Source organism: Vitis vinifera, chromosome 16 (genome assembly GCF_030704535.1).
Source record: "Vitis vinifera cultivar Pinot Noir 40024 chromosome 16, ASM3070453v1".
In the NCBI taxonomy this organism is placed as follows: domain Eukaryota; kingdom Viridiplantae; phylum Streptophyta; class Magnoliopsida; order Vitales; family Vitaceae; genus Vitis; species Vitis vinifera.
In genome coordinates, this window is record NC_081820.1 from 25,453,828 (window position 1) to 25,565,563 (window position 111,736).

Below are 111,736 nucleotides of genomic sequence, written 5' to 3' on the forward strand. Positions count from 1 at the left end.
CTTTAGAAAAATAAAACCGTAGTCACCAACTACGGTTTTATGACATGGCAACTTATGTGGCACAGACGCATTAGATCGGGCATTATTTTGAAAACAACTTTATTTTTTAGAATTTTTTTTTTAAACGCACTATTTTGGGTCAAAGCTCTATTTAAAGGGGGTCACCTCAGTCTAGCCAATTAATACTCAATTCTGAGCTCGGACCCCATCACTCGCAGCTATGGCAGAGGTCTCTGTGCCCCTAATCTCTTTACTCCCTTCACACCCATTTGATTTTTTCATCTGAATTTCACATTTTCTCGCTGGTTTATATATATATCAGCCATATACATTCTGGAGCTTCATCAATATAATCTGTAAAGTTTAGATTTCCACAAAGTCCTCTCTTTTTAAGCGTGCTTAAGCTGTTCTGGAGCTTGAGTGCAACACTTCAGGAGCCTTTTTAGTTGATCATAACACTTGAGTGCGTGATCTTACAATCCTGTCTCATAAGTAAATCAAACACCTAGTTTTCAATTCCCTAAAGTCCTTTTTTTTTTTTTTTGTCATTTTTAAAAGCCATTACCCTTTTTTTAAAACTTGTTATACATACCTATATTCCCAAGGCTGATTCCGCAACAATCTTAAGTCTTCCAAATGGTGTAAATCACGAGAAAATATATAGAGTTCTAAACCAAGATGAACAAAATAAAAATGCCAACTTAATCTATATGCATTAACACTTTCCATGGATTATTTTGAAGGTGTAAAATTTTATTTTTTATCCTTTCCTCTATAACGATGCCACTCTTTTGATTCCAAGACAAAAGTCAGTTGATGTAATTTAGGGTTTGGGGTTTGTTCTCCAATACTGAGATCTCTAGTCAATCAAGTATATTGAAATCTCTAATCAATCAAGTAAAAGCAGGATGATTAAGCCGTTGCAATGCCTCCCACTTTTCCACCATGGTAGTGTTCTTTTCCTAAGGCAAAGACATGATATTTTATTTTCTTAAATATGGATATAATTTTATTTTCTAGCATGCTTCTTTCTCATGAATTTATTTATTTATTTATTTTTAAGTTGATGCCACTAGGACTGACATTATAATTAAATATAAGAAATATGTCCAGCATGAGTATAGTGATTATTTTATGTAATCAACAACCTTGAATATAGCAAATGTTTTGTTTTTCTACATTGATACATAAATATTAGTCTAACAAAATAAATAATTTATTTTTTTATTCTAAAATATTGACAAATAAATAAACATGTCACATGGTGTCGTCATTGTTTTCTCTTGGGGTACATAGCTAACATGATATTTTGTTAATTGTGACTTGCGATCACCAGAGCAAGTAATATAATATTTTATCTCCTACAGTATGAATACAATTTTGTAAGATGACCTATTTTCCTATGCAATTATTTTCTTGCTAGAAACAAACTACTTTTCGTAGTTTTCCCTTTGGAATTCACTTCAGAAAATAAATAAAAAAATAAGAATTTACTTCACAAATCAGAAGATGTATGATGCCTTATTAGCATTAAGCAAACTTCTCCCTACATTTTGTTCCAATACATCTTGCTTTCTTACTTTTAGGTTCTCCCTTTCGACCCCATTTGCCCTACTCCTCCCTGTTGAACAGACTCAATTTCCAGTTTCTTAAGATGACGTCTCTAGAATTGGAATGCAGTATCATGTCGACCCATAGGTTGGCTCGGATTTAGCCTAACCCAACACGTTTGAGACCCAACATCAAAGCCCAATTGGGTTGAGGAAGCAATTCTAGGCCCAACGCAAAGCTATTTGGGCTATAGCATGAGGAATTATGCCATGGCTAGTGGTGAATATCGCTTTTAAAGAGAGGCAAAAATGTGTCTCACCTTAATATAAACTAACTGTACGTGGTTACCATAATAAGCCTAACTAATTCCTGAGTACACTAATCCATGTTTTTCCCCTCTTACTTTCTCTAGATTGCTTAAACATCATTGGATCATCAAACATCATTTTTCCAGATTTGGACCCGATTTGTGAAGAACTGGTTGAAGTTGTAGCTCGACCAGTCCACCTTTTGCTTCTCCTTGCACTTGGATGATGGTTAAACATGGGAAAATACAAGTTTGAATCACAAGTTCAAAATCAATTAAGCTAAATGTTCTATTAGCTAGGTTGTGTTTAGGGCATTGGGGCTCATTAGTGGAAGTTAAGATTCAAAACACCACTCTATAGTTCTTAATTGGTTGTTAAATGCTTTGATCAAATTTCTCCTAGTGTTTGATTTTTCTATAGCATTGAATATCATAGTCAGTATTAAATTATGAGGGTGAATGGGTACATCAACTCAACTTGCCCACAGTGTTTGATTTTTCTATAGCATTAACTACTATAGTTAGCATTGAAGTATGAGGGTGACTAGGTGCATCAACTTGTCCACAATGTTTGATTTTTCTATATATAATGTTCTGTAGCTAGTCAAGCACGAGGAGCTATCTAATTACTAGACATAACCACATGCTTATGAAAGGAGGAGGTCTTGCAAGTTGTTATCCTATTTAATAGGTGAAGGATTAGAATTACCGAAAATAATTGTCTTAAGTATGTGTGTATGTATTTTTTTTATTATATTAAATACATGTTTTAGATATTGTTACTAAATATTGGATTAAAACAGGAATTTCCTAAGTAATTAAAATGACTTCTCTTGAACTTGAATCCCCTTCTTTCCCATTTTAGCAAAAAAAAAAAAACTCCCTCTTATAGACGATAATTACTACAAATTATTAAATTGTTGGAAGATGCATGTTTTAGGGTTTTGCTTTGATATTTTGTTGCTACTAAATAGATTGAACCAATTTAATAGTCTTTTACGCTCTCCACCTAAGACAATTATTGTTATTTAATACAGATTTAGGGTGGAAATTTCATTTCAAAGCATGATGGAAGGTTTTTGTATTTTTTTTTTCAAAGAACTGACATAACTAAAGTTGATCTTAAAAGAAAATCCATAAATTTATTAAAATCAAATCTGAAATTTAAGGAGGAAAAAAAATAACAAAGCAAAAAAAACTCATATTTGGTAAAAGTATATAATATAACCGTTACTTATGAATTTATGAACCTCCAAGCTAGTTTAATAGGTTCTATCTTATCTATACACCTTTCTCCACGGATTATTAGGTATCAATCAATTCTGTTAGTAGCATGTTACCATCTCTACTTCAAGTCATATTTATGTCTGGACATCTATGGATAGACCTTCTACCAATGCAAAGCAACTGGAGTAGCAAAATTTCTTAGTCATTGTATGATGAATCTTATCATCTTTTTTCAACTCTAATTATGACAATGAATGACATCTGACACTCAATCTCTCAAAACTTGACTAGTTCCTATGGGGCCAATGAGGAAAGAAATCGATTCATGCATCATTTTACATAAGGGACTACAACTTGGAACCATGAGAGATCATTTTTTTTTTGTTTGTAATTATATATCTTTCTTGATGCATCCACCTTCAAACTTTCAAATAATTCTCTTTTTGTGAGTTTCAATTGGAATTTTGTCTTTGTGGAATTTGCTACTACATTCCTAGTGAAACCTAAGTTGGTATCTCCTACATTGTCCAATTTGAAAGAGGATGCCTTTATTGACTAATGTAAGGCTCTCCAAAATCTGATTTTGATTTTATTTATTTCTTCATGAATCATATGATTAGTTCTTCTTATGAAATTTCTCTTAAGAATAAGGAAACTAGTAACTCTCTAAAGCACCTCATTTCTTAATAAGAAAATTATTGGTAAAAAGGGAAATTGATGTTGTGAGCCTCAATTTCTCAAATGAGATTTGTTTAATTTATCTTAAAGCTAAATAAAATTTAATTTGACTTTGGTTTAAATAGAACTTTATTTTTTATTTTATTTTATTATATTTTAAGACTTTAAGTTTAAAGATAAGAATGACCTTAAAACAAAAAAACGAGCCTAAATAGAAGCATATTATATACAGATCGCATTAATCATGAACCATTGATTAAAACATTAGCTAACTACATATTAAAAAAGAATAATAGAAAAGAAAATGATTTTTTTCTTCACTATAATTATGAGATGATTGTGAAATTTACATGTAATTAGGTGAACAATAGCACAACTTGTTCTTGGTAGGTGAAACATTAATGATTGTTGTGCATAGGTTATCAGCTTTAAAATTTCATTGAAATTATTTACTTGGAAAGGGGGTGGTACCACAACTAAACATAACAAAACTATTTATTTAGAAGGGCGGAAGGAAAAACTTTATGGAGAGAAAACCAATCTATGAAAACAATCAATCGAGAGATTTGGATTTAGATTTTGCTTTAATTACTATCTTAACTAGTTAGAGGTTTGAGTGAAAGTTACCACTTATAATCACAAACAAATGATGTACTATATTTTCATCCATGTTGATTGTGAAATAGGATATATGATAACCATAAAATTATGAAAAATTTTATTTTACCAAAATATATTTTCTATTGTAAATTATTGAAAAAGTGGTGTATATATAATTAAAATAACAAGTAATTTTCTATTATAAATTAGATTATAGAAAAAAAAATTGAACAAAAATTGAAATTTGTAAGTTTTTGCTTATATATTTTTATTATAAATATTTTTCTACTAAAAAATAAAGTTTATAGTAGAAAGTCAAATATTATATGATAATTATTCTTACGATAGTTTAAAAAACGAAATGTAAATTCATGATTGAAAGTGATATTTTGCCACAAATAATTTTGAGGTAAAAAGTGGAGTTCATGGCACAATGTTATATACTATGCAAAAATTATTCTCACCATGTTTTTACAATAAAAAATAACTTCTTAGCGATATGTAATATTTTCAAAAGAATTTTGGGAAGTATCTTTTAGGAAGGTATCAACAAAGACACATTAAACATTGTGGCGCAATTAATGTATGTAACAAGAGTATAAACAAAGGTAGAAAAGTTTGATTAATTCTTTTGGTAATTTCTTATTTCACATAGCAAGTAGGCATTGAAAAATTTTCCACAAAATTTATGAGGGAGGAATAATGTCCAAAATGTGTCAATCATATAGACTAAACACTATATATATATATATACACAAACACACTCATATATATTGTTTTCCATAAGAAAATGGGTGCCATTATTTTTAAAAGAATTATTGAGAAGGACCTTTTGGGAAGGTGTTAATATAGAAACATTAAAAATTGTGGGATAGTTGATGTATCTTACAAGGATTGAAATGATGGTGGAAAAGTTTGACTGATGGTTAGATGGTTTCTTATTTTCCATGGAAAAATTGGCTTTGAAATTTCCCCACAAAATTTATGAGGGACGAATAATGTCCAAAATCTGCTAATCAAATGGACTAAACATGGTGGAGATAACCAATATATATATGTCATCATTTTCAAAAGGATTATTAAGAAGGACCCAACAAATTCTAGGATACCAACAAATTCTTAACTAAATTCGTATAGATCAAGCTTGACTAATTCTATAATGGTTCTTCTTTTCCATGAAAAGTGGGAGTTATTGTTTTAAAAACAATTAATGGGAAGGCCATAAAAAATATCAAACATATAGAGGACAATTTTGAAGTATAGTTAAGGAACAAAGAGATTTACTAATTTATTTTATTATGTTCTTCAATTGTACCATGCATAGAAAAATAAATACATGCAAAAATATATATAGAACACTAATTCTACTATTTTTCTACTTTTATTTTTTTCATGGTATCAAAGCCATTTGACTCATACCCTCTATAATTTCTTAACAAGATATTTAAGTTCCTTTTCTTCCACTCTCTCCTTTTCAATTAATGGTATTTCTCATCCCATTTTTATTGAGTTAGATATGAAGGATAAGGTTTCCTAGAAGCATTCATGTATCCAAATTCATTCCTTGACATGATATAATATGATGCTTTAGGTGAGCCACTTCATATGTCTTTCTTGATGCTTAAAAAGCTGTCATTGTTTCCTTTTTCCTTATAGTGGTTTCTACAATTTCTTTGTAGCTATTGTTTATGAATTGAATCATGCCCATCTAAGCTCATCCAATACTACAAGGGAGAAGAAATAACAAAACCACAATTTATAACTCAAATAAATAGGATTATAGTACATTCTTTGTTTTCTTAAGAACATTGTATATGAAATTTATTTCTTCCTAAAGATATCATGTAGTTGTGGTTTAATTGGGGTGAACTTTATTCTTCCTAAAGAGGCTTAGGGTGCATTTGATAGTGTTTTACTCAAAGTGTTTTTATGAAAATCACCCATCGACTACTTCTTTAGAAAACACTAAAAATGATTTTTCAGATTTTTAAAAGTTTTTCATAAATTTTTTCAAACATTTGTTTTTTCTAAAAACACTTTTTACGCTAAAAACATTTCCTATAGTTACTACCAAATGAATTCTTAGTATTGTTTTATAGTATATGATATGATTGAATTATATTGGATATATTGGAATGCTACAAAACGATCTATGTATATGTTCTTATCCTCTTCTATTTTTACCCCATCCCAAATGCAGCGCATTAATAATATTGATTACCATTTATTGGAGAAGAGGTTTTGTATGCTGACATTTCTGCCAAATGCATATCAGCTGTTGATCAAGTGGCCTATATTTTTATGAAATGCCTTACTTTCTATCTGTTTACTTGAGGAGGCTCTTCAGGAAGAAGTACCAGACTGAATACATGATCCTGAGTCAAGGGGGTTAAATGAAACAATCCCAAATTCCTTACTTTCTATCCATTTACTTGAGGAGACTCTCAAGGAAGAAGTACCAGACTGAATACATGACCCTAATTAAGTTAAGGGGCTGGGTTAAATTAAACAATCCCAATGACATAACATCTGACTTGTCAACTCTACGAATGGATCAACAAGTCTATAGAGAGTAATTTATGTCAAAATACGAATAGATAAAATGAAATTATGTCAAAATTTCCATTACCATATCAGGGTGCAAAGGAATATGGCATGGGCTAATATCGTTTGTCGTAATTTCTCCTTTCAAAATGATATGGAATATTGTGTAGTACGTACCTTTTGTTGGCTTCTTTATGCACTTGATTTCAAGTTCTGTGTCATTACTCATCTTCAGCCCGCATTTCTCACCTTCTGCTTTGCAATTTCCACACAAAGGTTTTGACCAATTCATAGAAAATCTAGATTCCCCATATGCTATATTTAATGGGAGTGAAGCGTCGGAAATCTAGCAAGCAAAATAAATTTATAAATAAATTAAAATAGACATCATTCCTCATGCTTATGTTTGGAATACAATGCATGGTATTATCGGCATAATTCATATAGTATTATGGCCTTATCACATCGAGGGCATTGCACATTTATGAAGATAAAAGAAATGAAGTCCTCTAAATGTAAGGACCAACTTTCTTTTAGTGCCAAGAAAAATTGTCTTGGTGGTTTTATTTGAAAAGTCATATGCAATAAATAAAGCATCAAAATCGACCAACATTTGTGTTGCTAAGAGGATTTGAACCTAGGACAAAAGGCTCAAATTAAATCTATAGCAGCCACTAGAGCATGGTACCCTAACTAGGAGATATGCACCAATATATATATATATATATATAGGAGTACTAAAGATTATTTTATTAAATAAATTAATTTTAATTATTTTATTAAATAAATTAATTTTAATTATTTTATTAAATAAATTAATTTTAATTATTTTATTTTTGCATTTGATATAATTTATTGCCAAAAATATAAAAACATGATTTTCTATCTATTTTATATAATCTATATATTTATTAAAAATAAAAACTATAAATATTAAAAAAAAATTATACATATTTTAGTATTAATTTGATATCATTGAATACATTTAAATTAAAATGAATCATATTTTTAATATTAAATATATTTTAAAATTAAACATGGTATCATAATATTGTTGTAAAATAATACATAGTGAAACTTAATAATAAATGTACACTTATAAAATTTATATATATATATTAAAATAACTTTAAAATGTTACTCCTTATATCATTTTTTTGAGTTTTTTTTTTCTAATATTTTTAAAATTTTCATTAATTTTTATGTCATCAATATTTTGTGTTAAAATATTTGTTGATATATCTCCGATATATTCACAAAATCAAAATACTTATATACCCATAATTACTGATATTTTTATCTTTGTGTACAATGAATTACAGAAATTATTGGAGTGTGAGAGTTGTAGGAGACCATTTTAAAATTTTGAATATTTATTTGCTCCTACAATTTTATGCTGATAATTAATTATAATAATAGACATACCATGGAAAGCTTTAAGCTCTCAAATTGTTACATCTTTGTTAATTCTCTCTCTCTCTCTCTGTTAAAATGCAACTTTTAATTTGAGAGACTGATTTAAAGTGTGAAGAGTGAGATTAGAGTCCTAATTAAATTTCAAGCAGTACAAATCTAAGAATGGAGAAACCAAAACATCCATTAATCTAAAGAACCATACATGGAATGGTGCAATCCAATGTCCAAGAGTGTTATTGAATTGTAACATTTGGAGGGGGCAAGGATATTTCTCTAACAAAAACTACATGTAATTACTTACAAAAGAAATGTTGTAATTGGCACTATTGATCCTTGAAAGCCCATATTACTACTGGCAACAATTCATAACAAAATAGCTTACCTGAACATCTACAACCCCAATAATCATTTTTGTAGAATACCTGAAAAAAAAAAAAAAAAACAGAACTTAAAAGGAAATGAAGGATTTTCTTTGATAATTTTAAGGGCAAGCAAGAAGACTTTTCAAATTACATCTAAAATGATATTTTATTATTTGTACATAGCCTCACTTACAAGGAACCAAACTATTGTTTGAAGAAGAAACTTTATCTTATTACATAGACCGATCTTATAGAAACCTTACACATAAGACACAATCACACATTATTATTGGATCACAAAATAAGCAACTACATGGTGTAGTACTACCTTCCATTTAAGGTAATTGTACCCATGGAATTGGATGATGAAGTTGATGCCTCTACCATGAATTGCTCATGATTATCAATAGACCATAGAGTTGGCTTAGGAGGCATGTTCAAGAGTTCAACCTCTCCTTCAAGCATCTCCAATGCTTGGCTCATTGAAGGACGATCTACAGGCTTCATTTGTATACACCATAGTGCAACTATCACCATTTTCCTTACATACCTTTTTTCCTCCTCAGTGGCATCTCCCATTTCCATGTCCTCTTCTTGATCATATTTATAAATCCATGATGTGAAATACATTTGACTTGAATGTTCTGCAAATGTGTTAACATTCTTCCTTTTCCCTACCATTTCCAATAACAACATTCCAAAACTATAAACATCAGCCTTAAATGATACACCTCCAATGTTTTTGTAGAATAATTCAGGAGCAATGTAGCCCAAGGTTCCTCTAGCAGTAGTGATGGATACATACTATCATTTGTTGAATATAATTTTGCAAGACCAAAATCTGAAACTTTTGGTGTGAAGTCTTCATCAAGAAGAATGTTGTGTGGCTTGATATCAAAATGGAGAATTTGCATGTCACATCCCTGATGTAAGTATTCAATCCCACGTCCCACTCCAAGTGCAATCTTGTATAATCTTTCCCAATTCAAGGGAATGTTGTTTCCTTGGTCTAGAAAAACAAACTTATCAAGAGACCCATTTGGCATGAAGTCATATACAAGAGCCCATTTTGATCTCTGTATACAAAATCCAACAAGTCTCACAACATTAACATGATGAATCCTTCCGATTGTAGCAACTTCATTGATGAAATCTTGCCCATTAGCTTTTGACATAACTAACATTTTTACAGCTACAATGCGACCACTTTGGAGTTTTCCTTTGTACACAGAGCCAAAACCTCCTTGACCTAATTTATTCTTAAAATTATGAGTCATCTTTTTTATCTCTGAATATGAGTATTTGATTGGCTGAAGATTTTTATGGCTATGTAGAAATTCTTCAATACCATCATCCAATGATAAGTGTCTTCGTCGAAACTTGTAGATTAAATAGACAAGCAAACACAAAATACCAGGTATGGCCCTCCCGACGATGATCATGCCTATAAATCACATGTTAAAAATATCAAGAAAAAAAATAAAATTAGAGGAAGGTGTATCATCATCTACATTCAATTATTGAATCCAAATAAGATTGTTTAAAAAGTCATTTCACCTGTATAATTGCTTATTGGTTGACTCAATAGAAAGATGTTTTTAGGTTTCCAATCAATATTGTACATAATGAAAGAGAAAATTTGTTTGATTGCTTAAAATTGGGAAATGGAATTGGATGCCCAATTGTCAATTTGGTTGTACTCTAAATAAATGTAAAATTCAATACATAACAAAATTGCAAAAATATGTGATTTCATTTGAAATTAAAATTCTGAATTTCATAAAAATGGAATTCCAATTTATATTTGTACAACCAAATGTAGAACAATAAAACTAGGCACCTTTATACAATCTTCTTTGAAAAAACTTCTAAAAGACTAAGGCAAAATGAGTTCTAAAAGAAAAACATAGTATCCTTTGCAGCAATCTATTTATTGAGATTTGAAAGACTTACCTATGTATCTTATTATCCAACCTGCAAAAATAAGATTAAAAAATGATTAAATTTAAAAACAAAAGATTTGCATATATTACATATTAAAGATGAGCAATAGACTGGTATAAGAGAGTTATTTTTACTATTATTTATTGATTGAAAAGCAAGAGATATGGATATACAAGAAAAATTATTACTATTATTATAGCTATTTAAAAATCATCTATACCTATTTAAAAATCATCTATACCATTATTAAGTGCGCATATAAATTATGTGTATTATTAATTATCAAGTTGACAGGGAGATTTTCTCCTTCATCTAAACATTTATTATACTAACAGTTAATAATAAAAATAAAGTAGTAGTTTACTTACTTGGATTATCATCAATAAATAAAATAAATAATTCAATCACTACATAAATGAGAATCTCAATTATATATATATATATATATATATATATATATATAACACATGGGATTAAATATGTAATTGAATATAACAAGTCTTTATTATTATTATTATTATCCAATTTATGAAAATCATATGATAATAGAAACTCTAGAAGCCTTACCAAGGTAAAGTGCAGTTTCATAGTAGTAGTAGTAGTTGTATCTTTCTCTCACACCTACATGATGAAATCAAGTAATTAAATTACATTAGTGGTAAAAGTTGAAGAATCTTATGCATTTTGTCTTCAAATCCTACATGTTGACCAACTAGATAATGATAATTTATCTCAAAAAAGGAAGAAAATAAAATAGAGAACCCACAATAGTAATCACCAACTAACTAAACCACATAATTTAACCCACTTGGCTCTTTTATATATATATATAACTAAAAAGTGATTAATCCTCTGTCTTTTTGGAAAAAAAATGTCATGATAACAATTCTACTTTTAATAATTTCACATATTGATTCTTTAACAACACTCCTTTATTTATTCCCAAATTGGAAAACCAGTTTAATGGCATGCTTTATTCAAATTCAATTTTATCCTATCAAAGAAATGCTTCATTCAAACAATTGTTAAGTAGGCCTTACCGTTACTTGAAAAGGTGCTCCGATCTGTTAATTAATAATAATAAAAAAAAAACCAAAAAAAACACAAATTAAATTTAACATGAAAAAGATATAGGACAATAAAAGATGAAATTTATCAGGAAATAAAACATAAAAGATAAAAACTTGACTCCCGGAGTCTCACCCCTTAAAGATTCCAAATATTCAGAGAACCAATACCCAAAAGAGTACCCTGCAATATTAGGCCAATTAAGCAAGTAACATTAGTTGCCAAGTTGAAGAGCCTTTTTGTAGGAAGCAAAACAATAAAATAAAATAAAAAATATTTTTCATACTCGTACATTCTACAGTATTTTTGGTCCAATCTAGATCGCATATGGCATTCTCTTTTGCAACGGAAGGGCAAGAATGAAATATCAAGCCCCTGAAGAAGTATTTCTTGCAAATCTGACCTTGAAAGATTGCCGGGCTTCAAGAATTGAGTAATAATAGTCCTGCTAATGGTGCATGAATACTTAATATCATTCACCAGCAGGGAGTCTCCTCCGCCGACTAGTGCATAAACATATGCTTGTGAGGAAGATGAAGTCACATTGCTTCTGTTGCAAGGAGTGATAGGAATATAGTTGCCATCACTTATTGGCTGCTCGCAGTTCATCAAAACCGTGGTATTGGTCGCTTCATGCGGATTCAAAAAATATGCTCTCTTATCCGAACGGAATATTTCTCTTGTCAAGGAATACAGAGGAGCGGAGAAACAGTTGCCCTTTTCCACCCCTGGATCCACTACCCGAATGGTGTAGTTATCGTAGTTGATATCGGCAACATAGTATTTCCCATGCTCCAGGTTTACCATAGTACGATTGTTTTCGCAGACCAATTCATAGTCAGGATCACCACACCCAGACGGATCACCTTTCAATCGGAAAGGGTTGCTAATTTTTTGAATATCTCCACAAGAAGAAGGCCTGCATGTCTGGTTTCCATTAGCAGAACAAATTGCAAGCAAGAAAGTGTGGAAGACTGTTAATGCCACAACTTTTGTTTCTCTGAGCATCATGACATTTGAGAGAGATACTGAGTTGGAATTCTTCTGCTTTTATGTTGAATTTAAGAGAAAGGAGACCTATTGACCGTCATAATCAAGTGCTTTGATTTTTCTGTATGTGAATAACTGCACATTGAAGTAACGGATGGCCACCCCTTGTTCATGATAAGGTTCACTCTACTGCTTTGCAAGTTGCATTTTGACACCTTCAAGCATTGCCTGTTCAACAGGGAAAGACCTCTAAATATGTCCACATAATGAAAACCAAGAATCACTATATTTAATATAGTAATATTTGAAGTTAATTTCAAAAAATAAAAAGGATCTTATAGCTGAATTAGCAACTTTCATCGAAGCTTAAATGGACCATAATGTATACCTAATTAACTTTATATAAATATATGAATAATGAATTATGCATTGTATCATGTTAAGTTACCACTTCTCTACAAATTTGAACCTTCTATAAGTTTTAGATACACAATATATACCAAGTTAGATAAAATTTTCTTTATAGAAATGACTTCGCATTTGATATTAATCATAATTATTAGAATAATCTTTTGTAGTTTTTTATTATTTGTATTTTAAGTTGTATTTCTCATCAAATTCCTACATCATATCAAAATTTGATTTTTTTGAAAACATACAAAAAGAAATTAAGCAAGACAGTACGTTTAGATTGAAATTATAATAAATGAAATATTATTAAATTTTAGAATAGGTACTATGCTTAGGTAAAAATGTTTTTATATTTTTTTGTTGGTCTTGACCATTATGACATTTGAGAAAGATACTAATTTGGAATTCTTCCATTTTAATTTATGTTGAATTTAAGAGAAATGAGTTGCAATTATTCAGCCAACTGGCTAAACCACCTTTTGGTCCCCATTTTGGTGCAATTTGAAATAAGGGTAAAGCATACCAACCTTTGGTTCATCATCAGATTCACTGAATTCCTTTGCAAGTCATGACTGACAACTTCAATCATTAAAGACTTTTGACTGAGAACAACAAGAGACCTCTAAATATGTCGACATAATGAAAATTAAAGATCGTGATGTATAACCAAAATTAATTAGAAGTTTTAATCAATGTCATCCAACAATCTTTAGTTATTACAGGTTTGTTATTTGAAAATTCAAAATCTTGACTCTAAATGTGTGGATACAAGTGAAGATGGCAAGTAGGAATGGAGTTTCCAAATCTTCTATCACTTGAAAAGTTCAAATCTTGATTCTAAATGCATGAATAAAAAAGTCTAGGTGATGGCAAAGTTATTATCTTCCTAGATCCTCTATCCATTGAGAAGTAAAAATCAATTACATATCATATAGAAAATTATATGTACAAATTAAATGGAATACTTAAATTTGAAAGAGAGAAGATAACCATATACATGTGTGTATATACATGGTGAAAGGACATTCTTACAGAGAGAAAATCTATTAGTAAAAGAGCATAAATAATTGACTGAAAATGTAACACCACAGTAATCCTCCTTCCTAGAATTCTTCTCTATAAATTTTCAGGCTAATCTCCTCTCAATATTTGTATCGCCCTTTCCACTTTCTTTCCTATCCCTGAGATTTCTGTTCTTGGCAAAAGTCACAACTTCCTTCCATAAAAATGGATCGATCTCTCTCTTTATTTTTGTTCTTGTTTCTGACCTTGTTTGTGGAGATGAGAGGGGGCCGAGGTGAGTGCCCGACATCAAATCGTTGTGGCGACCAGGGTCCACTCATCCAGTTCCCTTTCCGTCTAAAAGGCCAGCCACACCACTGTGGATACCCGGGATTTGTTTTATCTTGCACTGAGAATAATCAGATCATGCTGGAGCTGCCAGATTCGGTAAAGCTCTTGGTGAAGAATATAATCTACAAATCCAGGGAAATCATTGTCCAGAACCCGGATAATTGCCTTGAGAGACAGCTTCGAAACCTTAGTTTAGCTTCGTCCCCCTTCCAGTTCAAATTTGAGGGGGACGTCACCTTCTTCAATTGTTCCTTACTTAAAACGGCAGAATCATTTGCTGCTCACTTCATCCCTTGCCTTTCTATCCCTGGTAACCCAGTTTATGCCGTTGACTCCTTCTATCCTCTCCAAAATATGGACCTATCGTCTTGCCGCAGGCTTTACAACGCTTCAGTTGGATATCATGTCTTTACGGATTATACATTCAATGGAAGTGCGTTTTCTTTGAAGTGGCCGAAATCAATATGTGGAAGCTGCCTACGAGCAGGACACATATGCAGACTGAAGAAGAGTAATAGCAGGGAACCAGAAACTGAATGTATTAAAGGTACTTTATGTATCTCAATTCCCTATTCATCTTCTTTTCATCTTTCATTCCCGCCTCATATCCTCTACAATGATCCAATAAACAAATACTCCATTTTGGAATTAAAAAGCCATTGCAAAGGATATGAGCTGATAAATTCTACTGATCGAGTTTCTAAGCTATGGAAAGTAGAACTAAAATCTTGGATGGAATTTACTTTTTATTGGGATTCTGAAAGTCTGAAAGATAAAAAATAAAAATAAAAATAAAAAATAAAAAAAGAAAAAAAAAGATCAATTTGATTACAACCAATCAAAGTACTATATGTTTACTTACTATTTACATGAGGATTTTTTTAAAGTGCTAATCATTTTGCATCTTTCACCAAAATATTTTTGTCTTATTAGGTCATAATTTGAAATAATAATTAATTAGTGAAAATAATTTTATACATTTTAAAATTATTGTTTATTTTGGAGTTAATTTTTTGAAAAATTAAAGAAATATAACAACAATGTTAAAAGTTCTTTTGTAATGGATTCTTTTCTAACTACTTATGACAAGTACTTTTTTTTTTTTGTTTCTCCATACTGTTCCAACAATGTGAATGTAAAAATGCAAAGTAATATAATTGATATTCAACTATTCATTTTGGATTTTGGAGATGTTTAAGGAACTAAAAGAAAATTACTAAAGATTGTTTAAAATAGATTATTTTCTCATTTATTGTTTCATATCCAAGTAGAGAATACTAACCTCCTTGGTAATCCATCTTTGTTGCAACTCCCAATAATTACAATTGTGTAAAAATTTTCATAAATATCATTTTCCTAATTTTAATGGGTATCCACATGCATGGATACCTTTGCCCTCTTATCTAACATGAGAAGTTATATGTTAATGGTCAATCAAATTGCCAAGTGTCATAGAATTCACCAATTGGAATCTCACTATATATAATGTCATAGGATAAGAGTAGAGATTTGTTTGAGATAGAGTTTTATTTTTATTTTAGTTTTTTTTATAAAATAAGGTGAATTAGTGTTGAGGGCTTCATTACGACAGTAAGTTATCATGAAATAGAATAGTTTAACTAAGATACATAATAGATATTAGAAGGGTAAGTTTTAATCTCCACTACAAGTTAGAATGGAGTTACCAGTAGAATTGGTACTCAACATGTAGAGTATAAGAAAGAGACCCAAAAGATAGGGTTGAAGCCTAGAATAAAATTAAATTAAAATCATATCATATGCATGTAATTTAGCATGATTTTGTTAATTCCAAGAGCACAACAAGATAATTATTATTATTATTTAAATATTTTACAGGTGTATCAAAGCAAGCAATGGTAACAGGTAATATTTTATTTATGCATTTTTATTATAGAAATAAGGATTCTTAACTTGGTTATTCTATCTATTTATTTAAATAAAAAAAGTTTAAGTTTTCTTCTTTTTATGTTTGCAGGCACAATCTTTGGTTTCTTTCTACTTGTGTTAGTAATTGCTATGTTTTATCGTCTCTATAGCTCAGATAAATTAGAAAGAGAGAATGGAATAAAGGTTAAAAGGTTTCTGGAAGACTATGAAGCTCTCAAGCCCTCAAGATACTCCTATGCTGATATTAAAAGGATTACAAATCAATTCAAAGATAAATTAGGCCAAGAAGGTTATGGAACCGTGTACAAGGGAAAGCTTTCACATGAAGTTTTTGTTGCAGTAAAAATCCTTAATAATTCTCAAGGAAATGGAGAAGAGTTCATTAATGAAGTGGCAACGATGGGTACAATCCACCATGTTAATATAGTTCGCTTAGTCGGATTTTGTGCTGATGGATTTAAACGAGCTCTAATTTATGAGTACTTACCAAATGAGTCATTAGAGAAGTTCATATTTTCAAGAGATGTTAAGAACTATTCACTCAGTTGGAAGAAACTTCAAGAAATTGCTATAGGTATAGCGAAAGGAATTGAGTATCTTCATCAAGGTTGTGATCAAAGAATCCTCCATTTTGATATCAAACCTCATAATATTTTGCTTGATCACAACTTTAATCCAAAGATTTCTGACTTTGGTTTAGCCAAATTGTGCTCCAAGGAACAAAGTGCGGTCTCTATGACCGTTGCAAGGGGAACAATAGGCTACATTGCTCCAGAAGTGTTGTCTAGGAATTTTGGGAATGTGTCTTATAAGTCAGATGTTTATAGTTTTGGAATGTTGTTACTTGAAATGGTTGGAGGGAGGAAGAACATTGATGTTAGTGTGGAGAGTACTAGCCAAGTATACTTCCCAGAATGGATTTATAATCATTTGGATATAGGGGAAGAATTGTATATTCGGATTGAAGAAAAAGGAGATGTTGAGATTGCAAATAAATTAGCAATTGTGGGACTCTCATGTATTCAATGGTTTCCAATGGATCGTCCTTCCATGAAAATTGTGGTTCAAATGTTGGAAGGAAGAGGCAAGTTAACCATGCCTCCTAATCCTTTTGCTTCAACAACTCCAACAAAGACAAACTTGAGCAAACCAGGAAGTGTTTTTCAACAAGAGTTAGCAATCATTTCAGAAATAGAGTAAAATAATTGCTTCAAATTATTATGAATATGTAATTTTATAAAAATTCATATTGTAGTTGTTCATCATTGTAGCATTTCTATTTATATTTCTGTTAATTGAACAAATGATTGTACACAATGATTATACCAGTGGCTCAATTGATGTTAGATTCTAGAAGTTCTTGTTCCCATGTAATGTATTTATCATGTATGATATTTTAATGAATATGTCCAAGAATATTCTCACAATCCAAATTATAGTTTAGCTACACACAACTCTAGAGATCACCTTTCAATCAAGAATAACTAATGTCCATCACATTCAAGATAGATAGTATTGCACGAAATAGCAATAGAATAGATCTAGGAAACTTGAAAATAAGTCTCATCCACTATGTCTATATGGAGTTTCTTTTGCTTTTTTTTTTTTTTCCTTTTTGCCTTTATCACTTTTTTATTGGATTGAGAAGTAAGACGAATAAGTTATGTAATGACTAAATAAAGTTGCTCCTTGAGCTAGATTATATTACCCAATAACTTGATAAAGTATATAATCTTTTGCTTTGCACTAAGAAGCAAGAGTTTTCAAACAAAAATTTGGCCTTTAATTTATGACTACAATTTAAAAAAATTAAGCTTAATTCTCTACCATCATTTCCCTACAAAGCAAGTGGCTTTACCTTTAGAAAGGTCTCATATGGATGCATTATCAAAGACAAAGTTCATAATATTGAAATTTGGGGATGGTTGATCATCTCCTTACCTCTATCACAGTTCTAATGCTAATGGAATATCCTCAAAAGGCAAAGGATCAACCTCTTTTTAATGCTAAGAAAATTTATTTAGTGGCTATTTAAAATGAGATATTTAACCAATACAAATTACCAATGGATCATATGTATGGTAGACCATGAAATTAACCAATGAGAAAAAAGAAAAAAAAAAGGACTCAATAGATTATGTAATAATAATAATAATAATGGACTCAAACTCTCTCAATATATGGTATATATTGTTTAACCTAAACAATAAAAAGTCCAGTGGCTTAGGACGTTGATGCAAACAAGCTTGTCTTAGCCGAGGGGTTTGAGGGTTCCTCCATGTGTTTAAGATCAACTGCATTTAGGGCAGAACATCAAATCAATGGAACAATCTACTCTATCTAATTGGGCCAAGCCCAATGGAAGGTCCATAGGCGGAGCTTGGATCATGTGCTACTCAGGTTGGGTTGGGCTTGATACGGGGTTTGATTCCAACTTTCTATTAGTATACGGGACATAATTTGACCATGAAAGCCCAATAAGATATTTATTTTCCTTGTTTTGTGCTTTTATATTTTTTTTAAATGTTTATAGTAATTAATTATACTATAATCATATCAACCATTATAACTATTTTTGTTATTAAATTTTTTGTCCCACTATTTCAATATTTCTAATTTTATTTGATAAATTAATTCTTCTTTATCATCTATAAAATCTTTACTTAAACTTATTTCATTATAAGTTTATTTATCTATTTTTCTTCTTGTTTATTTTTAAAACTTTCGTGTCCTTATTTATATTTTTCATAAATATAATTGTAATTTAAACAAAAAAAAAAAACTTAGAGATATACCAAACAAAACAAACACTTCTTCAATGGAAAAGTGACACAAAATTAAAATATAAATTCTAAAGAATTAGACTAAATTAAAATAAATTTAGAAAAAATTAATTGATACCAATGACTAATAGTTAAACCACTTAGATAATTTTTTGATAAATTTTATTTTTATAATATAAAAATTATTTATATAATAATGAAAAAAACTTTGGAATGTTTTCTTAGTTCTTTTAGAAAATTTTTTATTGAAAATTATTAAGGTAATAATGAAAACTATAAATTATCATTCTTTCTTTTTCTTCTTTACCCTACTGCAAGTTGCTACCTCCATATCCGGTTAGTCAATTCTTTTGAAGGTTTTTCTTTGCATTTGATAGACTTTAAATTCTTTTGCAACGAGCAATGTGGAATGGGCAAGATGTAGGAAGAGGTCATGACCTTCTCAACTAAGCTTCATCTTTATGGAAGAGTAGGTAATATATTTCCAGAAAGGGAGAAGGAAATTTTTTTGGTTTTGTCTTTCTTACTGACCACAAATGCCACCAAATTGAAAAATGAAGTACTATCTTTGATGATGGGTCATATTGAGGCCTTTTTAAAATGTAAAGCTTTGTAGGAAAAGGTATTCTCATCCATAGCTGTATAGTTGCAAATTTGCTTGAGTTGTAGCATTGAAAGGTATTCTTATCCATAGCTGTATAGTTGCAAATTTGCCCCTTTCATTTTGCATTGGCTGCTGCAGAAGTGAGGCAAAAATGAAAGCTGAAGCCCCAGAAGCAGATAATCTTGCAAATCTGACATGGAAAGATTGATGGACTCTGGAAGTGCCTTCAACGGCTGAATAACCATGTATGTGCTGATGGTGCAGGAATACGGCATATCTACCACGGACACGTATTCTCCGACTATTGCATAAGAGTATGTTGGTGATGAGGAAGAGGAATAGCCTGTCGTGTTGCATGGAATAATGGGAATGTAGTTGTGGTCGCTGATTGACTGCTCACAGTTCATCGAAAGTATTGTATAGAATATCGGTCCAGAACCCGAACCCTGATAAAAAGTTTTCCATGCATAAGGCAAATGAGATCGAAATCCATTCATCCTGTAATATGCACCAATGGAATGAAGAGGACTGGAGATCCACTACCCGAATGCTATAATTCTGGTAATTGATATCTGCAACATAGTATTTCCCACCGTACGATTGTTTTCACAAATAAATTCATACTCAGGTTAACCGCAACTGGGGGCATCGCCTTGTAATCCAAAAGGGTAGGAAATGTTCCAAATATCCCCGCAGGAAGAGGGGATGCATATCTGGTACTTGTGATCCTTAGCAACACAAACTAAAAGGAAGCAGGCATAGAGAACTAGAGTAATAAGGCCTACTCCCACAAGTTTTGCCTCCTTCAACATCATCAACTTTCAGACACAGAGAGAGAGATGCTCCGTTCTTGGGTTAGTTCAGATCAAATTAGTCACTCACATGGCTTGGTAGGATATCGATCTCACAGACCATAATTCTACCAATTTAAATAATATATAAGTAATTTTTTCTAAAAAAATTCAAGTAAATTTTCATTTATAGTTTTTTTTAATTTAATTTTTTTATTTTAAAATTCCCTAGAAGCACCTACTTCGTAACTTCCTTCTTTAAAGTTCATATTTGAAAAGTCATATTCAATCAATAAAGTATCACAATTGACCATATGTATAATGGACCGTAGAAATTATTGAAAGAGTACAATACTTGGAGACCATTTTAAAATTTTAAATATTCATCTGCTCCTACAATTTTATACTTATAATGAATTATGATAGTAGACATATACCAAAGGAAGGTTTGAACTCTTAAATTGTTCTTTGTTGATTTTCTCTTTATCAAAATACAACTTTTAATTTGCAAGCATGATTTAAACTGAGAAGAGTAAGATCAGAGTCTTCGACAAGGAGTAGAAATCTAAGAATAGAGAAACCAGAGCATCCATTAATCTAAATAAATGTACATGGAATGACGCAATTCAATGTCGAAGAATGTTATTGTAACCTTTGTAGAGGCCCAAAGATACTTCTCTAATAGAAACTATTTGGAATTAGTTATAATAGAAATGTTGTAATTGACATTATTGATCTTTGAAAGCCTAGATTATTGTAGATAACAAATGCATAACAAAATAGGGAAATCTATTTGATAATTTTAAGAGCTTCAAAGAAGACAACTCAAACATTCGAAATGATATTTTATTACCTATACACATACTCACTCATAAGGAGCCAAGCTATGGTTCAAGGATGAAACTTTGTCTTATTACATAGACCAATCTTATAAAAACCTTATACCTAAGACTATCACACATTATTATTGGATTACATAATATGCAACTAGATGGTGTAGCAGTACCTTCCATTTAAGGTGATTGTACCCATGGAATTGGATGATGAAATTGGTACCACTACCATGGATTGCTCGTGATTCTCAATAGACCATAGAAATGGCTTAGGAGGCATTTTCAAGATTTCAACCTCTCCTTCAAGCATCTCCAATGCTTTGCTCATTGAAGGATGATCTACAGGCTTCATTTGTATACACCATAGTGCAACTATCACCATTTTCCTCACATACTTTTTTTCATCCTTAGTGGCCTGTCCTATTTCCATGTCCTCTCCTTGATCATATCGATCATAAATCCATGATGGAAAGTATATTTGACTTGAGTGCTTTGCAAATGCATTCACATTCTTCCTTCTCCCCACAATTTCTAACAATAGCATTCCAAAACTATAAATATCAGCTTTATATGAAACTCCTCCAATATTTTTATAAAACAACTCTGGAGCTATATATCCCAATGTTCCTCTAACAGCAGTGAAAGACACAATACTTTCATCTGTTGAATGTAATTTTGCAAGGCCAAAATCTGAAACTTTTGGTGTAAAATCTTCATTAAGAAGAATGTTGTGTGGCTTGATATCAAAATGGAGAATTTGCATATCACATCCTTGATGTAAGTATTCAATCCCACTTGTCACTCCAAGTGCAATTTTGTATAATCTTTCCCAATTCAAAGGAATGACACGTGGAAATTGGCAACCTAAATGGATCGCTCAAGTGATCCTCAACTGGCATTTCCATAGAGTATAGAGTAGGCTTAGGAGGCATTTGCAAGAGTTCAACATCCCCTTCCAACATTTCCAATGTTTTGCTTCGAAGGACGATTGATAGGCTTCATCTATATACACCATAGTACAACTATCACCATTTTTCTTACAAATTCCTTTTCATCCTCGGTGGCATCTCCCATTTCCATGTCCCCTCCTTGATCATATCGATCATAAATCCATGATGGAAAGTATATTTGACTTGAGTGCTCTGCAAATGCATTCACATTCTTCCTTCTCCCCACAATTTCTAACAATAGCATTCTAAACTATAAATATCAACTTTATATGAAACTCCTCCAATATTTTTATAGAACAACTCCGGAGCTATATATCCCAATGTTCCTCTAACAGCAGTGAGAGACACAATACTTTCATCTGTTGAATGTAATTTTGCAAGGCCAAAATCTGAAACTTTTGGTGTAAAATCTTCATTAAGAAGAATGTTGTGTGGCTTGATATCAAAATGGAGAATTTTCATATCACATCCTTGATGTAAGTATTCAATCCCACTTGCCATTCCAAGTGCAATTTTGTATAATCTTTCCCAATTCAAAGGAATGTTATTTCCTTGGTCAAGAAAAACAAACTTATCAAGAGACCCATTCGGCATGAAGTCATATACGAGAGCCCATTTTGATCCTTGTATACAAAATCCTTCAAGTCTCACCACATTAACATGATGAATTCTTCCAATTGTAGTAATTTCATTGATGAAATCTTGTCCATTAGCTTCTGACATAACTAACATTTTTACAGCTACAATGCGACCACTTCAGAGTTTTCCTTTGTACACGGAGCCGAAACCTTCTTCACCCAATTTATTCTTAAAATTATGAGTCATCTTTTTTATTTTTGAATATGAGTATTTGATTGGTTGAAGATTTTTATGGCTATGTAAGAATTCTTCAATACCATCATCCAATGATAAGTGTCTTCGTCGAAACTTGTAAATTAAATAGACAAGCAGACACAACACACCAGGTACGGCCCTCGCAATGATGATCATGCCTATAAATCATGTTAAAAATATGAAAAACATCATAGGAAGATTTATAATCATCTATCTACATTCAATCATCAAATCCAACAAATAGAATTAGTTTTAAAAAGGCCATTTCACTTATCTAATCACTTGTGTTTTGGATTTCCACTCAAACATGGTCATGTGACTCTTTTTCTTTTGGGTGACAGCATGGTATATATAAAGGATGGAATGATCAATGGAGAAAATTTGTTTGGTTGCACAAAATTAAGGAATGGAATGAGATGCCTAATTCCAACTCTATTTTTCAATTTCCTTGTAACAAATTTGGGAATAATTTGAAATTAAATGCATCACAAATTTAAAAAAAAAAACAATTTTACTTGAAAGAAAATTTTGAATTTCACAAATTTGGAATTTCAATTTATTATTCATTTTGTACAACCAAATGTTTACAAAACTTGATTGTAGTGTCTAATCTTGAATGAAAGGATTCCAAAAGTGCAAGGCGAAAAGAGCTATAAGATGTGTGCAATGATCTACTTATTGAGATTTGGAAGCCTTACCCATGAGTTGTAATATCAAGATTGACCCAACTGCAAATATGAGAGGAACAAAAATTATTAAGTTAAAGAAAAGAAAGATTCACACATATGATAGATTTAAAATGAGCAAAAAACAAATATAAGAGATATTATTACTACTATTCTTTTGATTAAAAATTAGGGAAAAAATGGATAGAAGCGAAAAGGTAATAATAATAATCATCATCATCATTATTATTGTTATCATCATCATTATAGTTATTATTAATTAAGTGGATGAAAAATCCAATCATTTATTATACTATTGATTAATTTAAATATATTTTCTTTATTTAATTATGACCTCAATCTCAAATGCCTTATAATATTTTTTAAAGTTTTAGATATTTATTATATATGTTTAAATTAAAAATAAAATTAAGCAAATATAACATATTGACTATTACGGGATTGAATGTGTAATTTAAAATATTAGTTCTTTATTTTATTTATTTATAGTGAACTTCAAAAATAAATTATCATTTCATTTTATCATCAAATTAATAATTTTAAGGGACATGGAGTCTAAGGGTCTCCAAAAAGCCCGCGGCCCGACCCGAGCCCATTTCTGGATGGGCCGAGCCATGGGCCCCAATTTAGGCCCTGCCTGGCTCGGCGGGCTGGCCCGCCCATGGGCCCGCCACTTCAAAAAATATATATATAAAAAAATATATATATTCAAGAAATAGAAAATGCTACATTAATAAAAATATTCATTGCTAACTATTTTATTCATTGAATATATACATTACATTTGAAAATGTGGGAAAAGTTTACATCACTACAAAATAAATACATCCCAACTAGGTTGGCACTTACTTATTTATCAATCATTTGTACTTTTCAACCACAAAAAAAAAAAAAAAAATATGACATACATTTAGTAAAATATTTTAATCATTATCTCTTGGCGGTGATGGCGAACTATCACAAATCCATGAAGATCTTGATGATTTTAGTTTTTCCATATCGACAAGCATATTTTCTTCTTGAATAGAATCAAATATCCTTTTATCTGCTATTGCCCAGTCTTTCACACATATATTTGCTTCAATAGAAGTCGGCCCTAAGCTGCATCGTTTATCACTAACTACTCTTCCACCTGCACTAAAAGCATCTTCTGAGGATTAACAGCTCGTTGCATTGTTCCCGTAAAATCATGAGTTTCCATGAAATTGAAAGGTTGTTCTGCTCTTATTATATAACCAATCATTTCTTCACGACAATAAGATTCATCATAAGAAAATGTTTTTAAATTTCCACTTTCATCTTTACCTAATTGCATATAATTTCTAATATCTATATTATTTTTAATTTTACAATTTTCATGATGTCTTTTTAAATGACTTGTACCTGCATTTGAGCCACCACTACTGTTTGTTACAAATTTTATATTTTGCTTTTATTTCTTTTTTATTATTTTCTAAATTTATTTCTATTATATCAAAAAAATTCCATATATTTGAAGTAAATTTTTTCTATCACATGTATTAGATGAAGAACAAGAACCATTTGCCATAATTATAATTATTGATAAAATATTATGCTAAAAATAATAAATGTAAAATTAAAATATAACAAATAAATAAAAGTAAAGGTGAAGTATGTTACTAAATTGGAGAACCGAAGCAGAAATTCCTTCAAATTTGAACTCTTTGAACCACCAATGCTTGTTTTTCACCACCAATAATATTGAATAATTTGAGACAAAATGCAATAGTCGGAAATATTGTGGAATGGGAGAGAGCTTAAGAGTTGAGAGAATAGAAAAAAATTGAGGGTATTTAATATTTATAGGGATTTAAACATTAGGATTTTATTTTATTTTATTTTTTAAATTTCAAGACCGTTCAACGGTCATATATTTGAAATTGAATTATGAGTGGCATGTTCAACGGTCATGTGACCGTTGAACAGCCAACTCACTTTTATTTTTTTTCAAAAATTATTGCAACATTTCTAATATATATATAACTAATGTAAAATAGTTACACAAAAGATGGTCAGTTCAGTTGGTGGCTAGCTCCCTTATGGTTCCATAAGGGAAGGGGTTCGAATCCCCTTCCCTTCAAAACTAAAAATTATTTTAATTTTTACCCCGGCCCGGCCCGGCCCGGCCCGTTGGAGACCCTTAAATTGGAGTCTCCATCTATTATTATTATTATTATTATTATAAAGAACTTCTCAAAGCCTTAGCGAGTAAAGTTGTTTTGCCTCCTCCATATAGAAGAAATCCGAAGTCTGCATGTTTAAATTTAGTAAATATGGTCAATGGTCAATGGTAAAAGTAGAAGAAGCTTTTGCATTTTGCTCTATGTCATTGCTAACTAGACAACGATATTAAGCAGCCCACAGGTATCATCTCGAAATTAATGGAATGAAAATAAAAAATAAATGATTGTGACATTTTGCTCTATGTGACTGCCAACTAAACAATTATTTTCCTTTACATTTTCTTTTCCTTTCATTTTCCCACAACCAAATATACCCTTAAGTTATGTTTGGTTCCGAAAAGTTTAAAGAAAAATACAATAGAATGAAAAAAAAAAAGAGAAAAAGTAGAAAAAAAGAAAAAGTAAAGGAAAATAAAAATAATAATATAAAAATAATAAATTATTTTTATATACTATTTTAAATTTATTTCACCTATTTTTCTTTTTCTATATAAAGATTAAATAACTTAAAAAATATATATATATTTTTAATTAATTTTAATTATATTTAATTTTCTTTCTTATTTTTTATAATGAAAGTAAATATAAGAAAATTATTTTCTTTACCATTTTTTTTTTCTTTTTTTAGTAATTTCTGGAACCAAACATGGCCTTAATGTTTGGAACATTAATTGCGCATTCCATCAATGGCCTTCCATTATTTCTTTGGGTCATTTTTCTCCTTACCAAGTCTCACTGTGGGTGGACCTTGTAATGAGATTTAATAAACCCAAAACCCAGGCCCAAGGTCGGCCCAAACAACTCCGGCCTTTAATAAAAAAAATATAAAGCCCAGTGGCTGCCATTTGGACCACCCTCATCCTATATAGCCCATCACAATCGTCTTCATTGTTTTTCCGTCTATATTAGAGTTCTGATACAAATTATGGAAATTGATAGCATGAATTTTGACAAGAAAAAGCTCCATGTTCACTGCTCAGGATTACAATGCCGATCGGGTTCCCTACTAGACAACTAGACAAAATGGCAATAATTTCAGAATTAGAGTAAAAATAATTGTCTACATGTTCAAATTATTATGAATGTATAATTTTATAAAAATTCATCATCATAGCATTTCTATTTATATTTATGTTAATTGAACAAATGATTGTGCAAAATGATTATACCATAATCGATGTTAGATTCCAAAAGTTCTTGTTCTCATGTATGATATTTTAATATGTCCAAGAATATTCTCACAACCCAAGTTATAGTTCAACTACACACGACTCTATAGATCCACCTTTCAATCAAGTAAGAGTAACTAATGTCCATCACAATTATGATAGAGGGAATTGCATGAAATAGTAATAGAATCAAATCCATGAAGCTTGAAAATAAGAGTCTCATCCATTATAAACATATAGAGTTTCTTTTGTTTCTTTTCTTTTCTTTTTTCTTTACCACTTTTTATTGGAATGAGAAGTAAGATTAATTAGTTATGTAATAACTAAATTAAGTTGATCCTTGAGTTAGACCATAGTGGTGAGGGATTGCAACTTGGACTTATGAGAGATCATTTTTTGTTTGTAATTGTATATCTTTCTCTATATACCCACCTTTGGAGTAACTAAAATAATTCATATCAAGTGACTTTTAAACAAGTTTCTTTTTCTACGAGTTTCAATTGGGATTCTATCCTTGTGGAATTAGCTTTTACATTTATGGTGAAACCTAAAATGGTATCTCTTGCATTTTCCAATTTAGAAAAAAAAAATGTCTTTAATTAACTAATGTAAAGTTGTCTAAAATCTTATTTTGATTTTTATTAATTTTTTCATGAATCATATGATAAGTTTTTCTTATGAATTTACTCTTAATAATAAGGAAACAATGAGCTCTCTAGAGCATTTCATTACTTAATAGGAAAATTAATGGTAAAAAAGGAAAACTGTTGTAAGCCTCAATTTCTCAAATGAGATTTGTTTAATTTATCTTAAAACTAAATAAACTGTAGTTTAAATAGAACTTAATTTTATTAAATATTTTATAAGACTAAAGTTAAAAGATAATTAACACAACTTTAATTCAAAATTGAGCCTAAAAGTAGTCTATTGTAAAAATATCTCATTGATCATGAACCATTAATTACAACATTTGCTAACCATACATTCATAAATAATAATAAATAATAATATTTTGGTTTTTTTTATTTAGCAAAAAGTTTATAATAAGTCATAAAAAATAAAAAAAAAACAAATAATCTAAAGTCTGAAAGCAAATTGCTTTTAGCAAAATACAAAAAAAACACAAACGTTCACTAAGAATGAATAATAATATGAATTTTGACTTGATAGCATGATTTATTCTAATATAAAGTGAAAAATTAAGATTTAAATCTAAAGACCATGAAATGATGCAATCAAACCATCTATGGATGTTATCGTAGCCACCAAAGAATATCAAGTTACACAATATACTTCTCTAAGAGAAAGAATCTAGAATTAGTTACAAAAGAAATGTTGGAATTGACACTGTTAATCTTTGGTAGTCAGGGATTGCTACCAACAGATGCATAACCTACAACATGGCTACTGCAACAGAATATTCAAACCTACAGAATACACAAGAAGTGATTTCTGCCCAACCTCCCATCTCAGGTTAGTCCCTACACATGTTAAGCCATTACAATAAGAAGATGAAGTATCTCTCCACTCTGTCCACAGCATTCTGCTCGCACATGAGCAGCGCCTCCAATTTCAAAACTCCATCACAGAAGAAGAAACTCTATCCGCTCATATTGCCTCTCACAGTCGGACTACTCAATCAAGAACATCCCAGAATAACAGAACTAATTTTTCTCTTCATCAACAAAATGGTTTTTCTCATCCTTCAAGAAGAGGATGCCCAAGAGGTCATGGACAAGAACACCGCAACAATCACAGTAATAACAGACCTCAATGCCAATTATGTGGCAAACTTGGTCATACTGTGATCACATGCTATCACAGATTTGCCATTAATTCCCAAAAATCAGATGTATTGGCATCAAGCTCAGCAAAATCTGCCTCTCATACATCTACTAGCAGTGATGTCCATGCAATGATGGTATCACCCTCGTCAACCATCAATGATTCTTGGTTTCTTGGTTTCTTGATACAAGAGCAACTCACCAGCTAACCTAGAATAGAGATCATCTTGTCAATCCTCATCCATATCAAGGCCATGACAAAGTCACCATTGGAGACGGTAAGCAACTCTCCATTTTTCATGTTGGTTCTGCATGTCTTCATACCCCTCATAAAACATTCAGATTACAACAAGCACTTCATGTTCCTCACTTAGCCACAAATTTGATCAGTGTTTCAAAATTCTGCCAAGACAACAATTCATTCTTTGAGTTTCATCCTACTTTCCTTTTTATTAAGGACAAGAACACACAGAAGATTCTGTTGAATTTTGACTTAGTATTTGCTGGAATTTGAATTTTGAATATTGCAGCTGGAGTCTTCTATAAAATCTGCAACATCTAGATATTTTCTTATTTTTATTTGGTCAAGATTTGGTTTCTATTTTATAGGAAGTAGTTGTTCATCATCTAGTAGCTTGATTTTCTGCTATTCTAATGTCATTTTAGTTACAAGCTCATGTATAAATTCAGCACTCTTCATCAATAATATCAGAGTTCCAGCAGCCCAAAAATATATTTTTTGTATAAGTATTTAATCTTATACCAACAAAGTGGTATCAGAGCCATAGTTATCTTGAGGGGCCAGTGAGGTGAGTGAACCCAAACACCTTCTAAAATCATTTAGCAATGGAAGAGTCAAGTCTCACAGTTGCACCATCAATTCTTGATGGAGACAATTATGAAACTTGGGCTGTTAGAATGACAGTTCATCTACAAGCACTTGATGTTTGGGAAGCAGTGGAAGAAAATTATGAAGTTCCTCCCCTGGGAGCCAATCCAACTGTGGCTCAAATGAAGTTGCATAAAGAAAGAAGGACAAGAAAGGCTAAAGCGAAAGCTTGCTTGTTTGCTGCAGTTTCACCATCAATTTTCATCAAAATCATGAAAATTGATTCAGCTGCAGAAATTTGGGAGTATCTCAAGGAGGAATACAAAGGAGATGAAAGAATCAAGAACATGCAGGTGATGAACTTGATTCGAGAATTTGAAATGAAGAAAATGAGGGAGTCTGATGTTGTTAAAGACTATGCTGCACAACTTCTTTCAATAGCAGACAAAGTTAGGCTGCTTGGAAAAGAATTTTCCAATGAGAAGATTGTTCAAAAGATATTGGTTACACTTCCTGAGAAATATGAAGCTACAATTTCCTCTTTGGAGAATTCAAAAGATCTGTCAACTATTAGCTTGACAGAATTATTACATTCCTTGGAGGCTGTGGAACAAAGAAGACTCATGAGACAAGGAGATACTGCAGAAGGAGCATTTCAAGCAAGAATGCAGAAAAATGCAGGCCATAAAAATGGAAAGGTGAACAACAACAAGTCGTGTGGCAACAACCAGAAAAATGGAGTTTTTCCACCTTGTCCTCATTGCAAGAAGACAAATCATTCTCCACAAAAATGTTGGTGGAGACCAGATGTGAAATGCAACAAGTGTGGTAAACAAGGACATGTGGAGAGGATTTGCAAAAATCAACAGCAAGAAGAAACTAGTGCAGCAGTTGACTATTGCCAGGAGGAGCAATTGTTTGCAGCAACGTGTTTTGCTAATAAAAGCACCTCTAAAAGCTGGCTTGTGGATAGTGGTTGTACAAACCACATGACAAATAATCAAGATCTCTTTAGAGAACTTGATAGAACATTTATTTCCAAAGTCAGAATTGGAAATGGTGAGTATATTCCAGTGAAGGGCAAAGGAACAGTTGCTATCGAAAGCCAAACAGGTTTGAAACTCATTTATGATGTTTTGTTTGTGCCTGACATTGACCAAAACTTACTCAGTGTTGGACAGCTCGTTGAGAAAGAATTTAAAGTTTATTTTGAAGATAGGAATTGCATTATCAAGGATGCTGAAGGCAAAGAGGTGTTCAACATAAAAATGAAGGGCAAGAGTTTTGCCTTGAATTTACTGGAAGATGAGCATACTGCTATTTTACAACAAGATAGCACAACAATGTTTTGGGACAGAAGGGTCGAGCACTTTCATCATGATGATGTGCTCTACATGAAGAAAAATCAAATAGCTGAAGGACTTCCTGACTTAGAAAAAGATCTTCCTATATGTGCTACTTGTCAATATGGGAAGCAAACTAAACTTCCCTTCCCAAAGAAAATATCCTGGAGAGCAACCCAAAAACTGCAACTGGTGCATACTGATGTTGGTGGATCTCAAAAGATGCCATCCTTGAAATTGAATGCAAACAATGTTCACCAGCTCACTGCACCATATAATCCACAACAAAATGGAGCAGTATATTTTTTGAACATATTGCCAACAAAAGTGTTAAAGAAGCAGACCCCTTTCGAAGTTTGGTTTGAGTGTCTACGTGCAAGACTTGGAGTTTGCATCTACGAAGTCAAGGAGGAGTGTTGAATTTTGACTTAGTATTTGCTGGAATTTGAATTTTGAATATTGCAGCTGGAGTCTTCTATAAAATCTGCAACATCTAGATATTTTCTTATTTTTATTTGGTCAAGATTTGGTTTCTATTTTATAGGAAGTAGTTGTTCATCATCTAGTAGCTTGATTTTCTGCTATTCTAATGTCATTTTAGTTACAAGCTCATGTATAAATTCAGCACTCTTCATCAATAATATCAGAGTTCCAGCAGCCCAAAAATATATTTTTTGTATAAGTATTTAATCTTATACCAACAGATTCTCCTTCAAGGAACCATTGAGTGTGGCTTGTATAAATTCCCCAGTCTCGGTTTCAAGTCCTCCTCTGCGTCTGTCTCCAGCTCATTAGCTCTCACTGCTCGGTCCCAAGTTGATTTCAACACATGGCACAAAAGACTCGGTCATCCAGTCGCACCTATAGTGAAACAAATTCTTTCATCATGTAACATTCCTTGTTCATTCAACAAGGGTCAAGTTTGTAATACTTGTCAATGTTCTAAAAGTCATAGATTACCATTTCCACTCTCTACATCAAAAGCTTCACAACCTCTTGAACTAATCCACACTGATCTCTAGGGTCCCTCTCCAACCCTCTCAACAACATGTGCCTAATATTTTTTACTCCCTATTGATGATTTTTCTCGCTTCTCATGGATATATGCTCTAAACTCAAAAGACCAAGTATGTTCTACATTCTGTAAATTCAAAACTTCGGCAGAAAATCAGTTTAATCTCAAAATTAAAAGCCTCCAATCTGACAATGGAGGAGAATTCCAAGCACTAAACTCTTTTTTTCGCTAAACATTGCATTGAACACCGGTAAAGTAGAAAGAGATAATAAAGTAAAGGTTAAAAAGTTTCTAGAAGACTATGAAGCTCTCAAGCCCTCAAGATACTCCTATGCTGATATTAAAAGGAGGGTATGGAACCATATACAAAGGAAAGCTTTCGGATGAAGTTTTTGTTGCAGTAAAAATCGTCAAAAATTCTTAGGAAAATGTGGAAGAGTTCATTAATGAAGTGGCAACAATGTGTACAATCCACCATGTTAATATAGTTCACTTAGTTGGATTTTGTGTTGATAGATTTAAACGAGTTATAATTTATGAGTACTTACCAAATGAGTCATTAGAGAAGTTCATATTTTTGAGAGCTATTAAGAACTATTCACTTGGTTGGAAGAAACTTCAAGAAATTGCTATAGGTATAGCAAAAGGAATTGAGTATCTTCATCAAGGTTGTGATCAAAGAATCCTCATCAAGGTTGTGATCAAAGAATCCTCCATGTTGATATCAAACCTCATAATATTTTACTTGATCACAACTTTAATCCAAAGATTTCTGACTTTGGTTTGGCCAAATTGTGCTCCAAGGAACAAAGGGCAGTCTCTATGACAGTTTAAGGGGAACAATGGGGGCTATATCGCTCCCGAAGTGTTATCTAGAAATTTTGGGAATGTGTCTTATAAGTTAGATATTTATAGTTTTGAAATGTTGTTACTTGAAATGGTTGGAGGAATGAAGAACATTGATGTTAGTGTGGAGAGTACTAGCCAAGTATACTTCCTAGAATGGATTTATAATCATTTAGATATAAGGAAAGAATTGCATATTCAAATTGAAGAAAAATGAGATGTTGAGGTTGCAAAGAAATTAACAATTATGGGACTTTCATGTATTCAATGGTGTCCAGTGGATCGTCCTTCCATGAAAATTGTGATTCAGATATTGGAAGGAGAATGAGACGAGATAACCATGCCTCCTAACCCTTTTACTTCAACAATTCCAACAAAGACAAACTTGAGCAAGCTAAGAAAAGTTTTTCAACAAGAGTTGGCAATAATTTCAGAACTAGAGTAAAAATAATTGTCTACATGTTCAAATTATTATGAATTTATAATTTAATAAAAATTCATACTGTAGTTGTTCATCATCATAGCATTTCTATTTATATTTCTGTTAATTGAACAAATGATTATACCAGTGGTTCAATCAATGTTAGATTCTAATTGATGTTAGATTCTAGAAGTTCTTGTTCCCTTGTAATGTATTTCTCATGTATGATATTTTAATAAATATGTCCAAGAATATTCTCGCAACCCAATTTATAGTTCAACTACACATGACTCTATGGATAACCTTTCAATCAAGTAAGAGTAACTAATGTCCATCACATTTATGATAGAGAATATTGTATGAAATAGTAATAGAAACAAATCTATGAAACTTGAAAATAAGAGCCTCATCCATTAAACCTATATAGAGTTTCTTTTGTTTCTTTTGTTTTTTTTTTTCTTTACCACTTTTTATTTTATTTTATTGAATTGAGAAGTAAGACTAATTAATTATGTAATGACTAAATTAAGTTGATCCTAGAGTTAGACCATATCGCCTAATAACTTGATAAAATATATAATCTTTTACTTTACACTAAGAAACAAGAGTTTCCAAACAAATATTTGGCCTTTAATCTGTGACTGAAATTTTAGAAAATTAAGCTTAATTCTCTACCATCCTTTTCCTAAATATTGCATTAAAACTTGAATTTCCTAACTAAAATAACAACTTTTGAATTTGAATTCCCTTATATACCTTTTTAGCCAAGAAAACAAACTTCCTTTTACAGATAATAATTGTTGCAAATTGGTTAAATTGGTTATATTTTGTTGTTAGTCACTAGATTGAACCAATGGGGATGGGGGTGGAATTTCACTTCAAGCCACTATAGGAGTCTTTTTGAAGGAACCTGACTCAACTAACTTTGATCTCAAAAGTAAACCTAGAGATGAATTAATATCTAAGTTTGAAATTTCAAAAGGAGTGAAAAAAAATGAAAAAGAAAAACACTTATATTTGGTATAAATATATAATATAACTTATTTTTATGAAAATCTAATCTCTAAGATAGTTTAACAAAGTTTATCTTATCTATACAAGTTTTTCCATGGAATATTAGGTATCAATCAATAAATTTCTTACTTATTGTAGTATGAATCTTATCATTTTTTTTTTCGATATTGATTATGACAATGAATGGCGATTAGCATTCAATCTCTCAAACTTGACTGGTTTAGCCTGTTGGTTCCTGAAATGAGAAAGATTAACTCATGTATGTGTCACTTTTTAGGTGAGGGATTGCAACTTGGACTTATGAGAGATCATGTTTTGTTTGTAATTGTATATCTTTCTCCACATACCCACCTTTGGAGTAACTAAAATAATTCATATCAAGTGACTTTTAAACAATTTTCTTTTTCTAAGAGTTTCAATTGGGATTCTATCCTTGTGGAATTTGCTTTTACATTTCTAGTGAAACCTAAAATGGTATCTCTTGCATTTTCCAATTTAGAAAAAAAATGTCTTTAATTAACTAATGTAAAGTTGTCCAAAATCTTATTTTGATTTTTATTAATTTTTTCATGAATCATATGATAAGTTTTTCTTATGAATTTACACTTAATAATAAGGAAACAATGGACTCTCTAGAGCATTTCATTACTTAATAGGAAAACTAATGGTAAGAAAGGAAAACTGAAGTTGTAAGCCTCAATTTCTCAAATGAGATTTGTTTAATTTATCTTAAAACTAAATAAACGTTGTAGTTTGACTGAAGTTTAAATAGAACTTAATTTTATTAAATATTTTATAAGACTTAAGTTAAAAGATAATTAACACGAATTTAATTCAAAATTGAGCCTAAAAGTAGTCTATTGTAAAAATATCTCATTGATCATGAACCATTAATTACAACATTTGCTAACCATACATTCATAAATAATAATAAAAAAGAATTTTATTTTTTCACTCTAATTATAAGATGATTGTAAAATTAACTTGTAAATAGGTGAATGTTAGCCTAACTTATTTTTGACGGTTGAAACATTAATGATTATTGTGCATAGGTTATTAGTTTTAAGATTTCATTGAAATTATTTGCTTACAAGGGGGTGACACCATGACTAAACAAAACAAAGGAAAGGAGGGTAAACTTTTTGGAGAGAAAATCGATATAGAAAAATAGTGGATTAAGAGGTTTGGGTTTAAATTTTGCTTTAACTATTGTCTTAATTGGTTAGAGGTTTCAATGAAGGATCATACACTCGTTAATTACATACTATAATTTCATCTAGGTTGAGTTGAAGTAGGATATAGGATAACCATAAAATTATGACAAAATTTATTTTACCAAAAAATATTTTTAGTAATTTCAATCCTCACCTTAATCAACTTCCATGACCTATACTTTTTATGGAATAACAGGTTTCTAGGCAAGATGTGGAAATGTGTACTTCATGTTTCAATTGAATCATAACTTATTCATAACTTCATAGAATAAGGCTTTTGATAGAACCTTGACACTAGTTTAATGTATTTTCCCTTTTATAGACTTTTTTTTTAATAGATTTTTCTTCTTTTTGTGTTTATTTGTTTTCCTTTTTTTTTTTTTTTTTTTTGAATAACAAGTATGAATGTGGCATGTCTACTTTTAGTAGCATTTTTCAAAAATGAATTTTGAGAATAGTCATAATAATAGTTCTTTATTATTTTTAAGAAAAAAAAAATTATTTGCAAACTTAATTTGACCTATACTTTGTGTGTTTTCTTTCTATATCTTGCATTTTCTAATCCAAGACCACGCTTTTGTATGTTAACCTTTCATCCAACTTACAAGGCTTTGGAAATACTCATGGGCACCATATTTTTCAAAATAATTGATTCAAACTTTAGTTTTACAAGCAAATCGTGATAGCCTTCTTATTTTTTGTTTACTTTATCTAAGGGTGCATCCTATGCTCTTAAGGTCATATTAGCTTTATCAATTCTCTTTATCATATCGGAATTTAACAATCTCATGAAAAAAATGGAATCTACATATATTATAAATTATTTCTTATATTTATTAGATCTCTTAGATATTTCTTTCAAAAAAATTTCATGTTAATCACTTTGAATAACCAAAATAAAAAGTAAAAAATAAAAGCATATATATATATATATATATATTAATTATCATATTTCATTAATATTTTGTCCTAGTCTAGACCGTAAATTAAATATGACCTTAATTTACATAATTTCATCATTTACATTTACATGTGTTTAACATTCATAAGAAGATTATAGATAACATTTTGTGTTTTTTGACAATGATAGTGCAAACCAAGCAAATTTAAATATTGAATTTTCCTAGCTACTTAAAGAAGCTGCCAAGGAACCTCTCCAATCAAGATTAATTAATGTCTTCTTTGGTTAGTCAAGCAAGACAAAACCAAAAAAATTATTCATCACCTTCTTGAAATATACTACCCACTTTTCCACTAAAATCCATATTTGAAAAGTTCATAGATCCTTCCCTCGGTCATATTTCTTAATGCAAATGAGTCAAAGTCTTCCAAGTCAAGGTTCATATATCCATTTATTGCTAAGAAAATTCATTGGTAGACATTTTTTTATTTATAAATTGAGACATGTATAATGGACCATATGACTTATGACAATATAGTGGTCATTGTTAACAAAACCAGTCTTATTGGCGTAGTTGAAGGAATATGCTGCTATCCATTTATTGCGAAGAAAATTCATTGGTAGGCCATTGTTTGAAATTGATACGTGCATATTGGATTGCATGATTTATGACTGTGGTGGTCAATATCAACAAAGTCGACCTTATTAGAATTATTGAATATCAACAAAGCCGACCTTATTAGAATTATTGAATATCAACAAGGCCGACCTTATTAGAATTATTGAAGGAATATGATGCTTGAAATGGACTAGCTAAGAATTTTGAACCATGTACAAGGGTTGTTGACGTAGTAATGGGCACTTATATTCTTCAAAATAATTGATTTACATTTTAGTTTTATTTGCAAATCATAATAACCTTTTTATTTTTTATTTTTTTGTTTACTTTATCTAAGATACATGTTATGTTCTTAAGATCATATCAACTGCATTTTATGTTTGGTTGAAAAATAGATAAGAAAAATAATTATTCATTTTATTTATCATATCCCTTTATATGAGATTTAATAATCTCACGAAAAAAAATGCAATATAGATGTCTTTTATAAAAAGAAGAAAAATCTCAAATGAAAAGAAGAAATTTTTATTACAAAAAGAAGAAAAATAAAGCATCTTTATATTTTAATACAAATTTAAATTATATATATATGAAATACAAATTAATATTTTATCCTAGTCTAAACCCTCAATTAAATATGATCTTAATTTATATAATTTTATAACTTTGTATTTGTTTAACATTCATAAGATGATACATGATATTTGGCTTTTTCTGACTACTTGAGGAAGTTGCCAAGACATCTTCATAGTAAAGATCAATCAATATCTTATTTGGTTAGTGAAGCAAAACAAAACCCAAAAAATTATTTGTTGACTTTTTGAAATATTTCACCCACTTTTCCACAAAAATCCATAATTGAAAATTTCATAGATTCTTCCTCTGTCACATGTCTTACTGCAAAGAGTCAAAGTCTTCCAAGGCAAGGGCTAATATCCATTTACTGTTGAGAAATTCACTCGGTAGGCCATTGTTTGAAAACGGCACATGTATAATGGACCACATGATATATGATTTATGACAATATAGTAGTCAAAGTCTTATTGGAGGGCTATGATTTATGATAATATTGAATTTAACAATCTCATGAAGAAAAATGGAATATACTTATATTTTGGATAGTAAACTTATTTCTCATATTCATTAGATCTCTAAAATATTTATTTTCAAAATATTTCATGTTAATCACTTTGAATAAAAAAATAAATTAAAAAATCTAATTTTAAAAAGATAAAATTTTGGTTTCAAAAAGAAAAAAAAGAAGTATATTTATATCATAATATAAATTAAAATATCACACACACACATATAGATTTCATTAATATTTTATCCTAGTCTAGACCATCAATTAAATATGATCTTATTTTACGTAATTTCATAATTTACGTTTATTTAATATTTATAAGAATATGATAAATAACATTTACCTTTTTCTTGCAATGATAGTACAAACTAAGTAATTTTAAAGACCAAACTTTCCTGGCTACTTGAAGGAGCTATCAAGGCACCTTCATAATAAAGATCAATCAATATTTTATTTGGTTAGTCAAACGAGACAAAACAAAAAAGATTATTTGGCGCCTTCTTGAAGGATATTACCCACTTTTCCACAAAAGTCTCTAGTTGAAAAGTTCATAGATTCTTCTGCTATCACATGTCTTACCACAAAGGTGTTAAAGTCTTCCAAGGTGAGGACAAATATCCATTTATTGGTAAGAAAATTCATTGGTAGGCTATTGTTTGAAATTGGAACATATATAATGGACTATATAATTGATGTCAATGTCAATAGTCTCATTGGAATTATTGAAGGACTATGATGCTTGAAGGGATCAACTAAGAATTTTGATGGAATTTCTATTTACTCATTCAATTCTATGCTAAAAATGAATAATAATGATAGACATATACTATAAGGTGGCTTGAACTCTTAAACTATCACTTGAAAGGCATTCACTAGATCAACATGTTTTTTGTTTAGGTGCTAGCCTATGCAATCTGCTGAGGGTTGGAGATAAAAAGACAATAATCAAGTAAAATTAGTAGAGTAGGTCATCTCTTCATAAAAGTAATTTATTTAATTATTTGTATGATTTGAGTTGTGAAGATGGAAAATTTAATAATGTGATGTTGTTTTAAACATTACTCCATTTCAGCCAGAACATTAACATAAAAGGCTTATAAACAAGTTTATGAACTCTTGGCTAATTTCATTTTGTTCCAAAATGCCTTCCAGAGGAGCAAGCCTAACAATAGGCTCTTGGGGTAGTCCTAGTGATCAGCCCATACACAACTAGGCTATTTCATTCGATTCCAAAATGCCTCTCAAAGGATCAACCCCAACAATAGGCTCATGGGTCAACCCTAGTGGTAAGCCACAACTTAGGCTGGTCCATATCCATACACAGACTTAGGCCGAGTTAGGATCATGGACTAGTTTTTGGGCTTGTCCCCATAGAAGGTATTTTGGAACCCAATGAAATAGCCTGGAATATTGTTTATGAACTCATTTATAAGCCACTAAAAGTTAAGTGTACTAACTTTAAATGGAGATAATGTTTAAATTATGGAAATAATAGTACCATATTATTGCATTTCGCGAGATAGACTACTTTAGCATCTAATGGTAACATAAATTATAATTGAAACTCACTTTATTTGATGACTATTTTCTAACTATTTCTAATCCTTGGCATATTCCACAGGCTATATAGCATCTAACAATTACCAACTTAATATTGTAATATTGAATGCATAGCCAGCAAAAAATATTTTAATATTGTAGTGATTTTTATGTACTATTTGGTCGTGCATGTGATTCTTCTTAAAGCACATGAAATAATGTTTTTCTTAAAAATTTGTCGTATATACTATGTGGTCATCATAGAAAATAAACCATGACTTGTAACTGAAGCATAAGAATTCCAACAGTAGAAATTTCGCCTAACCAACCCCCCAATAATAAGAAAAGAAACAATAACAATTGTTCAATTGCTTCTTGTTTTCTTACTTTTAGGTTCTGCCTTTCCTGAAAGGACTCCATTTGCAGACCAGATTTTCAGTTTTTAAAGATGGGGTCTTTAGAATTAATATGCAGTATTTGGTCCTTAAAGGCCCAGCAGACCCATGGGCTAGCTGGCAAGGCAGGGCTAGCTAGCTTGGATTTGGGCTAGCCCAGCACGTTTGAGGCCTAACATCATCAGTGCCCAATTTGGCCGAGGAGGCAACAACTTTAGGGTTAACACAAACCTATCTGGGCTACCCCTAAACTAAGATTAAATGGCTAGGACCCAAAGGGAGAGCTCAAATAGATCTATATTTGCCATAAGACGAAGAATATATCAGCCATTGCTAGATTCTAGGATGCTATATTCTAGCATGCTATATTTTAAAGATTATCTCCAAGTCTTTTTATCTTTTTTGCTTTTTTCTTTGTTCTCACATCTCCCTAACGTGAAGTGTTTGAGATATGCTTTTTCATCTTAGCTCATGTGTAAAGTGGTGAAGTGGGGTTGTTGCTTTAGTTAATCTTAGGATACGTTGAACTTTGATGATAAACTTTAAATTAAATAAAATTTAATGTGTTGGAATCATGGATAAATCTAATATTTTTTAAAAATAATTTAAAACTCAAATAATAAATTCATTAATACTAAAAATTTATGGATTAAAATTGTTTCACAGTTACTTTATTAATTCTTTTCTACATATAATTATATTTTTATAAATTTTTCTAATTTTCTATTAGAAAAATGAACTTCAGAAGTGATATATTATGAGTTATGACTTTATTATTTCTCCTATACAAACTACTATAGTTTTTTTATTTTTCTCACTAAGTAATAGATTATAAATTAAGTAAGATATAATTAATAATTTAAATATTTTAATGAATCTTTTGATTTTTAAGAATAACTTGAAATTTAAAAACCAAACCAATTAATTGCAAATTCAATCAAAACCTTATAGAATATTATATTCATAATTGAGTATTAAATGTGTACATATAATAAAAAAAACTTGGTTTATTTACATGTTTAAAAAAAGTTAAACTTTATTTTTTATTCATTTTAAATGAAATATTATTAGTAATAATTATTTTTAAATTACGTTTTAATTGCAAATTCAATCAAAACCTTATAGAATATTATATTCATAATTGAGTATTAAATGTGTACATATAATAAAAAAAACTTGGTTTATTTACATGTTTAAAAAAAGTTAAACTTTATTTTTTATTCATTTTAAATGAAATATTATTAGTAATAATTATTTTTAAATTACGTTTATTTTTTTTAATAATAAAAAAATTTACAAAGATGTTAATATCCTTATGTTTCTAACATAAATAAAAATAGTGTATTTCTTAATAAAAAAATATAACTTATGATTTTATGATAATTTTACTATTTATGTTATACTAAAAGCTATTCATTTTTAATTTACAATGTTTTTATAAAATCAAAACAAAAAAATTATTTTGAAAAACAACCTATCCAAACAAGTATTTTGTTTTTTAAAATTTATGAACATATTAATTCGGTTATGCTTCTAACATATATTGAAATAATGTATTTTTTTCATAAAAATATATAACCTATGATTTTATTATAATATTACTATTTATGTTCTACCAAAAACTATTCATTTTTTTATTTATTTGTAATTACAAAACTATTTTCATTTTTAATAAGATTTGAATTAAATTTTATTATTATTATATAAATTGAATTTATATATATAAAATTAAAACAAAAAAATTATTTTTAAAAACAACTTATTTGAAACAAGTTTTTTGGTGTCTCCACAACAACTAGTTTGAAAACAAGCTCTTAAGTTCACCTTATCAATCAAAGCTTTCGTTAACACAATACAATCTTCTCTTCCTATTTCATGTTCATTTAAAACATTCAAAGGAATGAAGCAAGCATAAAGAGAATAGGGCTTTTACTAGAAAATTCAAAACTACTCTTATAATGAGAGACACCTAACCACAAAGATGATACAAACAATGCCAACAATATTAAATTATGATAAATGTATAATTTTTTAATATTTAATTAATATATTAAAAACACTATAAAGAATATTATAATGATCACTTTTATATTTTTTCTAATTAATTACATAATTTTTTTTTTTAATATTTGATGCATGTTATTTAACAAATTAAGAGTAAATTTGCTCTAGTGGTGCTTGTGATATTAGCGAGCGATCATGATATTTTAATAACTTATTAAAATTAAGAATAAAAATATCGATAATTATATATATCTATTAATATTTCGATTTTATTTAATTTTTAAGTCCACCAGGTCATTTGCACAAGGAAGATGATTACATATAGTGTACTTAGGACCATGGAAGAAAATATCGGTAATCACGGATATATCGGTATTTCGATTTTACGGATATATCGGATATATCGGAGATATATCGGTGGATATTTTGGAAAAAAATATCGGTAAGCTTAAAATTGTTAAAAACTCATGAAAATGTAAGGAAAATATCATAATAATATAATTAGAAATATAATAGACATTTTAAAGTTATTTTATTAAAATTTTTGATATATGTATAACATGATTTATCATATTTGATAATAATGTCGTATGCATCGATAAAAATATGAATTTTATAAGTATACATTTATTATTAAATTACACCTAATATTATGATATTTGATTATAATATGTCTAATTTTAAAATATATATTAGTATTAAAATATGATCCATTTAATTCAATTGTATTAAATAATATAAAATAAATAATGATATATATATATAATTTTTTAATATTTAATTAATTATTAATGATATTAAAAACATTATGAAGAAAATTATATAAATTTTATATTTTTGGTAATTAATTAAAAGACTTTGCATTTAATTATAAAATAATTATAATTAATTTGCTCTTAAAAATATTCTTATATTTTCTTTATATAATGAAATTAAGTATATATATAGTTGTTGCATTTTATATATCAAAGGGCAACTTAGCCCAAGTGGTAAGCGGGTGAACCCCAAACCTTTTGGTTTGGGGTTCAAATCCTCTCAGCAACAAATAAAGGTGAGGCACTGTAGCATCACTGTAGCGCGTTGGCGCGTTGACGGCACTGTAGCGGGGTCTGACTTTCGTTGACCCGCGTTGACCACGCGATATATCGCCGAAAAATCGGCGATTTATCGCGAGAAATCGCCAATTTCTCGCGAGAATTCCCGAAATATCGCCGGACCGATATTTCTCCATGAAATATCGCCGGACCGATATTTCTCCATGAAATATCGTGTCGAAACCCATCGATACACGATATTTTCTTCCATGCTTAGGACGTGTGTACTATTCCCATCCCGGGGTGAATGATCATAATTGTACCTCACTAGCTTGAGAAGGCAGAGGGGTCGACAAAGCCAGCTCATGTAGACAAAACGGTCAGCCATTGTGGGCCATCCGACCTAACGACAAACTTGATGATGAAACGAACCTGAACTCACTCATGCCACGTTTCCACATTTCATTGGGTTGACTTGTAAAGACTCAAAAAGTTTGGTCTATTTAAAGGGGGTCACCTCAGCCTAGCCAATTAATACTCAATTCTGAGCTCGGACCCCATCACTCGCAGCTATGGCAGAGATCTCTGTGCCCCTAATCTCTTTACTCCCTTCACACCCATTTGATTTTTTCATCTGAATTTCACATTTTCTCGCTGGTTTATATATATATCAGCCATATATATCATTCTGGAGCTTCATCAATATAATCTGTAAAGTTTAGATTTCCACAAAGTCCTCTCTTTTTAAGCGTGCTTAGTGTCACAGGATGCTTCAAATGACCCTCCCCATGGGCTTATATAGGAGGGATTAAGTCCGTGACATTAAGCTGTTCTGGAGCTTGAGTGCAACACTTCAGGTGCCTTTTTAGTTGATCATAACACTTGAGTGCGTGATCTTAAAATCCTGTCTCATAATTAAATCAAACACCTAGTTTTCAATACCCTAAAGTCCTTTTTTTTTTTTTTTTGTCATTTTTAAAAGCCATTACCCTTTTTTTAAAACTTGTTATACATACCTATATTCCCAAGGCTGATTCCGCAACAATCTTGAGTCTTCCAAATGGTGTAAGTCACGAGAAAATATATAGAGTTCTAAACCAAGATGAACAAAATAAAAATGCCAACTTAATCTATCTAGGTCAATGCATTAACACTTTCCATGGACGATTTTGAAGGTGTAAATTTTTATTTTTTATCCTTTCCTCTATAACGATGCCACTCTTTTGATTCCAAGACAAAAGTCAGTTGATGTAATTTAGGGTTTGGGGTTTGTTCTCCAATACTGAGATCTCTAGTCAATCAAGTATATTGAAATCTCTAATCAATCAAGTAAAAGCAGGATGATTAAGCCGTTGCAATGCCTCCCACTTTTCCACCATGGTAGTGTTCTTTTCCTAAGGCAAAGACATGATATTTTATTTTCTTAAATATGGATATAATTTTATTTTCTAGCATGCTTCTTTCTCATGAATTTATTTATTTATTTATTTATTTTTAAGTTGATGCCACTAGGACTGACATTATAATTAAATATAAGAAATATGTCCAGCATGAGTATAGTGATTATTTTATGTAATCAACAACCTTGAATATAGCAAATGTTTTGTTTTTCTACATTGATACATAAATATTAGTCTAACAAAATAAATAATTTATTTTTTTATTCTAAAATATTGACAAATGAATAAACATGTCACATGGTGTCGTCATTGTTTTCTCTTGGGGTACATAGCTAACATGATATTTTGTTAATTGTGACTTGCGATCACCAGAGCAAGTAATATAATATTTTATCTCCTACAGTATGAATACAATTTTGTAAGATGGCCTATTTTCCTATGCAATTATTTTCTTGCTAGAAACAAACTACTTTTCGTAGTTTTCCCTTTGGAATTCACTTCAGAAAATAAATAAAAAAAATAAGAATTTACTTCACAAATCAGAAGATGTACGATGCCTTATTAGCATTCAGCAAACTCCTCCCTACATTTTGTTCCAATGCATCTTGCTTTCTTACTTTTAGGTTCTCCCTTTCGACTCATTTGCCCTACTCCTCCCTGTTGAACAGACTCAATTTTCAGTTTCTTAAGATGACGTCTCTAGAATTGGAATGCAGTATCATGTCGACCCATAGGCTAGCTTAGATTTAGCCTAACCCAGCATGTTTGAGACCCAACATCAAAGCCCAATTGGGTTGAGGAAGCAATTCTAGGCCCAACACAAAGCTATTTGGGTTATAGCATGAGGAATTATGCCATGGCTAGTGGTGAATATCACTTTTAAAGAGAGACAAAAATGTGTCTCACCTTAATATAAACTAAGTGTACATGGTTACCATAATAAGCCTAACTAATTCCTGAGTACACTAATCCGTGTTTTTCCCCTCTTACTTTCTCTAGATTGCTCAAACATCATTGGATCATCAAACATCATTTTTACAGATTTGGACCCGATTTGTGAAGAACTGGTTGAAGTTGTAGCTCGACCAGTCCACCTTTTGCTTCTCCTTGCACTTGGATGATGGTTAAACATGGGAAAATACAAGTTTGAATCACAAGTTCAAAATCAATTAAGCTAAATGTTCTATTAGCTAGGTTGTGTTCAAGGCATTGGGGCTCATTAGTGGAAGTTAAGATTCAAAACACCACTCTATAGTTCTTAATTGGTTGTTAAATGCTTTGATCAAATTTCTCCTAGTGTTTGATTTTTCTATAGCATTGAATATCATAGTTAGTATTAAATTATGAGGGTGAATGGGTACATCAACTCAACTTGCCCACAATGTTTGATTTTTCTATAGCATTAATTATCATGGTTAGCATTGAAGTATGAGGGTGACTAGGTGCATCAACTTGTCCACAATGTTTGATTTTTCTATAGATAATGTTCTGTAGCTAGTCAAGCACGAGGAGCTATCTAATTACTAGAAATACCCACATGCTTATGAAAGGAGGAGGCCTTGCAAGTTGTTATCCTATTTAATAGGTGAAGGATTAGAATTACTGAAAATAATTGTCTTAAGTATGTGTGTATGTATTTTTTTATCATATTAAATACATGTTTTAGATATTTTTACTAAATATTGGATTAAAACAGGAATTTCCTAAGTAATTAAAATGACTTCTCTTGAACTTGAATTCCCTTCTTTCCCATTTTAGCAAAAAAAAAAAAAAAGACTCCCTCTTATAGATGATAATTACTGCAACTTGTTAAATTGTTGGAAGATGCATGTTTTAGGGTTTTGCTTTGATATTTTGTTGCTACTAAATAGATTGAACCAATTTAATAGTCTTTTACGCTCTCCACCTAAGACAATTATATGTTATTTAATAGGGATTTAGGGTGGAAATTTCGTTTCAAAGCATGATGGAAGGTTTTTGTATTTTTTTTTTCAAAGAACTGACATAACTAAAGTTGATCTCAAAAGCAAATCCAAAAATTTATTAAAATCAAATCTGAGATTTAAAGGAGGAAAAAAAAAAACAAAGAAAAAAAAACTCATATTTGGTAAAAGTACATAATATAACCATTACTTATGAATTTATGAACCTCCAAGCTAGTTTAATAGGTTCTATCTTATCTATACACCTTTCTCCACGGATTATTAGGTATCAATCAATTCTGTTAGTAGCATGTTACCATCTCTACTTCAAGTCATATTTATGTCTGGACATCTATGGATAGACCTTCTACCAATGCAAAGCAAGTGGCATAGCAAAATTTCTTAGTCATTGTATGACAAATCTTATCATCTTTTTTCAACTCTAATTATGACAATGAATGACATCCGACACTCAGTTTCTCAAAACTTGACTAGTTCCTATGGGGCCAACGAGGAAAGAAATTGATTCATGCATCATTTTACATAAGGGACTACAACTTGGAACCATGAGAGATCATTTTTTCTTTTTTTCTTTTTGTAATTATATATCTTTCTTGATGCATCCACCTTCAAACTTTCAAATAATTCTCTTTTTTGTGAGCTTCAATTGGAATTTTGTCTTTGTGGAATTTGCTACTACATTCCTAATGAAACCTAAGTTGGTATCTCCTACATTGTTCAATTCGAAAGAGGACGCCTTTATTGACTAACGTAAGGCTCTCCAAAATCTGATTTTGATTTTATTTATTTCTTCATGAATCATATGATTAGTTCTTCTTATGAAATTTCTCTTAAGAATAAGGAAACTAGTAACTCTCTAAAGCACCTCATTTCTTAATAAGAAAATTATTGGTAAAAAGGGAAATTGATGTTGTGAGCCTCAATTTCTCAAATGAGATTTGTTTAATTTATCTTAAAGCTAAATAAAATTTAATTTGACTTTGGTTTAAATAGAACTTTATTTTATATTTTATTTTATTATATTTTAAGACTTTAAGTTTAAAGATAAGAATGACCTTAAAACAAAAAACGAGCCTAAATAGAAGCATATTATATAAAGATCACATTAATCATGAACCATTGATTAAAACATTAGCTAACTACATATTAAAAAAGAATAACAGAAAAGAAAATGATTTTTTTCTTCACTATAATTATGAGATGATTGTGAAATTTACATGTAATTAGGTGAATAATAGCACAACTTGTTCTTGGTAGGTGAAACATTAATGATCACTGAACATCCTTTGAATGAAAGAATTCCAAGAATTTTCATATCAACTCTTTATAATATTATTTCATGGAAAATTAGTAGTGGAATTTGGTAGCCTTACCAATAATACGCAGTAACCAGCCTCCTGGAAAGGAAGAAATGCAGCAAATTAAAAAGTGGGCCAGTATAAGTGAGCGAGACAAATAACAATAAAGTACGAGACACTCGAGTGAAGAAAGCCTTACCAATCACCAAGCATTTGCAGCAATAGTAGGGACAATTATAAATTTTCATTTATAGTTTTTTTTTTAATTTAAAATTTTTTATTTTAAAATTCCCTAAAAGCACCTACTTCGTAACTTCCTTGTTTAATTTTTTTTTCAAATCTAATTATAAATATAAAGTAGGTGAGAAACCGTGCAAATTAAAAAATTAAAATAATAATAATAATAATGCTTTAATTATTAGAATTTAGTTCCTAATAAATCAACACATTTTAAAGTATTCCACCGGTGAAGAGCAAACCATCCTTTTCCTAAAGGCGACATTTTCAACAAGCGGTATATATTATGATACTACTTGAAAATAAACCAAATTCACAACCTTGACAAAGTTTAAATCAAAAGGCACATAGGTTCCCCCTTTCGTGAAAGGAGTCCATTTGCTTATTGGGCCTAGAATCATAGCCAACTGGGCCAAGGAAGCAATTCTAGCCATCAACACAAACCTATCTGGGCTTGCTATATTATAGCAAGTTATCTGGACCCAATTAATGGGAGAGCCCAAATGGGTCTTTATTGCATGTCGTACTTACTCTTGAGAAGTTGCTTAAGAACCACCATCAGATCTTCAGACATCATTTTTCCATGTTCGGACAGATTTGTGCAGAAATTTTAAAAACGCTATAAAGAATATTATAGTGATCACTTTTATATTAATATTTCGATTTTATTTAAGTTTGAAGTCCACCAGGTCATTTGCACAAGAAAGATGATTACAAGTAGTGTACTTGGGACTGACATTATAATTAAATATGGATATAATTTTATTTTCTAACATGCTTCTTTCTCATGAATTTATTTATTTATTTTTTTACTTTGATACCATAGGACTGACATTATAATTAAATATAAGAAATATGTCCAACATGAATATTGTGATTATTTTATGTAATCAACAACCTTGAATATAGTAAATGTTTTGTTTTTCTACATCAATACGTAAATATTAGTCTAACAAAATTAATAATTTATTTTTTATTTTAAAAAATTGACAAATAAATAAACATGTCACATGGTGTTGTCATTGTTTTCTCTTGGGGTACGTAGCTAACATGATATTTTGTTAATTGTGACTTGCGATTAGTAGAGTAGGTAACATAATATTTTATCTCCTAAAGTATGAATACAATTTTGTAAGATGGCGTATTTTTCTATGCAATTATTTTCTTGCTAGAAACAAACTACTTTTCATAGTTTTCCCTTTGGAATTCACTTCAGGAAATAAATAAAAAATAATAAGAATTTACTTCACAAATCAGAAGATGTATGATGCCTCATTAGCATTAAGCAAACTCCTCCCTGCATCTTGTTTTTTTACTTTTAGGTTTTCCCTTCCGACTCCATTTTCCCTACTCCTTCTTGTTGAACAAACCCAATTTTCAGTTTCTTATGATGATGTCTCTAGAATTGGAATGCAGTATTATGTCGACCCATAGGCTAGCTTGGATTTAGCCTAGCCCAGCACGTTTGAGACCCAGCATCAGAGCCCAATCGGGTTGAGGAAGCAATTCTAGGCCCAACGTAAAGCTATTTGGGTTATAGCTTTTTGTTTATATGAATTGCTATTATTACTATGTCTATTTGTGTAATTAGAAATCTTGTGCGTGAGATTGATGAAGACTTGATCATTGTTGATATTGGAATATTAATTGAATTTATAGATAAAATAGAAATTTAATGTTGGGGATAATTACTTAGAGCACCTGTTCATTCTTCTCTAGGTAGTTCCATATATTGAGTAAAAATTAAAATATCTAAAATTAGATAAATATTGGTTGTTGAAATCTATGCACAAAAATAAAAAATATTTTTAGTAATTTTGTTTAATTTTAGATAAATTTTGATAATTAATGTTTTTATATTTACAAATGATATTTATATTAACTCAAGAAAAAAGAACAAAATACAATACCAATGGCTATGAATGTTAATTTCTTATTTTAAACTTAAAAATAATTAAAAAGACAACTTAACGCTACAACATTAAGTTATTGGAGAAATACTCAATTTCAAAAAATAGCTTTCAAACAAGTTTTTCATTTTCTTGTTTTATAAAAAAAAAAAAGGGTAGTAGAGCATATGAATGGAATTTTCTCAGAAAAAGTTCCATGTATGTTGTCAAATGGTAAATTGAGCAAAAAAAAAAAAAAAAAACATTATAAATTCCCGCATCATTATGGCTGAGGGAGGAATGGATCGCTACTATAAAAGCCACATATAGCTGGGGAAGGAATGGGTTGCTGCTATAAAACCTCTTATAGCAATGTATGGCCCAATAGGACAACCACATGGGCTGGGTTGCTACTATAAAAGCTCTTATAGCAATATATGGCCCAATAGGCAGAATCACGTGGGCTTGTCCGCGACCATAGAGCCACGATATAGCCACTATCTCTCCTGCTCACTTTAGACTGCTGAACCCACTGAGAGCCATGTCTTTTATCCTTCACTCTTCTTAGCCACCATTAGAGACCATTGAACTCTTCTCCCAAAGCCATAATACCCATCCTCATCACTGTATATTTCTCCGACTAGATTCTTGTCGTCACTGACATCCTCATCACTGAGGGGGCTTAGATCAATGACCAACTCGCTCAACGACCAATTTCTTTAGCCACTTCACCGCCCACATCTTCCAGGTATTCTTTCGATTCCTTCCATGGCTTCACACTCTGTTATTCCTTTCTTTCTTTCTTTCTTTGATTTCAAATTGGGTTTCTTTTCATCACTTCTATTTCCTCCCATCTCTCTTTTTCTGGTTAGGGTTTGTGTTTGGATTCCCTGGTATATATTTACTAATTATTATGAGCATCAAACCCTCACCATACTTTCTCATGCCTCATCTCTGCACTCTTATTCTTCTTTCCATTTTCATGTGCATCGAAGCTTAGCTTGGAATCAATGATTGCTCGTGTCCCTTCTCTTTTGTCTTTTTTTGTCTTTCGTGCATAAGATGAAGTTGAAAATTTTAGTGATATGAAATTCAATGCAGTCTGCTATTATTATAGTGCCTTGTCTGCACCTAATGAAATCAAAGGCTATGGAAGCTTCGGATAGAGCAAAGCTCTTCCTAATTAGGATGCTACACTTTGACTCATCTTAATCTTGTTTCTTTTTTTTTTCATTTTATTTATCTATTTTTTTATTTTTTTATTTTGAATCCATCAAAGTAGTAACTCCCTTGGACTAATTTTGTTCTTCATGTAAACACTAAGAAGAAGTGGAAAAATGAATATTAAGTTTATCGAAATTAATGGGTATGGACTAGAAGCATTTTGTCAAAAATCTGAAAATTCAGATGTTGAAAATCATATCATTTGATTAGATTTATCTCATGTACAATTGCTATTCAGGAGAAACATTGGATAGGTTTTGGGGTTTATGCAATTTTGGAGGGAAAAGGCTTCCTAATTTACCTTCCTCAATTTTAATTTCTTAAAATTCAAGTGGTAATCTTAAATGGACTTCAACATCTGTTTTTCACCAACCATTCTTTTACTTCTATACAAATCCTGTTATCTCATGTATGGGGCAAATGCAATTTTGTGATTTTCTAACTTCTTAAAAATCAGGAATTGACTTTTTAGGCTCATTTTTACATTTTTAATTCAACTGATGGACATAAGCTTGATATTTGTTCTTTGAGTGGAAATTCTGATGCTTATAGGAGAGACACTTTACTAATTTTATCTACTAGATTGAATGCATTTGCTTTTTCTTCCTGCCAATTTACTAATTATCAAATTCCTTTTCTTTCTGGTTGGTTTTTCCCTATCCTTTCTGTTTTCATTTGAGGCCATCATATCTCAGGCAATTCACATCCTGAGAGAGTTAGCTCCAACCAAATTGGCAAGAGAGTTAGCTACAGAACAAGATATAATAGCCAAGATTGGCTTATAAATATTCGAGAATGAAAATCTTACCATTATTTCATTCTCTTTTATTGAGCACCCATTTTCCTTAATGTGGAATATTTGAAACTCAATGGTACAAAGAGATACAAAATTCAGAAGTAGTTTTATATTTCACATATGTCATAGAGTTCTAATTGAAAGACCAATTGAAAGAATCAAACTTTGGATCTTAGGTATTCAGTTATATGTTATAACAGGTCTGACTGGTCTAATCTACCTAATTTGGTAAATAAGATGTTAGCAAGATGAGGGTCAGCTTAGGAAGTCCCACAGCACAAGGCAAGCCACTTGTGAGATTAAGCAGTCTAATTAGGAATACATTGTTTGGCTTCACAAGTCAATACAAGGCAAAACTAAAACATTAATAATTTGATTTTAACCAAAATTGATGTCTTAACCACCATGTTTCCTTTCTAAATGAATTAAGATGGTTCGATTTGAATGGAACCTAATTAATTGGGAGATTCAGATAAGGTCACCTGCTGTTAGAAATTGTTGCGAAGAGGAACTAACACAAACTTTTGATCAAACTTTGCCTTGCATCATGTTTGCCCTCGAACCCATATTTCACCTAATTGATTTGGTGGAAAAGGCTTCAATGTATCCACACTAACTATTTGGGATTCATTTTTTTTTTCTTTTGGTTGATCATTCTCTTTTTTGTTTTTTTTTCTTTTCTTAGTTCCTTTTTGGTTTTCAAGTTACAAATCATTTAATCAAAGACACAATAACAAAAAAAAAATTTACTTTTACTTTAATGTACCTTCATTTTTTGGTGCTAAGAGTTTTGTCGAGTGCTTTTTTTTCCTCCAGTTTTTCATGTTTTTTGGTTTTCTCAAAATATAATGTAACTTCAAAGTTCCATCAGAGAAAAAGAAAAAGAAAATGCAATCCCCATCAAAGAAACAAAGATTCATTTAATGATTTCATCTTACTAGTCCCTCTAGCCATATATTTGAAAGGGGTTTACTATTAAGCTTCTTGTTTAGCTATTTGCTAACATCAACCATCCTCTTCATCCATTGACTACCCTATGTATCAATAATTTTAAAAACTCTCCTTTCAATGCTTCACTATGTTTCCCTAGCATAAAAACAAGTTTATAGCCTAACTCTCCACAGGATACAATGAACTATAATTCATTGAATTCTAGTCTCCAAACCTTTTACTTTCTTTTATGTCATGTTCATTTGATTTTTCTTTTTCATTCTTTGACTGGGTGGGGGCACTAGGCATCTCTCTCATTTGGCCCCTGCATTTTGAAGATAAGGCATTTCCTTTTTCTTTCTTTGTGTGGATGCACCTTCTATGACTAGGTTTCTCTTAAGTTGAATAAAAATCTAGTCCCCAGTAGGGCCAATATCATCACTCCATTGGCATGTTTGCTTATTAGCAAGGTGGACAAAGTGAGACTTTGGCAAGATAACAGTAAAGAGAAAGCATAGAAAAGTTGAAACCTTTGGAGTAGCTCCATTGTTATCTTGAAAAAAAGAAGGAAACAACAAGATATTAATGAGTTTTTTTTTCCTATTTTTCTTAGAAAATGTGATAGAAGTTTGATAAAATTAATAATTAATAGTTTCTTATTTTCTTTCTGTAGAAAAGGTAACAACATAAAACTATTTCATAAGTTTTACCATTAAGTCTAGATTTTATCATGCAAGGGATTAACCTTAAGCATGATAGATAACAAGTAAACCCTTGACCAAAACAATAGGATTGCAACTGGGCTGCCATCTCTCCAACCTCATCATACAAAGGTGGACAATTTGATATCAGCTTATTGGTCTGGAAGAAACTTATTTATTTATTTATTTACTTTTTGTTCCTTTTTTTTTCATTTTTGATATTGAATATGCTAGAGCTAAATGTGATTGCTATGAAAGTGAATTACTTACAATAAGCATAAGAAAATTTTAAAAATGAATTTGTTTATTAACTTAATCTATTCTATAGAGCAATTTTATCATGCAATGATTTTTTCCTTTCTTTCTTTCTTTCTTTTGATCATTGTATGAATTATTACAATAATAATAGTAATAAATAACAAGTAATAGTTTTTATAATATAAAGTTTTATGTGAAAAGAAATGCTTAAGAAATTAAGTTTTTTTCTAAGAAACAAATGAAAAAAAGGATGAAACAGAAAATACTTTTTTTTTTCTTGTATTCACATAACTGAAGTATCCTAAAATGATAATTAAGCATATAGAGCATCTTCTTGAGTCAATTTTGGTCTTCAAATATTGAACTTGTGAATTTACTTGCGAGCTTTGTATTTAAACTGCCCTGAACTCAATGATTGGAATCTAAAATCCTGTGCAAATTTCCATGCAGGTATTAGTCTGACGCCTTTCTCTGAGGTTATGATCTTTCCAAAATCCCCCATGGTTATATCATAAGTAGAATGAAAATTTTAGAGTTCTAAGTATGGCCTTTCTAAGGTTCTCTTTTAAAATACAAGTTAATAGGTTCATTATGTTGCATCACTAGTTTGGTATCTCTTAAATTATATTATTATTATGTCTGCATTCCATATTTTGACAACTTGAAAAATACTAGTAGACGTTGCTTTATATTTTTATTATAAAGCAACCAAATATTTTATTATACTAAAAACAATCTTTATATTTTGGTTTTTTAAATTAGGTGTTTATTATATGTTCCAGGCCTAAGCAGTTCAGTAATTTATTCTTTAAAGATGGTTTGTACTTATAAGTAGCCATCCAAGTCAAATAATCAGCAAATTAAGCTTAAGGTGAAAATTTTCAAATTACAAAAATTTTACATTTATCAAAAGAAATGAAAAAAACCAAGTTCTTATGTGGAATGTTTATTTTTATTGATGTTAAAGGCTAAGTTCTTGGCCTGACTGCTGAAGAAGTTGTTAGACAGGTCTAAGCAGGTAAAGTTTGAAGCATTTAAAATAAATTAGAAGACTTGCAGAATGATAAATATTTGCTAGTGATAATAGTTGTAGCCTCAACCTTCTTTTGTTTCTGATATTAAGACAATTAGTTTTTTTTTGGAAATGGAGTTTCCAAAAAATGGAGTTGGCGCTTCGCGGAAGAAAATGGGACTCTTTGGAAACAAATGATAAGTAGGAAGTATGTCGTAGAAGAAGGGGGGGTGGTGTGGGGGTTTTGGAAGGAAATTAGGAAGGAATGACCTTTAATGAGGGGCAATTTTGTTTTCTCCATTGGGGATGGAAGAAGAGTGAGATTTTGGGAAGATAGGTGGTATAGCGACGACACTTTAAGCCGTTCCTTCCCTTCGTTGTTTGAGCTGATCGCTTCTAAAGAGGAGTGGGTGGCTGAGGTGTGGGTTGTTTGGGGGAGGAGGGGGTTGGAATCCTCGATTTTCTAGGTCGTTTAATGATTGAGAAATGGAGACGGTGGAGAGATGGATTTCAAAAAATAAAAAATGTGGAAGACTCTTGTCCTCGAAAGAGAGCAGGCTTTGATGTTAGGTAAGCAACTATAAGGGAGTTTATTAAACAACTAGCCTCGAACAAATAACCATAGTCATTATGTCTTACTTTCTTGGAAGAAGCTTCAATACTATTAAGGTGGCTAGGAGGAGTTGAGAAAAAATGGAAAATTTTATGTGGACAAGTTTTCATCTTGGAAACTAGAGCTTTGCATCATGGAAAGAATAAAATGAAACATTGAGAAGTTTTCATAGATTTGTTCTCATGTGATTTGTTGCCTTGTTACTTGTGAAGATCTCGCAACATTATTTTGCATCTTGCAAATTAGACCTGGGAAACTGCAAGGTTAGGTTCTCATAAGAAAATTTGAGGCATGTTAGATAATATTTTAAAAAATGATTTTTAAAAATAAGTTTTTGAGAACAATTCATAAAAACGATTTTATATCATTTTTAGGAATAAAATTCTATTTGAAATTCTAAAAAATGGTTTTCTTCATTAGTTCTTGGTGAATGTAATTTACCATGCAAAATGAAATAATACAAAAAAAAAAAAAAAAAAACACCAACCACTCTATTTTCATGATATTTTTATTCTAAAATTTGTTAGATATATTTTTGAGATTGGAAAATTATTTTTGTTTTAAAAATAAAAACTAATTTTAAAAATATTTGCAGACAAACCTTAAATGTTTTAGTTGAAAGTACGTCTTTCCTTATCGGAAACCACTTAGATTAGTTCTTTGGGGGTTAGGGTTTGTTATTAAAAAGTTTCCATATCGATGGTGGATTTAATTACATTATTGAATCATGTAAACCCTATTGCTATGTGTCTATTTTCTTTTTTTAAAAAAAAATTTAATTTTTAAATCATTCCCACAAGCAGCATCATTTCAAGGAGTCTGAATTTTTATGATTGACCATTTCTTAGTAATGGTCGTGGACCATATAGTCCATTGTATGTATGTGACCAATTTCTCACTATGTTTCATTCTTTGTGTGGTCCATTATAAATAGGGTCTATTTTCAATTTGTGTGGTTCATACGACTATATAGTCATTATATGGCTATTGTCTCGCTATGATTCATTCATTATGTGGTCCATTGTATATTGAGTCTATTTTCAATTTGTGTGGCCCATTGTATATAGGGTCCACTGTAAATGGGGGTACTTGTTGAGTTCATTTTCTTGGCACTAAATGGAGATTTTCCATGCACTTGGAGGGACTTGATTCCTTTGCCTTTTGAAATATCCAATGAGTTGGATGAGATAAAGGGAAGAACCCATGAAACTCTCAATTATGAATTTGTATGAAAACATAGAAAATGAATTTCAGGAAGAGGATAAATTAATTGATTTTTTGGTTTTGTCTTGCTTGATTGACATTAAAGCCACCAAGCTAGTTCATAATATAACTAATTTTGATGAATTTCCAAACCTCCAAGCTAGTTTAACGGGTTCTATCTTATCTATACAACTTTTTCTATGGAATATTAGGTACCAATCAATTCTTTTAGCAACATGTTGTCATCTCCATGGAATATCTCAATCATTGTGTTATGAATCTTATCATATTTTTTGGATACTGATTATGACAATGAATGGCAATTGGCGTTCAGCCTCTCAAAGTTGACTAGTTTAGCTCCTTTGTCCTTATGAGTCCAATCATGAAAGAAATTGATGCATGTATCATTTTTTAGGGAAGGGACTGCAACTTGGACTCATGAGAGATCATTTTTTGTTTGTAATTGTATATCTCTCTACATGCCTACCTTTAGAGTAATTTAGATCAAGTGACTTTAAATTATTCTATTTTTGTGAGTTTCAATTAGCATTCTAGTTATCTTCATGGAATTTGCTTTTAATAGTGAAACCTAACTTGGTATCTCTTGCATTTTCCAATTTGGAAAAGGATGCCTTTAGTTAATTAATGTAAGGCTGTTCAAAATCTAATTTTAATTTTTATTAATTTCCTCATAAATTGTATGATTAGTTTATTTTTTTATTTTTTTATTTATTAATTTTCTCTTAATAATAAAGAAATAATAAGCTCTCTAGAGCATCTCATTACTTAATAGGAAAATTAATGGCAAAAAAAGGAAAATTGATGTTGTAAGCCTGAATTTTTCGAATGAGATTTGTTTAATTTATCTTAAAACTAAATAAATTGTAATTTGACTTAAATCTAAATAGAACTTAATTTTATTAAATATTTTATTATATTTTAAGATTTATGTTAAAAGATACGCATGACCTTAATTCAAAAGTGAGCCTCAAAACTAGTCTATTGTACAAAAATCCCATTCATCATGAACCACTGATTACAACATTTGCTAACTACACGTTCATAAATAAAAATAGAAAATAAAAATATTTTTTTAAGTCTAATTATGAAATGATTATGAAATTAATTTGTAAACAGGTGAATATTAGCCTAGCTTGTTCTTGGCAGGTGAAACATTAATGATTCTTGTACATAGGTTATTAGTTTTAAGATTTTGTTGAAACGATTTGCTTACAAAGGGGGCGGAACCATGACCAAACAAAATGAAGGAAAGAAGGGAAAATTTTATGGAGAGAAAATCAATATAGAAAACCAGCTTATCAAGAGGTTTGGGTTTAGATTTTGCTTTAACAATTTTCTTAACTTGTTAGAGGTTTCAATGAAGGATTATACACTCATCACATAATATAATTTCATCTAGATTGATTTGAAGTAGGATATAGGATAACCATAAAATCCTAACAAAATTTATTTTACCAAAAAATATTTTTAGTAATTTCAATCCTAGCCTTAATCAACTTGCACGACTTATACTTTTTATGGAATAACAGGTTTCTAGGCAGATACTCCATGTTTTAATTGAATCATTACTTGTTCATGACTTCATAGAATAAGGCATTTGTTGGTATCTTGACACTAGTTTAATGCATTTGTCTTATGTATAGACTTTTTTTACTAGACTTTTTTTTTTCTATTCATAGAATAACATGTATGAATGTGGCTTGTCTACTTTTAGTGGCATTTGTAAAAAATTAATTTATGAGAACAGTCTTAACATATTTCTTTATTATTTCTAGAAAAAAAGGTATTTGTAAACTTAATTTAAAAACAATTTTCTTATTCTATGTTTCCTCAAAGTACCATACTTTTATGTGCATTGCAATATTTTGAGTTCAATCTTTATATATATGTCTCTCAAAGTGGTTTTGAGTTTAGCATAATGATCTTTTGAGTAATAGTTGATGGAAGCATCGGACAAGTTATCTTTTATTTTATTTTTAGTAATTCTACATCTTTATGATATATATCCCATCTCAGAGTAATTATAATGATTTCCCTTTCTTCTTTGTGTGTTTTCTTTCTATATCTTGCATTTTCTAACCCAAGACCACGCTTTTGTATGTTAACCCTTATCCAACTTACAAGGCTTTGGAAATACTCATGGGCGCCATATTTTTCAAAATAATTGATTCAAATTTTAGTTTTACAAGCAAATCATGACAACCTTCTTATTTTCTGTTTACTTTATATAAAGGTGCATGCTATGCTCTTAAGGTCATATTAACTTTATTAATTCTTTTTTATCATATTGGAATTTAACAATCTCATGAAAAAAATGGAATCTATATAAATTTTGGATAATAAATTTATATCTTATATTTATTGGATCTGTTAGATATTTCTTTCAAAAACATTTCATATTAATCACTTTGAATAACCAAAATAAAAAAAAATTAAATGATAAAATTTTGGTTATATATATATATATATATATATATATAATATTATATTATAATATATTATATTTCATTAATATTTTGTCCTAGTCTAGACTGTCAACTAAATATGACCTTAATTTATGTAATTTCATCATTTGCATGTGTTCAACATTCATAGAAAATGATAAATAATATTTAGTTTTTTCTCACAATGATAGTGAGAACTAAGTAACTTTTAAGATTGAATTTTCCTGGCTGCATGAAGAAGTTGCCTAGGCACCTTCGCAATCAAGATCAATTAATATCTTATTTGGGCAATCAAGCAAGACAAAACCAAAAAAATCATTTGTCACCTTGTTGAAATATACTACCCACTTTTCCATGAAAATCCATATTTGAAAAGTTTATAGATCCTTTCCTTAGTCATAATTCTCAATGCAAAGAAGTAAAAGTCTTCCAAGGCAAGAACAAATATCCATTTATTGCTAAGAAATTTCATTGGTAGGCATTTTTTTGAAACTGAGACATGTATAATGGACCATATGGTTTATGACAATATAGTGTCCAATGTTAACAAAATTGATCTCATTGGAATTGTTGAAGGAATATGATGCTATCCATTTATTGCTAAGAAAATTCATTCGTAGGTCATTGTTTGAAATTGACACATGTATAATGGACCATATGATTTATGACAATGTAGTGGTCAATGTCAACAAAGCCAATCTTACTAGAATTATCGAAGGAATATGATGCTTGAAAGGGACCAACTAAGAAGTTTGATCCACATACAAGGGTTGTTGACGTAATAATGAGCATTCATAATTTTCAAAATAATTTATTTTTATTTTAGTCTTATTTGCAAATCATAATAACCTTTATATTTTTTATTTTTTTTGTTTATTTTACCTAAGTTACATGCTATGCTCTTAAGATCATATCAACTTTATTTTATGTTTGGTTTTAAAATGGATAAGATAAATGATTATTCATTTTATTTATCATATCCCTTTATATGGGATTTAACAATCTCAGGAAAAACATGCAATATATATGGCTTTTAGATAATAAATTTATTTCTCATATTCATTGGATTTGTTAAATATTTCTTTTGAAAAAATTTTCATTTTAATCACTTTGAACAAAATAATAATAATAATAATACTTTATTCCAAAAAGAAAAAAATAAAAGCATATTTATACGTACTATAATACAAATTAAAATTATATATATGTATATATGAATTGCAAATTAATAGTTTATCCTAGTCTAAACCCTGAATTAAATATGACCTTAATTTATATAATTTCATCACTTTGCATGTGTTTAACATTCATGAGATGGTGATACATAATATTTCGCTACTTGATGCCTTTGCCTTTAGAAATATCCAATGAGCGGGAAGAGATAGGGAAGAAGCCATGAATTTCTCAATTATGGATTTCTATGAAAAGATAGATGATGAATTTCAGGAAGAGGATGAATTTCAAGTTGAAATGAATTTCATTAAAGCCACCAAATTGAAATGTCAAGCACTGTTATGGAAGTTTTTCAGTCTACCTATCCCTAGATTAAAAAATTAATTAATTAATTGATTTTGAATGCTAGTGGGGCTCAGACCTTCTTGAAGTAGCCAATGAAATTAGATCTTTACACCTAATTTGAAAGATGTAACTTGAAAGATAAAGTCACTCGCTCTGGAGGAAAAGTCATTGACTTTACAAGAAAAGGCTAATAGGGAATGGAGCTCAATTTCTCTATAACGAATTAATTAATTATATATATATATATATATATTATATTTTCAAGAAAATATGAGATTTAAAGATGTGGATATATAGAAAAAAAATAATATTTTTATATTTATTAAAATGTATTATACTATACTAATATTTGATGTATTGAAGGAGTAAATAATAGAATAAAAAACATATCCTATCCTAATGTTTCAAAATTTTTAAATAATATATGAATTGCATCCAACATTATTATTAAACAAGAGATAATCTCTCTTATGATTCAATATTATTTAGAGACTTCTCCATCATTTATTTTAAATTTGTTAAATATATCTCATCCTAATGTTTCACATTTTTTTAAATAATATATGAATTGCATCCAAACATTTGTTTTAAAAAAAAATGTGATCTCTCTTACAATTCAACATTATTTAGAGACCTCTCCAATCTTTATTTTAAATTTGTTAAACAATCTCATCTTGATGTTTTACAATCCTTTAAATAATATATGAAATATTGCATTCTAACATTTATTATTAAAAAAAGATACAATCTCTCTTACCATTCAACATTATTTAGAGACCTCTCCCTTGTTTATTTTAAAATTGTTATTTTAGAGTTTATACTTATGAAATTATTACATGTTGTTAAATGATATATATTAAGTTTATATATGATATATAAAAACATTTTTATATATGTATTACAAAAAAGAATTTATGATCCATTAGATATGCATCCCATCTTTTTTATATGGTTGTTAAATATCATGTGGAGGAGATATGGGGAAGAGGGTGAATGTATTATCTCACCTTTTATCTTTATTCTATATTCTATCCAACAATTTAAACATTAATTAAAGGGCATAGTATATATGGTTGAATAAAGTTAATAACAGGCCCTTTCAAGTAATATGATTGAAGGTTTAGCTCCTCCAAGATCAGTCTTGAACAATGGAAATGTGAGATAGAGATAAAGAAAGGCGTAAAACCAATCGAAAGTTAGAGAAAAAATTGTTTAGAAAATGTTATATCAATTTGTTCATAGTGTTTGATTCTTCTATAGCATTGACTATCATAGTTAGTATTGAAGTATGATGGTGACTAGGTATATCAACTTGCCCACAATCTTTGATTTTCTATAGCATTGACTATCATAGTTAGTATTAAAGTATGAGGGTGACTAGGTACATCCACTTGCCCATTGTGTTTGATTTTTCTACAACATTGACTATCATAGTCGGTATTGAAGTATGAGAGTGACTAGGTACATCAACTTGCCTATATTGTTTGATTCTTCTATAACATTGACTATCATAGTCAGTATTGAAGTATAAGGGTGACTAGGTACATCAACGTGCCCATAGTGTTTGATTTTTCTATAAGATTGACTATCATAGTCAATATTGAAGTATAAGGGTGACTAGGTACATCAACTTGCCCACTATGTTTAATTTTTCTAAAACAATGACTATCATAGTCAGTATTGAAATACGAGGGTGATTAGGTACATGAACTGAGTACATGCATTTGCCCACAATATTTGATTCTTCTATAGCACTGATTATCACAATCAATATTGAAGTATGAGAGTGATTAGGTACATCAACTTGCCCATCATTTTTGAATTTTCTATAGCATTGACTATCACACTCAGTATTGAAGAAAGAGGGTGACTAGGTACATATAGCACTGACCATCGTAGTTAGTATTAAAGTATGAGCGTGACTAGGTACATCAACTTGCCCACTATGTTTGATTTTTCTATAACATTGACTATCTAGTCAGTATTGATGTATGAGGGTGATTAGACACATCAACATGCCTATAGTGCTTGATTCTTTTATAGCATTGACTATCATAGTCAGTATTGAAATATGAGGGTAACTAAGTACATCAACTTGCCCACAGTATTTGATTTTTCTATAGCATTGACTATCTTAATCAGTATTGAAGTATGGGGGTGATTGAGTACATCAACTTGCCCATAATGTTTGATTTTTCCATATAGAATGTTTTGTAGCTAGCCAAGCATGGTGAGCTATTTAATTACAAGACATACCCACATGCTTGTGAAAGAAAGGAGGTCCTTGCAAGTTGTTATCCTATTTACTAGGTGAAGTATTAGAAATATTGAAAATAATTGTCTTAATTATGCGTCTATGTAACTTTTTATTATATTAAATACATGCTTTAGACATTGTTACTAAATATTGGATTAAAACATGAATTTCCTAAGTAATTAAAATGACTACTCTTGAACTTGAATTCCATTCTTTCTCATTTTAGCAAAATAAATAAATAAAATCCCTTTTATAGATGATAATTGCTGCAAATTGTTAAATTGTTGGAAGAGGCATATTATAGGGTTTTGCTTTGATATTTTGGTGCTACTAAATAGATTGAACCAATTTAGTAGGCTTTTACACTCTCCACATAAGTCAATTATATGTTATTTAATGGGGATTGAGGACGGAGATTTCACTTCAAGGCATGACGAAAGTCTTTTTTGTTCTTCAAAGAACTGACACAACTAAAGTTGATCTCAAAAGCAAATCCATAAATGTATTAAGATCAAATCTGAAATTTCCAAAGGAGGGAAAAAAATAACAAAGAAAAAAGAACTCATATTTGGTATAAGTATATAATATAATTGATTTTTATGAATTTCTAAACCTCCAATCTAGTGTAATAGGTTATATCTTATCTATACACCTTTCTCCATGGAATATTAGGTACCAATCAATTCTATCGGCATCATGTTTCCATCTTTACTTCAAGTCATATTTATGCCTGGACATCTATGGATAGACCTTATACCAATGCAAAGCAAGTGGAGTAGCAAAATTTCTTAGCCATTGCATTACGAATCTTATCATCTTTTTTGGATTCTAGTTATGACAATGAATAGCATTTGACACTCGGCCTCTCAAACTTGACAAGTCCCTGTGGAAGCAGTGAGGAAAGAAATTGATTCATGCATCATTTTATCATGGGGGACTACAACTTGCAACCATGAGAGATCATTTTTTGTTTGTAGTTGTATATCTTTCTCTATGCACTCACCTTCAAACTTTCAAATAATTCTCCTTTTGTGAGCTTAGATTGTTATTTTACCTTTGTGGAATTTGCTACTACATTTCTAGTGAAACCTAACTTGGTATCCCCCGCATTTTTCTAATTTGAAAAAAGTATGCCTTTATTGACTGATGTAAGGCTCTCCAAAATCCGATTTTGATTTTGTTTATTTCTTTATGAATCATATCATCAATTTTTCTTATGAATTTTCTCTTAAGAATAAGGAAATTAGTAACTCTCTAAAAGTACCTCATTTCTTAATAAGAAAATTAATGGTTAAAAAGGACATCAACTTGCCCACAGTATTTGATTTTTCTATAGCATTGACTATCTTAATCAGTATTGAAGTATGAGGGTGATTGAGTACATCAACGTGCCCATAATGTTTGATTTTTCCATATAGAATGTTTTGTAGCTAGCCAAGCATGGTGAGCTATTTAATTACAAGACATACCCACATGCTTGTGTGAAAGAAAGGAGGTCCTTGCAAGTTGTTATCCTATATAATAGGTGAAGTATTAGAATTATTGAAAATAATTGTCTTAATTATGCGTCTATGTAACTTTTTATTATATTAAATACATGCTTTAGACATTGTTACTAAATATTGGATTAAAACATGAATTTCCTAAGTAATTAAAATGACTACTCTTGAACTTGAATTCCATTCTTTCCCATTTTAGCAAAATAAATAAATAAAATCCCTTTTATAGATGATAATTGCTGCAAATTGTTAAATTGTTGGAAGAGGCATATTATAGGGTTTTGCTTTGATATTTTGGTGCTACTAAATAGATTGAACCAATTTAGTAGGCTTTTACACTCTCCACATAAGTCAATTATATGTTATTTAATGGGGATTGAGGACGGAGATTTCACTTCAAGGCATGACGAAAGTCTTTTTTGTTCTTCAAAGAACTGACACAACTAAAGTTGATCTCAAAAGCAAATCCATAAATGTATTAAGATCAAATCTGAAATTTCCAAAGGAGGGAAAAAAATAACAAAGAAAAAAGAACTCATATTTGGTATAAGTATATAATATAATTGATTTTTATGAATTTCTAAACCTCCAATCTAGTGTAATAGGTTATATCTTATCTATACACCTTTCTCCATGGAATATTAGGTACCAATCAATTCTATCGGCATCATGTTTCCATCTTTACTTCAAGTCATATTTATGCCTGGACATCTATGGATAGACCTTATACCAATGCAAAGCAAGTGGAGTAGCAAAATTTCTTAGCCATTGCATTACGAATCTTATCATCTTTTTTGGATTCTAGTTATGACAATGAATAGCATTTGACACTCGGCCTCTCAAACTTGACAAGTCCCTGTGGAAGCAGTGAGGAAAGAAATTGATTCATGCATCATTTTATCATGGGGGACTACAACTTGCAACCATGAGAGATCATTTTTTGTTTGTAGTTGTATATCTTTCTCTATGCACTCACCTTCAAACTTTCAAATAATTCTCCTTTTGTGAGCTTAGATTGTTATTTTACCTTTGTGGAATTTGCTACTACATTTCTAGTGAAACCTAACTTGGTATCCCCCGCATTTTTCTAATTTGAAAAAAGTATGCCTTTATTGACTGATGTAAGGCTCTCCAAAATCCGATTTTGATTTTGTTTATTTCTTCATGAATCATATCATCAATTTTTCTTATGAATTTTCTCTTAAGAATAAGGAAATTAGTAACTCTCTAAAAGTACCTCATTTCTTAATAAGAAAATTAATGGTTAAAAAGGACATCAACTTGCCCACAGTATTTGATTTTTCTATAGCATTGACTATCTTAATCAGTATTGAAGTATGGGGGTGATTGAGTACATCAACGTGCCCATAATGTTTGATTTTTCCATATAGAATGTTTTGTAGCTAGCCAAGCATGGTGAGCTATTTAATTACAAGACATACCCACATGCTTGTGTGAAAGAAAGGAGGTCCTTGCAAGTTGTTATCCTATATAATAGGTGAAGTATTAGAATTATTGAAAATAATTGTCTTAATTATGCGTCTATGTAACTTTTTATTATATTAAATACATGCTTTAGACATTGTTACTAAATATTGGATTAAAACATGAATTTCCTAAGTAATTAAAATGACTACTCTTGAACTTGAATTCCATTCTTTCCCATTTTAGCAAAATAAATAAATAAAATCCCTTTTATAGATGATAATTGCTGCAAATTGTTAAATTGTTGGAAGAGGCATATTATAGGGTTTTGCTTTGATATTTTGGTGCTACTAAATAGATTGAACCAATTTAGTAGGCTTTTACACTCTCCACATAAGTCAATTATATGTTATTTAATGGGGATTGAGGACGGAGATTTCACTTCAAGGCATGACGAAAGTCTTTTTTGTTCTTCAAAGAACTGACACAACTAAAGTTGATCTCAAAAGCAAATCCATAAATGTATTAAGATCAAATCTGAAATTTCCAAAGGAGGGAAAAAAATAACAAAGAAAAAAGAACTCATATTTGGTATAAGTATATAATATAATTGATTTTTATGAATTTCTAAACCTCCAATCTAGTGTAATAGGTTATATCTTATCTATACACCTTTCTCCATGGAATATTAGGTACCAATCAATTCTATCGGCATCATGTTTCCATCTTTACTTCAAGTCATATTTATGCCTGGACATCTATGGATAGACCTTATACCAATGCAAAGCAAGTGGAGTAGCAAAATTTCTTAGCCATTGCATTACGAATCTTATCATCTTTTTTGGATTCTAGTTATGACAATGAATAGCATTTGACACTCGGCCTCTCAAACTTGACAAGTCCCTGTGGAAGCAGTGAGGAAAGAAATTGATTCATGCATCATTTTATCATGGGGGACTACAACTTGCAACCATGAGAGATCATTTTTTGTTTGTAGTTGTATATCTTTCTCTATGCACTCACCTTCAAACTTTCAAATAATTCTCCTTTTGTGAGCTTAGATTGTTATTTTACCTTTGTGGAATTTGCTACTACATTTCTAGTGAAACCTAACTTGGTATCCCCCGCATTTTTCTAATTTGAAAAAAGTATGCCTTTATTGACTGATGTAAGGCTCTCCAAAATCCGATTTTGATTTTGTTTATTTCTTCATGAATCATATCATCAATTTTTCTTATGAATTTTCTCTTAAGAATAAGGAAATTAGTAACTCTCTAAAAGTACCTCATTTCTTAATAAGAAAATTAATGGTTAAAAAGGACATCAACTTGCCCACAGTATTTGATTTTTCTATAGCATTGACTATCTTAATCAGTATTGAAGTATGAGGGTGATTGAGTACATCAACGTGCCCATAATGTTTGATTTTTCCATATAGAATGTTTTGTAGCTAGCCAAGCATGGTGAGCTATTTAATTACAAGACATACCCACATGCTTGTGTGAAAGAAAGGAGGTCCTTGCAAGTTGTTATCCTATATAATAGGTGAAGTATTAGAATTATTGAAAATAATTGTCTTAATTATGCGTCTATGTAACTTTTTATTATATTAAATACATGCTTTAGACATTGTTACTAAATATTGGATTAAAACATGAATTTCCTAAGTAATTAAAATGACTACTCTTGAACTTGAATTCCATTCTTTCCCATTTTAGCAAAATAAATAAATAAAATCCCTTTTATAGATGATAATTGCTGCAAATTGTTAAATTGTTGGAAGAGGCATATTATAGGGTTTTGCTTTGATATTTTGGTGCTACTAAATAGATTGAACCAATTTAGTAGGCTTTTACACTCTCCACATAAGTCAATTATATGTTATTTAATGGGGATTGAGGACGGAGATTTCACTTCAAGGCATGACGAAAGTCTTTTTTGTTCTTCAAAGAACTGACACAACTAAAGTTGATCTCAAAAGCAAATCCATAAATGTATTAAGATCAAATCTGAAATTTCCAAAGGAGGGAAAAAAATAACAAAGAAAAAAGAACTCATATTTGGTATAAGTATATAATATAATTGATTTTTATGAATTTCTAAACCTCCAATCTAGTGTAATAGGTTATATCTTATCTATACACCTTTCTCCATGGAATATTAGGTACCAATCAATTCTATCGGCATCATGTTTCCATCTTTACTTCAAGTCATATTTATGCCTGGACATCTATGGATAGACCTTATACCAATGCAAAGCAAGTGGAGTAGCAAAATTTCTTAGCCATTGCATTACGAATCTTATCATCTTTTTTGGATTCTAGTTATGACAATGAATAGCATTTGACACTCGGCCTCTCAAACTTGACAAGTCCCTGTGGAAGCAGTGAGGAAAGAAATTGATTCATGCATCATTTTATCATGGGGGACTACAACTTGCAACCATGAGAGATCATTTTTTGTTTGTAGTTGTATATCTTTCTCTATGCACTCACCTTCAAACTTTCAAATAATTCTCCTTTTGTGAGCTTAGATTGTTATTTTACCTTTGTGGAATTTGCTACTACATTTCTAGTGAAACCTAACTTGGTATCCCCCGCATTTTTCTAATTTGAAAAAAGTATGCCTTTATTGACTGATGTAAGGCTCTCCAAAATCCGATTTTGATTTTGTTTATTTCTTCATGAATCATATCATCAATTTTTCTTATGAATTTTCTCTTAAGAATAAGGAAATTAGTAACTCTCTAAAAGTACCTCATTTCTTAATAAGAAAATTAATGGTTAAAAAGGACATCAACTTGCCCACAGTATTTGATTTTTCTATAGCATTGACTATCTTAATCAGTATTGAAGTATGAGGGTGATTGAGTACATCAACGTGCCCATAATGTTTGATTTTTCCATATAGAATGTTTTGTAGCTAGCCAAGCATGGTGAGCTATTTAATTACAAGACATACCCACATGCTTGTGTGAAAGAAAGGAGGTCCTTGCAAGTTGTTATCCTATATAATAGGTGAAGTATTAGAATTATTGAAAATAATTGTCTTAATTATGCGTCTATGTAACTTTTTATTATATTAAATACATGCTTTAGACATTGTTACTAAATATTGGATTAAAACATGAATTTCCTAAGTAATTAAAATGACTACTCTTGAACTTGAATTCCATTCTTTCCCATTTTAGCAAAATAAATAAATAAAATCCCTTTTATAGATGATAATTGCTGCAAATTGTTAAATTGTTGGAAGAGGCATATTATAGGGTTTTGCTTTGATATTTTGGTGCTACTAAATAGATTGAACCAATTTAGTAGGCTTTTACACTCTCCACATAAGTCAATTATATGTTATTTAATGGGGATTGAGGACGGAGATTTCACTTCAAGGCATGACGAAAGTCTTTTTTGTTCTTCAAAGAACTGACACAACTAAAGTTGATCTCAAAAGCAAATCCATAAATGTATTAAGATCAAATCTGAAATTTCCAAAGGAGGGAAAAAAATAACAAAGAAAAAAGAACTCATATTTGGTATAAGTATATAATATAATTGATTTTTATGAATTTCTAAACCTCCAATCTAGTGTAATAGGTTATATCTTATCTATACACCTTTCTCCATGGAATATTAGGTACCAATCAATTCTATCGGCATCATGTTTCCATCTTTACTTCAAGTCATATTTATGCCTGGACATCTATGGATAGACCTTATACCAATGCAAAGCAAGTGGAGTAGCAAAATTTCTTAGCCATTGCATTACGAATCTTATCATCTTTTTTGGATTCTAGTTATGACAATGAATAGCATTTGACACTCGGCCTCTCAAACTTGACAAGTCCCTGTGGAAGCAGTGAGGAAAGAAATTGATTCATGCATCATTTTATCATGGGGGACTACAACTTGCAACCATGAGAGATCATTTTTTGTTTGTAGTTGTATATCTTTCTCTATGCACTCACCTTCAAACTTTCAAATAATTCTCCTTTTGTGAGCTTAGATTGTTATTTTACCTTTGTGGAATTTGCTACTACATTTCTAGTGAAACCTAACTTGGTATCCCCCGCATTTTTCTAATTTGAAAAAAGTATGCCTTTATTGACTGATGTAAGGCTCTCCAAAATCCGATTTTGATTTTGTTTATTTCTTCATGAATCATATCATCAATTTTTCTTATGAATTTTCTCTTAAGAATAAGGAAATTAGTAACTCTCTAAAAGTACCTCATTTCTTAATAAGAAAATTAATGGTTAAAAAGGACATCAACTTGCCCACAGTATTTGATTTTTCTATAGCATTGACTATCTTAATCAGTATTGAAGTATGGGGGTGATTGAGTACATCAACTTGCCCATAATGTTTGATTTTTCCATATAGAATGTTTTGTAGCTAGCCAAGCATGGTGAGCTATTTAATTACAAGACATACCCACATGCTTGTGTGAAAGAAAGGAGGTCCTTGCAAGTTGTTATCCTATATAATAGGTGAAGTATTAGAATTATTGAAAATAATTGTCTTAATTATGCGTCTATGTAACTTTTTATTATATTAAATACATGCTTTAGACATTGTTACTAAATATTGGATTAAAACATGAATTTCCTAAGTAATTAAAATGACTACTCTTGAACTTGAATTCCATTCTTTCCCATTTTAGCAAAATAAATAAATAAAATCCCTTTTATAGATGATAATTGCTGCAAATTGTTAAATTGTTGGAAGAGGCATATTATAGGGTTTTGCTTTGATATTTTGGTGCTACTAAATAGATTGAACCAATTTAGTAGGCTTTTACACTCTCCACATAAGTCAATTATATGTTATTTAATGGGGATTGAGGACGGAGATTTCACTTCAAGGCATGATGAAAGTCTTTTTTTTTTCTTCAAAGAATTGACACAACTAAAGTTGATCTCAAAAGCAAATCCATAAATGTATTAAGATCAAATCTGAAATTTCCAAAGGAGGGAAAAAAATAACAAAGAAAAAAAAACTCATATTTGGTATAAGTATATAATATAATTGATTTTTATGAATTTCTAAACCTCCAATCTAGTTTAATAGGTTATATCTTATCTATACACCTTTCTCCATGGAATATTAGGTACCAATCAATTCTATTGGCATCATGTTTCCATCTTTACTTCAAGTCTTATTTATGCCTGGACATCTATGGATAGACCTTATACCAATGCAAAGCAAGTGGAGTAGCAAAATTTCTTAGCCATTGCATTACGAATCTTATCATCTTTTTTGGATTCTAGTTATGACAATGAATAGAATTTGACACTCGGCCTCTTAAACTTGACAAGTCCTTGTGGGACCAATGAGGAAAGAAATTGATTCATGCATCATTTTATCATGGGGGCTTCCAATTGGAACCATGCGAGATCATTTTTTGTTTGTAGTTGTATATCTTTCTCTATGCACTCACCTTCAAAATTTCAAATAATTCTCCTTTTGTGAGTTTAGATTGTTATTTTACCTTTGTGGAATTTGCTACTACATTTCTAGTGAAACCTAACTTGGTATCCCCTGCATTTTTCTAATTTGAAAAAAGTATGCCTTTATTGACTCATGTAAGGCTTTCCAAAATCTGATTTTGATTTTGTTTATTTCTTCATGAATCATATCATCAATTTTTTTTATGAATTTTCTCTTAAGAATAAGGAAATTAGTAACTCTCTAAAAGTACCTCATTTCTTAATAAGAAAATTAATGGTAAAAAATGACATCAACTTGCCCACAGTGTTTGATTTTTCTATAGCATTGACTATCTTAGTCAGTATTAAAGTATGGGGGTGACTGGGTACATCAACTTGCCCATGATGTTTGATTTTTCCATATAGAATGTTTTGTAGCTAGCCAAGCATGGTGAGCTATTTAATTACAAGACATACCCACATGCTTGTGTGAAATAAAGGAGGTCCTTGCAAGTTGTTATCCTATTTAATGGGTGAAGTATTAGAATTATTGAAAATAATGGTCTTAATTATGCGTCTATCTAACTTTTTATTATATTAAATACATGCTTTAGACACTGTTACTAAATATTGGATTAAAACATGAATTTCCTAAGTAATTAAAATGACTACTCATTAACTTGAATTCCATTGTTTCTCATTTTAGCAAAATAAATAAATAAAATCCCTTTTATAGATGATAATTGCTGCAAATTGTTAAATTGTTGGAAGAGGCATATTATAGGGTTTTGCTTTGATATTTTTGGTGCTTCTAAATAGATTGAACCAATTTAGTAGGCTTTTACACTCTCCACATAAGACAATTATATGTTATTTTATGGGGATTGAGGATGGAAATTTCACTTCAAGGCATGATGAAAGTTTTTTTTTTCTTGAAAGAACTGACACAACTAAAGTTGATCTGAAATGCAAATCCTTATATATGTGTGTGAATAGAAAATCACCAGTAATTGCTAGTTTTTCTTTTATGCATCTGTAAGAGATAATAATAAACTTGGTAGCTTGTTATGCTTTTGAAATTAATAAATCATAATCTATCACGTGATGATGCCATATAGATTAATTTTAGGTGGTATTCTTGGACTGAAGCCTAGGACTTTGTGTTCCTTCCCATGGTTCCCACAGGGCTTTTTTTTTTTTGGGGGGGGGGGGGGGGGTCTTTGATGTTTCCATATCAAGATACAAATAGATAAAATGAAATTATGTCAAAATTTCCGTTTCCATATCAGGGTGAAAAGGAATATGGCATGGGCTAATATTGTGTAGCACGTACCTTTTTTTGGCTTCTTTATGCACTCAATTTCAGATTACATGTCATTACTCATCTTCAGCCTACATTTCCCACCTTCTGCTTTACAATTTCCACACACAGGTTTTGACCAATTCATGGAAAATCTAGATTCCCCGTATTCTATATTTAATGGGAGTGAAGCTTCGGAAATCTAGCAAGCAAAATATATTCATAAATAAATTAAAATAGACATTGCTCATAGATACGTACTGGAATACAATGTATGGTATTATCGTCATAATTCATGTAGTATTATGGTCCTATCACATCTAGCACATTTCACATTTCTAAAGATAAAAGAAATAGAGTCCTATAAATATAAGGACCAACTTACTTTTAGTGTTAAGAAATTTGACTCGATGGTTTTATTTGAAAAGTCATATTCAATAAATAAAGCATCAAAATTGACCACATGTACAATGGTCCACAGAAATTATTGAAGGAGTGTGAGTTGTAGGAGACCATTTTAAAATTTTGAATATTTATTTACTCCTACAATTTTATGCTCATAATGAATTATAGTAATAGACATATACCAAGGAAAGGTTTGAGCTCTCAAATTGTTGCTTCTTTGTTAATTCTCTCTCTATTAAAATGCAACTTTTGATTTGAGAGCCTGATTTAAAGTGCTAAGGGTAAGATCAAAGTCCTAATTAAATTTCAATAAGGAGTAGAAATCTATGAATGGAGAAATCAAAGTGTCCATTAATTTGAAGAACCATATATGGAATGGTGCAATCCAATGTCCAAGAATGTAATTGTAACCTTTGGAGGGCCCAAGGACACTTCTCTAACAAAAACTATATGAATTACTTACAAAAGAAATGTTGTAATTGGCACTATTGATCCTTGAAAGCCTAGATTACTACTAGCAACAAGTTATAACAAAATAACTTACTTGAACATCTACAACCCTAATAATTATTTTTGTAGAATATTTGAAAAAAAAGAAAAGAACTTCAAAGGAAATGGAGGATTTTCTTTGATAATTTTACGGGCAAGCAAGAACACTATTCAAACATCTAAAATGATATTTTATTACTTGTACATAACCTTTCTTACAAGGAACCAAACTATTGTTTGAAGTAGAAACTTTATTTTATTACATACACTGATCTCATAGAAACCTTACACATAAGACACAATCACACATTATTATTGGATTACAAAATAAGCAACTAGATGGAGTAGGACTACCTTCCATTTAAGCTGATTGTACCCATGGAATTGGATGATGAAATTGGTACCTCTACCATGGATTGCTCATGATTCTCGATAGACCATAGAGTTGGCTTAGGAGGCATTTTCAATAGTTCAATCTCTCCTTCAAGCATCTCCAATGTTTTGCTCATTGAAGGACGATCCATAGGCTTCATTTGTACACACCATAGCGCAACTATCACCATTTTCCTTACATACTTTTTTTCATCCTCAGTGGCATCTCCCATTTCCTTGTCCTCTTCTTGATCATATCTATCATAAATCCATGATGGGAAATATATTTGACTTGAATGCTCTGCAAATGCATTCACATTCTTCCTTTTTCCCACCATTTCCAATAACAACATTCCAAAACTATAAACATCAGCCTTAAATGATACACCTCCAATGTTTTTGTAGAACAATTCAGGAGCAATGTAGCCCAAGGTTCCTCTAGCAGCAGTGACTGATACAATACTTTCATCTGTTGAGTATAATTTTGCAAGACCGAAATCTGAAACTTTTGGTGTGAAGTCTTCATCAAGAAGAATGTTGTGTGGCTTGATATCAAAATGAAGAATTTGCATATCACACCCTTGATGTAAGTATTCGATCCCACGTCCTACTCCAAATGCAATCTTGTATAATCTTTCCCAACTCAAAGGAATGTTGTTTCCTTGATCAAGAAAAACAAACTTATCAAGAGATCCATTGGGCATGTAGTCATATATAAGGGCCCATTTTGATCTCTGTATGCAAAATCCAACAAGTCTCACCACATTAACATGATGAATTCTTCCAATTGTAGCAACTTCATTGATAAAATCTTGCCCATTAGCCTTTGACATAACCAACATTTTTACAGCTACAATGCGGCCACTTCGGAGTTTTCCTTTGTACACAGAGCCAAAACCTCCTTGACCCAATTTATGCTTAAAATTATAAGTCATCTTCTTTATGTCTGAATATGTGTATTTGATTGGTCGAAGATTTTGGTAGTTATGTAGGAATTCTTCAATATCATCATCTAATGATAAATGTCTCCGTCGAAACTTGTAAATTAAATAGGCAAAGAGGCACAAAATACCAATCACAGCTCGTCCGATGATGATCATGACTACATATAAATCACATGTTAAAGATATGAAAAACGTCAGAGGAAGATTTATAATCATCTAACCACATTCAATCATCAAATGCAACAAATTAAAAGGTCATTTCACCTATATCTTAGGTTTTGGATTTCCACTCAAACATAGTCATGTGACTCTTTTTCTTTTGGGTGACAGCATGATATACATAAAGGATGGAATAATCAATTGAGAAAATTTGTTTTGTTGTACAAAATTAAGGAATGAAATTAGATGCCAAATTCCAGCTCTATTCTTCAATTTCCTTGTACTCTAACAAATCTGGAAATAATTTGAAATCAAATACATCACAAATTTAGAAAATAATAATAGTAATTTTATTTGAAAGAAAATTTCTGAATTTCACAAATTGGAATTTCAATTTATGATTCATTTTGTACAACCAAATGCATTGCAAAACTTGTTTGTCAGCTCTTATCTTGAATGAAAGGATTCCAAAAGTGCCAAGCAAAAAGAGGTATAAGACGTGTGCAATGATATACTTATTGAGATTTGGAAGCCTTACCCATGAGTTGTAATATCAAGATTGCCCCAACTGCAAATATGAGAGGAACAAAAATTATTACGTTCAAGAAAAGAAAGATTCATACATATGATAGATTTAAAAATAAGCAAGAAACAAATACAAGAGAAATATCATTACTGCTATTGGTTTTGATTAAAAATTAGGAAGAGATGGATAGGATAGAAGAGAAAAGGTAATATTAATAATAATAATAATCATCATCATAGTTATTATTAGTTAAGTGGAAGAAAAATCCAATGATTTATTATACTATTGATTAATTTAAATACATTTTCTTTATTCAGCTATGACCTCAGTCTCAAATGTCTTATAATATTTTTAAAATTTTTAGAAATTCATTATATATATTTAAATTAAAAATAAAATCAAGCACATACCACATATTGATTATTGTGGGATTGAATGTGTAATTTAGAATAACAGTTCTTTATTTTATTCATTTATAGTGAACTCTAAAAATAAATTATCATTTCATTTTATCATCAAATTAATAATTTATTATTATTATTATTATTATTATTATAAAGAACTTCTCAAAGCCTTACAAGATAAAGTCATTATGCCTCCATCTCCAAGAAATCCGAAGTCTGCACGTTTAAATTCAGTAAATATGGTCAATGGTAAAAGTAGAAGAAGCTTTTGCATTTTGCTCTATGTGACTGCCAACTAGACAATGATATTAAGCAGCCCACAGGTACCATCTTGAAATTAATGGAATGAAAATAAAAAAATAAAAAAAAATAAAAAAATCTCTTTCTTTCTTCTACAACAAATGGAACTAATAAGCCTTACATTCGATAAAAAGGTCCACACCTAATATATATCCTGTTAACAGAAAAACAACATAAATTGAATTTAACATGAGAAAGATAATAGAAGTAAAAATGAACATGAAAGATAATAAAAGTAAACTCCCAAAGTCTCACTGATATAGAGAAAGAACCATGTCAGAAAGTTCGGAGCTGCAAGATCAAACCAATTAAGCAAATATTATTAGTTATAAAATGTTGAAGGGACTTATGCTTGCAAGCAAATAAATACATGAATGGATAAAAATAAACATTGCTCATACATTTGGTGCACTGTACGGTATAATTGCCATAATTCACATCGCAGTCTAGCCCTTTCACCTCGCATTCGCTTTTGCAGCGGAAGCGCAAGAATGAAAGTTCAAGCCCCAGAAGCAGCATTTCTTGCATATCTGACATTGAAAGATTGCCGGGCTTCAAGAATTGAGTAATAATAGTCCTGCTGATGGTGCATGGATACTTAATATCTCCCACTTCCATGGACTCGCTCCCGAGTAGTCCATAAACATATGCTTGTGAGGAAGATGAAGTCGCATTGCAAGGAGTGATAGGAATGTAGCTGCCGTCACTTATTGGCTGGTCGCAATTCATTAAAACTGCTGTACTGGTCATTCCCTTCCACTCCAAATAGAGAGGAGTTGAGAGACAGTTGCCCTTTTCGACCCCAGGATCCACTACCCGAATGGTATAGTGATCGTAGTTGATATCAGCAACATAGTATTTCTCACCCTTCCGGGCGCCGTTTAACATAGTACGATTGTTTTCGCAGACCAATTCATAGTCAGGATCACCACACCCAGATGGATCACCTTTCAATCGGAAAGGGTTGCTGATGTTTTGAATCTCTCCACAAGAAGAGGGTCTGCAAGTCTGGTTTCCATTAGCAGCACAAATTGCAAGCAAGAAAGTGTGGAAGAGCGCTAACGCCACAAGTTTTGCTTCTCTAAACATCATAACATTTGAGAGAGATACGGAGTTGGAATTCTTCAGTTTTATGTTTAATTTAAGAGAGAGATATCAAATTATCCCCCAACAGGCTTGCGGTCCCAATTTTCCTGCAACTTGGAAAGAGTGTCAGATGAGCCTTATTGACTGTTATAGTCAACTACTTTGATTTTTCTATGTATGGATAACTTCACATTGAAGAAACGCACACCCACCCTTTGTTCATGATCAGGTTCAATCATTAGAGGCTTCTGAATTAGCATAATGAAAATGAAAATCAAGAATCACTATATTTGAAATTATTATTATTATTTTAAAAAAAAAAGGATCTTACTACTGAATTAGTAATGTATACCAAATTACTAAGTTACCAAATTACCAAATTAGCAAGTTTTCTTGACATGGGCCATAATGTATACCAAATTAACCTTATACAAATAATGAATTATGTACGGTATCATGCTAAGTTACCATTTTTCCAATAATTTAAACTTCTATATGTTTTATATAGTTTTTTATTATTTGTATTTGAAGTTTTATTTCTTCTAATCAAATGCCTACTTTAAATCAAAATTTGATTTTTAAAAAAATATACAAAATAAATTAAGCAAGACGGTCCATTTAGATTTAAATTATAATAAATGAAGTATTATTAAATTTTTATTATTTGTATTTGAAGTTTTATAAAAATGTTTATATGTTTTTATGTAGGTGTTGAACATCATGACATTTGAGAGAGAGATACTAAGCTGGAATTCTTTAGTTTTAAATTTGAATTTCTCTAGCAGGCTAAACCAACTTGCAATCCCCATTTGACGACTTTGATTTTTATGCACGCGGATAACTTCACATTCTGGTAAAGCATATACATGTGATACAGAGTGAAAATCTATTAGTAAAAGTGACTGAATAAAATGTACAACCGCAGTAATCCTCCTTCCTACAATTCTTCTCTATAAATTTTCAGGCTAATCTCCTCTCGATATTTGTATCTCCCTTTCCACTTTCTTTCCTATCCCAGAGACTTCTGTCCTTGGCAAAAGTCACAAATTCCTTCCATAAAAATGGATCGATATCTCTGTTTGTTTTTGTTCTTGTTTCTGACCTTGTTTGTGGAGATGAGAGGGGGCCGAGATGAGTGCATGACATCAAATCGTTGTGGCGACCAGGGTCCACTCATCCAGTTCCCTTTCCGTCTAAAAGACCGGCCACACCACTGTGGATATCCGGGATTTGAGTTATCTTGCACTGAGAATAATCAGACCATGCTAGACCTGCCAGTTTCGGTAAAGATCTTGGTGAAGAAAATAGCTTACAAATCCCGGGAAATCATTGTCCAGGACCCGGATAATTGCCTTGCGAGACAGCTTCGAAACTTTAATTTAGCTGCCTCCCCCTTCTACTTCAAATTTGAACGGGACTTCACCCTCTTCACTTGTTCCTCAGACAAAACAGAATCATATGGTTTTCAGTCCATCCCTTGCCTTTCTATCCCTGGTAACCCAGTTTATGCTGTTCATTCCTCCAGATATGTCGAAGATATGGATCTATCCTCTTGCCGTAGGCTTTACAGCGCTTCAGCTCCAAGTAATCGAGATTATGGGGATTCAATGTTCAATGCAAGGGCATTTTCTTTGAAGTGGTCGAAATCAATATGTGGAAGCTGCCCAGGAGGAGGAAAAATATGCAGACTGAAGAAGAGTAATAGCACGGAACAAGAAACTGAATGTATTAAAGTTAAAGGTACTCTTGTGTATCTTAATTCCCTATTCATCTTCTTTTCATCTTTCATGCCCACCTCATATCCTCTACTATGATTTAATATACAAATGCTCCATTTTGGAATAAAAAAAACCATTGCAAAGGATATGAGCTGATAAATTCTGCTGATTGAATTTATAGGTTACCAATGCGGAACTAAAATCTTGGATATAATTTACATTTTATTGGGATTTTGAAAATCTGAAAAAAAAAAAAAAGAGAGAGAGAGAGAGAGAGAATAATTTGATTATAACAGATAAAATAATCTCTAAATCTGAAAAATTAATTTGAAATAATTAGTGAAAATAATTTTTTACATTTTAAAACTCTTGTTAGATGAATTATTGGGTAAAGTAATATATTGTTTTTCTTGCATTTCACCTCAAAACATTGAGCTAAACTAACATCTTCTTTTCTTTCTTCAAATTTTTAGAGCTCAATAAAATTAAGGGAAATAATTGAACAAAGACTTAGATGTTTATTTTGGATTTAACTTTTTGAAAAATTAAAGAAATAAAAGAAAAATGTTAAAAGTTCTTTTATAATGGATTCTTTCCTAGCTACTTACAATCAATATTTTTCTTTATTTTCTTCATATTTTTCCAAGGATGTGAACCTAAAAATACAAAGTAATACAATTGATATTCAAGCATTCCTTTTGGATATGGAAATATTTAATAAAAGAAAATTACTAAGATTATTGAATATAGATTATTTTCTTAATTTATTTTTTCATATCCAAGTGGACCATACTAACCCTAAACTTTCCAAGTAATTCATCTTTATTTCAACTCTCAATAATTACAATTGTGTAAAAAAAACTCCATAAACATCATTTTTCTAGTTTTAATAGTTATCCACATGGATGACTTTTCCCTTATATCTAAGATGAGAAGTTAGATGTTAATGGTCAATCAAACCGACAAGCGTTATCGTACCTACCAATTGGATCACTATATATAATGGTATAGAATAAGGATAGAGATTGCTCCACATTCTTTTTACATAGAGTTTCATTTTTTATTTTAGTTTTTGTCATAAAATAGGATGAATTTGTGTCTGAGGGAGTCATGGAGACAGTAAGTTATTATGAAACATAGTCTAACTATGATACATAATAGGGATTAGAAGGGTATGTTTGAATTTTCACTACAAGTTAGGATAGAGTTAGTAGTAGAATTGGTACAACCTTAAAAGTAGAAGCATAGAATACAAGAAAGAAACCAAAAGATAAGGTTGAGGCCTAGCCTAAAATTAACTAGATTAAAATCATATCACATGAACATGTAATTTAGCATGTTTTTTTTTTAATTCCAAGAGCATAACAAGCTAATTACTTTTTTTTCTTAATATTTTATAGGTGTATCGAAGAAAATAATTGTGACAGGTAATATTCTATTCATAAATATTTTATTATAGAGATAAAGATTCTTAATTTGGTTATTTTATCTATTTATTTATATAAAAAAGTTTAAGTTTTCTTCTTTTTATGTATGTAGGTGCAATCTTTGGTTTTTTTCTTCTCGTGTTAGTGATTGTTATGCTTTATCGTGTCTATAGCTCAGATAAAGTAGAAAGAGAGAATAGAGTAAAGGTTAAAAAGTTTCTAGAAGACTATGAAGCTCTCAAGCCCTCAAGATACTCCTATGTTGATGTTAAAAGGATCACAAGTCAATTCAAAGATAAATTAGGCCAAGGAGGATATGGAACTGTGTACAAAGGAAAGCTTTCAGATGAAGTTTTTGTTGCAGTAAAAATCCTTAACAATTCTCAAGGAAATGGGGAAGAGTTCATTAATGAAGTGGCAACAATGGGTACAATCCACCATGTTAATATAGTTCGTTTAGTTGGATTTTGTGCTGATAGATTTAAACGAGCTCTAATTTATGAGTACTTACCAAATGAGTCATTGGAGAAGTTCATATTTTCAAAAGTTGTCAAGAACTATTCACTTAGTTGGAAGAAACTTCAAGAAATTGCTATAGGTATAGCAAAAGGAATTGAGTATCTTCATCAAGGTTGTGATCAAAGAATCCTTCATTTTGATATCAAACCTCATAATATTTTACTTGACCACAACTTTAATCCAAAGATTTCTGACTTTGGTTTAGCCAAATTGTGCTCCAAGGAACAAAGTGCAGTCTCTATGACAATTGTAAGGGGAACAATGGGCTATATCGCTCCAGAAGTGTTATCTAGGAATTTTGGGAATGTGTCTTATAAGTCAGATGTTTATAGTTTTGGAATGTTGTTACTTGAAATGGTTGGAGGAAGGAAGAACATTGATGTTAGTGTGGAGAGTACTAGCCAAGTATATTTCCCAGAATGGATTTATAATCATTTGGATATAGGGGAAGAATTGCATATTCGAATTGAAGAAGAAGGAGACGTTGAAATTGCAAAGAAATTAGCAATTGTGGGACTTTCATGTATTCAGTGGTGTCCAGTGGATCGTCCTTCCATGAAAATTGTGGTTCAAATGTTGGAAGGAGAAGGAGACAAGTTAACCATGCCTCCTAACCCTTTTGCTTCAACAGTTCCAACAAACTTGAGCAAGCCAGGTAGAGTTTTTCAACAAGAGTTGGCAATAATTTCAGAACTAGAGTAAAAATAATTGTTTATATGTTCAACTTATTATGAATGTATAGTTTAATAAAAATTCATATTGTAGTTGTTCATCATCATAGCATCTTTATTTATATTTCTGTTAATTGAACATATGATTGTATAAAATGATTATACTAGTGGCTCAATTGATGTTAGATTCCAGAAGTTCTTATTCCCATGTAATGTATTTCTTGTGTATTAAATTTTAATGAATATGTCCAAGAATATTCTCGCAACCCAATTTATAGTTCAGCTACACACAACTCTATAGATCACCTTTCAATCAAGTAAGAGTAACTAATGTCCATCACATTCAAGATAGAAAGTATTGCACGAAATAGTAATAGAATTAGATCTAGGAAACTTGAAAATAAGAGTCCCATCCACTACACCTATATAGAGTTTCTTTTGTTTCTTTTTTCTTCTTCTTCTTTTTTCTTTTTTACCTTTACCACTTTTTTATTGGATTGAGAAGTAAGCCTAATTAGTTATGTAATCACTAAATTATACTGAATGGTGATGGCTCGTTGGAGAACTTTGCATCGAATAAAATGGAGATCGATTTCGATGTGTTTTCTCCTTGCATGAAACACTGGATTTGCTGCTAGCTAAGTAGCACTTCGGTTATGACACCATATCAATGGTGAAGATAAGGCATGTATCCTAACAATAAAGGAGTTAGAGAGTCAGGTGAATGCTTGATCTTGAACTTTATCAATACAAATTACCAATGGACCATATGTACTAGACCACGAAAAATATTAGATTGTGGGAGAAATGAACCATATGATATGTGACCATGTAGTAATCATTGAGAAAGGAAAAAAACATGGACTCAATAGATTATTTAATAATAATAATAATAATAATAATAATAGACTCAAACTCTCTCAATATATGGTATATATTGTTTAACCTAAACAACAAAAAGCCTAGTGGCTGAGGACCTTGTCTTAGCCGAGAGGTCTGAGGGTTCCTCCATGTGTTTAAGATTAATTGCATTTAGGCCAGAACATCAAATCAATGGAACAATCTACTTTGTTTCACTAGGCCAAGCCCAATGGTAGGTCCATAGCCAGAGCTTGGATCATGTGCTAGTCAGGCTGGGTTAGGCCTAATACAGACCTAATTTGATCATGGCAGCCCAATAAGATAATGGATTCTTTCCTAGCTACTTACAATCAATATTTTTCTTTATTTTCTTCATATTTTTCCAAGGATATGAACCTAAAAATACAAAGTAATACAATTGCTATTCAAGCATTCCTTTGGGATATGGAAATATTTAATAAAAGAACATTACTAAGATTATTGAATATAGATGATTTTCTTAATTTATTTTTTCATATCCAAGTGGACCATACTAACCCTAAATTTTCCAAGCAATTCATCTTTATTTCAACTCTCAATAATTACAATTGTGTAAAAAACTCCATAAACATCATTTTTCTAGTTTTAATAGTTATCCACATGGATGACTTTTCCCTTATATCTAAGATGAGAAATTAGATGTTAATGGTCAATCGAATCGCCGAGTGTTATCGTACCTACCAATTGGATCACTATATACAATGGTATAGAATAAGGATAGAGGTTTCTCCACATTCCTTTTACATAGAGTTTCATTTTTATTTTAGTTTTTGTCATAAAATATGATGAATTTGTGTCTGAGGGAGTCATGGAGACAGCAAGTTATTATGAAACATAGTGTAACTATGATACATAATAGGGATTAGAAGGGTATGTTGGAATTTCCACTACAAGTTAGGATAGAGTTAGCAGTAGAATTGGTACTACCTCAAAAGTAAAAATGTAGAATACAAGAAAGAAACCAAAAGATAAGGTTGAGGCCTAGCATAAAATTAATTAGATTAAAATCATATCACATGAACATGTAATTTAGCATTTTTTTTTAATTCCAAGAGCATAACAAGCTAATTACTTTTTTTCTTAATTTTTTATAGGTGTATCGAAGAAAATAATTGTGACAGGTAATATTCTATTCATACATATTTTATTATAGAGATAAAGATTCTTAATTTGGTTATTTTATCTATTTATTTATATAAAAAAGTTTAAGTTTTCTTCTTCTTATGTACGCAAGTGCAATCTTTGGTTTCTTTCTTCTCGTGTTAGTGATTATTATGCTTTCTCGTGTCTATAGCTCAGATAAAGTAGAAAGAGATAATAGAGTAACGTTTAAAAAGTTTCTAGAAGACTATGAAGCTCTCAAACCCTCAAGATACTCCTATGCTGATGTTAAAAGGATTACAAGTCAATTCAAAGATAAATTAGGCCAAGGAGGATATGGAACTGTGTACAAAGGAAAGCTTTCAGATGAAGTTTTTGTTGCAGTAAAAATCCTTAACAATTCTCAAGGAAATGGGGAAGAGTTCATCAATGAAGTGGCAATAATGGGTACAATCCACCATGTTAATATAGTTCGCTTAATTGGATTTTGTGCTGATAGATTTAAACGAGCTCTAATTTATGAGTACTTACCAAATGAGTCATTAGAGAAGTTCATATTTTCAAGAGCTATTAAGAACTATTTACTTAGTTGGAAGAAACTTCAAGAAATTGCTATAGGTATAGAGAAAGGAATTGAGTATCTTCATCAAGGTTGTGATCAAAGAATCCTTCATTTTGATATCAAACCTCATAATATATTACTTGATCACAACTTTAATCCAAAGATTTCTGACTTTGGTTTAGCCAAATTGTGCTCCAAGGAACAAAGTGCAGTCTCTATGACAGTTATAAGGGGAACAATGGGCTATATCGCTCCAGAAGTGTTATCTAGGAATTTTGGGAATGTGTCTTATAAGTCAGATGTTTATAGTTTTGGAATGTTGTTACTTGAAATGGTTGGAGGAAGGAAGAACATTGATGTTAGTGTGGAGAGTAGTAGCCAAGTATACTTCCTAGAATGGATTTATAATCATTTGGATATAGGAGAAGAATTGCATATTCGAATTGAAGAAGAAAGAGATGTTGAGATTGCAAAGAAATTAGCAATTGTTGGACTTTCATGTATTCAATGATGTCCAGTGGATCGTCCTTCCATGAATATTGTGGTTCAGATGTTGGAAGGAGGAGACAAGTTAACCATGCCTCCTAACCCTTTTGCTTCTACAGTTTCAACAAAGACAAACTTGAGCAAGCCAAGGAGAGTTTTTCAACAAGAGTTGACAATAATTTCAGAAGTAGAGTAAAAATAATTGTCCACATGTTCAAATTATTATGAATGTATAATTTGATAAAAATTCATATTGTAGTTGTTCATCATCATAGCATTTCTATTTATATTTTTGTTAATTGAACAAATGATTGTACAAAATGATTATACCAAAATTGATGTTAGATTCCAAAAGTTCTTGTTCCCATGTAATGTATTTCTCCTGTATGATATTTTAATGAATATGTCCAAGAATATTCTCACTGCCCAATTTATAGTTCAACTACACTTGACTCTATAGATCCACCTTTCAATCAAGTAAGAGTAACTAATGTCCCTCACATTTATGATATAATCAAATCTATGAAGCTTGAAAACAAGAGTCTCATCCATTATACACATATAGAGTTTCTTTTGTTTTTTTTTTTTTCTTTACCACTTTTTATTGGAATGAGAAGTAAGACTAATTAGTTATGTAATAACTAAATTAAGTTGATCCTTCAGTTAGACCATATTGCCCAATAACTTGATAAAACATATAATATTTTACTTTGCACAAAGAAACAAGAGTTTCCAAACAAATATTTGGCCTTTAATCCATGACTACAGTTTTATAAATTTAAGCTTAATTCTCTACCATCATTTTCCTAAATATTGCATTAAAAATTGAATTTCCTAACTAAAATAACTACTCTTGAATTTTAATTCCCTTATTCACCTTTTTAGCTAAGAAAACAAACTTCCTTTTACAAATAATAATTGTTGCAAATTGGTTAAATTGTTAAATTGGTTATATTTTGTTGTTACTAACTAGATTGCACCAAGAAGGATGGGGTGGAATTTCACATTAAGCCACTACAGGAGTCTTTTTCAAGGAACCTGACACAACTAAATTTGATCTCAAAAGTAAACCAAGAGATGAATTAAGATCAAGTCTAAAATTTCAAAAGGAGTGAAAAAAATGTCAAAGAAAAACACTTACTTATTGTATAAACATATAATATAATTTATTTTTATGAATATCTAGCCTCCAAGCTAGTTTAACAACGTCTATCTTATCTATACAATTTTTTTCATGGAATATTAGGTATCAATCAATGAATTTCTTACTTATTGTAGTACAAATCTTATCATCTTTTTTTCGATACCGATTATGACAATGAATGGCAATTGGTACTTAGTCTCTCAAACTTGATTGGTTTGGCCCATTAGTTCTTGAAATGCGAAGAGAAACTCATGTATGTATCATTTTTTATGTGAGGGAGTGCAACTTGGACTTATGAAAGATCATTTTTTGTTTGTAATTGTATATCTTTCTCTATATACCCACCTTTGGAGTAACTAAAATAATTTATATCAAGTGATTTTTAAACAATTTTCTTTTTCTAAGAGTTTCAATTGGGATTCTATCCTTGTGGAATTTGCTTCTACATTTCTGGTGAAACCCAAAATGGTATATGTTAGGAATTTTAAGCTAATCCAACCTATGGTAATCACCCTAAAAGGGGGAGGAGGGGTGAATAGGGTGATGGTCTCTTTTTGCAAATTTAGACTAAGTGAAAGTAAGAAACATTTATATGCAAGTATATAATAAATAATAGAAGGACAATTGCATATAATTTAAAAAAGTAAGGAAGAGAGAATGCAAATAGAAGATTTTATAGTGGTTTGGCGCAACCCAGCCTACATCCACTCTCCTCTAGCTTCAATCCCGAGCTTGAGGTTCCACTAATTCAAGGCTTCCAAACCAAGCCTTCAAGCAATACAATTGGATTATGGTTCCAATTCACCCTCTTGGACTTTTGGCTCCAAGCACCCTTTATACTGCTCAAGAGATATCCCACTCTTGAACAACCCCTCAAGTGATACCACACACTTAAGAAACTTCCTCTCAAAGATTTACAAATAAATGATCTCACAAAATCCTAACACAAAACTTTTAAGCTCAAATGATACAAGAAAAACTAGGATTGAATGGTGCACTAAAGATATGCAAGTTTTAGAATAATGGTGCACTCAAAAACACTCTTCCAAGGCTTAAATATATTCAAGAAATGTTTGGAAAGGTTAAGCTTATGAAACAATAAAGATTGGAGCCTTTTTATAGAAGAAAAAAAACTAAACTAGCCGTTGGAGGTTCAACCGATCGAGCTAGGGGTCGACCGGTTGACTAACCGTTAACATTTAATGTTGGCAGGTGCCCGTTGGGCCTCGACCGGACCTCAACCGGACCTCAACCTGTTGAGCTTCAACCTTGACCGATTGAACAAGCGTTTTGGAAAAAAGAGAAAATTTTTGTACCGGTTGACCAGTTACTGTTCATGGGTCAACCGGTTACTGTTTATGGGGTCAACCGAGTGCTGTTCATGGGTAGACCAGTTACTGTTCATACCTCAACTGGTTGAGCTAGGGGTCGACCGGTTACTGTTCATCCAGTTCACCCGGTTGAGGCGTTTTTGGCTCAACAACCAACTTTTTCAACTTAAAACCTTTTAAACAAGTTTGAAACAACATTTGACACAAGGTTTTAGTTGAAAACATGAAATCATCCAATTTTAAAAATATTTAAAACAAAATAACTCTTGGATGATTTAGGTGCATAAGTAAAGAATGTAATGCATGAAAATCCTAGTGCACCAACAACCTTACAAAGAGATCTTATGAAGCTTTGGTCTTGAAAAGCACTTCTCTTTGAGGTGGTCTTCTTCTTCATGATTTCTCTTTGGCTTGAATTGTCTTTGTGATTGCCACTTTGGAAATCGTCTTGCCTAATCACACTTAAAATATAGTCATTAGTTCTAAACCTTATTTTGTTATGATCAAAACCGAGATTAACCAAACCTTGGTTTTACAGTATCTTTTGCATTTTCCCATTTAGAAAAAAAATTGTCTTTAATTAACTAAGTAAAGTTGTCCAAAATCTTGTTTTGATTTTTATTAATTTCTTCATCAATCATATGATAAGTTTTTCTTATGAATTTACTCTTAATAATAAGGAAACAGTGAGTTCTCTAGAGTATTTCATTACTTAATAGGAAAATTAATGGTAAAAAAGGAAAACTAAAGTTGTAAGCCTCAATTTCTCAAATGTGATTTGTTTAATTTATCTTAAAACTAAATAAATTGTAGTTTGACTGAAGTTTAAATAGAACTTAATTTTATTAAATATTTTATAAGACTTAAGTTAAAAGATAAGCATGACTTTAATTCAAAATTGAGCTTAAAAGTAGTCTATTGTAAAAATATCCCATTGATCATGAACCATTGATTACAACATTTGCTAACCATACATTCATAAATAATAATAAAAAAGAATTTTATTTTTTCACTCTAATTATAAGATGATTGTAAAATTAACTTGTAAATAGGTGAATGTTAGCCTAACTTGTTTTTGACCATTGAAACATTAATGATTATTGTGCATAGGTTATTAGTTTTAAGATTTCATTGAAATTATTTGCTTACAAGGGGGTGACACCATGACCAAACAGAACAAGGGAAAGGAGGGTAAACTTTATGTAGAGAAAATCAATATAGAAAAATAGTAGATTAAGAGGTTTGGGTTTAAATTTTGCTTTAACTATTGTCTTAATTGGTTGGAGGTTTCAATGAAGGACCATACACTCATTACATACTATAATTTCATCTAGATTGATTTGAAGTAGGATATAAGATAATCATAAAATTATGACAAAATTTATTTTACAAAAAAATATTTTTAGTAATTTCAATCCTCACCTTAATCAACTTCCATGATCTATGTTTTTTTATGAAATAATAGGTTTCTAGGTAAGATGTGGAAATGTGTACTTCATGTTTTAATTGAATCATAATTTATTCATGACTTCATAGAATAAGGCATTTGTTAGGACCTTGGCACTAGTTTAATGTATTTTCCCTTTTATAGACTTTTTTTAATAGACTTGTTTTTTTCTCTTTTTATTTTTATTTTTTTATAGAATAACGAGTATGAATGTGTCATGTCTACTTTTAGTAGCATTTTTCAAAAATGAATTTTGAGAATAGTCCTATAAAATAGTTCTTTATTATTTTTAAGAAAAAAAAATATTTGCAAACTTAATTTGAAAAATAGTTTTCTCATTCTATGTTTCTTGAAAGTGCTATACTTTTATGTACAATGTAATATTTTGAGTTCACTCTTTATATATATCTCTCAAAGTGGTTATGGGTTTAGCACAACGATCCCTTGAGTAATAATTGGTGGAAGCATTGGACAAATTATCTTTTGTTCTTTTTTAGTAATTATACATCTATATGACATATCCCATCTCAGATTAATTAAAATGACTTGTCTCCTTTCTTTGTGTGTTTTATTTCTATATCTTGTATTTTCTAATCCAAGACCACACTTTTGTAAGAATTAGCCTTCATCCGACTCTAGAATGCTTTTCAAGTATTCATGGGCACCATGTTACTCAAAATAATTGATTTAAACTTTAGTATCTAATAGTAGCATAAATTATTGCATTTCCAGAGATAAATTGAAATTGAAATTGAAATTTCTGGAAATAAAAGTACCATATTATTGCATTTCCAGAGATAAATTGTTTTTATCCAGAGAGAGACTACTTTAGTATCTAATAGTAACATAAATTATTATTGAAACTCACTTTATTTGATCACTATTTTCTTACTATTTCTAATCCATGACATATTGCACAGACTATCTAGCATCTAACAATTACCAACTTGAGTTTGTCCAGTGATTGCATTTCAAGTGGCAGTTTAATATTTCAGTCTTCAAATTGATAAATGGTAGTTTTTTCATTCATACTTTCATTCGTTCATGTACAGAGTATATATAGAGGGTAATCACCATTCTGAGAATGGGAAAGAATGATACAAGGAAAGAATGATATAAGGAAATAACAACTAATATCCTAATATGTCAACTTTCCTAATATTTCAATATTCCTAATATCTCAATATTCCTAATATTTCAATATTCATAATATCTCAACTTTCCTAATATCTAAACATTCCTAATATCTCAACACTAAATGATATAAGGAAAGAATGATATGAGGAAAACATTCCTAATATCTCAACACTCCCCCTCAAGTTGGTGCATAGATGTCATACATGCCCAACTTGTCTAAAAATTTTGAGAACACTTGACTTGAGACAGCTTTGGTAAGGATATTGGCCAATTGATCTTCTGATCGAATCTTAGGCAATTCCACAATCTTATCATCCAACTTTTCCTTAATGAAGAATCTATCCACGTCGACATGCTTTGTACGATCATGTTGTACTGGATTATGAGCAATGTCACATGCGACTTTATTATCACAAAACAATCAGATTGGTTGCCTAGATAAGTAACCTAAATCCTGTAAGAGGAGTCTTAGCCATAATGTCTCACAAAGTCCTAGAGCCATACCTCTAAATTCCGCTTCTGCACTTGAACGAGCGACGACATTCTGCTTCTTACTTTTCCATGTCACAAGATTACCACCTACAAAGGTAAAGTAACCAGATGTAGATCGCCTATCATCCACCGCACCGGCCCAATCAGCATCAGTATATACTTCTATACTCTGATGATCAACATTTTTAGCGAACAAAATTCCCTTCCTAGGAGCATTCTTCAAATACCTCAAAATACGCATGATTGCATTCATATGTTGCTCTCCAGGATTATGCATGTATTGACTCACTACACTCAATGCATAAGCAAGATCTGGTCTTGTATGAGCTAAGTACATTAATCTCCCCACAAATCTCTGGTATCTTCCCTTATCGGTTGATACTTGATTAGGCTCAACACACAATTTCAGACCTTCTTCTATTGGTGTATTAACAGGTTGACATCCCAACATTCCAGTCTCTTGTAAAAGATCTAAGGCATATTTTCTTTGAGACAGAAAAATTCCTTCACTTGATTGAGAAACTTCAATCCCAAGAAAGTATTTCAGAGGACCTAGATCTTTCATTTCGAATTCTCTAGATAGATAATTTTGTAGAGCTTTTCTTTCTTCAGGATCATTTCCTGTAACTACCATGTCATCCACATATACGATGAGTGCCGTAATCTTACCATGTTGCTTTTTCAGGAACAAAGTGTGATCTGAATTACTTTGACGATAGCCAAAAGCTCTCACTGACTTTGTGAACCTTCCAAACCATGCTCTTGGGGATTGCTTTAACCCATACAATGACTTCTTCAATTTGCACACCTTCTGACATTGCTTTTCTGGCACCATGCATCCTGGTGGAAGATCCATGTATACTTCTTCAGATAACTTGCCATGCAGAAAGGCATTTTTCACATCGAATTGTTGTAATGGCCAATCTAGGTTTGCAGCTAAAGACAGTAATACTCGAACTGTTTTGATCTTAGCTACAGGTGCAAATGTCTCTGTGTAGTCAATTCCATAAGTTTGAGTGTACCCTTTTGCTACCAATCTTGCTTTAAATCGTTCAATACTACCATCTGCCTTGTACTTCACAGTATAGATCCAACAACACCCAACTGGCTTCTTTCCTGGTGGACATTCTACGAGTTCCCATGTTTCATTTTTCTGCAATGATTCCATCTCTTCATTCATGGTTGCTTTCCACCTTGGATCAGCTAAGGCTTCCTGCACACTGTTAGGAATAGCTACAGTAGATAATTGATTTACAAATGACTTATTTGATTCAGACAAACGATGGTTATACACATAGTTGCTCATGGGATATTTGACTTTGGTAGACAATTCAGGTTCATATGTGGGTTTAGGAATACCTCTATTATGACGGTGTGGTAACCGTTTCATGAATGGATCAGGTTCCAAATTAAGAACACCCTCAACAGACAACGATTGGTTTGGTATTTCAATGAAGACATCTTTGGACCTAAATTGTTGACCACTCATATCCAACTCACCCGCTTCCTGGTTCACTAGTTCAGATTGTCTAGATTCATCTTCCTCAGAGATATGATAATCATAATCGAGAGTCTGAATTTCCTTATGATACTCCCCTTGAAGTTCAGACTCAGATGAAAAATACATCGAATCTTCATGAAACACCACATCCATTGTAATATACATTTGTCGAGTTGGAGGATGGTAACATCGATATCCCTTTTTGTGCAATGCATATCCAACAAACACACATTGCAATGCATGGGAAGTTAACTTGGTGCATTGGTGCTTGTGTAGATGCACAAATGCCACGCAACCAAAAACACGAGGAGGTAGATTTGGGACGGTTGGGGCAACTACAACATTAGTAAGAGTTTGGAGAGGTGTTTGAAAGTTAATTGAGCTAGAAGGTACCTGATTGATCAAGTATGCGACAGATGTGATTGCTTCTCCCCAATAAGATATCGGTGTTTTTGTTGCTATCAAGGAAGCACGAACAACCTCTAACAAGTGCCGATTTTTTCATTCAGCGACTCCATTTTGTTGGGGTGTATTGGAACAAGTAGTCTGATGAATGATGCCATGTCCTTCCAAATACTTTTGAAGATCAGAACTTTGATATTCTCCACCATTATCACTACGCAGAACCCGAACCTTTGCATTGTACTGAGTTTCAATCATTTTATGAAATTTTTGAAACAACAAGTTCACTTCATCTTTGGTCTTCATCAAGCATAACCATGTCATTCTGGTACAATCATCAATAAAAGTAACCAACCAACGTGAGCCACTCAAAGTTGGGACTTTGGATGGGCCCCAAACATCAGAATGTATAACCATAAAAGGAAACGGACTTTTATTCAAAATTAACGGAAACGAAGCACGATGGCTTTTAGCCAATTCACAAATATCACAACGGAAACCAGAAATATCACTCTTTGCAAACAAACTAGGAAACAATTTTTTTAAATAACCAAAGGAAGCATGTCCCAAACGTCGATGCCACAACCAAATTTCAGACTTTTTCTTCTCCCCCTCAGATCCATCTGTCATCAAGGCTTGTTGCAACTTATTTGAATCCTTTGACTGCAAGTCCAAGTAATAGAGTTTTCCCCGCTTAATACCATAACCAATCGTCTGTCTTGTTTGGATGTCTTTAATCACACAAAATTCAGGCCAAAAAATGACAATACAAGATAAGGCTGCAGTGATTTGAGAAACTGACAAAAGGTTGTAATCTAAAGATGGAACAACTAAAACATAATCCAAATTCAAAGTATCAGTAAGAGTTAAGGATCCTTCCCCAATGATTGGGGTTGTGTTACCATTGGCTGTGGAAACAATTTTTTGTGAGGAAGGTCTAAGGGGTGAAACCTGTCTAGAATCAAAAGTCATATCATCTGTAGCACCATAATCAATTATCCATGCACTATTAATAACAGGTGTAAAAGTATTTAAAAACTTACCACCATGATCAGTAGCGGCTACCAATGCAGAGGCTTTCTCAACAACATTAGCCTCTGTTTTTATTTCGGCAACAGTTGCAGTCAAGGTTTTCTTAGAATCCTTCTTCCATTGATCACGATTATTATCATTAATAACAAAGTGTTGATAGCCTAAACATGATCTAAAGGTCCATGGTTCAAACCCTCGATTCCTCATTATTTTCCTGGTCATACCAAGAGTTGTTGCTTTGAAATTGTGGGATATCCATACTGGTGGGACCAGTCTTATTGCAGTGAGTGCATTTGAAGGTTGACTTATCAATATTAGGGCTTGTCTTAGGATGGTTGATCGCTGTCGGACTACCATAGCGACAAAATATCCAGGATTTTAGTTCCATGGCTCTGATACCATCTTCAAATTGATAAATGGTAGTTTTTTCATTCATACTTTCATTCGTTCATGTACAAAGTATATATAGAGGGTAATCACCATTCTGAGAATGGGAAAGAATGATACAAGGAAAGAATGATATAAGGAAATAACAACTAATATCCTAATATCTCAACTTTCCTAATATTTCAATATTCCTAATATCTCAATATTCCTAATATTTCAATATTCATAATATCTCAACTTTCCTAATATCTAAACATTCCTAATATCTCAACACTAAATGATATAAGGAAAGAATGATATGAGGAAAGCATTCCTAATATCTCAACATTCAGGCCACCTGATGTGTCTATTATTATTATTATTATTGGTCTAGTAATATATACATGTGACCACTTCTAACTACTGCAATTCAAATTTTGGTATGGTCTATTGTACCTACATATGACCTATTATTAATTTTTGTTCAAAAGTTGACCTCCCTTCGATATACCTGCCTTAAATTGCCAACAACGCTATTTATTATTTAATAAATGCCCTTTATTTCATTTTTTTCAAAAATTATTTGCAGGAGTAATTTATGAAAAAAAAATATTTATGAAATATTTGATTTAAAAAATAGAAATAGATGATTATGTCATAGAATGAGCTAAAAGATAAATTCGTCATCAATGGCGATGGACCTTCTATTTTTCTTTCTTCATAATTAGAATTTGTTTCTATAAAAATTCACTAAGGATTTCAAAATGTCTGTTGTACTTGTACCAAAAACAAAGAAATAATGAGAGAGGGAGAGTGAAAGAAGCTTCATGATATCTTCCTTGTTACATAAACAGGCTAGTGACCACGCCCCGACATAAAAAGCGGTTGGGCACTGGCATCGTATACTATTGGATTTTTCTAGATTCAATCAAATCACTAAAATTAGTCGTTACTTATTTAATCATACATAACACTCCTTCATCTGTATCCAAAGCGTCGGATTTGCACAATTCCACACATTAACAAAAAAAAAAAGAAAAAAAAAGAGAGAAAGTAAAACGGCCCATACAATACTCATGCACCATGAAGCACTAAAGTAGGGAAGGATTTTAAAGAGGGGGGTTGGGGTGTGGTTGGGAAAGCGGAAAAGTCATGGAAAATGGGCGGTTTGGCATGAAATGTTGGGTGCTACATGTTTCTCTCTCTTTTAAGGTCATATTAACTTTATTAATTCTTTTTATCATATCAAAATTTAACAATCTCATGAAAAAATGGAATCTACATATATTTTGGATAATATATTTATTTCTTATATTTATTAGATATTTCTTTCAAAAAAAATTTCATGTTAATCACTTTGAATAACCAAAAAAAAAAAAAAATCTAATTTTAAAATGATAAAATTTTGGTTCCAAAAAAGAAAAAAAAAGCATATATATATATATATATATATATATATATATATATATATATATATATATATATATATATATATATATTATCATATTTCATTAATAGTTTGTCCTAGTCTAGACCGTAAATTAAATATGTTCTTAGTTCACATAATTTCATTATTTACATTTACATGTGTTTAACATTCATAAGAAGATTATAAATAATATTTTGTGTTTTTTTGACAATGATAGTGCAAACCAAACAAATTTAAATATTGAATTTTTCTAGTTACTTAAAAGAAGTTGCCAAGGAACTTTGGAATCAGATTAATTAATATTTTATTCGGTCAGTCAAGCAAGACAAAACCAAAAAAAAATATTTATCACATTCTTGAAATATTCTACCCACTTTTCCACTAAAATCCATATTTGAAAACTTCATAGATCCTTCCTCTCTCATATATCTTAATGCAAAAGAGTCAAAGTCTTTCAAGTCAAGGTTCATAGATTCATTTATTGCTAAGAAAATTCATTGGTAGATATATATATATTTTTTTGAAATTGAGACATGTATAATGGACCATATGACTTATGACAATATAGTGGTCAATGTTAACAAAACTAGTCTTGTAAAATTAATCCATTTAAGCCAAAACATTAACATAAAAGGCTTGTAAACAAGTTTATCAACTCTTGGCTATTTCATTTAGTTCCAAAATGCTCATGGGGTAAGCCTAGTGATCAGCCCATACACAACTAGGCTATTTCATTCGATTCCAAAATGCCTCTCAAAGGATCAACCCCAACAATAGGCTCATGGGCTAGTTTTTGGGCTTGTCCCCATAGAAGGCATTTTGGAACCCAATGAAATAGCCAGGAATATTTGTTTATGAACTTATTTATAAACCACTAAAAGTTAAATGTACTAACTTGAAATGGAGATAATGTTTAAATTTCTGGAAATAATAGAACCATATTATTGCATTTCCAGAGATAGACTACTTTAGCATCTAATAGTAACATAAATTATTATTGAAACTCGCTTTATTTGATGACTATTTTCTAACTATTTCTAATCCTTGGCATATTCCATAGGCTATCTAGCGTCTAACAATTACCAACTTAATATTGTAATATTGAATGCATAGCCACCAGAAAATAATTTAATATTCTAGTGATTTTTATATACTATTTGGTCGTGCATGTGATTCTTCTTAAAGCACATGAAATAATGTTTTTCTTAAAAATTCCTCATCATGTGGTCATCATAGAAGATAAACCATGACTTGTAACTGAAGCATAAGAATTCCAACAGTAGAAATTTCGTCCAAACAACCCCCCCAACAACAAAAAAAGAAACAATAACAATTGTTCAATTGCTTCTTGCTTTCTTACTTTTAGGTTCTGCCTTTCCTGAAAGGACTCCATTTGCAGACCAAATTTTTAGTTTTTAAAGACAGGGTCTCTAGAATTAATATGCAGTATTTGGTCCTTAAAGGGCCAGTAGACCCATGGGCTAGCTGGCAGGGCAGGGCTAGCTGGCAGGGCAGGGCTAGCTAGCTTGGATTTGGGCTAGCCTAGCACGTTTGAGGCCTAGCATCATTAGAGCCCAATTTGGCCGAGGAGGCAACTTTAGGGTCAACACAAACCTATCTGCGCTACCCCTAAACTAAGATTAAATGGCTAGGACCCAAAGGGAGAGCTCAAATGGGTCCATATTTGCCATAAGATGAGGAATATATCAGTCATTGCTAGATTCTAGCATGCTATATTTTAAAGATTATCTCCAAGTCTTTTTATATTTTTTCCTTTTTTCTTTGTTCTCACATCTCCCTAACGTGGTTGAGACATGTTTTTTCATTTTAGCTCATGTGGTAAAGTGGTGAAGTGGGGTTGTTGCTTTAGTTAATCTTAGGATACGTGGAACTTTGATGGTAAACTTTAAATTAAATAAAATTTAATGTGTTGGAATCATGGATAAATCTAATATTTTTTAAAAATAATTTAAAACTCAAATAATAAATTCACTAATACTAGAAATTTATAGATTAAAATTATTTCACAATAACTTTATTAATTCTTTTCTACATATAATTACATTTTTATAAATTTTTCTATTAGAAAAATGAACTTCAAAAGTGATATATTATGAGTTAGACTATATTATTTCTCCTATACAAACTACCATATATATTTTTTTATTTTTCTTACTAGGTAAATAGATTATAAATTAAGGAATACATAATTAATAATTTAAATATTTTAATGAATCTTTTGATTTTTAAGAATAACTTGATAATAATAATTTTTAAGAATAATTTATTAATTATTATTTTTAAATTATGTTTTTTAACAAAAAAAAATTACAAAGATATTAATATCCTTATATTTCTAACATAAATTAAAATAGTGTATTTCTTAATAAAAAAATATAACTGATGATTTTATCATAATATTACTATTTATGTTCTACTAAAAGCTATTCATTTTTAGTTTATTTGTAATTACAAAACTATTTTTATTTTTAATAAGATTTGAATTAAATTTAATTAACATTATATAAATTAAATTTACAATATTTTTATAAAATCAAAACAAAAAAAAATTTATTTTGAAAAACAACTTATCCAAACAAGTATTTTGTTTTTAAAAATTTATGAACATATTAATTTCATTATGCTTCTAACATATATTGAAATAATGTATTTTTTAATAAAAATATATAACCTATGATTTTATTATAATATTACTATTTATGTCTACTAAAAACTATTCATTTTATTTATTTATTTATTTGTAATTACAAAATTATTTTCATTTTTAATAAGATTTGAATTAAATTTAATTATTATTATATAAATTGAATTTATAATGTTTTTTTATATATAAAATTAAAACAATTTTTAAAAAAAAACTAGTTTGTCTCCACAACAACTAGTTTGTGAAAACAAGCTCTAAAGTTCGCATGATCAATCAAAGCTTTCACCAGCACAACACAAGCTTCTCTTTCTATTTTTTGTTCATTTAAAACATTCAAAGGAATGAAGCAGCATAAAGAGAATAGGGCTTTTACTAGAAAATTCAAAACTACTCTTATGATGGGAGACACCTAAGCAGAAAGTTGATACAAACAAGGCCAGCAATATCAAGACACCGAAGCAGAAAGTTGAAACAAAAGACTGCCAGACTTCTTCATTGAAACAAAACACTGCCATAAAATGCTTAATCAATATAATTTGTAAAGTTTGGACTTCAACAAAGTCCTCCATTTTAAGTGTGCTTAAGCTCTTCTGGAGCTCGAGTGCAACACTTCAAGTGCTTTTTTTAGTTGATCAAGTATACTTGAGTGCTTATTTTATGTTATCAACAACCTTAAATATAGCAAATATTTTTTTTTCTACATTGATACATAAATATTAGTCTAACAAAATAAATAATTTATTTTTTTATTTTAAAAAATTAACAAATAAATAAACATGTCACATGGTGTTGTTATTGTTTTCTCTTGGGGTACGTAGCTAACATGATATTTTGTTAATTGTGACTGGCGATCACCAGAGCAGGTAACATAATATTTTATCTCCTAAAGTATGAATACAATTTTGTGAGATGAGCTATTTTCCTATGCAATTATTTTCTTGCTAGAAACAAACTACTTTTGGTAGTTTTCCCTCTAGAATTCACTTTAGAAAATAAATAAATAAATAATAAGAATTTACTTCACAAATCCGAAGATGTATGATGCCTCATTAGCATTAAGCAAACTCCTCCCTGCATCTTCTTCCAATGCATCTTGCTTTCTTACTTTTAAGTTCTCCCTTCTGACTCCATTTGCCCTACTCCTCCCTGTTGAACAGACCCAATTTTCAGATTCTGAAGATGATGTCTCTAATATTGGAATGCAGTAGCTTGTCGATCCATAGGCTGGCTCGGATTTAGCCTAGCCCATCATGTTTGAGACCCAGCATCAGAGCCCAATTGGGTTGAGGAAGCAATTCTGGGCCCAACGCAAATCTATTTGGGCTATAGCATGAGGAATTATGGCTAGGACCCAGTGCGAGAGCTCAAATGGGTCCATATTTGCCATAGCATGACGAATTATGCCATGGCTGGTGGTGAATATCACTTTTAAAGAGAGGCAAAAATGTGTCTCACCTTAATATAAACTAAGTGCACATGGGTACCATGATAAGTCTAACTAATTCCTGAGTACACTAATCCATGTTTTTCCCCTCCTACTTTCTCTAGAGTGCTCAAACATCATTTTTCCAGATTTGGACCCGATTTGTGAAGAACTTGTTGAAGTTGCAGCTCGACCAGTCCACCTTTTGCTTCTCCTTGCACTTGGATGATGGTTAAACATGGGAAAATACAAGTTTGAATCACAAGTTCAAAATCAATTAAGTGAAATGTTCTATTAGCTAGGTTGTGTTCAGAGCATTAGGGCTCATCAGTGGAAGATTCAAAACACCACTCTAATTTCTTTTCCATGTTTCTCCTCTATCATATCATAATCCACAATGAAAAGTACATTTGAGTTCAGTGTTGTACAAATGCATTCACATTCCTTACTACGCATAAAGACAATAATTTTGCTAGGCCAAAGTCCCAAACTTTTGTGCAAAGTCTGTTAGATTATTGGTTCTAAAATACTAGAGGGTACAAACGAAATGACAATTGAAGTGAGCCCAAACGCACTAATATTTTTGCAGAAAAATTATCAATTTTCTCTATGCTTGTTTTAATTTTTAATATTAGAATTTAGAATTTAAAATTTAAAATTGAGCACTAGAATAGAAACTCTCCTCAAACTGAATCATGCTCATCAAAAGCTTATGAGTTTGTAATTATAAATTGGTGGGTTATTTTGGACATAATTAATACACTTGAACAAAACTAAACCAGTGGGTTATTTATCCCTTGAAGATGTTACATTTAACTTTTGCGGTCACAATTAAAATAAAAGTAAGATGGAAGCTTATATCACCTAATTATCCAATAATTACTAGAAACGAAACTATTTTAACTTCTCAAAATGATCAAAGCAAACAGATTATATTAATTGGTTTCATTCCCAACTTTTCAACTTTCAAGAATTATTTATGATGTTTGTGTTCAGGTGTAAATATAACTCAAATTTTCATTAACTCTTTATGGCTCCTTGGCTTTCATGGTTAAAACTAAAAATTGATCAATAATATCATTTTAGATTATGAAATGAAATTCCTTTTCCTTTTCAGCATTCAAAGAGTTGATTAGTACATTTTTATTTATTATTGAAGTATAGAAGATGATGCCTAATCTAAGGCATGTTGCCCTTCACCAATGACCTCTCAAAAATGTGTATGTCAAAGTGTGGTTCCCCAAATATTGAGAGTTGACTATAGTTTTAAAATCTCTGTGAGTGGGGATGTCGAACATCAAGAAGGTAACTTTGAGATAAACTCTTTCGCTTTGAAACAAAAGGGGATTGATGAATTATTGTAAAAACAAGAGAAAATCTTAGGAAATCAAACTAAAATATATTATACTATACTAAAAGCTGTTTATTGAAGGAGTAAATATTAGAATAAAAAACATATCTCATCCTAATGTTTCACAATTGTTTAAATGATATATGAATTGCATCCAAACATTTATTATTAAAAAATATATAATCTCTCTTACTATTCAACATTATTTAGAGATCTCTCAATTGTTTATTTTAAAATTGTTCTTTATAAAGTCTTATATGTATGAAATTATTACATGTTGTTAAAGGACATATATTAAGTTGACATATGTTATATAAAATCATTTTTGTATATATGTATTACAAAAAAGAATTTGTGGTCCATTAGATATATATCCCATCATTTTATGTGGTTGTTAAATATCATGTGGAGGAGATACAAGGAAGAGGGTGAATGTATTATCTCACCTTTTATCTTTATTCTATAGTATATTCAATTATTTAAACATTAATTAAAGAGCATAATATTTTGGTTGAATAAAGTTAATAACAAACCCTTTCAAGTAATATGAATGAAGGTTAGCTCCTCCAAAATTAGTATCGGACAATGGAAATCTGAGATAGAAATAAAGAAAGATATAAAACTAATTGAAAGTACGTTAGAGAAAAAAATTGTTTAGAAAATGTTACATCAATTTGTCCACTATATTTGATTTTTCTACAACATCGACTATCGTAACAAGTATTGAAGTATAAGGGTAACTAGCTACATCAACTTTCTCCTAGTGTTTGCTTTTTCTATAGCATTGAATATCATAGTCAGTATTAAATTATGAGGGTGAATGGGTACATCAACTCAACTTGCCCACAATGTTTGATTTTTCTATAACATTAACTATCATAGTCAGTATTGAAGTATGAGGGTGACTAGGTACATCTACTTGTCCACAATGTTTGATTTTTCTATATTAATGTTTTGTAGCTAGTCAAGCACGACAAGCTATCAAATTACAAGACATACGCACATGCTTGTGAAATGAGGAGGTCCTTGCAAGTTGTTATCCTATTTAATAGGTAAAGGATTAGAATTACTGAAAATAATTGTCTTAAGTATGTGTGTATGTATTTTTTTATCATATTAAATACATGTTTTAGATATTGTTACTAAATATTGGATTAAAACAGGAATTTCCTAAGTAATTAAAATGACTTCTCTTGAACTTGAATTCCCTTCTTTCCCATTTTAGCAAAAAAAAAAAAAAAAAGACTCCCTCTTATAGATGATAATTACTGCAACTTGTTAAATTGTTGGAAGATGCATGTTTAAGGGTTTTGCTTTGATATTTTGCTGCTACTAAATAGATTGAACCAATTTAATAGTCTTTTACGCTCTCCACCTAAGACAATTATATGTTATTTAATGGGGATTTAGGGTGCAAATTTCACTTCAAGGCATGATGAAAGGTTTTTGTATTTTTCAAAGAATTGACATAACTAAAGTTGATCTCAAAAGCAAATCCAGAAATTTATTAAAATCAAATCTGAAATTTAAAGGAGGGAAAAAAAATAAGAAAGACAAAAAAACTCATATTTGGTGTAAGTATATAATATAACTAATTTGTATGAATTTATGAACCTCCAAGCTAGTTTAATAGGTTCTATCTTATCTATACACCTTTCTCCACGGATTATTAGGTATCAATCAATTTTGTTAGTAGCATGTTGCCATCTCTACTTTAAGTCATATTTATGTGTAGACATCTATGGATAGACCTTCTACCAATGCAAAGCAAGTGGAGTAGCAAAATTTCTTAGTCATTGTATGACAAATCTTACCATCTTTTTTCGACTTTAATTATGATAATGAATGATATCATACAATCAACCTCTCAAAAATTGACTAGTCCTTGTGGGGCCAATGAGGAAAGAAACTGATTCATGCATCATTTTACATAAGGGACTGCAACTTGGAGCCATGAGAGATCATTTTTTTTTGTTTGTAATTATATATCTTTCTTGATGCATCCGCCTTCAAACATTCAAATAATTCTCTTTTTGTGAGTTTCAATTGGAATTTTGCCTTTGTGGAATTTGCTACTACATTCCTAGTGAAACCTAAGTTGGTATCTCCTGCGTTTTCTAATTTTAAAAAGGATGCCTTTATTGACTAATGTAAGGCTCTCCAAAATCTGATTTTGATTTTATTTATTTCATCATGAATCATATGATTAGTTTTTCTTATGAAATTTCTCTTAAGAATAAGGAAATTAGTAACTCTCTAAAGCACCTCATTTCTTAATAAGAAAATTATTGGTAAAAAGGGAAATTGATGTTGTAAGCCTCAATTTCTCAAATGAGATTTGTTTAATTTATCTTAAAGCTAAATAAAATTTAATTTGACTTAGGTTTAAATAGAACTTTATTTTTCTATATTATTTTATTATATTTTAAGACTTAAGTTTAAAGATAAGAATGACCTTAAAACAAAAAACAAGCCTAAATAGAAGCATATTATATAAAGATCACATTCATCATGAACCATTGATTAAAACATTAGCTAACTACATATTAAAAAATAATAACATAAAAGAAAATAATTTTTTGCTTCACTCTAATTATGAGATGATTGTGAAATTTACTTGTAATTAGGTGAATAATAGCATAACTTGTTCTTGGTAGGTGAAACATTAATGATTATTGTGCATAGGTTATCAGTTTTAAAATTTCATTGAAATTGTTTACTTGGAAAGGGGGTGGTACCATAACTAAACATAACAAAACTATTTATTTAGAAAGGCAGAAGGAAAAACTTTATGGAGAGAAAACCAATCTATGAAAACAATCAATCGAGCTTAACTAGTTAGAGGTTTGAGTGAAAGTTACCACTTATAATCACAAACAAATGATGTATTATATTTTCATTCACGTTAATTGTGAAACAGTATGATAACCATAAAATTATGAAAAAATTTATTTTAATAAAATATATTTTCTATTGTAAATTATTGAAAAAGTGGTGCATATATAATTAAAATAACAAGTAATTTTCTATTGTAAATTAGATTATAGAAAAAACATTTGAACAAAAATTGAAAATTTTAAGTTTTTGCTTATATATTTTTATTATAAATATTTTTCTACTAAAAAAATAAACTTTATAGTAGAAAGTCAAACATTATATGATAATTATTCTTACGATAGTTTAAAAAATGAAATGTAAATTAATGATTGAAAGTGGTATTTTGCCACAAAAAAATTTGAGGTAAAAAGTGGAGTTCATGGCACAATGTTATATACTGCGCAAAAATTATTCTCACCATGTTTTTTACAATAAAAAGTAACTTCTTAGCGATATGTAATATTTTCAAAAGAATTTTGGGAAGTATATTTTAGGAAGGTATCAACAAAGACACATTAAACATTGTGGGGTAGTTAATGTATGTAACAAGAATATAAACAAAGGTAGAAAAGCTTGATTAATTCCTTTGGTAATTTCTTATTTCACATAGCAAGTAGGCATTGAAAATTTTTTCACAAAATTTATGAGGGAGGGATAATGTCCAAAATGTGTCAATCAAATGGACTAAACACTATGTATATAGATATATATACAAACACACATATATATTGTTTTCCATAAGAAAATGGGTGCCATTGTTTTTAAAAGAATTATTGAGAAGGACCTTTTGGGAAGGTGTCAATATAGAAACATTAAAAATTGTGGGGTAGTTGATATATCTTACAAGTATTGAAAGGATGGTGGAAAAGCTTGACTGATGGTTAGATGGTTTCTTATTTTCCATGGAAAATCTGGCTTTGAAATTTCCCCACGAAATTTATGAGGAACGAATAATGTCCAAAATCTGCTAATCAAAAAGACTAAACATGGTGGAGATAACCAATATATATATATATATATGATGGGTGTCATCATTTCAAAAGGATTATTAAAAAGGACCCAACAAATTCTAGGATACCAACAAATTCTAGGATACCAACAAATTCTTAACTAAATTCGTATAGATCAAGCTTGACTAATTCTATGATGGTTCTTCTTTTCCATGAAAAGTGGGAGTTATTGTTTTAAAAAAAAATTAATGGGAAGGCCATAAAAAATATCAAACATACAGAGGACAATTTTAAAGTATAGTTAAGGAACAAAGAGATTTACTAATTTATTTTATTATGTTCTTCAATTGTACTATGCATAAAAGAATAAATATATGCAAAAATATCTATAGAACACTAATTCTACTATTTTTCTACTTTTATTTTTTTCATGGTATCAAAGCCATTTGACTCATACCCTCTATAATTTCTTAACAAGATATTTAAGTTCCTTTTCTTCCACTCTCTCATTTTCAATTAATGGTATTTCTCATCCCATTTTTATTGAGTTAGATATGAAGGATAAGGTTTCCTAGAAGATTTCATGTATCCAAATACATTTCTTGACATGATATAATATGATGCTTAGGCAAGCCACATCATATGTCTTTCTTGATGCTTAAAAAGCGTCATTGTTTCCTTTTTCCTTATAGTGGTTTCTACAAGTTCTTCATAGATGTGACTTACTAGCTATTGTTTATGAATTGAAACATGCCCATCTAAGCTCATCCAAGACTATAAGGGAGAAGAAATAACAAAACCACAATTTATAACTCAAATAAGTAGGATTATAGTACATTCTTTGTTATCTTAAGAACACTGTATATGAAATTTATTTCTTCCTAAAGATATCATGTAGTTGTGGTTTAATTGAGATGAACTTTATTCTTCCTAAAAAGGCTTAGGGTGCGTTTGATAGTGATTCATGCCCAGTCGGTTCCTTTAATCAAAAATATTTATAAATCCTATGACCTTATACTGGCGTAGCAAAGCTACTATAGTATAGCAGTTCTAGGGTCGAACTCAGGGATGGGTTTTCACTCTATCAGTGACAAACTCTAAATTAGAAATTGATTCTGATGATTTCCTTTAGCACAAACTTGAAATTTAAAAGAAAATAAAATTGTTTTGAAAGTGGTGATTGAAACTAAACTCACATAGAACTAAGTAAAAATAGAAGAAAGAAAGTCTCCCGGAGCTAAAGGTTGCTAGGTTCAAGTTTAGGATGCAAAGTGGAAAATTCCGGATTTTTCTCCTCGCATTGGGGATTTAACCTATAGTTATTTCCCGAACCGGTATAGGTTTGACAATGAAGATTTAATCCATAAACAGTCAATAGAGATGGTAGTCAAGATCCATTAATGGCTTAAGACACTATGGGTTATCACCTTGAATCACTTTCCACTGGCTCGTACATGATAACTAATGGACTGATATGGATCTAGCAATAAGCATCCACAGAGACCTGAAGCTTACCATGTATTGGCCAGTCAAAGTGATTCTAAGGGATTTAAAGCAAAACTTTGAATTTAGAAACCATTTATGGACTCCAACTACCTGAATTTAATGCACGGAAACGTTCCACCTTTTAATCTGGACTTTTCACCTAGCTTCCTTTACTCCAAGAAACTATAAGTTTAGCCTCTCATCCTCTGGGAAAACATCCTCAGAGGTTGTTTGGCTTCCAAGAAAATAGAAAATAGTAGAGAGAAAAAGAAAGCAAAAGAGATCTCTGTATATCACTAAGTGTAGAATTTACATCAGTTGGTCTCCTGGAGAAAGTTCCCCGAGAGTACTTCTTCAGTGTTTACAAGAGAATTTATATAGGAAGGTAATTTTACCCTTCCTTGGATACTTCCTAGCTAAGGAATTACATGAGTGGCTGAATACAAGGAGAAAATGGAAATTTAGACACAAAAATATCAGAAGAAAAAGAGTCGGCAAAAATATCCAATTTTCGCACGTTGCATTGTGACATGCGAAAATTTCGCAAGTTGATTTTGCAACTTAGAATTCACTTTTGCACGTTGAGATTTAAGTTCACAAGTTGCAAAATAAACTTCACATGCTGGCTTCACCACGACTACACAGCTGCTATCCATTTTTACATTTCGCACGTTGGAGTTCCAATTTCGCACAGTGCGAAATTGTCCCTCAGCTTGATGTAGTTGTCTTCCGAAGGCCATATCTTCCTCATTTCAGCTCCAAATCGTACATGGTTTGAATTGTTGGATTCTTGACTTTCTGAGCTTTGAAATGGTATATAGAATGTAGAAAATAGACTTCGGGAAGTGCTCCAAAAGTGCGATGAAAGACTGCAGCTATGTCCCCTGTTTTCATCACCCTATTTTCCTCTTCTCCATTGTTCTTTCCTTGCATACTTTGAACGACTAAGGCAAAGGATTATGAGGCTCCAAATCTTGGTTTCTTCATAAATTTGAGCTTCCAAAAGCTTTGCCATGAATTATATATAGCTCTCCCTCATTCTTAAATTGCTTTGGTGAGCATAAAGCTATCAAAAAGCACCAAAACTTAACACAATTTGATTAGAAACGATTGCAAGGGTCCCTAACATGCTAATTGAGTTAAAAGGTAATAATTACTACTCAAGGGTGCTTAAAAGAGCTAATAACAAGCTACGAAATAGCATGTTTTGAGTAGTAATCAGATAGTGTTTTACTCAAAATGTTTTCTCTAAAAGTGTTTTTATGAGAATCACCCATCAACTGCTTCTCCAGAAAACACTAAAAAGGATTTTTCAAATTTTTTCATAAATTTTTTCAAACATTTGTTTTTTCTAAAAACACTTTTTATGCTAAAAACATTTCCTATAATTACTACCAAATGAATTCTTAGTGTTGATTTATAGTATATGCCATGACTGAATTATATTAGATATATTGGAATGCTACAAAACGATCTATGTATATGCTCTTATCCTCTTCTATTTTTACCTTATCCCAAATGCAGCGCATTAAAAATATTGATTACCATTTATTGGAGAAGAGGTTCTATATGCTGCAAAATGCATATCAACTGTTGATCAAGTGGCCTATATTTTTATGAAATGCCTTACTTTCTATCTGCATGTTTACTTGAGGAGGCTCTTCAGGAAGAAGTAGCAGACTTAATACATGATCCAAAGTCAAGAGGGTTCAATGAAAGAATCCCAAATTCCTTACTTTCTATCCATTTACTTGAGGAGACTCTCAAGGAAGAAGTACCAGACTGAATACATGACCCTAATTAAGTTGAAGGGCCGGGTTAAATTAAACAATCCCAATGACATAACATCTGACTTATCAACTCTACGAATGGATCAACAAGTCTATAGAGACTAATTTATGTCAAAATACGAACAAATAAAATGAAATTATGTCAAAATTTCTATTACCATATCAGGGTGCAAAGGAATATGGCATGGGCTAATATCCTCTGTCATAATTTCTCCTTTCAAAATGATATGGAATATTGTGTAGTACGTACCTTTTGTTGGCTTCTTTATGCACTTGATTTCAGGTTCCGTGTCATTACTCATCTTCAGCCCGCATTTCTCACCTTCTGCTTTGCAATTTCCACACAAAGGTTTTGACCAATTCATAGAAAATCTAGATTCCCCATATGCTATATTTAATGGAAGTGAAGCGTTGGAAATCTAGCAAGCAAAATAAATTTATAAATAAATTAAAATAGACATCATTCCTCATGCTTATGTTTGGAATTTATATATAAATTCCAAACATGGATGACTCCATGTCATGAGCTCAGGGCTCTAGATGGTAGGGAAAGCTCAAGGTTGTGAATAAGATGAATGACTTCAGGCCGTGAGCTCAGGACTCTAGATGCTATGAACAGTTCAAAGTTGTGGTTGACATGAACGACTTTGGGTTGTGGGCTGAGGACTCTAGACGCTATCAATAGCTTAAGTTTGTGGATCACATGAATGACTCCAGGTCATGAGCTCAGGGCTCTAGATACTGTGAATAGCTCAGGCCTATGGTTGACAATAACGACTTCAGGTCGTGAGCTCAAGGATCTAGATGCTATGAACAGCTCAGGGTTGTGGAAGATATGAGCTACTCCAGGTCGTGAGCTCAGGGCTCTAGATGCTATGAATAAATCAAGGTTGTGGAAGAATATTGGAATTTATAAATAAATTAAAATAGACAAATTAAAATTTATAATATTACTATTTATGTTCTACTAAAAACTATTTATTTTTTTATTTATTTGTAATTACAAAATTATTTTCATTTTTAATAAGATTTGAATTAAATTTTATTATTATTATATAAATTGAATTTATATATATTTTTTAAATTAAAACAAAAAAATTACTTTTAAAAACAACCTATTTGAAACAAGTTTTTTGGTGTCTCCACAACAACTAGTTTGAAAACATGCTCTTAAGTTCACCTTATCTTTCATTAACACAATACAATCTTCTCTTCCTATTTTTTTCTTCATTTAAAACATTCAAAGGAATGAAGTAAGCATAAAGAGAATATGGCTTTTACTAGAAAATTCAAAACTACTCTTATAATGAGAGACACCTAACCACAAAGATGATACAAACAATGCCAACAATATTAAATTATGATATAATAGAAAATAAATTATGATAAATGTATAATTTTTTAATATTTAATTAATATATTAAAAACACTATAAAGAATATTATAGTGATCACTTTTATATTTTTTCTAATTAATTAAATAATTTTTTTTAATGTTTGATGCATGTTATTTAACAAATTAAGAGTAAATTTGCTCTAGTGGTGCTTGTGATATTAGCGAGCAATCACGATATTTTTATAATTTATTAAAATTAAAAATAAAAATATCGATAATTACTTATGTCTATATATATATATTAATATTTCGATTTTATTTAAGTTTGAAGTCCACCAGGTCATTTGCACAAGAAAGATGATCACAGTACTGCACAAGAAAGATGATCACATATAGTGTACTTGGGACGCGTGTACTATTCCCATCCCGGGGGTGAATTATGATAATTGTATCTCACCAGCCTGAGAAGGCAGAGGGGTCGACAAATCCAGCTCATGCAGACAAGACGGTCAGCAATTGTGGGCCATGCGACCTAACGACAAACTTGATGATAAACCAACCTGAGCTCACTCATGCCACGTTTCCACATTTCATTGGGTTGACTTGTAAAACTCAAAAAGTTTGGTCTATTTAAAGGAGCTTTGACCCAAAATAGGGCGTTTTAAAAAAAAATTCCAAAAAATAAAGTTATTTTCAAAATAATGTCCGATCTAATGTGTCTGTGCCACATAAGTTGTCATGTCATAAAACCGTAGTTGGTGACTACGGTTTTATTTTTCTAAAGTGGTTAGAAACCGTAGTTACCAACCACGGTTTTAACTTTAAGTTTAAAACCGTAGTTGGTGACTACGGCTTTGACTTTTTTTAAAAATGGTCAAAGCCGTAGTCACCAACTACAGTTTTAACCTTATATATATTTATATATAACTTTAATTTTTTTAATAAAAATATTATATTATTTTGATTTTAAATATACTTATTTCATTATTATAAAAATAATAATATAGGAAATTAAATAATTGATATTTTTAATTTGATATAAAAATATATTTTTAAATTTTATTAAAACAATAGGCACTATATTTAATATAAATATAATTAATTAATTAAAATATAATATAATAAATTATATTTATTTAAAATAAATAAATTATAAATTATTATATTAATTAATAATTTTTTATATATATAAGTGGTATATAATACCTCTCACACACACACACACACATATATATATATATATATATATATATATATATATATATATATATATAAAAGTTTAATTTAAGTTTAAAATTTATCACATTTTTATTTAAGTTTAAAATTTATCACATTTTTATTTAAATATATAAATAAATTTTATTAAAACAATTGACACTATATTTAATATAAATATAATTATTTAATTAAAATTAAATATAAATAAAATATAATAAATTATGTTTATTTAAAATAAATAAATTATAAATGCCTATTTGGAGAAAAAAATAATATAAATTATTATATTAATTAATAATTTTTTTATATATTATATGTAAGTAGTATATAATATCACACATAGATATATATATATATATATATATATATATATATATAAGTTTAATTTAAGTTTAAAATTTAGCATATTTATTTAAATATATAAATAAATTATTATCATATCGATATAATATTATGAACTTAAATTAAAATATGATAAATTTTAAACTTAATTAAACTTATATACATGTGACATTATATACCACTTACATGTAGTATATAAAAAATTATTAATTAATATAATAATTTATATTATTTGTTTTTTAATAGGCTTTCATAATTTATTATATTTTATTTATATTTAAATATAATTAACTAAATATATTTATATTAAATATAGAGTATATTATTTTAATAAAATTTAAAAAATATATTTGTATCAAATTAAAAAGATCAATTATTTAATTTCATATATTATTATTTTTAAAATAATGAAATAAGTATATTTAAAATCAAAATAATATAATATTTTTATTAAAAAAATTAAAGTTATATATAAATATATATAAAGTTAAAACCGCAGTTGGTGACTACGACTTTGACCATTTTAAAAAAAGTCAAAGCCGTAGTCACCAACTACGGCTTTAAACTTAAAGTTAAAACCGTGGTTGGTAACTACGGTTTCTAAGCACTTTAGAAAAATAAAACCGTAGTCACCAACTACGGTTTTATGACATGGCAACTTATGTGGCACAGACGCATTAGATCGGGCATTATTTTGAAAACAACTTTATTTTTTAGAATTTTTTTTTTAAACGCACTATTTTGGGTCAAAGCTCTATTTAAAGGGGGTCACCTCAGTCTAGCCAATTAATACTCAATTCTGAGCTCGGACCCCATCACTCGCAGCTATGGCAGAGGTCTCTGTGCCCCTAATCTCTTTACTCCCTTCACACCCATTTGATTTTTTCATCTGAATTTCACATTTTCTCGCTGGTTTATATATATATCAGCCATATACATTATGGAGCTTCATCAATATAATCTGTAAAGTTTAGATTTCCACAAAGTCCTCTCTTTTTAAGCGTGCTTAAGCTGTTCTGGAGCTTGAGTGCAACACTACAGGAGCCTTTTTAGTTGATCATAACACTTGAGTGCTTGATCTTAAAATCCTGTTTCATAATTAAATCAAACACCTAGTTTTCAATTACCTAAAGTCCTTTTTTTTTTTGTCATTTTTAAAAGCCATTACCTTTTTTTAAAACTTGTTATACATACCTATATTCCCAAGGCTGATTCGGCAACAATCTTGAGTCTTCCAAATGGTGTAAGTCACGAGAAAATATATAGAGTTCTAAACCAAGATGAACAAAATAAAAATGC

General features: G+C 30.6%; 4 protein-coding genes and 2 pseudogenes across 6 annotated transcripts; 2 read left to right on the forward strand and 4 right to left on the reverse strand.

Annotated features, from left to right (window-relative positions):
* Positions 1 to 8,832: 8,832 nt before the first annotated feature.
* On the reverse strand, positions 8,833 to 12,756 carry LOC132252700 (rust resistance kinase Lr10-like; annotated as a pseudogene).
* Positions 11,853 to 12,708, reverse strand: LOC132255331 (LEAF RUST 10 DISEASE-RESISTANCE LOCUS RECEPTOR-LIKE PROTEIN KINASE-like 1.2). The gene is made up of 2 exons (XM_059743429.1): positions 12,101 to 12,708; positions 11,853 to 11,880 (listed from the first exon to the last, which is right to left on the reverse strand). Exons 1-2 carry the CDS (start codon positions 12,706 to 12,708, stop codon positions 11,853 to 11,855), a joined length of 636 nt encoding a protein of 211 aa, XP_059599412.1.
* A 1,431-nt stretch (positions 12,757 to 14,187) lies between the features above and the next one.
* On the forward strand, positions 14,188 to 81,775 carry LOC100853347 (rust resistance kinase Lr10-like). Of its 3 annotated transcripts, none has more exons than XM_059733565.1 (3): positions 14,188 to 14,998; positions 16,309 to 16,335; positions 16,448 to 17,786. In XM_059733565.1, the coding sequence occupies exons 1-3, from the start codon at positions 14,326 to 14,328 to the stop codon at positions 17,557 to 17,559; spliced, it is 1,812 nt and encodes a 603-aa protein (XP_059589548.1). In that variant the 5' UTR covers positions 14,188 to 14,325; the 3' UTR covers positions 17,560 to 17,786. The 3 variants fall into 3 exon arrangements, with proteins under 3 accessions (XP_059589548.1, XP_059589549.1, XP_010646609.2); XM_059733566.1 differs by lacking the exons at positions 16,309 to 16,335; positions 16,448 to 17,786 and adding exons at positions 80,455 to 80,481; positions 80,594 to 81,775 and having other exon boundaries at positions 14,231 to 14,998; XM_010648307.3 differs by lacking the exons at positions 14,188 to 14,998; positions 16,309 to 16,335; positions 16,448 to 17,786 and adding exons at positions 78,313 to 79,076; positions 80,455 to 80,481; positions 80,594 to 81,775.
* On the reverse strand, positions 19,827 to 23,310 carry LOC132252709 (rust resistance kinase Lr10-like; annotated as a pseudogene).
* LOC132252672 (rust resistance kinase Lr10-like) lies at positions 73,716 to 77,563 on the reverse strand. Its single transcript, XM_059733564.1, has 6 exons — positions 76,652 to 77,563; positions 76,506 to 76,541; positions 76,372 to 76,404; positions 76,125 to 76,166; positions 75,559 to 75,588; positions 73,716 to 75,019 (listed from the first exon to the last, which is right to left on the reverse strand). Exons 1-6 carry the CDS (start codon positions 77,340 to 77,342, stop codon positions 73,896 to 73,898), a joined length of 1,956 nt encoding a protein of 651 aa, XP_059589547.1. The 5' UTR covers positions 77,343 to 77,563; the 3' UTR covers positions 73,716 to 73,895.
* A 1,041-nt stretch (positions 81,776 to 82,816) lies between the features above and the next one.
* On the forward strand, positions 82,817 to 84,971 carry LOC100853386 (rust resistance kinase Lr10-like). The gene has a single exon (XM_059733567.1). It carries the CDS (start codon positions 83,795 to 83,797, stop codon positions 84,743 to 84,745), a length of 951 nt encoding a protein of 316 aa, XP_059589550.1. The 5' UTR covers positions 82,817 to 83,794; the 3' UTR covers positions 84,746 to 84,971.
* Positions 84,972 to 111,736: the final 26,765 nt, after the last annotated feature.

Coding starts and splice junctions, on each gene's coding strand:
- LOC100853347 (XM_010648307.3), top strand. CDS start 78,398: ATGGATCGATATCTCTGTTTGTTTTTGTTCTTGTTTCTGACCTTGTTT. Junction 79,077..80,454: donor TGAATGTATTAAAGTTAAAG/GTACTCTTGTGT, acceptor AATATTTTATAG/GTGTATCGAAGAAAATAATT. Junction 80,482..80,593: donor GAAGAAAATAATTGTGACAG/GTAATATTCTAT, acceptor TTATGTATGTAG/GTGCAATCTTTGGTTTTTTT.
- LOC132255331 (XM_059743429.1), bottom strand. CDS start 12,708: ATGATGCTCAGAGAAACAAAAGTTGTGGCATTAACAGTCTTCCACACT. Junction 11,881..12,100: donor AAGCCCGGCAATCTTTCAAG/GTCAGATTTGCA, acceptor CTAATATTGCAG/GGTACTCTTTTGGGTATTGG.
- LOC132252672 (XM_059733564.1), bottom strand. CDS start 77,342: ATGATGTTTAGAGAAGCAAAACTTGTGGCGTTAGCGCTCTTCCACACT. Junction 75,589..76,124: donor AGGCATAATGACTTTATCTT/GTAAGGCTTTGA, acceptor TCATATTTGCAG/TTGGGGCAATCTTGATATTA. Junction 75,020..75,558: donor CTTGATATTACAACTCATGG/GTAAGGCTTCCA, acceptor ATTTATATGTAG/TCATGATCATCATCGGACGA.
- LOC100853386 (XM_059733567.1), top strand. CDS start 83,795: ATGTACGCAAGTGCAATCTTTGGTTTCTTTCTTCTCGTGTTAGTGATT.